Genomic DNA, 144,179 nt, shown 5'->3' with positions numbered 1-144,179 from the left:
TGGTGGGGGAAGGGAGACTTCCCAGTGACCTGGAAATCCCAGAATAAAAACCTCACCTGTGTCATCCACTGGAAAGACCCTGGTCAAGTCCTGCTTTGTAAATATAGTAAAAGTGATTCTCCGGGTGGGTCAGGGGAGTTCTGGGAGGCTTACAGGAGACCCTTAGATAAACAAAGAAACTGTGCTGTGTGGGTATGTTGCCTTTTTTTTTTTTTTTTTTTTTCTGACACCAATTTCCTCTGGGGCCCACAAAACTAAGCATGCCTGTTCAACTTCAGAGCTATTTATGCTACAGGGCAGGAGGCGTAACACTTCTAATGGCTGTGGAAGGGGGAGGGAGACGGCAGACAAGAGCGTGAAGCCCCCCCAGCCCTGTCTCACTGTCTCCTTCCCCCACACAAGCCCTTTGAGGCTCTCAAGAAGAAAAATGCCAGCCTGTTTGCCACGCATGGGGGGCCATTGATGCGTCCGGATTCAGCTATTTTGCAAACTGTTTGTCCGGGATCTTATATCTAAATTATGTTCCTCAAAATTTAATAAATGAGGTTTAATAGAATGCACTCAGGCGGCACTGATGAAATCTGTCGTGGAAAATATTACAATTTCATTGTTTTTACATAGCCTCCTTGGAACCCGCTTCTTCTCCCCCTCCCACCCCCTTTTCCCTCCTATTTGCAGGTTTTTTAAGTTTTCCACTTAGCTGTGGAGTCCAAAGCCCCCTGGAGGGCGATTCTTCCTCTCTTGTAGTCCATTACCTGAATCAGGGAGGGGTTCATACCTGGTCTAACCCTTGCTGGGAGTAAACAAAGTTGTAAACAGTTGTTTTAAAAAATAGTTGGTTTCAGATGAAAAATTTCTGTATTCAATTTGTCGTCTGTACCTAGAAAGCCTCTGTAGTGCTTCTCCAGGGAAAGATGTGATATTTCACTGATGTTCACCCAGCCACCACCCAGTCATGGAAATCCTGTGCTGGGAGGAAGAGAAGAGGTGATCTCAGCCGCAGAGACGTGGCCACTCCATGCAAGGCTCGCATCTTGACCTGACATTTAATCTTTAAGACAGCCCTGTGACTTAGGTCCTGTCACTGTCCCCAGTTATTGAGGAAGAAACTGGGGCTCAGAGAGGTTTAGTTACTTGCTCAAGTCACACAGCGCTAAGTGGTGGAGACAGGGTTTGAGCTGAAGTAAAACTCTGAATTATTCCAAGCCTATAGCCTTAGCTGCAGGAAGGTAGAGCCTGGGTCATGGTTAACAGCCCAGGTTCTACAAGTCAAATTCATGCTGTTTCACCTTGAGCAAATTACTTACCATCTGAGCCTCGTATTTTGCATTTATGAAATGAGTTATGAGAAATTGGAGAGAATAGATGTAATGTGCTTGGTACATGTTCATCACAGAATAAGCGCTCAATAAATATTAATTTTTTTTTTTTTTTGCTTCTTTAGGGCCACATATGGAAGTTCCCAGGCTAGGGGTCAAATTGGAGCTGCAGCTGCTGGCCTACACCACAGCCACAACAACACAGGATCTGAGCTGTGTTTGTGACCTACACCACAGCTCATGGCAATGCCAGATACTTGACCCTCTTAGGGAGGCCAGGGATCAAACCTGAATTCTCATGGATATTAGTAGGGCTCCTTCTGCTGAGCCACAACAGTAACTCCAATAAATATTAATTTTAAAAAGAATGAAAGAACTGGCTCAAGCTCAGATAGAGTCACACGTGGCTGCAAGTAACAAACTTGACAAATCTGCCAGGAGTTTTATTTGGTCCATGAAATAAGAGGCTTGCTGTCAGCTGCTTAAGATTTCATCCATAAGAACATCCTCAGGGACCCAGGCTCCCTCTGTCTTCCTACTCCCCTACTTTCTGTTCTCCTACTATGGCTTTATTCCTCATGGTTGCCTAGTAGCTGCTATTGCACCTTCAAGCATCTTGTCCATGATCCAGGCAACAGGAAGGGCGCACGGCAAACCTTTTCTCTTGAAGCTTTGTCTTTTCATTCTGGGAGCTGTGTCTCCTCCCAGCCCATGACTCTCTCAAGCTGTATGAGCCTCTAGAAATGTGAGAACTTAGCTATCTGGCCTCTGTTGAGGAAGAAGACAAGAGGAAGGGGTGTCAGTGGCTGTGAGGGTGAATCCATTATGTTGGCCGCATGGGCTAAATGTGTGTCTGAGTTGAGATGTGAACCCAGCTCTTATTAGAGCCTTGGGCTTTACCACAGCTCCATCAGTTGATGCACTGCTTCTGGCATGGCCCAGCTGCACATGGGAAAACTGAGACCCCAAGAGGAGAGGTGACAGACCCACTGTCCCCCAGTCTCGAGTCAGCACCAGAGCCAGCTTTCTGCCTTCCAGTCCAGCCTTTCCACTGCATCCTGTGATCTTGGCAATGACGGTTTTCTGTTTACATACCTTGAAAGCCTCTGGTTTTAAACCCCAGACTTTCTCTTCAAAGAAATAAGCCAGAGGATGTGACACAAGCTGAAGACAAAGTCATCTCAGGGGCAGTGCAGGCCGCAGGCAAAAGCATGAAGTAACCCTTCTCCAGCTTCCTGTGTTTCACACGCAGGGCCCTTTGGTGCCTCCTCAGTGCCCCAGATCATCCCTCACCACCCCCCACTGTGGGGCCCCATGACCAGATCAGGTGCCACCCATTTCTGTCCTGCATCCTCATCCTGTGGCACTCTGCTTGCTGCTCTCCAAGGGGACACTCTTGTCACAGGGTATCCCCAGTCCTGTGTCTGGTAGGCATTGGTGACATTGAATGAATCTGTCAAAGAGCCCCTTTGACAAGCGAACTTTGCAAATTCCTATGAGGGCCTCTGCCCAAAGGAGCATTTTAACAGGGGCCTTCTGCAGACACTCCTTCATCACAGGGGTGATTCCACCAGGGAGGGTTCTGATTCATAACGGGTGCTTGGCAGGGAGATATTTGGGATGTTTCTAAAGGGTCTCAGACTTTCCTTTTTCCTGCCTCACTGTCAGCTTGTTGACCTACTCTGGCTGGGAGATGGGGACAGGACGTGTACGGGCTGCCCCCAAGGGACTCCTGATCTGAAGGAGGGTTGGGGATAGGGTTGGACTAGAGATGTTGTCTTTTTTTTTTTTCCTTTAATTTTTATTTTATGTTGGAGTATAGTTGATTTACAACATTGTGTTAGTTTCAGGTATATAGCAAAGTGATTCATGTTGGCCGCATGGGCTAAATGTGTGTCTGAGTGATTCAGTTATACACATATCCATTCTTTCTCAGATTCTTTTCCTATATAGGTTATTATAGAGTATTGAGTACAGTTCCCTGTGCTATATAGCAAGTCTTTGTTGATGATCTGTTTTATATATAGTAGTGTGTATATGTTAATACGGGTTCTCTTTTTATCAGTAACTACTGCTTGCCTTACCTAAGACTTCTGACTTTGCTCTGTCGAGGCTTCACTTCTGGACTTTGTTTTTCATGCACAAATCGCCTAATCCTTATCTTACTAGGAGCCAAGTCCTCCTGTCAACCCTTTCAACTAGGTCAGGCCAAAGTGCCACACACACGTGCGCGCACACACACACACACACACACACGATATCCAGTCTCCCCACTTTCTATTTTATGTACAACACACACACCTGTCTCCCCCACCTGCACTCTCCTTCACACCTGAGGAAACAAGGTCATTTTCTGAGTGTAGCACCCAATTGGTCAGTCGTACTTCTTGATTTCAAGTGCAATAATACTGGGATTGATAAAAAATTATTTATTTCGAGTGGTTTAATTGCTTTTAAATAAATTGCTTACTTTTTCTAAATGTATAGAGAAGTGTTGTCTTGAATGGTCTCCAGGGCATCCTAGAGAAAGGGGAGAGATGACGACGGTGGGGGAGGGAGGAGTTGGGAGATGTTAGTGGGGCTGGCAGTCAGGCCATGTGCATGAGGGCTTGAGGGCAGGAGGCGTGGGCTGCCAGGAGTGTGCTTCCAGAGTAGGAGTGTACCTTCCCTTCATGGGCCCCGGCCACCCTCCCTGTCCCCACACTGGCTCACACACCTCTAGTGGCAGCCCTGTTAGAAGGAGCTGGGGTATTGGGTGGAGCAGGGTCTTGAGAGAGGACAACTTTTACAGTGTAGTTAGTTCTTCATGTAGGAGTTACCAGCAAGGGCTCTAGACTCTCTTACCTTGGCTTAAATCCCATTTATACCATTTACTGGGTGGCCTTGATGATTATAAAAATAATCTCATGTGACCATTACTTTTTTTTTTTTTTGCCACACCTGCAGCATATGGAAGTTCCCAGGCTACAGGTTGAGTTGGAACTGCAGCTGCCAGCCTACACCACAGCCACAGCAGTGCTAGATCTGAACTGCATCTGTGACCTACACCACAGTTTGGGGCAACGCTGGATCCTTAACCCAATGAGTGAGGCCAGGGATCGAACCTGCATCCTCATGGATACTAACTGTTGTGAATTGTGAATGAGCTATATACATCTTTTAGTACTCAACATGTACTAGGTGTTCATATTATTCAAGGTTCCCCACTCCCCCGTCTTGCTCTCTGTCTCTCTCTCTGTGTATGCATGTATCTGTATATATGTATATACATGTAATCTCTGTATATATGTATACATAATCTCTATGTATATATATGTAGATATAGAGAGATATATAAAGAGATTTATTGCAAGGAATTGGCTTACATGATTGTAGAGGCTGAGAAGCCCCAGGGTCTGCCAATCCAAGAGAACTGATGGTGCAGTTCCACTCCAAAGGCTGGTGTCTTGAGGTACAATGTTTCAGTTTGAAGGGGGGGTGTGAGAAACAGTGTTCTTGCTGGAAGGCAGTCCGAAGAGTTCCTTTTTACCCCTGGGAGGGTTAGCCTTTCTGTTCTATTCTGGTCTTCAGTGGACTGGAGGGGGCCTGCCCACACTGGGGTGGGCAGTCGGCTTTACTTAGTTTACTGATTCAAGTGTGATTCTCATACAGAAACATCCTTAAAGACACACCCAGAATATTGTTTGATCAAGTATCTGGGCAGTCAAGTAGACAGGTGAAGTGAACCATCGCAGTGTTCAACAATTGTTAATCCATATCATTATTTTTGTTTTTTAGACTCCAGTTTTCTCATCTCTAAAAGGAATTCTGATCCTCTCTACCCCTTGGAGATGTTCTGAGGTGTAAATGAGATAATGTTTATGAGGTTGCTTGGCATCTGTTAAAGCCATGTGTGGCTCCAGACATTTTCAGGAATTAAAGACAGAGGATTGGCCCAAATGACCTCTGGGGATTTCCTTTGTGGTTAGAATTTTGTGGCCGTGGAAGATCAGTTGTGTGCTAAGCACTGCCCACGGGGTTGGAGTGACTCAAGAGAGTAAAAATTTCTTACCCAATGGCAAGTTTATAATCTCGTTAGGGGAACAAAATCTTTGGGAAACCCTATGTGTCCAGGTTCCTGCCTGAGCCGAAGTGGAAATTGGGTATCTGGAAGAGACTGGTTAGATGCCCAACAATCGCATTTCCACTTCTTGGGCACAAGGGAAGAGGGAATGTCCCAGCTCCCTTCGCAGTTATGTTGGAGCCACATGACTGGGTTTTAGCCCCTTGGCTAAGATGTGGGTGTCTGTCTCTTTGTTGTTGTTGCTGTTGTTGTTTTTAAGAAGGGAAAGTCTTTTATTCTAGATAAGAATGATTGGGAATCCCAGTAAATCTGTGGGTGACCGAAGTCAAAGTAAATGAATTTATCTTTGTCAGCTGAGAAGGAAAGCTAGATTGTACCCAGATCTCAACTTTCTTTCTTTCTCTCTCTCTCTCTTTTTTTTTTTTTTTTTTTTTTTTTTTTGGTCTTTTTAGGGCCACACGCGAGGCATATGGAGGTTCCCAGGCTAGGGGTCCAATCAGATCTGTAGCCACCAGCCTACACCACAGCCACAGCAATGGGGGATTCAAGCAGCATCTGCAACCCACACCACAGCTCACAGCAACGTTGGATCCTTAACCCACTGAGTGAGCCCGGGATTGAACCTGTGTCCTCATGGATACTAGTCAGATTCCTTTCCACTGAGTCAAGACAGGAGCCCCCAGATCTCAATTCTTAATACCATTCTCCAAAAAAGGAAACCAGAGCTTCTTGAGAAATGGCTGATACAAGACAGGGGCAGGAAACACACAGAACAATATACGAAATATAATACCGGAAATTAAATAAGTATTTAAAAAACCCATAATGATGGGTATATCAATGGAAAGAATTCCCAATGGCCAAAGCTAGAACAATTTGAAAACAAAATAAAGTCATATTGGCTAATAACCCAAAGTATAAAATAAACATCCTGGAGTCCATGTTGATATAAATGATTATATAAAATAACTAAATGGGGGAGAACAGGCAGTCCTCCTGTGCAGAAGGATTCTCTATGCTTTATGTAAATATAGCACCCTCCAGGAGGTAAAGTGTAGACATCTGGCCTTGTCCCTGGGGTGGGCACCACCCCACTGTGACTCTGACTTGGGCGGGAGGCCTTGGTGAGTATCTGGTGGGTGTCTCTTTGGAAGTTCCTGAAGGTCACATGGAGCCTGGATCCCGAGTCATCACTTGGAGGAGAGCCACCAGGAGAGCCTCTCGATCTGCATCAGACCATGAGGGAAACAAACCTTGACTGTCTTGGCCACTGAGATTTGGGGCTGGTTTGTTATAGCTGGTACCCATGCCCTCTTAAATCCCACAGGATGTGTGATGCCAAAAACTGCTCTTATTCTGCATCTCTTTGCATCTACTGATTTGTCCTGGAGGTTTCTAGGGAAAAAATTCCACCAGCCCTAATGAGTGGTGTCCAGATACGACAGGCACACACACCCCAGAGTGTGCTGTGGGGAGGGGATGCTCAACGAGAAGAGACTGCAAGGTGACACAGAGGTCTGTTTCAGTGAAGCTGCCTGTAGGGAAAACATTCCATGGGCAGAGTGATTCAGTCCCAGCAAGAGACCTGGGGGTGGGAAGAAGAGAGTAGTTGTGACAAAAATAAACAGACAATAAAAAAAAAAAAATGCTTCTGTCGTCATCTTGGACTTGGCACTGTAGAGAGGAAAAGGCTGTCTGTGGAAAATGCAAAGTGTACGACACTGTGGTCCAGTGCCAGTGCTTCAGGTCCTCCTGTGGGGAGGCTGAGGGGTGAATGATGCTCAGCCATGGGGAGGTTAGTGCCAGTCCCGGGGGCTCTGGGCCCCACAGCTAGAGAGCAGGACTGGGGTGGGGGTAGGGAAAGGGCAGCTGCCTGAAGCACCAGGTATGAATGCCTTGTCATTCCCAGGGGACTCCGCAGCTTGCAGATAGGAGCCTACAAAGAGCTCCAGGGTTCCTTCTGCCAGAGGAAGGAGCTATGGAGCTGTGCAAGCTCAGATCCATCCTCCCATGTGACTGTGTATTTGTGCTCATGGCAAGGCTCCGGTGACCATCCACATCAGGCAGCATATCATTAAATGCAAAGTTAACACAGAGCAGCCTGAGTAGAGAACCACTGGGGGGATTTATAGCAAAGGAATCAAAGTGACACTAGCAGGCACAGCCTCGCTGCCTGAGGACACTGGGAGATGGATTGTGGCCCTAAGATGTTGCAACAACACCCAGCTGCTGGGTGACCTTTGCTTCTCTTTCTTTCTTGCTCCGGACTGTTTGCCTTTGCAGACCAGTTGGCACCTCCCTTCCCCTGCCATCTCTGTAGGAAATTGCAACCCTCATCCAGCACGGGTATTCTCTCTCTCTCTGATTTTTAGCTGCTTAGAATATGAACACAAAGGGAAAATGCGATTTTAAAAAAATACTTGGCTGTAACTGATTTATTAATAGCCCATAATGCTGGTAATAGGCAATCTATAAGTCTGTTCTTAAGAATTTATAGGGCAAATATTCCAGCACCATATTAAAGACACCACTCATAAATGCCTGCAAGCCTCAATCTATTAACTTAGGTGGTGGGAGCATATCATTATCTGTAGGAAAACAAACAGAGATCCAGCCCCCAGCTTTCATTTCCTCAGATACTCCAAAAAAAATCACACAGTAAATAAGCAAATTGTATGACACGCCGTAGGCAAAAGTGTCCTGTGCATGGAAATCAGAGGTTGCAGTTCTCTTGTGGCACAGTTCTCTTGTCTCCTGTGGTGTCAAGGATCTGGTGTTTTCACTGCAGTGGCTTGGGTCACTACTGTGGTGAGGAGGGTTCGATCTCTGGCCAGGGAACATCCACATGCTGCCAATGCAGAAAAAAAAAGAGAGAGAAAGAGGGAGAAAGAAATCAGAGATTGACTTTCTTTCTTTTTTTCCTTTTGGTTGAATTTTTTTTCAATTAGTGTATAATTGATTTACACCATTGTGCCAATTTCTGCTATACCGCAAAGTGACCCAGTCATACATATGTACACATTCCCTTTGTTATATTATCTTCCATCATGGTCTATCTCAGGAGACTGGATATAATTGCCTGTGCTCTACAGCAGGACCACATTGTCTGTCCATTTTGAATGTGATAGTTTGCATCTACCAATATCAAACTTCCTGTGCATCCTACTACCTCACCCCTTCCCTTAGCAACCACAAGTCTGTTCTGTCTGTGAGTCTGTTTCTGTTCTGTAGATAAGTTCATTTGTGCCATATTTAATTTTATTTTATTTTTGTTTATTTATTTATTTATCTATTTTTGTAAGCAAGCAAAGTCTTTATTACAGGAAAACAAATAACTCCCAGGACAGGCTGAGAGGGGGAAGAAGAGTCCCCCTTGTCTATTGTCTTATAGGGGTTTTTATCCCTTAAAAATGGGGGTTACTAGAGTGGGATCCAGAAAGATGTGGTTTTCTTCCCTTGGCCTTGCCCAGTTACCTCTATCAGTCCTTGTCCAATAGGAGTCTTAGGGGTGGAAATGTCCAGTAAGTTTTTACGGTTTCTTTGCCCTTCTGTTCCCATAGACTGAGTCACAGGAGGTTAGAAATTAATGTCCATCTGGGCGTAGGTACACTCCCTGTAGTAAACAAGGCCTGTGGGGATGTTACTCCCTGGAGCCCTTAAGCCACAAATGTTAATCAGTAGCCATATCAAAGAATGCATTGAAGCCCATCCTCCTACACTGACTACTAGTTATTACTCTGCCAATCCCCCCTTCTAGAGTTGGACACTTTAACTGCCGGGTGGGGGGTGGGGTGGAGAATGACTGTTCTGACTGTTTCCTGCCAAAAAGAAGCATTGCTAGGGAAAGCAGTTGGTTAGGTCTCCACTCATGGGACAGTTGAGTGCCTTTGTGCCATATTTTAGATTCCACATAGACATGACATCACATGGTATTTGTAGAGGTTGACTTTCTTAATACCTGTGTGTGCTTGTCAGAAAGAACCTGAGCTTGGGGGAGCACCAGAGTGGGGTGGTCAGGAAGTCCTTGCTAGTGGCAGGGGCTGAAGAAAAGCAGAAGCTGGGAATCAGGTGGGGCATTTAGAGCCTTTTTTTTTTTTTTTTTTTTTTTTTTTTGCTTTTTGGGGCCACACACATGGTATATGGAAGTTCCCAGGCTAGGGGTTGAATCAGAGCTGTAGCTGCCAGCCTATGCCATAGCCACAACAACTCGGGATCCAAGCCACATCTGTGACCTACACCACAGCTCACGGCAACACCAGATCCCCAACCCACTGAGTGAGGCCAGGGATCGAACCCGCACGCAACCTGGCGGTCACTAGTTGGATTGTTTCTGCTATGCCACAATGGGAACTCCCTCTTCCTTTGTTTATTCGGTTAATACTTAACATAATTTTATTTATTAGTTTGTTTGTTTATTTACTTTTAAGGACTGCACCCAAGGCATGTGGAGGTTGACATGCTAGGGAGTTTAATCAGAGCTACAGCTGCCGGTCTACACCAGAGCCACAGCAATGCTGGATCCTTAACCCACTGATTGAGGCCAGGGATCAAACCTACAACCTCATAGTTCCTAGTCAGATTCGTTTCCGCTGCAGCATGATGGGAACTCCTAATTTTAAATATAAAAGTAAAACATGTTCACTATTGAATATCTGATAACTATTGGCAAGTGTTTAAAAAATAGAAAAAATTACCCACAATTCAAGCAACCATGGATAACTTTCTTCTTATAAGTCACCATTTCTTATAGAATGGTAGGTTGGCCATTTGTATTAAAATTTGGGGATTTGGGGAGATGCTAAGTGAAAGAAGAGAGCCTCACTGAAAACGAAAGTTTCCAGGAGTTCCCGTCGTGGCGCAGTGGTTAACGAATTCGGTCCCTGCCTTGCTCAGTGGGTTAACAATCCGGCGTTGCTTAACCCGGCGTTGCTGTGAGCTGTGGTGTAGGTTGCAGACGCGGCTCGGATCCCGCGTTGCTGTGGCTCTGGTGTAGGCCAGTGGCTACAGCTCCAATTTGACCCCTAGCCTGGGAACCTCCATATGCCGCGGGAGCGGCCCAAAGAAATAGCAAAAAGACGGAAAAAAAAAAAAAAAGAAAAAAAAAGAAAGTTTCCAGTCCCACCCAAATCTTTGGAATAGAGTTAATGGAGGTAGGGCTCTGGCCTGTGTATTTTCAGCAAGCTCTCCAAGCAATTCTGAGTGAAGCTCACTGAATTTTGAGCCCTCTGGTTTTCTGAAGTGATTGTCACCTCTGCAAAGTTCCCAAATAGCAACTCTCAAGTTGGTGAACTTAAAATCAGTTGAGGGCAGCACTATTCACAGTCACCAAAAGATGGAAATAGTCCAGATGTCTGTCAGTGGATGGATGGACAAATAAAACGTAGTCCATCCATACCATGAAATAGTATTCTGTCATCAAAAGAAATGAAGTTCTAACACCTGCTACAACATAAAAGAACCTTGAAAGCATGATGCTCAGTGAAAGAAGAGCTACACAAAAGGATTTGTGTTGTATGATTCCTTTTATATGAAGTAACCAGAGTAGGCAAATACATACAATGAGAAAGCAGATTAGTGGTTGTCAGGGGCCGGGGGGCAGGGGGAATGGGATGTGGGGGATTCCTTTTAATGGGTAAGGAGTTACCTTCTGGGATGATGAGTGGGTTTTGGAACTAGATAGAGACGATGGTTACTTATCAGTGTGAATGTACTAAGTGTCACTGTCACTTTAAAATGGTTAATTTTATGTGATGTGAATTTTATCTCAATAAAAATTTTTTTAGGTTTCCTAGCTCTGTCCCAGGAAATTTTGCTTTAGTATACCTGGGGCAGAGCCCAAGATTCTGAATTGTAAAAGGAAACCTCAGCAGCTACTTTTAATGGAAGACCAGGTGTGGGTGCCCCTTTGTGAGCTAGAATAAAGATCTAGAGGGAAGACAGGATCTGCCAAAGATGTAAGCCACCTGCAGAATTATCATTTCCCTTTTGGCTCCCCTTCCCCCCACCTCTACTCTACTGGCCAAAGGATGGGCCTGTGCCCTTAGCAAAGCCGGTCCACCATCCTCTCTGGAATTTGCTTCTGAGCAGAGGGACAAGGCAGCTTCTATTTCCACCCAGCAGATTCTACTTCCTGACTCCCTGGAAGATCCTTAGTTCATTCTTAGGCCTGTTCTCCAACCTTATATTGATTTCTTGAGCACTGACATCGTTCTCATCAACTCTCTCACTGCTTAAGTTTGCCAGGGGCTGTCTCTGTCACTCACGGCCAATGAGCCCTGACCTACTCAGATAAGTAGTATGTAAACTGGGAGCACTGGGCAAGGGCACCCAATTCAGCCTGAGGGGTCAGGGAGACATCTTGGGAGAAGTAATATCTGAACTGGATCTTGGAGGATGATTAAGAATTAGTGAGAGGAGTTCCCGTCGTGGCGCAGTGGTTAACGAATCCGACTAGGAACCATGAGGTTGCGGGTTCGGTCCCTGCCCTTGCTCAGTGGGTTAAGGATCCAGCGTTGCTGTGAGCTGTGGTGTAGGTTGCAGACGCGGCTCGGATCCCGCGTTGCTGTGGCTCTGGCGTAGGCTGGCAGCTACAGCTCCGATTTGACCCCTAGCCTGGGAACCTCCATATGCCATGGGAGCGGCCCAAGAAATGGCAAAAAGACAAAAAAAAAAAAAAAAAAAAAATGAATTAGTGAGATATGGGAGTTACCATCATGGCTCAGTTAGGAAACCAACTAGTTGCTATGAGGGTGTGGGTTCAATCCCTGGCCTCGTTCAGTGAGTTAAGGATCCAGCATTGCCATGAGCTGTGGCATTGGTCACAGATGGAGCTCATATCTGGCGTTGATGTGACTGTGGTGTAGGCCAGCAGTTGCGGCTCCGATTCAACCTGGGAGCTTCCATATGCTGCAGTGCGGCCCTAAAAAGCAAAAAAAAAAAAAAAAAAAAAAGTTAGATGTAGTAAGGGATGAGAGAAGGGTGCCTAGGCAGAGGGGAAAGTATACTCCTAAGTGACAATTATCAGCAGGTCTTATTGGGTGTTTTCTCCATTAGCTCCCACAATAGCCCTTTGAGGCTGGTGCTGTCACTGCTCCCATTTATAGTCAAGGCTCAGAGAGGCTGTGTGATTTTCCTCAAGGCCACCCAGTCAGTGAATGGTAGGGATGGATTTGAACCCAGTTGTTTTTCTGAGGCCTGCATTCACATTATGCAGTTAACAGTCAGTCCTCAGAGAGCCAGTCAAGCTGCCATCCTGGTCAGCGGTCCTCACCTCTCCTGGGCCACTGGCCTTCTTGTCATGTGATTGCCATCCCTGGAAATTTCTGCATATTCCTAGGGGAGACCTTCTCTGTATGCTTGTGGGGCTAATGCTGAGATGTTTTTATTTTGCTCAGAAAGAACCATCATTTCTTTCTTTTCAGGAGCATGGACAATTAGAGGAGCCAGGCAGCAGGCCCTTGCTAATTGTCTTTGTTTGCAGACTTGAATGCAGCCTCCACTGTGGCCAGGGAGCTGCTGGGCAGTGGCCTCAGGCAGGAGGTAAGGGAGCTCCCAGAGCAGAAAGAGTCTGGAATGCGGCAAGGGCAAGGCCAGAAAAGGGAAGAAAGGCTTCCAGGGTGTGTGTGTGTGTGTGTGTGTGTGTGTGTGTGTGTGTGTGTGTGTGTGTGTGTGTGTGTGTGTGTCTTCAGAAAGAGCTGGAGGATGCAGAGGAGGGGACGTAGTCTGGACTTCACAGCCTGAATTAATCTTTCTTCCTTCCTACTCTTGCATCCAATTTATTCATTTATTTCACTCCTTTCTCTCTCTCTCTCTCTCTTTTTTTTTTTTTTTTTGTCTCTTTGCCTTTTCTAGGCCTGCTCCCTCGGCATATGGAGGTTCCCAGGCTAGGGGTCCAATTGGAGCTGTAGCCGCCGGCCTATGCCAGAGCCTCAGCAATGCAGGATCCGAGCCGCGTCTGCAGCCTACACCACAGCTCACGGCAACGCTGGATCATTAACCCACTGAGCAAGGCCAGGGATCGAACCTGAAACCTCATGGTTCCTAGTCGGATTCGTTAACACTGTGCCACGACCAGAACTCTTCTCTCCTTTCTTGACACAAATACCATAAGTTCTTTTTTTTTTTTTTGTAAATAAGCAGTTAGAAAAACTGAAACAAAGGGGTGAAGGGGCAAATTCACTGCCGCCATCAAATGCACAAGAAACCTCCGTCAATAATTTGTGATGATCCAGTTTTATACTCTTTTGTAATCAGCCTTTAAAAACAACAAACCCTGTAGTTCCCGTCGTGACTCAGTGGTTAACGAATCCGACTAGGAACCATGAGGTTGCGGGTTCAATCCCTGGCCTCGCTCAGTGGGTTAAGGATCCGACATTGCCGTGAGCTGTGGTGTAGGTCGCAGACTCCCTCATTGCTGTGCCTGTGGCTGTGGCCGGTGGCTACAGCTCCAGTTAGACCCCTAACCTGGGAACCTCCATATGCCGCGGGCGCAGACAAAAAAAAAAAAACCAAAAAACAAAACCCAAAACAAAAAAAGAACAAACCCCTATCATCAATACCTTCCTGTGGCAGGAAGTTTTTTTGGCTACATGGTATTTTTTTTTATGACTGTTTATTGAGTGTCTACTAAGTACCAGGCATTGTTCTAGATGTTGAGGACACATCAGTTAACAAAAAGGTAAAAATGCCTCTTTTCAGTTAAAGGCCAGAGTCCTCACTGTGACCCACAAGAGACTACACAGTCTGCCCCTGGAGTTCAGCCGACTTTCTCACTTCTCACTTGTGCTTGACAGCAGCTGGAGGAAGAACGAGACTGCCTATTTGGACCGGCTAGTAAACCAGGAGCCAGGGGCCATTTGAACTTTCCTGTTTTAGTTCTGGTTTAACTCAGACTCAAAGAAAATGCTGTTCTTGGCTTGGGAATCTGAGTATATTTCAAGGGTAAAGAAAGCTGGGGGAGTTCCCGTCGTGGCGCAGTGGTTAACGAACCAAGAGGTTGCGGGTTCAATCCCTGCCCTTGCTCAGTGGGTTGACGATCAGGCGTTGCGGTGAGCTGTGGTGTAGATTTGCAGACGCGGCTCAGATCCTGCGTTGCTGAGCTTCCAGCATAGGCCGGCGGCTGCAGCTCCGATTGGATCCCTAGCCTGGGAACCTCCACATGCCGAGCGAGCGGCCCAAGAAATGGCAAAAAGACAAAAAGAAAGAAAAAAGAAAGCTGGGCTTGGAGTTTCCACTGTAGCACAGTGGGTTAAGCGTCCAGCATTGCTGCAGCTGTGGGGTAGGTCGAAGCTGTGGCTCAGATTCAGTCCCTGGCCCAGGAACCTCCATATGCCATGGGTGGGGCCAAAAAAAGAGAAAAAGAAAGCTGGGGTTTGCTCTTATTCAGCCCCTAATCCTGAAGTCCTAGGAAGATCTTCAGCAAAGAATTCTGCCTTTCCGCTCGAGTCCCCTCTGTAACATGGACCAGTGACATGGGTGTGCTTATCAAGATATTTTCTCCAAGTGGGATGGATTTTCCCTCTGGATGCCTGCTTCCCATTTCTAAGGATTTCGTGGCTTTCCCCCATCATGTGGTTGGTACCAGTTACCATTGCTCGAACCCCTCCTATGCTCCAGGTATTGTCCTGGACACTTAATAAACCATCTCATTTGATTCCATGAGGTAAGAATGACTGTATGTCTTCCTTTAAAAATATGGACTCCAAACCTCAGAGAGTTTGAATAACTCACCGAAAGGTCATGCAGCCAAGAAGGGACAAAGCCAAAACACCTACACAGGTCTGCTGAGTATAGAGCAGTACAGAGCAGGTGTGCTTCCTTTTCTGCTAGACATACTAAAATAACCAGGTCCTTTTATTTGACAACTCTCTCAGGGTGAAGAACAAAACTCCTCAGAAAGAGCTTAGCGTTGCAAAACCAAGCATCCTGGAATGAAACAGTAAAAAACACATTTCAAAGGAACATAACAAGGTTTTTAAAAAATGTGTCTCTTTTCATTGTTTTTCTTTTTTCCTCATTATGAAAGCAATTCATATTCACTGTGGAAATTTGGAAAATACGGAAAAGTATAAAGAAGAAAATAAAAATCACCCTAATCTTATTATAGAAAGAAAATTGCTGTTAACATTTGTTTTATTTCCTCCTAGTATTTTTTCATACACTTAAATGTACATATATATTTTTTAACATAATTGGGATTGTCCTGCCAAATTGCTTTCCAGAAAGGTTGAACTAATTTACAATCCCACCAGCAGGGTTTGAGAGTGTTTCCTTTACCCCGGCCAGCAGAAAAGTTTTCTTTTTGTCTTTGCTAACTTAATAGGTTTAAAGCCAGTGTCTTGTTTCCATTTGCATTTCTTTGATTATTGAAAAGGCTGGCTTTTTTTTTTTTAATTATAAGTTTATAGACACTTGTATTTATCCTACTGAGAATTGTTTTTCATATCTTTTATTCATTTTCTTTTGTTGGAGTTTTAGTTTTCTTTCATATTTCTTATTGAGTTAAAAGCACTCTTCATATATGACAGAGTTTTAAAATTTGTTTAGGGATTATTGGGGGAATGCATACTTTCCCCTTGGTTTTCCATATCTGTTTGCTTCTTTTTAAGAAGTTAACTGTTTGGCTTCCTAATTTGTCTTATGGCTTTGAGGAGAGCAAAAAGATTTTTTTTTAAAAAACTGTGGTCAAATATGTAATTATATATAAAATATTGTTGTGAGACATGTTTTTATAATATTTTCTTAGCCTCTTTGCTGAAAACTCCATCTTGTCCTTCCTTACTTTGTCCCGTCTTCCTGCTTGAGAAACAGTCACGGTGATGGTAAATGACTTAAGCTTAAGAACAAAGACCTAAAGGCATGGGTTATTCGAGGGGTAAGCTGAATGAGGACATAATATATTGGTCTAGGCATGCCTGGACCTGTGCAGATTGGCACGCCATTTGCACAAGCATGATATGTCCTCTAAAGAATAAGAGAAAGAGGAACCTCATGACCAAGTGGTTTATGAGTGGTCGTTAGCTGAATATGCATTAGCAAAGAGAACCAATGTGCAAACCTAGGCACACAGGGTTGCCGCAAATAGGCATGCCATTTTCGGAAGCACAGTGAGGATTCTCTGAAATGCTATGCATAGATAGCTAACTCAAATGCTAATGATTCTTAAATGCTTAAAGTTTAGAGTAAAACTTTAACCATCTACCAGCTAAGTGACTTTTAAAATAATAAAAGAACTTATAAAATAATAATTAAAAAAACCCCTATATCCTGTACCTACAACCCCCTTTTCACTTGATCCTCAAGAGCACAATAAAAGCAGTGTGGTTTCTTGAGGCAGGGCTCTTGGTCCCTGAGACCTTGAGTCCCCCGGTTCCCACCTTTACTTAAGATAAATGTCTCTGTGTCTTGTTTTATGTTAACTTTTTTTCCTTAAGTTTCACAGCACCCGTTCTTCAGCCCCATCCTACTGAGCTGGTCTCAGCAAAATATATATTATTTTCCTTATGATAAAGTTTAAAAATATGATTTTAAGACTTTACCCTATCACTGTAGATCATTCACTAGCCCTAGTTTCTCTAACTTAGTGGTCTTCAGACATAACTGCAAATTATTATAACCTCAGTTAAAAAAACAAAAAAGCCTTCAATGCCTAGGCCACACCCAAAATGAATTAAGCAGAATCTCATGGTAGGGATAGTGAGGGGTAGAGAAGTTGAGTTGAATTTGGGCATCAATACTTGAAAATCTCCCCTGGCGAGTCAATGGGCAGCCACAGCTAAGGGCCACTGCTTTAGCCCCATTCTTCCCTCAGTGGGATGGGCCATGGTCAGAAAAATGTAACCAGTACAAATCAGTAAAAATGCAGTCTAATCACTATACTCATTTACGGCACACACAATACCAAAATGGACCACTTTCTTTTTGGAACAGAAAATAGGATGTGGTGAAGCTAAGCAGATCTTGGGGGATGAGTTGGGGCCTGTGTGCTCTGGGGGGAGGTGGGTGTGCTCTTTATAAAGGCAGAGGAGAGGGGCTCTGATCTAAGTCATTTAGAGGGAAAGAGAAAAGGAAATGCAGAAGGAAGAACAAGCAATGTAGAAGCCTGGCTTTATTATCTTCATTTTACTCACAAAATACTGAGGACCAGAGAGGTTAAGCCAGTTGCCCAAGGCCACCCAGCAATCTGTAGGCTGAGTAACATATTCTCATATTTGAGGAATGGGGAGAGACATTCACTAGGTACTGTGCCACCCATGCCCCGTTGGGAGGGGTGCTTAATAGGCATCCTTCCTTCCAAGTTCTTGTCTCCATTTAGAACAACTGAGGATGCTGGATGAATTGAATTACCTTTCTCATTCTTCATCCATGGTGAGGAAGTTCATGAAAACAACTGAAACCAAATATGCGAGTTGGGTTACTTTGTCTAGGATTGCCCAAGCCAGCATTCCTTTCTGGTGACACAAGTAGTTGGAACTTGGTTGAAGACAATTATGTTCTATTTTTAAAGAATATAGGTCAAAAGCCATGTTGGCAGAGATGGAGGGTGACCTTGAGATGGTGTATTCCAAGCACAATAGCCTGTCATTTGGAGGCTGAACTGGACCTTGTCTGGACGCCTGTACTGTAATAAGATTTTATTCAATCTTCACAACAGCTCTGAGAAGCAAGTACCAGCTTTGTCCCCATTTTACTGATGAGGAAACTGAGGCATACAGTTTAAGCCATGAAAAGCTCAAGGTCACCCATGCTGATGAATGGTGGAGTGGAAATGCTGGCAAAGGATGGAATAACCTACCTGCCTCTCCCCCAGCCCAACCAGCAGTCATCCCCCAATTGCACATCTATTACTACCTTCCTCCCCTCTACATCACCTTCCCCTCCCGCCCTCCACCTGGGGAATCTGCCTCTCAGAGCCTTTTCCTCATCAGAGGGTGACAGTGCTTCTCTGCAGAGCAGCTCTTGGCACGTAATTACTAATCAGATGGAGGCAATCAAACTGCATTTCCATCCCCCTGTATTCCTCCCCTCCTCCCCTCAAGGGACACCTTTCTGGGGGGGAAGGTGACTCCTTCAGGAATTCAGATTAACATCAAGCACGAGGGTGGGGAGTGGGGAGAGGTTGAAGAAAGGCATCAAACTCGTTTGCAAATTGCAAATGACAAGGCATCTTCAGTGCTGGTTTGCTCTCTGCTATTTTAAGGGGCCTCATTTAGCATAATATTTGCATCGTTTGTGTCTTACCCGATAATTAGGAGTAGAGACAAATTCTTCTTGTTCCCAGACTAAGGGCATTGGGTGGAGATTAAAGGAAGCTCTGGAGACAGCACTCAGGCAATAAAGCCTGTAAAAGTTATTCCCTCCAGATCCCACTGTCTTGCTAAAAACTCCCTGAACACCAGCCATTTGGAACTGGGGTCGCTGCTCCTTGTTTGGCTCCAGGGAGCCTGTGACCCCCCATGAAATTCTAAGCAGAATTCTGTGTTTGTGGAATTGTTCATAGTTTTATTCCTCTGGGAAGAAAGGTCCATAGCACTCTTTAGTTTCAAAAGTCTGCAACTATTAAATTAAGACCAACTCTCAGGAGCATCTGTTGGGCTTCTTCAACAGCCATCCTCCCCCTCTTCAGGTCCCAGCATATTGATTTTCCTTTGGGAAATTAACCCTCCTCCAGCCTCATTCCATTTTAGAACTCTATAATAGAGCTGTCTGTGATGATGGGAATATGCCATGCAGTCTGGTTATCCACCAAAAAGGGCTAAGTGGCTTCCTGCTCTGGTTGCAGTGGTCATGAGGGTTCCCAGTAGTCCACATCTTAGCCTGGTTTCTCGCCAGGCATGACAAATCCTGCCTTCCTTCTGACTTACTTGTCTTTCTGGTGGCTACTGCAATAATGAGTCAGTGGCTGAGGATATTTCAATGCAAAATGCCATTATCCTTCATTAAAAGACCTGTCACTGCTGGCCTTCATAGGAGAGAGTGATTATGCTATTAATAGCCCTTTGACACAGGGCCCAGGAATGACCAGCCCATTCTAGGGTTCCTGCTTCCCTCCTCAGGACAACCATCTTCTGACTCAGCTGCTTATGCAGAGGGCCAGGCAAAACTGTGTGAAGTCAAACTTGTAATTGAGAGGAGGTGCCAAGGGCTTGGGACAATGCTGCCTCATCTTTACCAGCCTGCCAGGTATCTGAGCAGGACTCTGTTGCTTTCTAGAGGAGATTCATTTCCTCTCTCTCTGATCATTGGATCTTTAAGTCTGACTTGAAATCCTTGTTCTCTTTTATAGAACATGACTTAAATTGTCTACCATTCAATGTTTTAAGGTCTAATTGGTACCCACATTGGGATTTGACAGTAGTTAAGAGCACAGGCTTTGGAACTGGGCATAATTATGCTTCTGCTTCTGCCATTTATTTACTGCGTGACCTTGAACAAGTTCCTTAACCTTGTCAAGCCTCAGTTTTCTGAACTTCAAATGGGAATAAAGAGTAGTGCTGGCTGTTGGTTCCCTGGCCAATAGCATGCCTCGTTTTTTTTTTTTTTTTTCTCACGTCCACCTCCTACTGTAAGGATTGAAAAAAACATATACTTTTCTAGCCTTCCTTGCAGCCAAGGGTGACTATGTGACTGAGTTTTGGCCAATACGATAAAAGGGAAGCTGGCATAGAAGATTATGGGAATGATTTTTCTCCAATAAAAAAAAGAACAGTACTAACCTGAGACTTTCTCTCTCTCTCTTCCTTTCCTCCTTTCTGCTTTGAATGCCGTGTGGGGTTATATCGTCTGGATTATGATGTCTGGAGCCATGGTAGCTATCTTGTGCTCATGAGGCAAATCTATAAATGAAAAACCAGGGCCCTGAAAATGAAAGAAGAGAAGGATGTAAGAACCTAGATACTTAATGATGCCATTGAGATGTTGGATCAGCAGTGGGACATCCAGTTTCCTTGTTAAGAGTGTCTTTATGGCTTAAGCCATTGATAGTCAGGTTTTCTGCTTCTGGCAGCTGAAAGCACTTATAAATGACACAACAAGACCAGGTTCACAGTTTGTTGTGAGGAATAAATAAGAATGTATAGCGCATTCTCTGCATAGTCCTAAGACCATGATGACTACACAGTAAAACAACATTTATTATTGGTAGGAATAAATATATCCAGAGATTCACAGATGAGAATTGAGGAATCATTGGGAAATTTGTGATGTGTAAAATTTGGCCCTCTTCTTCCCTCCCTTTCTATCCGGAGAGATGTTGGAGTCTTTCCAAATGAAATATTATCACCAAATGAAAGACACTTTGATCTTATATTCAGTTTGACCCTTTTCATTTTAAAGACGAGGAAACTGGTCCTCAGAATGGGGAAGAGGCCATCCACTGGTGACATAGTAAGTTAGTGGCAGATGGTAGCAAAACCAGGGCTAGAGCTTAGCATCTTTTGGACTTAAGGGCTGAAGTTCTTTCATTCACGCTTGGTTGCTTTCCATTCCCATTCCAACAAGCACAAATGTTGTTATGGTTGGGGTGGGTTTACAATGAGACATCATGTAGGGAGAAATCTTGAAAAATCTGGGAAGCACTAGACATGAATAGAGTCATGAGTCTTAATCCATGTGGTTTGGCATTTCGCTCCCTTGTCAAATTGGTGTGAGATACCCTGGGAGTGGGTGGAGTCTTAGCCAGAGGCTCTCTTCCCAGCCAAGTGGTCCACCTGTATTCATCGGTTCCTTGATCCATTTACTGGTTCACTGATTGATTCATTTATTCAAGAAATTGTTACTGAGTGCCTGCTATGAGCCAGACACAGCGTAGATTTTGTTCAACATTTGTGGGAATGGAGTGCTCACTGTAGCTCAGTAGGTTAAGAACCTGACTAGTATCCATGAGGACGCAGGTTCAATCCCTGCCTCACTGAGTGGGTTAAAGCTCCTGCATGGCCGCAAGCTGCAGCGTGGTTGCAGATGCAGCTTGGATCTGGCATTGCTATGGCTGTGGTGTAGGCTGGCAGCTGTAGCTCTGATTCAGCCCCTAGCCCAGGAACTTCCATATGCCACAGGCATGGCCCTGAAAAGGCAAAACACACACACACACACACACACACACACACACACACACACACACAATTTGTGGGAATGAGTTGGGGCAGAGAGTACTAGCAAAATTCATACCCCCACTCCCACAGAGAAACCCTACAGTTTGCTGAACTAAATGATCCCCTGTGAGGACTGATTAGGATCCACTTGTCACAGTGGATTCTCTTTCGTTTGGATGCTCAGATGTGGCAGAAAACCTGATGATATTCCCTATTGCTGGCATCACTTTTTGAGGGAGAAGTCCTGAGAAGATTTTAGTTCCTTAGGGACTTGGTAAGTTTAGGGAACGTTCATATTGACTTAGTGGCCTCTTCTTAGGGTGATAGACACACTGGGATGTGCCCTGAGGCATGGAGCTTTCATAAGGGGCGGCTGGGGGGAAGGACCTGAGAATGGAAACAGATGGCTTTAGACTGAGAGCAGATGGCACAGTGGGTGGAATGTAAATAGAGTTATAAGAACCTAGGCTTTCAGGTCAGAGAGGCATGATTTCAAATCCTCCTCTGCACATTCCTAGCTATGTAACCTTTGGAAAGTCATTCACCTTCTCTGTGCCTCAGGTGTCTATCAAATGGAAGTGTTACTTGCTGTAGAGATTAAATGAGATTATATATTTAGAGCTCTTTGCACAGTGGCTGGCACATAGTAACTGCTCACTAAGCTTATAGAGCTATTCTAAGCCCCTTAGATATATAGTCATTTAATTCCCACAACAACCTCATGAGGTGGGTTTCTGTTATTATTCCCATATTATACATGAGAAAAATCATAGGTCAGAGTGGTTAAGTAATTTGCCCAAGGTCACACAGCCAGGGAGTGACAGAGCCAGGACATTAATGTGACTTTAGGTGTACTTATGAGATACAGGACTGATATGGGCAAGTTGAACATCTATAGACTGTCAAAAACTTGATGATTATCCTTCAGGGAATGTTATCTTATGTTGCTTTCCATGCTCTTGCCGCTGTTGCCTCTGTTCTTTCTAGCCATCTTTAGTAATGTGACTTTTTGTATTCCCATTGATTTATCTAGTTATTCAGTCAACATTTATTGAGTGCTTACTATGTACCAGACACTATTTAAGGGGCTGGGGAAGCAGCAGGGAATGAAACAGACAAAAACCTCTGTCTTTGTGGTAGTTAGGGGCTCGTTGTCCAGTAATGCACACATGAGTTATCTGGTAGAGTAGAAGGTGGCAACTACCATACGAAAAAAAATAATGAATCAGGGTGAGGGTGATTGGTAGTGTATGTTTCAATTTAAATAAGGTGGTCAGGAGGGAGTGAGCCAGATGGCTACTTGGGGGAAGGTCAGGTCATAACAGTCAGAGGAAGTAGCCAGTGTGAAAAGCAAATGGCCAGAGAATACTGAGTGCTCTAGGAGCAGCAAGGAGACCAATAGGACTGGAAAAGAGTAGGCAAGGGATGAGTGGAAAGAGACATGGATGTGGCCAAATAGGTAGGGCCATGTAGAGACTTTGGCTCTTACTTTGAATGACTTGAGGAAACTATTGGAGGGTTTGGAAAAGAGGGGCGAATGAGTCTTTTTTTTTTTTTTTTCCAAAAGGAACACAACAGTATGGCAGTGTTCCTGTATTGACAATGGGCTATGGAGAGGGAAGGGATAAAATCTGGGAGGCCAATGAAGAGGATACTTGATAATCCAGGTAATATATGGTGGGGGGCTTGGACCAGGTGGAGGTGGTGAGGAGTAGCCAGCTTCCAATTCAGAGATTAAGAGTTTTTAGCAAATACGAGGTCCAGGATTTATATACTCAACCTTCCATAGCTGTCCATGTTGTGGGGGTGTGTAACTGGGATTCTTTGGTTCTGAAGGCAGCTATTAAGACCCCAGCCTCCGAGGGGCTACACATTTCGGATGTGTCAGTACCAGGAGTTATTGCTGGCAGCATCTTTTGTCTCTACGGCAAGGAGATCAACGGAAGCTTTTATCTTAATTAGGTTCCACAGGGTACCATCATCCATCTGTCTTCCATGATTAACTTGGGGGAGAATATGAGGGTGATGGTGGAAGGTAAGACAGCCCCAAGCTGATAAATATGAATCAGAATGGATTGGTGGGACTCTCTGAGGACTCATCAGAAAGGAGGAGGGAGAAAAATAGGATTTGTCAAAGATGTTTTAGTGGAGAAGAGGGTGTAGAAGGCTGTGCTGCCTTGGGGAATTGATGTAGAAATCATCTCAGTGGGCTAAGCCTGCTTTGGTGGGAGGGCTCCACCTGCACCCCCCAGACTTGGGATATTATTCATGTCACCAGACTGGTCAGAATATCAGGATCCTGGAAACTCTAATAATATCTGCAATAGGAGTGGCTTGTGTAGGCTGCCCACAGCGGGACATATAACAAGTCCCTCATCCTGGATGTACATTAAATTCATCAGTGGAGAGTTAGAAAGGAGGGGGTGGGGAGAGAGCAAGGAGGGAAGGAAGGAGGGAAAAATTTAGGACCCTATTCCAGATCTACCAAATTGCAACCAGTTGGGCAGCCAGGGGTGAAATTCCCTGAACCAGGAACAGTGGGTCTCTGTCCGAAGTGCTGAAATCTCTGAGCACTCTTTTCCCTTCATGCTCCTTCTTAGCTTCCTTCAAATTCTTAAAAATTTGAATTGATCCTCTATCACATATCAGGTCCTATTATAGACACCAGGATTCAACAATAAGCTGACAAAAGCCCTGCTCTTTTAGAGCTCATGTTCTAATGGGTGGAGTCTGGCGAGAAGTTTAAAAAAAAAGACAAAATATATATTAGAAGGTTAAAGTGTTGTTAAAAAAAAAAAAAGTAAAGCAGAATAATGGAACAGGGAGGGCAAAATTTTTATTGCATCCGTAAATAGGATGGTCAGCTAAGGCCTTGTGGAGGTGATGGCATCTGAATAAACATTTGAAAGAGACGAGGGAGTGAGCTATTCAGATTTGCCTACAGTTTCACACTGACCTACTGGTATTGCTCAAGTTTCCCATCAAATCTCTGTTTTTTCCTCACATCAGTGCTTTTGCTCTTCCTGGAATTTTCTTCCCTACAACTCCCATCACTACCATGTTCAAATCCTACCCTTTTAAAAAGGACCCTATATAAATATCACCTCCTTTAAGAAGCCTACCAGAATTGTCCTTTGATAGGAAATAATCTATCTTCCCTACTAACCTTCACAACTCTTAGAACTATAAAACTCTCTAATTCTTTTTATTTTTATTTTTATTTTTTACTATGTTGCTTTGGCTGTTTATGTCCTTAGGTCGGCTCTTTCATTTGTCTCTGAGTTCCACAAGGGTAGAAAAGGCGCGTCCATGGTTAAGATCACAGTATCTGGAATCAGACAGACCCTCATTCAAATCTCAGTTCCTCTCCTTGCTATTTGTGACACTTTGGACAGTTGAGGCTTTGAACGTGTTACCTCACTTCTGTGGACTTTAGTTTCGTTATCTGTAACATGGAGGTAGAATTATCAGACTTAGGGGGTTGTTGTGATAATTAAGCATTAATGGATATAAGGCATTTATCAAGGTGTGTGGAATGTAGTTAACATCCAGGTAACAATCCAGTAATTACTTCTCCTCAACTCTTATATGCCTATCCCAGGTGGTGGCATATAGTTTTAACCCCATAAAATTTGCACATGAATGCATCTCTTTACTAGTCTTTTTCACAGAGTGATATATCCACTACCTGTACAAGAATCAAACAGGAAAGCTTAGTAAAACAGATTCCCCAGCTCTCTAGCCCTCCTGATGTCAGAGAGCAGGAGTCCAGGAATCTGATTTTTAAACAACATCTTGGGTGATTCTTGAACACACAAAAATTTGAGTTACCACTGATGATAAGAGTAGTTATGGTATGGAGATTTTTTCGGATTATATGTTTTAAATACAACATAATTTTAATATAATTTAATTGAGGATTAAATTAATATATATATATAATATGTATATGAATTTAGATATATGTATATGGCTTAGAAGAGTACCTGGCATACAGTGTGTCTTAGCTATTATTTTGTTTGTAAGCAACCTCTGTGAATAGTCAGTTACATGAATTTGGCTGGGGGCTCCTGAACTTGCTTGAGAGACCTCCTGCCTTACAGCCTTGCTCTGTGTGTAGAGCTGTTCTAAAGACCTGAACCTCAGACAGAGAGAGAATGAACCCCAAATGAGCCTCAAGCACTTGCCCTGCTGGTAGAAAAATAGCATCATCTCTGTTCTTTAAAGAATTCCTCTGGCAGATGTACACACAGCTGTTCTCCCTCCTTCCTGCAGACAGAGAGCATGTGGGTACTGCCAGGAGTTCAGGAAACCATGCTATCACCAGCTCATGCAAATAAGGCCCATCATGCTTTCCCCCTTCTCATCAGTCTCCTCTTCTCCTTTATTTCTGTCCAAGGGTGAAATGGGTTGGGAGATATCTCCTAGTTTTAGTTGTTCTTAGAGGAGAAACTGGAGGGAAAGAAGCCCCAGGAGAGGAGAACTGCTAGGAAGGGAGAAGGAGATAGAGAAGAGGAAGTCTGGGTGGCTGACAGGATGCAGCATGTCGTGTTGCTTGAGTTCAATCCCAGCAACGCTGTCTTGCTGTGTGACTCTGGACAAGTGTTTCTCTCTCAGATTCCAACCCTAAGCTGAATAGCAGGTTATAGTGGAGTGATCACGTGCTTTGGAGCCTGATCTATGGAAGTTGGAATCCAGGCTCCACCCCTACCAGCTGTATAACTTTGGGCAAATCTCTTTACTTCTTTGCATACTCAAGTTTTCTTTAAAGAAGGATAAGATAGGGGAGATTTGTCTTCTGTTCCCAACAGGTTATGGTAAGGATGAAATGACCCAGTAAATGTCAGAACACATTTTTTTTTTCTTTTTAGGGCCACACTTACGGCGTATGGAAGTTCCCAGGCTAAGGGTCAAATTGGAGCCACAGTTGCCTGCCTATGCCACAGCCATGCCAGATCTAAGTCATATCTGCAACCTGCACTGCAGCTCATGGCAATGCCAGATCCTTAACCAAGTGAGTGAGGCCAGGGGTCAAACCCACATCCTTATGGACATTGTTGGATTCTTAACTTGCTGAACCACAATGGGAACTCCCAGAACACATTCTAAGATGTATGCCATATCATCCATTACATCCATGAAAACTCGACTCTCTCACCCCTCCCCCTAAGTCAAGAACAGCATTTTGCGGGACCAGAAATCACCTTGCTATAGGTGCTGCCTAGAGAATGATCAAATTTCGACATGCAGTTCACTGCACTTGCTAACTTTGCTCCAGGCATTGGCATCGGGGAAGGACAGCTCTCTCATCCATCATGTCAATGCTCTCCTTTTGGAGCATTTGGCCCAGAGTCAGTTCAGTGCAATGGTTAAGCACAGGAGGCATAAGGAGGGTCTGGTCTCAAATCTGAGGCCTGTTGCTTACTAGATGTGTAGCTTTGGGCAAATCACTTAAACTCCCTGTGCCTCAGCTTCCTCCACATTTAAATGGGGATGATCATAACTACCTCACAGCATTGTTGAGGATTAAAAGGGATAAGGGGTATGTAAAGTATTTTGCCTAATGCCTGGTATGTGATAGGTGCTCAGGGAACAAATGCTAGATAGCTCTTACTCATTTATTTATTTTTTGAGTCTAAGGACAGGACAGTCTTCTTAGGTTTTCCAAGTTATCCTTCAGCCACTGAAGCAGAGAGTACACTGGCTAGAAGTATGAAATGTGTTGGCAGGAGCCACAGACTTGGGGTCACCATGGCTGGGGGTTGATACCTGCTGGGGCTGTGTGACTTAATTTTTTCTTTTTCTTTTTTTTGGGGAGGGGGATATGCTTGTGGCATGTGGAAGTTCCTGAGCCAGTAATCAAACATGTTCCTACAATGCTGGATCCTTAATCCACTGTGCCAGAAGGGAATTCAGACTGTGTGGCTTTAAAGGCATCTCTTCTTTTTCTTTCTTTCTTTCTTTCTTTCTTTCTTTCTTTCTTTCTTTCTTTCTTTCTTTCTTTCTTTCTTTCTTTCTTTTCTTCTAGCCATACCCATGCAGAATTTCCTGGGCCAGGGGTCAAAACTGTGCCACAGGAGTGACCTGAGCCACAACAGTGGCATCGCTGAATACTGCTAGGCCACCAGGAAACTTCAGATGTGTCCCTTCTTCCTCTCAGTGTTAATTTTCTCATCTGTAAAATAAGGGGTAGTGATCTTCCTCTATCTGCCTCACGAGATAATTGTGAGGCTCAGCTGAGTGAATTTATGAAAAAGTAGTTTGTCAATTTAAAAGTGCCATATAGGAAGTTTGCATTGTTGCTCATCAGAAACGAAGCCAACTAGTATCCATGGGGATGCAGGTTTGATCCCTGGCCTCACCCAGTGGGTTAAGGGTCTGGCATTGCTGTGAGCTGTGGTATAGGTCGCAGATGCAGCTGGGATCCTGCGTTGCTGTGGCTGTGGTGTAGGCTGGCAGCTGCAGCTTGGATTCGACCCCTAGCCTGGGAACTTCCATATGTTGCAAGTGCAGCCCTAAAAAAGAAAATAATCAATAAATAGAAGTGCCATGTAGCTACTGTGTGGGAGAAATGGGTACCATCTCAGTGCCATAGGCTGCTTTCTCTTTACCATTCTGAAGGTCACTGGCAGCCAGGAAGACTATACCAGATGGAATCTGGCTTGTCAAAGCCTGAATCTTTCAGAAATAGAGAACTGCCCCAGCCACCAAGCTCTACCTTCCTGTCAGTATCAGTAGGCCTCATCAATCACTGGCGATTCCTTAAAACTCCTCCCCCTAGCAGTTTACTGTATAGCTGAGCCAAGATAATACAAGCTCTTGAGAACATATGATGGTCTGGCCTCCTCTCGAACACACGTCACAACGCTCAGGGCCCCATGATGAAACAGAGAGCTGAGAGTTTGAAGAACATATGATGAAAGGATGACCCATGGAGGAGTGGGCAAGGTGAGGGGAATTGATGAGGGATATTAAGACACCCAGACACTAGCAATAGTTGGCAGCAGTTACCACCCCTAGGCTTGAACAGAAAGGAGAGGAGGGGGGTAATTAGAACCTGGTGAGGAGTTCCCGTGTGGCTCAGTGGGTTAAGAACCCAACTGGTATCCCTGAGGATGTGAGTTTGATCCCCGGCCTTGCTCACTGGGTTAAGCATCTGGCATTGCCCTGAGCTTTGGTATAAGTTGCAGACGTGGGTCGGATCCAGCATGGCTGTAGCTGTGGTGTAGGATGGCAGCTGTTGCTCCAATTCAGTCCCTAGCCTGGGAACTTCCATATGCTGCGAGTGCAGCCCTAAACAAAAACAAAAACAAACAAACAGAAAAGAACCTGGTGAGAGGTGGAGCCAGGGAGAGGAGGCCAGAAGGAGCTGCAGTTAAGGAAGGACTTAGCCACAGCCAGACTGCAGTGCTGAGTTAGGAAGTAGGAGAGGGGATGGGAGAAATACCTCCACCTTTTTCTTCTAGCTTTCCAACCTTGCTTGTACGTCCCACTGACTAAACTGGGAAGCTAGAGGACAGAGAGCCCATGGGTGCCATCCAGACGGATCAGGCTTCCGAGGCAGAGAGCAGTGTAGAGGGTGGCAGAGAGCACATCCGGATGGGGAGTGAGTGTCACAGCCAGGGAACAACCAGCCTGCTCCCAAATGCTTCTTCTCACTGGCTCTCTGGGGCCCCCAGACTCTTAGGGAAAGGTCTTGTCTCCACTTTTCTTGAGCCATTTTCAGAGAGCATTGTCTCCCTCATAGACTCTCTCCTGGGGACCAGGACCCCTCCTGAGAGAGCGGACACAGAAGGACAAGGAAAGCTCTGAGATAGGATAGGATGACAAGGGCAAAATGTAGGACGAGTTAAAGTCTGAACGCTTTTCGTAGGCTGAGCACTGAGCTCCATGCAGGTCAGGTCAGTGAAAACAAAGTCCAGCTCTTCCCAAAACTGCTCATGTTTTCTTCTTTACATGCAGCTTGGAGCACATTTGATTTTCGTGGCTACATTAGAGTGGTTAAGAGTGTGGCTTTGGAATCACACAGATCTGGCCCTCCCACTTCTGGTGGTTTAAACTTGGACATGTTTATTAACCTCTCTGAGCTTCGGTTGCTTCATCCATAAAATAGGAATAAATCTCCTTCCTAGAGTTTCATAACAACTCAGCAAAGGTTGCATGAAAGGCCGAAAGCAAAGGATCTGGCCACCCAGGAGACTGTCAGAATAGCCTGGCTAGAAGGTTATACTGTTACTGGCATGTGAGGTTCTCTGGTGGGGCTTCCATGGCTGAGGTGCAGCATACTCTCAGCCCCCACCTCAGCCTCCCTCCCTCTGTCAGATGCTCACTTCTGGCCCTGTGCCCCTGGGAAGGGCTGCTGGCTGGCTCAGCCTGCAGATCATGGGGCGGGAGAGGCTGGGAGAATGCAAATGTAGCCTTATCTGAGTATGTGCAGCTGCTTCCTTCCTTGAGTCCATAGCCAGGAACAAGGCCAGGCTCTGGGCCCCCTAGCATGCCCCAGGCTTCTTCTGGCCCTGCTGAGTCTATAGCATCAGCAACAACAATAATATTCAGCAATACCTCAGGCTTTTCTAAATGCAGAGCGTGTTGATGTTTATCCTCTCATTGTATCTTCATGATGACCCTGGATTATTATGACCCAGGAAATTTTACAGAGGAGGAAAACCAAGGCTCAGAAGGGTCAAGAGTCTTGCCCAAGCTCACATGGCTAATTGGTAGTGGAATGAGGATTAGAACCCATGCAGTTTGACACCAGAATTTAAGGTTCATTGTATTAGTGAGGGTGCTTCTTGTTGCAAGTAGTGGAAAACCTAAGACTCAATGTACTTAAAGAAGAAAGACTTTTGTAGTATTCCTAACAGGCAGTCTGGAGGACATCTGGTTCTGTAGTTAGTTAATTAGCACTTCAACCATGTTAGTGAACCTGGATTCTTTTTAGTGTCTAAACTCGTGGGAATTGCCTTCAGTTTGACTCTTCTTAAAGTCACAGAATGGCTGCTGTGGTTCCAGGTATCACATCCAGATACAACATCCAGGGAAGATGAAAGGCCTTCTTTGACTGTGTCTTTATTTGTTTATTTTACTGAAGTATATTTGATTTACAATATTGTGTTGGGTTCAGGTATACAGCATAATGTTTGAGGGGGTTGGGTAGATTATATTGTGTTATAGGTTATTACAAGATATTGGATATAATTCTCTGTGCTATACAGTAAATACCTATTGCTTATCTAGTTTACCTGTTCATCCCATACTCCTAATTTGTCATCTTCCCCCCTCCACTTGACTATGTCTCTTTAAGAACAAGGAAATATTTCTAATAAGCCATTGGCCAAAAACAGTCCCCTGTCCCATTCCCAAACCAATTCCTGGCAAAAGAGGGAGAAAATGGCCATGATGAGCAGCCATCTGTTCTCCATCTACATGCTTGTGACAACTATACTATTAATTCTGGCCCTGTGACTCATCTTCTATCTGTGTCTATTACTAGTTGCAAAGTTCATGATGTTTAAGATGAATCTGGTGTAAGGGCACAAGAGTTGTGGTCTCAGCCTATTACTGACTTGGAGAATAGTGGGACAAGCCACTTTCCCTCTCTGAAGGGTATACACTGCAGTAAGTGGACGCCCTGTCTCTGGGGTCAGAAAACCAATTCTGGCTATGTGGCCCTGAGCAAGACTTCCCAACCTCCATTTTTTTTTTTTTTTTTTCAGTAAAGGAGGCTTAATCATGGTGTGTGTCTCTAGACTAGAGTGAGGATTATAGAGAAATTAGTGCAAAAGCACCTAGCACAGTGCCTTGTATGTAGTAGGTGCTCAGTAAAGACCAGCTAGTGTTAATACCATAGACATTACATTTCCTCATTTTGAGAATTAAGGAGCCTCTGACCTTGGGGACCCTGCCTTTGCATTTAGCTCTGTGACCAGCTTGTTTCCCTGGGAGAGGAGGTGGCTGATATCACTTTGACTCTTAAGGGAATTTTTCCAGGCAGCCGTCATGTTCATCCCTACCTGCTAAGCTATTCCACAGTCTGCACCATGCAGAGCATAAACTGACGTTTCTTTCTGCCTGCGCAGTGCTGTGTGAAGCTGGTATGAAGGACCAGAGACCACAGCCTTCCTCCAACAGCCAATAGCTGCAGAGAGCCAGCGGCATTTTTTTTCCCTCAGGGAGCTGAGGACAGCAAGTGACATGCAGGAGGCAACTGAGCCGCCTTGTGGCTGGTGAGTGGCTCCTGCAGCCATCCTCCTTGAGCTGGTACAGAAGAACAGGCTGAGAGGAGCAAGTTAGCAGCAGAAGCTTCTAGCATCACAGACCTACGCTGGAAGTGTTTGTAGCATGTCAGCTCAGCTAGAAGCACTGTGCAGTTGGGCGGCCGAGACCCAGTCCAGCTCCCAGCTCTGCACTTTTTTTTTGTTGTTGTTTGTTTGTTTGTTTGTTTTGTCTTTTTGCCATTTCTTGGGCCACTTCCACGGCATATGGAGGTTCCCAGGCTAGGGGTCTAATCGGAGCTGTAGCCACCACATTAGACCTACGCCAGAGCCACAGCAACGCGGGATCCGAAGCAGTGGCTCAGAGTGTAGATTCTAGATGTTGCCTGGGTTCAGATCTCAGCCTTACCACTTAATGTGTGACTTTTGACCTTAGATATAACCAATCTGGGTTGCATCTTTAAAACTTTTAAAAGATTACATAATAGGAGAGAAGGAATGAACAGGGGGAAAAAATAGGATAATGCGTGTGACAGAGGAAAAAGTCCAGATCCTTCAGATGTTTAAAGAAGATCCATAAATGTTGACACTTATGCAGTGAGGAACTGGACCCTGTTATCATGTGCTGGTTAAGTGACAAACACTTTACAACCAACCCTCTTGGTTAGCTTTAATCTTCAAAACCACCTTACAAGGGAGGTTATTTATTATGCCAATTTTACAGCTGAGGAACTGGAGCTTTGGAGAGGTGAAGCCACTTACCCAATATCTTTCAGCTAAAACTGCCAGTGCTGGTATTTGAACATAAGTCATCTGGCTTCCGGCCCCTATATGCTTACCTGCTCTGCTGGTCCTCTGTACTCCAGGTGCATCCCTTACCTGGGTCTCCACCTAGCCTCTGTTGTAAAGTGGGAAGATGGTTGTTGCAGATGAAGGTGGTCAAGAGGCCAAGTCCTTCCTACTCTAGCTTAGGTAGGGTGCTGTGATTTATTAAGGTCTCAGGCCTCCTGGGACCTGCCTGCTCTGTGAATTCCTAGGGTCTTGCGAGAGCCTTTTGCAAGAAGCAGCCGTGTTCCTGCGTGGGCTCAGCTGGCTGCTCTCCAGCTGGAAAATCTGATGTTTGACTTTCTGTCTGTGCTTGACAAATAGGGCAGACCTGGGTGCTGCATTGTATTTAAGCCAGTGTTGGTGCTGGGAGACTGCCAATGGGTTTCTGAGGGGCGAGGGTGGGGTGCTGGCCCAGGGGCCTCTGTAGAAGCTCTTCTGCCACTACAGCTGTTGGAAAAGTAATGTTTCCAAAGCGATTACCATTTTGGTAATCATGGAAGGTAACAGCTCGAATTTATTAAGCCTTTCCCAAGTGCTAGGTACCATAGTCCAGACTGTGGCTTGGGCATCGGGAGTTTTAAAAGCTCCGAGGGAAATTCTAATGGGCAGCCAGGGTTGGAAACCATTGGCCTAGGAGAATGGCACAAACAAGGGGGAAATGAGGCCAGAGACAGAGGTGGGTGGCACCATGGAATAGTGTCTTCAGAAGGGGTTGATTCTAAATTAGCTTTTCTTTTCCTCTTGCCCCTCTGCTTCAGGTGTTAATTACCATCACCCCCACCATCACCGTCATTATCATCCTCACAGCAGCTCTGCATTTATTTAGCACTTACTACACGCCACCCACTCTGTTGAATGTATCATCTCATTTTATCTTCAAAAAATCCCACGTTAGCCACTATTCTCACCTCCATTTTATCAAAAAAACAAAAACCGAACCTCAGATAGGTTAAGTAATGTGTCCAAGGACACACAGCTGGTAGAGATAGATGAAGAATTTCAAACTTTTTCTTCATTTCCTTCTTTTCTTCTTTCCTTCCTTCCCCTTTCCTTTCTTCCTTCACGTTTTCTTTCTCATTTTCTTTAGTTTTCTTCCCCCATTCCTTCTTCTTTTCCTCCCTCCAATTCCCTCTTTCCTTTTCTTCTTCTCCTTTCTGTCTTCCTTTCTTCCTGCGTTTATGTGAACTGTTCACTGGGAAATAGGAAAGTGATGAGATAAAGCTGTCCTCAAGATGTTTTTAATCCTGCTGTTGAAGCAGTGCTTTCATTCATTTATTCAGTGCTTTCATTCATTTATTCAACAGTTGTTTTATTCAGTACTGCTTATGTGCCGGACACTGTCCTACATGCTAGGGCTTTAGAATAAACAAAAATCTCTGCCTTTATAGACCTTGCTTTCTTGGGAAACATACCCGCGGGAAATACTATTGCCTTAGTTTTCTTGGGCTGCCGTAACAAAATACCATAGACTGGCTGGCTTAAACAACAGACGTTTGTTTCTTACAGCTCTGGAGGCTGAAAGTCCCAAACTGGATGGATAGTTTCTGGTTAAGGTTCTCTTCCTGGCTTATAGATTAAGGTTCGATCCCTGGCCTTGCTCAGTGGGTTAAGGATCTGGTTAAGAATCTACCTTCTGGCAGGTTACTCACATGGCAGGGAAGGGATGGAGAACGGGGGACAGAGAGACACAGAGAGAACAAGTTCTTTGGTGTCTCCTTTTATGAGGGCACTAATCCCATAATGGATTAGTCTCATCTAAACCTAATTACCTCCCACAGGCCCCACCTCCCAATATCATCACATTGGAGCTTAGGTTGTTAACATAGGAAATTTGGAGGGACACAATTCAGTCCATAGCAACTATCTAGCGGTGTAAGACAATTTACAAGTGCTGCCACAGAGCAGTACAGGCAAGAGGACCAGACAAAGGACATAAAAAGTGAGCTAAAGGTGATCAAAGGAAGAAATTATAGAGACAGAGGGGTTATTGGGGCAGAAGGTGAAGTCAGTCTGTTAAACAGGTTGTCTCTCTGCCCATTTGGTTGTCTTGCATCTTCTTCTGCTCTCAACATCACAAACTGGAGTCATGGCTACCACTGTGTACAAACTCTTGATAGCCTACTTCCTCTTTCCTAAGGAGGGTTCTTGGGGTCATAGTCAAGGTTTGTAGTCCTTTGAGGTCTAGGCTTGCAGGAATACTTTTTGGCAGCCCAAAGAATTTTTATGGAAGACTTTGGACTTATTGGACTACTCAATCTTTTTTTTTTCTTTCTTTTTTTTTAAGAAACAGGAAAGCTGAAGCGAGACCAAAAAGAAAGTATGAATATGTTTTCATTTCTCATGTGGGAATATGCAGGCCTATGTGGAAGAATGTGTGAATGTGGGAACATTGTGTATGTGCCTTTGTGTAGGAATATCTTAGGCATGTGGGTGTGTGCACTTGTATGTAAGTCTGTATGTGGATCTGTATGTGGGCACACGTATATATACAGATCATGAAAGGGTATCTGTGTTTGTGTCTGTTGAGGGTGTCTGTGGGTGGGTTCATTAGATGAAACATGAGCCCTTACAGGTACATGTTAATAAAACTATATGGATGTGAGAAAATACCTGAAGTATCTGTATTCATACATATAAGTTAATCAGCTACTGCCAGAAAAATGCTGTGTAACAAACTACCCCAAAACTCAATGACTTACAAAAATTTGCATTCATTCCAGAGGCTGGAAAACTTTTTTTGTGGATGGTATGTATTTTTGGCTTTATTGATCATACAGTGTCTGTTGCAGCTATTCAGCTCTACCTTTGTAGGGTGAAAGCAGCATAGACAACACATCAATAAATGGGCATAGGTATGTTCTAATACATCTTTATTTACAAAAGCAGGCAGAGGCTGAATTTGGTCCATGAGCTATATAGGTTTCCAACCTCTAGTCTCGTCTCAGACTTCCAGGTCTGGGGTCAGCCGTGGTGCAGGTGATCTAGACTGGGCTCTGCTGGGTAGCTTGACGTCAGGCTGTGGGTCCAGCTGAGCTGAGTTACCAGTGTTCATGAAGTTCATGTCTGCTCCAGGTTCATCCTGGGCTCAGGCTGAAGGAGCCTATCTACACCTGGCCAATCACAAGAGAGCAAGGGAACAAACCAGAGCTCACAAGCAAATGTAAACCCTCCTTGTGTCACACCTACTAACATTCCATTGGCCAAAGCAAGCCAGGTGGCCAAGTTCACCTTCAGCGGGTAGGGAAGTAAAGTAAGTCCCCAGTGAGAGGAAGTTATGTGACAAAGGGTACAGATAGATGGTTTTAGTATAAGAAAGGTGTGAAGAATTTCAAACGACGACTGGCAGTGTGTCTGAAGGCTATGTGTGAGACTGAGTGCATGATGGTGTGTGTAGAAGGGGGTGTTTTGTGTCTGAGGGGTCCTCAGGGCCTGAATCTGGGACCATGTGTATAAGAAGTTACTGGGGGGCATTTAGAAGGTAGGTTGTGTTTGTGTGTGAGCACTTGTGGGTGAATGTATGGACTAGGTGTGCATCTAGGTGTATATGAATAGCTATGTGCATATGTGTGGGGTGTGTGGAGGGATGTGTTGGCAAGTGTATATGTACCAGGGTGCCTCTGGGTATATATGCCTGGCTATGAAAATGTCTGTGTGTGCTTGTGTGGGGTATATGTAGTGTGCCTGGGGAATGGGGGGTGCACGAGGGAGCACCAGCATGCTCCTCAGGGGTGTGTGTGCCTACATTGACTGAGGGGAAAGTGAAGGCGGGGCATGGGAGCAGGAGATGGCCTCACTCCCCTTTCCTTGGCACCGTCTCAAAACCACTCCAGTCTCACCATGTGAGTCCTTTGTAGCTAAGATTAATTTTCTTATTTAGCATTTATGTGGCACTTTAGATCTGCAGAGTGCTTGACAATCAGTTTTATTAGTTGTGCTTGTGTGTTATATATAGAAACAACCTCAGCTGCACCCAGCGCCTCTCTCTAGAGAAGGGAACTGGGCAGGACAAACTTCACTCTCCTTCAAGCCTGGCCCATTTTCAGGGACAAGGTCTGCTCTTTTGTGTGTGGACAAGTATCAAAGTGGATTGATTGGTGGTTGTGGTGATGGCGAGGGAGTGCGGGCAGTTCTCTCGTAGTCCATTCCCTCCCTGCCTTTCCCACCACCCCCAGCTTTCCCTTATCCAGGAGAAATCATTTAATCTAATCCCTAGATTTGCCTGACTCAGCTTATTACTTGCCTGGGCTAGTGGATGAGGGGCTATTTGCAAGACTGCCTTCCGACTTTATTTCTTATATTAATGTACCTGTTCTTTGTGTTAGCCTTTCAGACTTAATCCCTTGCTTTATGGCTACTAACCTGTCTGCGGTGAGTGCTCCCCTACCAAAGCAGACCCTGAGATAAGAATTTGAGTGCAACGAATTTATTAGGGAGGTGATCTCAGGAAGGATGATGAGGGAAAGGAAAAGCAAGATGGGGAAGGTAGAAAAACCAAGAAGAGGTGTCCCCTTGAGGGGCTGACTGCTGTGGGCAACTGGAGCTTCATTCTACTGAGAAACCATCCCATAGAGAACAGAGGAACTGGGGTATTTATCAGTCTCACATGGGATTGGTTGAGTTCCCCTCTGCCCCCTGGGTGTTAACTCCCCTACACAGCTGGGTTGAGGCCAGGCAAGCTCCCTTGTTGCTGGAGGGCTTCCTCAGCTTGAGAGGACAGACAGACAGTTGTTGGGGAAACTACTGGTAGCAGCTACAGGTGAATTCAGGAGGGCCCATGGTACATGGGGTTGGAATCATCAGTATCCACTACACACCTCTGGACCACTAGTAAAACCTTCATTTCAAGATCGCAGATTTCATTAGTAAGTTCCTGGCTCACTGTCCATGAGGTCTGCAGCCGTGAGCTGGCCTGTGACTCTGCACTATCCTCGTTTCCTCCTCTCTCCAACTACTTCTCTATTTCTCTCCCTTACCCCCCCAAGTTGTGGGTACCTCCCCCAAATCCTTGTTTTTTCTTGCCCATACTCAAGCTCATCAGCATCCCATATGTGCCATATCAGAAACCGTAGCCCATGTCTCTCTCTCCAAATCCTGGCCTGTGTTTACAGCTGCCTCATTGAAATATTCATTCGAAAAATCACTCCAGCAACTCAGACTCAGCGTTTCCAAACCTAACTCATCATCTTTGACCTTCTGCTGAAATCTGCTGCATCCTTGCATCTCAAGTTCGCTCCAGGGCCAGCTGCGTTGGCATCATCTGAGAGCTTGTGGGTGCAGAATCTCAGGTCCTGTCACGGGCCAACTGAACAGGATGTGCATTTTTAACAAGTCCCAGGTGATTTGTGTGCACATTAATGTTTGATAAGCATTGGTCTACACTATTGATTCTCTGCATTTTATTAATGGCACCAGCACTTTACCAATTATCCAAGTCTTAAAACTTTGCAATTATTTGAATCCTAGGAATAAGTATCCACTAACCTTTTCCCACACCGGGATTTCAGTGGGACTGAAGTCTCAGTTTGAAAAGTAATAATGATGATAAAATAATTGATTTTAATATGTTTCAGCTGAATGTCTGTGCCAATACCGTTACACACATAATTTCACTTCAATAAATATTTATGGGGCTCTTATTCCATGTCTGGCTCCATGCTAAGCTGGTGATGATCTAACAATGAACTAGACTCAGTCTTTACCCTCAAGGAATTCACAGTTGAGAGGAAGGAGAAACAGAAGGAGCCTGGGAAACCAAAAGAGGGTTTTACATGGCCCTGCCAGGCAGAGGCAGCTTCCTGGCAAAGGGACATCCAGTGCAAAGGAAACTGAAGGATGAATGGACCCAGCCAGGGAAATCCAGAGAAAGAAGGCGCTTTGCAGGGTTAGGGTTAGGCTTGTGCACATACTCGTAGGTATAAAGAGCAGGGTGCTTTGGGGGGGAATTCTCCCTCATTCCCAAGTTTGTGACTTGAGGGGAAAATCACTTCATCTCTCCTGCCTCATTTTCCTCAACTCTAATTGGGAATAACAGAGTCTCCCTTCTCAGAGTCATCAGGAAAATTAAAATGAAACATTTTAGAACTGTAGCCACTTGTTTCTCCTAAGTACTGATGGATTATAAATTGTCAGCAACCAGAGCTTGGACCTTAGTTACCGAAAATATAATGGAGTAGTGGTTGAATGGGGGCCTCCCAAAGACACATCTATATCAAAACTTTGGAAGCAATGAATATTGCTTCATTTGGAAGAGGGGACTTTTCAGGTGTAATTAAGGACCTGGAGGGTCCATCATCCTGGGTTTGCTCTAGATCCAACCATAAGTGTCTCTATAAGAAGAAGAGAAGACACGGAACAGGGAAGAAGGCCATATGAAGGTGGAGGCAGAGGTTGGGACAATGCAGCTACAAGCCAAGGAATGCAAGGGATGCTGGCAGCCACCAGCAGCTAGAAAGAGGAAAGGAATTATCTTCTTCTAAAGCCTTTGGAGAGAGCATGGCTCTGCTGAGGCCCCAGTTTCAAACTCCTAGCTTCCAGAACTGTGAGATAATACATGTGTTATTTTAAGTCATCCAGTTTGTGGTAATTTGTTAAAGAAGCCATGGGAATTGAATAGACCACTCCAGAAACATACACATAATCACACACGTGGTAGCCAGGCAGGGGGCAGTGGAGCGGGTTCTGATGATGGAACAGGAAAGAAGGGTGCTGCGAAGAGAAGGGAGAACTGGGCTAGGGGTCAGGACGCGGGAAGGTGCTGTGGCTTGCAGACGCCCTACTGGCTGGAGGAATGGACCAAAGGTCACAGCCTAGAGGAGCACGCAGCCAGCACTGTGGGAGCCAGAGCCAGTCCCCTCCCCGCCTTTCCAGGCCTTGATTCTCTAGTACGGGTTATTCTCTAGTACGGGCTATTGAGACTGTGTGTAGGACCATATACCCGGCGCTCCCCTCCCCACCTCCGTCAGCGTAGGGAGTCTGAGCGTAAGTTCAGAGCTCGCCTTGTCCTTGAGCGCGGCGGGAGGCGCTGGAAGGAGGCACAAAAGTGGCTTTGTGAGGCAGCGCCCTGCAGCTTCTGGGCCCGGGAGTCGGTTCCCTCTGAATGGGCTGCAGACAAAGGCATCGCCGCCGACGGGAGTACCTGTAATTGGAGTGTCCGCGAGCAACCAATGGACAAAACGGAGACGAATGGCTGTGTCTTAGGCTGCCCGTTGCTATGGTTTCCGCGGGGCTGCTGGGGGAGGGCGGTTACCAGGCAACGGCAGAGGGCCCTAAACAAAGGGAGCATGTGTGAAGGAGTGGTTTGGGGCAGGTGTGAGTGTGTGTAGGGTGAGGTGGGGAGGAGATGGAGAGAGGGTAAGAGTGAGGCAGATACACGGGACAGGGGGAGAATAGGGAGAGGGAGAGACAGAGAAGGAGACAGGAGAGAGACAGAGTGGAGCGGCGGAGGGAGACAACACAGGACAAGGCATAGAGAACAATTAAAAAAAACATAGGTGGAGACAACAGAGACATAGAAACAGAGAAATATGGAGTATTTCTCATCAGCTATGAGCGTCTGCTGTGTGTCAGGCCCTGTGCCCTCTGGAGATAGGCCTCTTATTAAGATGGACACCATTCCTATCCCCTGGAAGTAAGGAATCCAGAGAGAGAAACTGATGCTTTGAGGGAGCCAGTGGGCTCCATCAGCCATGGAGTAACCAGGTCTTGCTGTGTAGGCTGGTGTCTCTTGGAAGCTGGTAACCTCTGGGTGGGGCCATTGCAGCCTTCCTCCTGTCTCCAGGCAGTGTCCTGGGGGGCTGTTGGAGAAAGTGACACCTGGTTGAACAGCACTGGGTCTCTCCCTAGTAGCTCTCTTATTGGCTCCCCTCCATAATGCTTGAATCTCCTCCCATTACAGTGAACTTGGGCAAGTTACTTCATTTAATAATTATGCAGCTACCAAGTGCTTTTGCATGTATTACTCATTTGATCCTCTGTGGCAGGTATTATCCCTGCTCCCTTTACAAGGGTAGCAGCTGAGGTCCCAGGGGATGACGTGCTTTGCCTGAGGCCACATAGTCACTCAGTGGCAAAGCTACTAAGGTCTTCTGATTCCCAAGTGTTCTTCCTTTTGCTGACAGCCCAATCTGGGTCAAGGCTAGTTTGTTTACAGGGAGCAGAAACTCTTGTAAGACAGAAAATTCATTGGCAGGGCAATGAAGGGACTCCTGAGATTCAAGGGCAGGACACAAAGCCGATTCTCAGAAGATCCCATTGTGGCAGTGAACTGAGATCAGAAGCCAGGAAGACTATCTTTTCCTTTCTTTCTGAGTCCAACTAGTGCCTCCTTTCAGCTTTTCTCTGCACACTGGCTCAGCTTACAGGATCAATAAATGCCCAAAATGATGTTCATGGGAATCCTCTTTCTTTTCCAGTTCAGATTCTCAAGACAGAACCTGATTGGCTCACTTAAATCAAGTGTACAGTCCTGGTCCAATCAATTGTAGGCAGAGGGGAGGCTCCTAGTATACAACATGACCAACTGCCTGTGGACAGCTCTTCAGCACAGGCTGTCAAAACGGCGGATGTGGACAGGACAGGCACCCTGAGTTAAACACACTCACTTCGTGGAGATACTAACCTTGCCTGCCTTCAAGAGCTGCTGTAAGGAGCTTATACTTATCAAAGGAGCTTGCAAACTGTCAAGTGCTACAGAAGGGCCAGTTGTTATTTAGGTTAAAAGGAGCCGTCTGGAAGACAAAATATCCACCCATCATGTCCTTTGCCAAGATCGTAGCCCCGACCCAGTGAGCCAGCATGGGAGAAAATAGTTATTAATGAGGGAGTGAAGCAAGGTAGGGAGTGTTCAGAGGATGGATGGGCCGGGGTGTGTACCATGATGGAGTAGAGATTGAGGAAAGGGATGCCATTGGCTCATTAACTCATTCACTCACTCAATAATCCCTGTGAGCCTATAATGTGCCAGGAACTGTACCAGATGATGGAGGTACATGAAACACACACAGGCCTCTGTTCCCTAGGGATGCATAGGAAGCTGGGTGATAGGCCCATAACATGCCCATTACTGTCTTGAGATGAGAGAATGGTAATGCGATCAGAAGGGGTAACAACTCAGCTGAAAGCACCAAGGAAGACCCAATACAGGCGAGGTCAGAAGGACGTTTGAAGAATGAGTAGGATTTAGACAGGCAGACAAGGTAGGGTTAGAGTGAGTGGTAGGCAGAGGCATTCTGGAGGAATTGTAAAAGTGTGAGTGTACTTGGGGAAGGTGAAGAGTGTACCCCGTGACAGAGGTGCCAGGAGTATGTGGGGTGGTGGGAACCAAGCAAACAAGGCTAGAGATCATTAAGGAGCTAACATATTTGGACTCTGTCCTAGGGACATTACGGAGCCATTGGAAGCTTTTAACAGTGTTGCGGTTTCAGACGTGTCTTCTAGACGGATCACTCTGACTGTCATAGAGAGTAGATTGAAGGGGGGGCAGGGAGGGGGATGGAAACAGAAAGATCTCACAGGGTGTTTCATATGAGAATTGGGGGATGTTGGGTAGGGCCTCTCAAATTTTAATGCTCTCCCATTCCTTCCAGGGAACTTGACTGAAAATACTTATTATAGGGCTCTGCCCAGCAGAGGTTGATTTAGTATGTCTGAGATGGGGCCCATGAATCTGCATCTTTTAAATAGTAATACGTAATGGGTAAAAATGGTTCTCAGACCACTCTTTCAGAAACTTTGGTCTAAGGGGCAGGAAGGTACTGACATGAATCAGGAAGCATCTTAGAAACATCTTGCCGGTGACCACTTTAAAACCAAAGACCATTTAATGGCTCTGATGGATTTTCACAAGAGTGGTTATAATTGGTTCATCATTATCATTTTACATATATATCATGCTACACACTCAGCCGCCAACATCTGTTGCTTGGAACCAGGGAATAAGAGACAGCGGGATGAAACTTTAATAGTTCCTCATTCTCACCATTTATTATCTGCCTTCCTCTAGCCCTGATGTGGTGGGGGGAGGGAAGTGAAAGTTAAACTTTATTAAATATTTGCAGTGTCACCAATCCAGTTTAGAATAGCAGCTCCCCCATTTACTGATTTGGGGTGTGAGATTTCACTTCTCTGAAATTCCATTTCTTCATCTGTGACATAGAAACTAATTAGATCTTCCTTCAGAGCACTGAACAGAGGGTTAGATGAAACAACTGAATCAGTTGCTTATACCATTATGAATTCACAAATCTTTAACATATTTGATGTGTTTAACTCCATTGCTTTATCCTTATAAGTGCTCAAATGATCCCATCTTTAGCTGGTGGGAGACGTGGAAGTTGACCCTTGAGTCCTTTGGAAATGACCCTAATCTATCAGCAGCTTTCTTACCCTCTGGTGTGATATTTCTTTCAGGCACATCTTGTATGTTTTCTGCCCAAGGCCAGGAGTCAGCCATTTCTCCAAGGAGCTTTGATTTCTTTGGTTAGGAAAATGGTATTTGAGGCTGTAATCTGAGTGTTAGAAGTGCTCAATGCTCCTGGGTTAGCTGTTGTTTCCTGGGATTTTAAAAGGACAATTAGGAAATGTATACATTTTTTTTTAGAAGAAACTACATCATGTTCATAATGATATTTCCAATTCACACTTGGGATGTATTGTTTTTATTTTGATTTTATATGTGCATCTCTTTTAAACCGAGAATCTTAACTCCTAAAGGCAAGAAATTAGCTGCTTAAGTAAGCAGCTTTTTGTGGTAATACGCATATGTTTTGGAAATATACAATAACAAACTGACAATCTGATGACACAAAAAATTATCTAAAAAAATATCACCAGGTATTTATTCAGGTGCTCACTTGACGCCAGGCACTTAATCCCCAAGCGAGCCAGGGAAGGAGATGTGATTATGCTTCCTATTTACTGATGAGAATATTGAGGCTCAAGAAGTCGCACAATCACAAGTCAGTAAATGATGAAGCCAATATTTGAACCCCCAAGTCACTAACTCCATCACTCTCTGTTGCTTTGGGTTTCATTCCCCTGCCCCTGCCTTTGGAGTTAATAATGTGCCCGCTCTCCAATTCATGGGCCACCTGGGTATTTAATGCTCCCAAAGATGACTTGACATTCATTATTTAGAAATGCACAGATGAGAGAGAGAGAGGCAAGCCGTTTACTAGCCCAACGTTATTACTAGAATGGAAAGCTTCTTGAGAAACGTATTGGCTCATACTTTCAAAGTGACATAATATTGCTTTCAGCTTTATTAGCTGATGGGCTCTGTTGAAAGGTGTTGAGTATTTCTCTTCTTCTGCCAGATTGTTTTAAGCTGGGCAAGCGAATGGGTGGGGTCATCAGGGCCTTGGGAAAAGATGTTATCAGGTGCATCTACCAGGGAAGATTGAAAGGGGTCACTGGTTCTCCACCTTTGGGTGTTTGCTCAAATCATTTTTTTTTTTTTTTTCTCTCAAATGGAATATCTGCCTATGACATAGTAGTCGACCTCAGAGACCCAGCTCTTTTTTGAAAGCCTTCCTTATTCATCACAGCCAGCAATACTGGTTCTATCTGTAAAGGGGTTGTACGAGGTTGAATAGTTTCCCTCAAAATTCATGTCTATCTGAAAACCTCAGAATGTGACTATTTGGCAATAGGGTCATTGCAGATGTGCATGATCAGGCCACCTAAGATGGCTGTTCTCTTGCTCTCGGTTCATCCCCTGTTCAACCAGTGCCTGCTTCACCTACACCCTCCTTACATGACTGACCTTCCCTCTTAGAGCCTAGTCAGTAAATGCCTGCATGCTTGCCCCAGCCCCTGCTTTAGATCAGAACATCTCCACCATGATACGTGAGGGGCGTGCTCCTCTGCTGGTTTCCCTGGTAACTAATGACCCAACCTGACTTCAGTTCCTCTATAACTTGGAACTCCCCCTCCCCTCCTCTCCCTACCCCTGTTAGTGAAGGCTGCCACCACGTCCTGCCTGCTGTCTGCTGAATACGCTGGGGTATCACTCCAGGACCTTGCCGCAAACATATAAGCTTCCCCATCCTTTAACCCACTGATGTCTCTGTTGCTGACACTGGGCTTTCTTTGGTCTTGAGGCTGGGTGAGTACAGGGCTTGTGGGGCAGTGGGGTGTGGCCCAACCAGATGTAATTAGTTAAGTAAGATCATACTGGGTTAGCGCGGGGCCTAAATCCAATGACTGATGTCCTTAAAAAAAGACACAAGGAGGAGGCCATGTGGGAATGGAGTGAAGCTGCCATAAGCCAAGGAAAGCCAGAGCCACCCGAAGCTGGATGAGGCCAGGAAGATTCTCCCCTTGAAGCTTTGAGGGAGCACAGACCTGCTGATACCTTGATTTCAGACATCAGGCCTCCAGAGTTGTGAGAGAAGAGATTTCTGTTGCTTTACGCCACCGGTGGGTGTGATATGGGTCACAGCAGCACTAGGGGACTAATTGGGCACCTGGCCCCGCATTGGAGGAGGAGGGCAATGACTAGGAAGCAGGAGGAGAACCTGGAAGGATGATTAGGGGCTTCCTGGTGAAGGCCGCAGATGGGAACGGACCGGAAAAGGGCATTCCAGGCAGAGGGACAGCGCCGTCAAAGTCTAGGAGAGGAGAAACCGCTGGGGCAGGCCAGGCACTGCATGCAGGGCAGCATTTCTGGAATGGTGTGAAGACTGGTGTGAGATGAGGCTGGAGGTGGGTGAGGCCCAGATCACATGGGGTCTCACATGGGGGCCCACCCGAGGAACCTGGAGGTTTCATGTGGGGATCAGGCCTCTCTGAGCTATAAGCCGGGGAGAGACCCGGTGGTGCTGGAGGGTGAGCTTCCTCCTGGATCAGCTTCTCCTCACTTTGGAATTCAGTTCAGCAGCTACAGGAGATGTGAAATTTCCTCTTCTGGTGGGGCCTGCCTCTGGGCCAACCCCAGGCCCACCCTCCGTGGAGGTGAGGGAGGTGTTAATAAAGCCCAGCATTCCTCCTGCTGGTGGCTTGACTGTCAGACTCTGCCTGGAAGTCCATTCAGCTGGCAGCCTCTGACCTTTATTTTGTCATTTCAGAAGGTTCTGCTTTATTTTTTTCTAGTCAAGAAAGCCAAGGCAGGGACCTCCCAGGTTTCTGCAGTTGCCCTCTCAGGAATGGGAAGTGGGGTGTGGAGTGGGGATAGTTGTTCTGTCTCCCTGGAGACCAAAGGCTCTTTCCAGACCTCCTTTAATTGGTAGTTCTGAGACCTTCAGGACACACCTGGGATAGTTTCCCTCCAGGAGGGAAGTGGGAAGAAGGAACACATGGGGAGGAGGAGGCAGGGCCCAGCCCCCATCACCATTGGTCTAGCTTTCTGTCAGTCATCTTTAGTTCCAACATTGCCCCTCCCTCAGCTATCTGCTCCTCCCTCCTTTCACAGCTCCTATCCCTTTTCTTCCCCTCAATCCTACTCTATATCGGTCAGAGGGAATGAGAGGACCTCATGGCAGGCGACAGAGATTCTCTCCTTGACCAAACTTGAGTCCGTCTCCTCTGAACTCTCTTCTCCATGAATCCCTGACTTTTGGCATTTACCAGAATCCTGCTCAGTCTCTTTAGTCTGATCACCCTGGGTTCCTCATCTTCCACTGTCCCCCATGTGATATCTCACCCCCCTGCCTTCTTTCAGCAAGAAACCTAATAAGTGTGTTTAGCCCAAAATCCCTGTCTTACCCCTTATGTTTCCTCTTAGTGATTATCCATCCCCTGACCTCCACCCTGCTCCTTGCCTATGAAATACCACTTGTGTTTGGAGCTTAGCCCAATCTCTCTTCCCTGCTGCAAAATCCCATTGCTGTCGTCCCTCTACTTATGGCCATAGTCCTCCCAAGTCAAGTCTGCCTTACCGTTCTTTATCACAGGTCAAGGATGTGTGTTGAATAGATAGCTAGATTGAATTTAACCCAGTGGTTAAGCGAGGAGGAGGTGCTGACTCAAAATAGCTGGTTTCACAGCCCAGCTCTGGCACTTTCTAGCTGTGTGGCCAACCTCTCTGTGCCTCAGTTTCCTACTCTGCCAAATGGGGCTCAGTGCCCGGCTCCTTTAGCTGTTGTAAGAGGAGGATGCTTCCTCTAGTGTCTTGCATATCTGAAGTGCCAAATAAATGTTATTTAGCAACTTCATACGGGTGGCTGCTTTCATTTCTGGGAATGAAGGATGGTTGACTGAAACAGAGACCCAGCCTTAAATTCCCACTTGGCAGCTTACTCAACTAGTAAGTATCCCAGGGTTAGCTAATTTAACTCTTCCAGCCTCAGTTTTATCATCTTTAAAATAGAAACAAACCTAACTCTAGAAGTTATGCAGATGAGGATGAAAGATAATGTTTATAAACTCCCTGGAACTTAAGGCATTCAGTGACTGGTTGGCCCCACCACTGACTGTGCCGTGGGCAAGTGACACTCCCTCTCCTGCCTGGATGAGCTTGCTCTAGAAAATGAGAGTAGCTTTAGGACCTGTCTAATAAGCCTGCTGTAAGGATTAAAGGATTTATTTTAAGCAAAGCTCTCAGACTAGTATCTGTCACTGTTAATTATTATAATTACTGTTGCTGTTATTCTTCCTTGTGGTAAGAAAAGTATTTAATAACTATGTGCCAGACACTATGTATTATAGCCCTATGAATTAGGAGCTCTTATCAGTCCCACTTTACAGAAGAACAAACTGAGACTTAGATAAGATGGCTTGTCCAAGGTCACCCTGCCCGTAAATGGCAGAGTTACTATCATATTAGGAATGAATAGTGGTCTGGAGATGTGAGAGCAGTCATAAGAAGCCACAAGCCATCCTTGTGGCTCCACGCTCCAAAAGCCCCCCACCTCCGGGGAAAACTGAGCTACTGGTGAAGCCTAGTTGGGGTGATGGATGAGCAGAGACAGCTCCTGCTGCAGTGTAAACCCAGAGGAATATAGGTCAGTTCCAGCAGCCAACCCTTTCACCCACCCCTGCTTGTTTTACCCCAAAGCCAATCTCATCAACCTGATCTTCTGCCCTGAACTTGAGCTGTCCTCGGGATGTTCTTGTGTTTCATGAATTATGCAGACTTAACAAAGTGTGTGCTCCACAGATTAAAGACTCTGTTCTCCTTACCAAAAGGGCTTTCTTTCCTCTGCGGGATTTTCCCCCTCTACTCTCTCAGCCTACTTTTTAGCCACCCTGCCGAGCATCTTCTTTCTTCTTGCTTTTAACAATTCAACTTGTGGTTCCATGGCTTTGTGGTAGTCACATTACAGATTCTTTCCCATCAACTAAACACACTTTGGGGGATCCCAAGGGGTCCTGGATGAGCTTCTGGGAATTTGCCTGGGCAAATTAAGTGAATTAGAGCTTAGCATGGCTGTCTCTGAGAATAGGGGTCCAATCAGTAAGGTAGTGGTAAATTCGCTCTTCGATAAAAGAGAAAAGCCTAGATTTGTAGCATTTACCAATTTCAGTGGTGTAAATACTCTCACCACAGTGGATTTCAAGGTCTCAGGGTGATGTCACTGATCATGAACTTAGGAAAGGATGCCCACAATTCACTCTCACAAATGATTATAAGCTGGCTCTGGCACACTTTGCATGAGTAGTGGAGGCAGTTATTATTTTGGTTTAAGTTTGGGTCCTGACCATGCTATTTAGGAGCTGTGTGAACCTGGGCAATTAATTTAACCTCTTGGAGCCCTGCTTTCCTCATCTGCAATTGGGCACACTCATAAGATTTCTGTCTGGGGTTGCAGCCAGGATTAAATAAATTGACATCTGTAAAGCGTCAAGCACTTAATCTGACACACAGAGCTCAGTAAATGGTAGCTGGGAGGGTCTGTATCAGTCAAGATAGACCAGCTGTTGCTATAGGAACACGTAACCCCAAATCCTAACAAAACTTTATTTTTTAATCTACAGTGTGATAAAGGCATATTGACAGGGTGGTCTGTGCTTGCCCTAGCTTTTCAGGAAAGCAGGTTAATGGAGGCTCTGGGTTGACTGTTTTCATGATCCCCTCAGCAAGAAGAGGACTAGGCTGATTTGCATGCTCTCTTTTAAACCTTTTGCCCAGAAGAAGCACATAAAATCACTTCCACTCATATTTTATTAGCTAAAGCAAACAGATGAATATACATAAATTCAAGAGGGTGGAGAACAGTAATCCTAGTATGTGCTTGGAAAGAGAACCCCTCATTCTTGGTAAACAGCCTTAAAGATCAACATCATCTCTTAGATATCACTTTCTTTAGTGCCTCTTAATTATTTTTTCATTAAGTAGCTAAAATTGATCAGGGACAATGAGTGGGACGCCCATCCCTCCCAATCAACCAGTCAGGGAATCTTGGGCAAATGAGTGAACCTCTCTGGCCTCTGTTTTTTTCATCTATAAAGTGGAGAAAAGAGAACTTTGCTCTTTCAGAGCTGTAGTGGGTGGGTAAGCATAGTCATCGCAAGCGATGTGATAGCTATAAACCGTTATAATTATTAACTCACGGCAATCTTTGAGGTTGGTACTACCTTCACCTCTTTTTGCAGATGAGGAAACTGAGGCTTAAAGGAGTGATTTCCTTTGTCCAGGATCATACAGATGGGAAGTAACATCAGGATTGGCGTTTATACCTGTCTGATTCCAGTATCTCCACTTTTTTTTTTCTGATTCTTTAATTAGACTCAAGATGAAAATTATATTAAAATAAAAAGAATGTTATAACATGCCTATTCCTACAGGGTTATACATAGAACTGGGGCAAAGGAATTCCTAGCAGTAAATCCAGGAGTCTAGTTCTACTGGCCAACTAACTTCTCCTAAAACCTCTTTCTGCCTTCTCTCTCCTTTCACGTTTTTGTGATAGCACACTGTCTTCATTATCCTATTTATTGGACCCTACCTTTTATAGTTACTTTCATAGGTTGTTCTTTCTCTTTCTACCCTAAACAAGGCTAAATCTTACACCCATTCTAATTTGCTTACTCTATACTCTCTATCTCAGTGATGGGGTTATAAATAGAACATAGTTGCAACTATCACCTAATTGCAAACAATTCTCAAACTTATTCATACAGTCCTGACCTTTCCCCAAGCTTTGGTCCCACATACCCAGCTAAAAATCTCAACCAGCAAGTCCTTTTGTCACCTACAACTCAATACAGCCCAAATCAACCTCTCCCATAAATTAGCCTTGCTAACCTTATCCCTTGTCTATAAGAGGCACCATCATTATCCCAGGCTCAAAACTTTGCAGTATCTGCACTTTTGAAGGGCCTGCCCTCCCCCCCCCACCCTTTTTGAGAAGGAACCGGGGAACCACCATCCCCTTCCCTCCCTGTTGTATCTGGACCCAGAAAGATACTGTTGGCTGGGTCTGGGAGTTCTTCTGCAGACCAAGGATTGTGGTAACTAAACAAAGTAAAAAGTACATGCACATTTCGATGCAAGCACACATGAGGGGTTCCTGCTTTGCTTATAGTAAATATCTCAATTAACACAAAAGACCTTTTTTGTTCCATAGCTGCAGGCGAGTTTGCCTTTTGGATCAATTAAATTGTTGACAGTCAGCACAGAGGTCTACATACAAATCAACAGCCAAGGTGCCTTTCAGTGCAGGTGGTGTGTGTGTGCTCCAAGCAGGGCTGGGTGAGTAGGGAAGACTAGAGTCAGGTTCAAATATTTTGTTTCAATCCTTTGTAGGAAATATATTTCATATCACAGTCTGCACGCACACATTTCACGCACACAGGCACACTCATAACTGTCGTACGAGGATATTTCCTATTCCATTCAAAAATGCTAGTTTCCCAAACTCATGGACATGGACAACAGACATGTGGTTGCCAAGGGGGAGGAGGAGGGAGTGGGATAGACTGGGAGTTTGGGGTTAGTAGATGCAAAAAACTATTGCATTTGGAGTGGATAAGCAATGAGGTCCTACTGTAGAGCCCAGGGAACCAAATGTAATCACTTGTGATGGAACATGATGGAAGATAGTATGAGAAAAAGAATGTATATATATGTATAACTGGGTCACTTTGCTGTACAGCAGAATTTGACAGAACATTGTAAATCAACTATAATAAAAAATTAAAATTAAGTTAAACCCAAAATCCACTAAATTAATTTCACAGCACCATGAATAGGTTGCAGCACTCAGTTTGAACAATGCTGGACTAGACTGTTGTTTCCTGACCCCTGTATTGGAGCACTTGTTTATACTGGGAAGGTGCCCTTGATAGGTTGCCATGGGGTTGTTTAAAAAAAAAAAAAATCAATAAACGGATTATCTATGTCCTGCATGGGTTTATCCATTCATCTGTAGAGTGTTCAGGTCTTAAACACAGAGTCAGTCCTAGATGAAGATGTAGAGTGTGTGCATTGCCCTGGGAGGCCCCTTCATGCCTCTTTCCCATGGACACACCGCTCTTAGAGGTGATCAACAATTCTGACTTCTAACACCATAGATTTCATTTTGCCTGCTTTTGAACTTCATATAAAATGGAAACGTTTTATATGCTGTGTGTATTCTGTTGTATCTTCTCCTGCTCATCATTGTCGGAATCATCCATTTTGTTGCCTGAAGCAGCAGGTTATGCTTTTTTATTGCTGCTTAGTGTTCCCTGGTAGGAATGTACCACAGTTAATCCGTTCTTCTATTAGTAGACACCTGGGTTGTTTCCAGGCTTTGGCTATTATCAATAAAATATGTACAAGTTTTTTGTGTGAACATAGGTTTTCATTTCACTTGGGTAAATTGTTAGGAATGAGTTTCTTTGGGTGACAAGGTAGATGCAAGTTTAATTTTCTAAGATACTTCCAGATTTTTTCGAAAAATTGTTGTACACTCTGTATCCCAGTTTGGAATGTTTGAAACTTTTGGTTGTTCCACGTCCTAGCCAATATTTTATGTTGGTTAGATTTTTTTTTTTAATGTTTTTAAGAAACCATTTTGATGGGCATTTGGTTTTTTTTTTTTTCAATCTGGTTTTAATTTGCATTTCCCTGATGACTAATGGCATTGGATTCATTTTCATGCACAGTTTGGTTATTTGTATATCTTCCTTTGTGGAGTGTCCAAGATTTTTGACCATTTTAAAATTAGATTTTTTTCTCGAGTTGGATTTTCTTTTATATTCTGGATACAAGTACTTTATCAGATGCATGTATCATAACCATTTTTCTTTGTGTAACTGGGTCACTTGGCTGTAAAGCAGAACTTGATAGAACATTGTAAATCGGAGTTCCCATCATGGCTCAGTGGTTAACGAATCCGACTAGGAACCATGACGTTGTGGGTTCGATCCCTGGCCTTGCTCAGTGGGTTAAGGATCTGGTATTGCCGTGAGCTGTGGTGTAGGTTGCAGACGCGGCTCAGACCCGTGTTGCTGTGGCTCTGGCATATGCTGGTGGCTACAGCTCCAATTTGACCCCTAGCCTGGGAACCTCCATATGTCGAGGAAGCGGCCCTAGAAAAGGCAAAAAGACAAAAAAAAAGAAAATTTTATATTCTGGATACAAGTACTTTATCAGATGCATGTATCATAACCATTTTTCTTCCACTTTGTGTCTTTCCTATTAATTTCCTTAATGGTATCTTTTGAATGAAAATGTTAAAATTTGTATAATATCCAATTTACGAATTAAAAATTATACTTAGTGCTTTTTGTGCCTTAAGAAATGTTTGCTGGAATTTTCATGTTTGCTGCAGGTGTGGTGTAGGTTGCAACTGTGGCTCAGATTCAATCCGTGGCCTGGGAATTTCCATACGCTATGAGTGTGGCCAAAAACAAGTTTGCTTATTACAGCATATTCTCCTATATTTCCTCATAGAAGCTTTATAGTTTTATGTTTATATCTCTGACTCATCTTAAAATTAATTTTTAAAGCGTTCCCATCCTGGCTCAGCAGTAACAAACCGGACGTGTATCCATGAGGGCGGAGGTTCAATCCCTGGCCTCGTTAAGTAGACTAAGGATCCAGCTTGCTGTGAGCTGTGGTGTAGGCTGGCAGCTATATCGAAGACACGGCTTGGATCTGGCGTTACTGTGACTGTGGTGTAGGCGGGCAGCTACAGCTCCAATTAGGCCCTAGCCTGGGAACTTCCATATATCTTGGGTGCAACCCTAAAAAGACCAAAAAAATTTTAATTTTTTATATGGTATGATATAGGAATTGAGATTCACTTTTTTTCAACATTATTCCAGTACCATCTGTCAAAAAGTCTCCTTTTCCGTAGAATTGCTGTGGTGCTTTTGTAGAGAAACGACTGTAGCATGGGAGTCTGTTTCTAGGATCTTTTTGCTGTTGCAGTGATATTGTCTTTTTTTTTTTTTTTTTTTTTTTTTTTTTTTTACATCACTCTATCACCCTACTAACTTGATTACTGCTATTTTATAACAATGAAGTAATGTAAGTTTTTCTTCAAGTTTGTCTTGGCTTTTAGGGAAGGTTATGTGTCCTCCAATGTTGAGATCCTAATCTTAAGAACTTCAGAATGTAACTTTATTTGGAGAGAGAGAGGTTATCAAGTTAAAATGAGGTCTGTAGGGTGGGACCTATAAGGGGAAATGTGGACACAGACATGCACACACACAGGGAGAACACCTCCTGAAAATGAAGGCAGAGATCAGGGTGATGCTTCCTAAACCATAGACATCAAAGGTTGCCAGCAGACCGTCAGAAGCTAGAGGAGAGGCACAGGACAGATGTTCTCTCCCAGCCTTCAGAAAGAACCAATCCTGCTGCCACCTCAGTCTTGGACTTCTAGTCTCCAGAATCCTGAGACAATAAACTTTCATTGTTTAAGCTACGAAATGTGTGGTACTTAGTTGTGGCAGCCCACACAAACTAATGCATAGGTGTTTTGCTTTTCCTTGGAATTTTAGAATTAGCTTGTCAATTTCTTCTTCAGTCTAAGATTTTGGTGGGGATTGCATTCTTTGTGGGGAGAATGAGCATCCTAACAATATAATGTTTTCTGAGCCATGAACATGGTATATCATTCCATTTACTCAAGTCATCGTTCATTTCCTTAATAGTTTCCTTTAGTTTTCAGTATCCTGCACATTTTAAAAAATTTATTCCTAATCGTTGTATCTTTGCTGATGCTTTTGTAAATTCCATTGTATTTCTAATTTTGTTTTTCAATTATTTGTTATTAGCAGAAATGAAGTTTGATTTTATTATATATTGACTTGTGTCCTGTGACATTACTAAATTTACTTGTGCTAATAGGTAGATCTTCTGGTGTGAATTTATTGGGATTTTCTACCTGCACAATCAGGTTGTCTGTCATGACTGTGATTTGTTTGAAATAATTGGCAGTAGAGTGTAGCAGTGGCTCCTCCTATGACCTGGATCAGGCATCTAATCTCTCTGAACTTTGGAAGTCCTTCCCTAGAGAGGGAGGTTATTGTAGGAACCCTTTTTTTTTTTTTTTTCTTTTTTCTTTTTTGGCCACCCTGAGGTGTATGGACGCCCCAGGCCAGAGGTCAGATCTGAGCCACAGTTTCGACTTGTGGCAACACCAGAACCTTAACTCACTGTGCCAGGCCGGGGATCGAACATGAGTCAGTGCTCCACAGACTTTTGAGATCCCATTACGCCACAGCAGGAACTCCTGGACTTATCTTTGAGATTCTTTTCAGATCTAAGATGATAAGGGACCTGGCTCTGCCATTTGCTTCTTTGTTTTCCTGGGCAAAATACCAGATTTCTAAGAGCCTCAATTTCTTCATTTGTAAAATGGGCATGATCATAGCACACCACAAAGTAGTTACAAGGAAACAAGTGAAACTAAGCATGTGACATGTTTATTAGGGCACTGAGAAGATTGCATGCTCCCAGTAATTTACATAGTGTGGTGTAATAAAGAATAATATTTGGTTTTGTCCCCTTTTCCTGGTACAGAGCTTCTTCTTGTCCTTTTTTAAAATTTTAAGTATGGTTGATTACAGTATTGTGTTAATTTCTGCTGTACAGCAAAGTGGTTCAGTCATATATATATATATATATATACATTTTTTTCATATTCTTTTCTATTTATGGTTTATTACAGATATCGAATATAGTCCCCTATACTATACAATAGGACCTTGTTGTCTATTCTATATAGAATAGTTTACATCTGCTAGTCCCAAACTCCCAATCCAACTGCATCACCTGACCCCAGTTTCTAAAGCCCTTGGAATTTCCTGAATGACAGCAGTGCCTTTTGTTATTCATAGCTTTCTGCCCCTTTCTAGACCCTTGAGTTGTTGATGAGGTTACTCAGGGTGAGGTCCCTTGAGAGCTTCAGGATGGGGGCTGGTTATCAGAAAGACCAAACTCTTCTCTTCTTTTGTTTTTTTTTTTTGGCTTTTTTTGTTTTGTTTTTGTTTTTGTTTTTAGGGCCACACCCTTGGCACGTGGAGGTTCCCAGGCTAGGGGTCGAATTGGAGCTGCAGCCGCCAGCCTGCACAACAGTCACAGCAATGCAGTATCCGAGCTGCATCTTCGACCTACACCATAGCTCAAGGCAACTCTGGATCCTTAACCCACTGAGCGAGGCTGGGGATTGAACCTGCAATCTCATGGTTCCTAGTTGGGTTTGTTTCCACTGAGCCACAACAGGAACTCCAAGAAAGACCAAACTCTTGAATGAGAGTCAGAGAGCTTCTGAGTAGGTGAATACACTCACATGCTGGAAGGGTGGGGCACCTGACTCCACCTGCACAGAAGCTCCTCCTATGCTCCTTCTGGACCTCACCCCCTGTACCTTTTCATCTGGCTGTTCGTTTGTAGCCTTCATAGTAAACTGTAATAGCAAATATAGCACTTTCATGAGTTGTGTGACTCATTCTAGCAAATTATCAAGCCTGAGGAGGGGAACCCTTGAATTTGTAGTTGGCCAGACAGAACTTTGGGTGGCCTGGGCACCTCATTTGTGGTTGATATCTAAGGTGAAGGGGTCTTATGGGGTCTGCACTAACTCTAGGCAGTGTCAGAATTGACACCTAGGTGGTGTCAGAGAATCAAAGTGGTTGTTGGTGTTGGAAAAAGACAACATATTTATTAATGATATGATCTGTTAATAATAGTAGCTGTAGCACTGTAGGCCTTTCAATTTACAAAGCACTTTTATATTCTCTGTTTTATCTCATCACCAAAAGGGCTTAGGAGGTAGACAGAGCTGAGGTTATTAACCTCACTGTATTGATGAGTAATGAGACACTCAGGGAGGTTAAGTGACATGTCTAGGGCCATATAGCATGTAGGGAGCAGGGCTGTGACCGGGTGTTCTCACCTTGAGTCTTGTGCTTCCATAATAAGGACAGATTGCACTATGGAAGGCCAGCCCTGGCACCTGGAAACACTCACCAAGCATGCTCTGAGGGGTGTGTGTGTGTGTGTGTGTTGTGTGTGTTTTGTGTCTTCCCCAAAGCTATCAGCTCAGGACAGTGCTTCTCAAATTGAAGGTATCTCAGGATTCCCAGAGGAACATGCAAAAATACAGGTACCTGGGCCCCTTAGGTCTCACACTCATAGGTCTAATTCATAACCCAGGAAGGCCCAAGAACCAAGGGTTTTAAACAAACACCTCAAGTCATTCTGACACAGCCCCTCTGATGAGAAACCTTGCTTTAGGCAGTGGTTCCCAGTCTAGGGTGCACAGGGGAATCACCTGGGGAGTTGCTAAAACTTAGGAGACCTAGCCCACCTCTGCCCCCAGCAGCCCTCCAGGATCAGCTCTATCCTCCCCCCAGATAAAGATGACCTGGATACTTACCTGCGCACCCCTCCCTTGTGCCTTCTCTCTGTTACTTTGTAGGTTGTTCATTTTATATCTCTGTGATTTATTTATTTATTTGTCTTTTTGCTATTTCTTTGGGCTGCTCCCGTGGCATATGGAGGTTCCCAGGCTAGGGGGTTGGATCCGAGCTGTAGCCACTGGCCTATGCCAGAGCCACAGCAACACGGGATCCGAGCTGCGTCTGCAACCTACACCACAGCTCACGGCATCGCCGGATCGTTAACCCACTGAGCAAACCCACTGAGCAAGGGCAGGGACCTAACCTGCAACCTCATGGTTCCTAGGCGGATTCGTTAACCACTGCGCCACGACGGGAACACCATAGCTCTGTGATTTATTTTGTTTTCTCTATATTTCTGTCCCTTTCTGTGTTTGTCCTTCTTTGGTTTATCTGTGTCTGCCTGACAACCTCTGTCTGTCTCTCTCTCAATTCTCTGTTTTTGTGTGTTCCTCTCTCTGGGGGAATGACTCTGGGTCTCTATCTCTTTCTCTCTCTCTCCTGTCTCTCCCTTTTGCCAGGTCTGTTGCTGGGTGTGTCTCTGTGAGTCTCTGCTTCTGATTCTTCTCTCTCTGGCTTTCACTTTGACTTGCTCTTGTGCTGTCCACTGTGTGCATCTGAGCCTCTGTGTGTGTGTGTGATACAGAGAGAGACAGACAGACTTCATTATTCTCTATTTCCAGTCCTTTTCTTCTCTCTTGTAACCTGACCCCCACCCCAACTTCTAGCACTTCAGATTTGCAGCTTTTCTGTAAAACATAAAAAGACTTTTCTGTGGAAAAGCCTGAAACACTCGCAGCCAGACCCCAGCCACCTGAAGACGTCAGAACATTCAGCTCTAGTCAGGAGCCCCGTCTGGGCCTGTCCTGCTCTCCTGCAGGGCTTATCTAGGGCCCTCAGCCTCTTCTGCTGCCAGAGATAAGGTGCCCTTCATGGCAGGATTGCCTTGGGCACGACCCTCAAAAAGTCCAGATAAGAAGTATGGCCTGTGGGTTCCTGGGGACCCTCCCTTCCCCTCACACTGATGGCCGCCCTTCCCATCATTGACCCTAAGTGCCTCGGACTGCAGCCGGGGGCTTTACAGCAGGTCCATACAGCCCTTGGAACTGTCATGCTACTAGTACTTCTTCTTCTTCTTTTTTTTTTTTTTTTTGAACTAATATTGTTAATTCATTATTAATTATATAATCAGTTTACCTAATATTTATTAAACATCACTATGTACCATATTCTGTGCTGAGAGTATAGCAGTGAAGATAATAGGTGCAATGTTGTAAATCACAGCACTCAGAATAACTGCATCATGGATTGAACACCTCCTCTGTTCCAGGAGCTCGATTTATAAAAGGTGCTTTATACAAGAATTCCTTGTGGGGGGAGAACTGGCCGTTTTAGTGGAAAATACTTTATCTGTTTGTCATCATTATAGCTATTAAATAGTTATAGCTATTAATACCCTGGACACTTAAGTCTCCTGTATTCAGGGGTGATATTTTAAATGGTTAACAAATGAGCAATTGACCAATGAATACATTTACTCTATTTCTCATGTCTATTGCAATAGCATAAACATCCAATCTTCTGTCATTTATACATTCATTCATTCATGTAAACATTTGTTTATTCTTTCTTTAGGCATATTGTTAAGGGCCCACAGGCTCTTAGGCACTATGTCAGGAACCAGGGATGCAATAGCAATTAACAGGACATCGTAAGGGACTCAGAGGAGGGAGCTAGAGAAGGATGTTGGCCACGTTCATGGAAGGTGACAAAGGAAAAGCTGAGGAGACTATACCTGAAGTCTAACTGAGTTGGAGGAATTAGGGAGGGCTTTCTGGAGGAGGGGACATTAACAGTGAGACTTAAATAGTGAGTAGGGGTTAGCTACTTTTTCTTGCCACTTTTGTATGTTCTTACCCCTTGTGTATGTTCCATCACATAGAGCATAGTGCTCTGAGCATAGTAGGGCTTCACAAAATCCAGTATGAGTAAAACCTGATGACTCCAAAAGCAAACAGTACTGTTAGCCTGTCTTTTCTCATTGTGCGCAGCCAGCACCCAGCTAAGAATCAAAGGCAGATTTCTTCACTCAAAATTCATGGTGATGTTAGAGTGGTCAACAGATTCTTTCCCTGCCCACTCCCCCAGACAGAGAAGACAAGTTAGAGCCTGGGAAAGTATACCTAGGAGGCAAAAGTTGACAAGAGAACATTATTAGGCTAGGCTCTCAAACTCATGCCTGTAGGGGTCAGGTTGGACTGTGTTTCTAGAGCTTCTACCAGAAATCTGAATTTTCCTATAAACCCTCATAATTTTTAGGGTTGGAACCTAATTTACAACTTAAAAAAAAGCTGTTATGTACAGCAAGTCAAATTTGCTGTCTTAGTCATTTTGTGCTGCTATAGCAAAAACACTGCAGTCTGAGTGGCTTAAGCAACGATTGTTTATTCCTCATAGTTATGGAGGCCGGAAAGACCAAGATTAAGGTGCTGGCTGATTGTTATCTAGTGAGGCTGCCCTGTTGGTTTTCATGGATGGCTGACTTGTCTCTGTGTCCTTACATGGTAGATGGGATGAGGGGGCTCTCTGGGGTCTCTTCTGTACAAGCACTAATCCCACCCACGAGGACTGGTCCATGGAGTTTGGTCTTCACCTAATCACACCCAAAGGCAGCCCCCCTTTAATTCAATCACCTTGAGGGTTGGGATTTCAACATATGAATTTTTGGAGGTATAAAAATTCAGTCTTTAACAGCTGCCATTCCAGTTTAGAAGTTATTTCCTTAAAAAATGGAAAAGGAATAAAAGGGACTTAAATTTACTGTGCAGCCACATTGTTCTGAATATTGTACTACATGTTCTGTGGATCTTCACTGTGAATTTTCATCACATGAATATCTCTATTATCTTATTTAATCTTTGCAACAACCTCAAGGGGCTGGTATTATCATCTCTGTTGAGTAAGATTGCCAACTGAAGTCTGCAGGGACCCAGTATTAACCATAAGGAGGCTTAATGTTCAAGCAGAGTTGGAAGTGAGCTAAGAGGAGAAGGCTTTTGAATTAGAGATGTGATTTTTGTAAGACACTTCAGGTACTAAGAGTCTTAAATAGCCAGATGTTGGTCTAAAAACTATCCTTTTTTGGTTGAGTGTCTTCATTAATTGCTATAACTAGTGCTGCTCTTTCCTGCAACTTTCTTGCTTAGAGAATTTCAACATGCTGGTGTAGGAGCCTGGCTCCCCTGTTGTGTAAAACGTGTGAAACCCACAAAGTCATTCACTATCAGTTGATGTACTCGTTAAGCAACACTGTTACACCTCCAGTTTCTGACCTCTAGATATCTCTGAAGTAGTCCAATCCTTTTATTTGATTGCCTATAGGAGTCGCATTTTAGAAAACACTTCCTTTTACCTGGACTTCTGTATTTTTGCCACTGAAGGGGGCATCCTGTAGCCCTACAGTATTAAGCAGTCCTGTACCAGTGAGGATTTCACTAGATGAACTTCAAGTCCGCTCTGAGTATCTCCAAGTGGGATTTAGCTAGGTCGTGGATCTTCAAACCAACCCTGTGGAGATGTTGGCTGTTTTAAGATGTGAACCTCTTGAACCATCAGATAAAAGGGCTTAACTATCTCAGAAGTCACTGGGAGGTCAGACACTGGCTAGAGCAGCCCTGCTGCTTTGCAGAGTGCATCTTAAATTCAGGTGTACATTAAACTGTCAGGTTGCTTGTTAGAAGGCAGATTCTTGACACCCCCTTCTCCAGCCACTTTTGTTATGGCAAAAGGCTAAGCCATTTAGAGGTCCAGGAAGAATATGGCTTAAAGAACAAAGAACTTACTTCTCTCACACACATTGCAATCCATGGTGAGTTTCCTTATTGGTGGATGTCTCTGTTTCATGAGATGTGGCAGATTATGGATGGCCAGATATTATTCCACACTGCCCTCACCGAGAGGTGAGGTTGATGTGCTCTCCTTTTGAGTCTGGGTAGGCTCTGGGACTGCTTTGACCAACAGAATGTTGTGAAAGTAGCACTGTGCCCATTGGGGTGGTTTGTTGTGCAGCTGTTGAAGACCAAACTGCATGGACCATAAGGGTCCAGAGACCCTTCCATCATGAGGCTCCTGTGCCTTCTATAAACCTGTCCTCATCTGCTCAGTCAAAGCTGGGTTCCCACCACATCCAGGTTCCAGTCAGTGGAAGAGAATAGAGAAGATGCATCTATCTCTTCCTCACCTTGGCTTGGCACTGGTACCCATTACTTTTGTTCACATTCTGTTGGTGCATACTTGTCACTTGACTGCATCTAATTGCAAAAATGATGGGGAAATACAATCTTATAGCTATGCAGCCATATTCTCAGGCACTAAGAGGAAAGAGGAGAATGGATTCTGTTGGTAGTATAGCAGACTGGACTGGGGCACAGAGATCTGCATTTTTGCAAGCCTCTCCCCACCCCTGCCCCTAGATGACTTTGATATAGGGTGTCCAAATATAGCAGTGAAGGGCATAAGTTTTAAACCTGGTGAGATCTGAGTTTGAAACTCAATTCTACCATTTACCTGCTGCATGACACCTCTGAGTTTCAGCTTCCATGTCTATATATAAAATGCAGAAAAGAATATTTCCTACCCCAGGGTAGTTGTTTCGATTTGATAATGGCCTGCTTGAAAAGTATGAGCACAGATCTTGGTGCACAGTAAGAAGAAAATAGCAAAAAAATAAATATTTAGAAAGAAAGGTTTTTACCATTAACTGAATCAAGTGTTTTACTCTATCTTCTAAAATCAGCACATCAACACACTCGGTCATTCTACTTAAAATATCCCTTTTAACTCTTCCATCAACCCTAGTATTAAACTGTTTCACAGGCAAGAAAACCAAGACTCAGAAAAGTTAAGTAGACCAAAACTACTTAGTGAACCCAAGCTTTATTTCTGGTGTTGTTTGATTACGAATCTGATATTTTAAAAGAGGAACCACTGATGGCTTGGGGGCAAGAGAATCACGTATCAGAGCTCTGTTGTAGAATGATGAATCTGAAAGTGTTGCTATGAAGTGTGTGGAATCAGGGAAAACTGGAGACAGGAAGACCAGGTTAGGAATGAGGTGAGGATGTTCTGAATGAGGCTACATGAAGTGAAGGCCAAGTACATTCCTGCCTCACCCTCTGTAGTTACTCACTTATCAGAAGACAACCCCAGATAATAATTCCATACCTCCCTTGAGCATGCCTCTGCAAAACTGATGAGCCAACCCTTCCACCCACATTGGGTATGGCTTACATATTTAGTACTGGTTCTAAACCCTGATAGCTGCTTTTTGTGTGCCTCAGTTTACCCATCTGGAAAATGGAAATTACAGTGCCAGCTATAGCTATCTCACAGAGATTCTATAAGATGCATAGGGATGTATTTTTAAAAGTTGAAGTCAAAGTCATCAACTTGATGTTAAGGTTTACCATAAATTGAACAAAACCTGTAGGAAACACTCATTTAAACTTCAACCTCATGATGGATTCTTTGTGTCTTAATTTTACAAATTAAAAATTTCAGATGTTAAAGGATGACTTCGTGGAGAGAGGTTGGAAGCTGGATGTTCTTGTGTTGTTGTTTCCATGGTCACCAACTGGCAGGCATCAACCACTGGCTGAAATACAGATAAATAGGAACATGATTGCCAAGTGTTTTACACAGTGCCTAGCACATCATAAACAGTCACTGGGTAAGACATCAGAGTCTCTGCCTCTGTAAAAGTAGCCTAGACATAGATGCTTTCTTTCTTTCTTTTTTTTTTTTTTTTTTTGTCTTTTTTTTTTGTTATTTTTTGGGCCGCTCCTGCAGCATATGGAGGTTCCCAGGCTAGGGGTTGAATTGGAGCTGCAGCCACCAGCCTACGCCAGAGCCACAGCAACGTGGGATCTGAGCCGCGTCTGCAACCTACACCACAGCTCACAGCAACTCCGGATCGTTAACCCACTGAGCAAGGGCAGGGACCGAACCCGCAAGCTCATGGTTCCTAGGTGGATTCGTTAACCACTGCGCCACGACCGGAACTCCCATAGATGCTTTCTGTGAAGAACATCTTGGGGAATACCCCCGTCATCTGGAATGCTTCAGCCTGAGCGTTCTGAGATTTTATTTTATTTTATTTATTTTTTATGGCGGCACCTGCAACATACAGAAGTTCCCAGGCTAGGGGTTGAATCAGAGCTGCAGCTGCCAGTCTATGCCACAGCCACACCAGATATAAGCTGCATCTGAAACCTACGCTGCAGCTTGGAGCAACACTGGATCATTAATCCACTGAGCGAGACCAGGGATTAAACCCGCATCCTCACAGACACTATATCAGGTTCTTAACCTGATGAGCCACAATGGGAACACCATTCTGAGATTTTTAAAAGCTTCAGAGGCAGTGAAACTTTAAGCAATGGGACTTAGATAAGGAATTGGATTTGTGGCTTCCCTCTTGTTCTGAACCAACAGCACAGTGTGCTTCACCCATCCCAATTCCTTTATCTTAAGATAACTTTGTGTACCTGAAACTCAAGATATCCTCCTATACTGTCTTTTTTTTTTTTTTTTTTCCTTTTTACGGGTGCACTTGTGGCATATGAAGGTTCCCAGGATAGGGGTTGAATCAGAGATACAGCTGCCAGCCTCCACCACAGATCCAAGCTACATCTGCAACCTACACCACAGCTCATGGCAATGCCAGATCCCCAACCCACTGAGTGAGGCCAGGGATCAAACCTGCAACCTCATGGTTCCTAGTTGGATTCGTTTCCATTGAGCCACAATGGGAACTCCCATATTGTCTTTCAGGAACTTTACTTTCTTTTCCTTTCACATTCAGATTTACAATCCACCTGGAATTGGTTTTTGTGTACAGTATAAATGAGAGATCAAGATTCATATTTTTCCATATGGATGGCCAATTGACGGGTGCTGTTGATTGAAAAAGCCATTGTTCTCATTGCTCTCCTGTGGCATCTTTGTTATAAATTGTATGTCTTTACATGGGTGGATTTGTTTCTGAGCTCTCTGTGCTGTTTCTCTGGTCTGTTTATCTTTCTTGTATCAAAGCACCCTCCCTTAATTTCTCTGGCTTTATAATAATATCCAGCAGTGAAAATCATCTGACTTTGTTCTTCTTTGTGATAACTGTGGCTCTTTGATTTTCCACATACATTGTGGAGTTACCTTGTACATTTCCACCAAAATAAAACTTGCTGGAATTTTGATTAGGCTTACTATCGCTAGATCAATTTGAGGAGAAATGACATTTTTACAATATTGATTCATTTTTTTCCACATAATAATCTATGAGGTAGGTTCTGTTGTTATCCCCATTGACAGATACGTCCCTCCTTTGTAGATGGGGCACAAAAATGTAAACTAATACCTTGGCCTGTAAGGAGGAGGGGTGGGCATGGTCTGCCTCACCTGGAGGTGTATTATATCTTTGACGTGGTTGAAAATGACTGGCTCATGGTAAAAACATAAAGCCGGGCGGTTGTAGTCAGTCTTATATTGCTTTTATTTTTTTATTTTTTATTTTTTGGGCTGCGTCTGTAGCACATGCAAGTTCCTGGGCTAGGGATCAAACCCACACCCCAGGAGCAACTCAAGCCGTTGCAGTGACAATACTGGATCCTGAACCCACTGTGCCACAAGGAAACATCTATGTTGCTTTTCAGTTCTCTTTTAGCCATGCCCTCTCTCACTCTCATGGCCCTTAGCCCACCTCTGACCTGGCCCCACCAATTTGATTCACCTAGGTGAAACTTCACTTTGGAGGTAAGCAGTGCTGTAAGCAGGTATGGGTGGACTCCTTCTTTGAGCGCCTAGCTTTTGAGTGACATGCCGAGCTTTTTAGGGACAGCACTGGCAGGGCATGGTATTTTAAGCCCTGAGTCCCTAACATTAACTGAGGTGTCTGTAAGGAGCAGGGGTAGCAGCTGTCTGTGCTGAGGTGGTATAGTTTGGGTTTCATGTCTGGCCATGTAATCTCTCTTTTTTTTTTTTGCTTTTTAGGGCCACACCCATGTCATATGGAGGTTCCCAGGCTAGGAGATACAGCTGCCAGCCACAGCTATAGCCACAGCAACACTAGATCCAAGCCATATATGCAACCTACACCAAAGCTCACAGAAATGCCAGATCCAGGCCAGAGATTGCACCTGCAACCTCATGGTTCCTAGTCGGATTCATTTCTGCTGTGCCACAATGGGAACTCCTAACCACGTAATCTCTGATGGCGATCCGTGGAGTCTTCATTGGAGAGGCTAGGGACTTATTGGTATCACTATCTTTTTTTTTTTCTTTCTGTTAACTTGGTAGTGGCACATGATTATTTGCAAATAATAGAGCTATTATTGTTATTATTACTCATACCTCCTCTACCCAGTTGATATGCTGCCATGCTTCTGCTCTGCCTGCCAGCCTGTATACCAAATCCTGCCCAGAATACCAAATCCTGCCCAGCCCACACAGCCAGACACCTGCTTATCTGGAACCAAGGATTCGACAAATATCCACTAGGCCTTCTATTGTCAAGCTGGAGGGTAATGGTAGGTGTTGCCCTGTGTAGTGGCCACTCATGTTTAGGAGCCTTTCATCTTCCCTCCACTGGGGGAAGAGTTAAATACCACCACAAGGAAGGAGCCAGTACACTGCTGGCTAAAGGACCAATAAATCATGCTGTGGACGTGGGGAAACAACGAGATCTTCCCTGGAAAGGTTTCCTGGTCCAAGGTACCATTAGTAGTGCCGCTATGTGCAATCATAATAAAAATAAAACTAATAGGAAAACCACATAGAGGCAATTCCACTGCCCACTGGATTTTTAATTTTCTTGAGGATGCCGGAGGCAATCTTGAGCCCATTATGTCTAAATGAGGCATATTATAAAAGGCTTGCAAAGTCCAAACTGCTTTTACAGCCATTAATTAGCCAGATTTCTAAATAGGCCCATAAGATTAAGCTTGGGCACGGTCTCTGGTGTCTAGAATGGAGTTGTAGTATGCAGAGATGTCGTATCATTGGTTCCTGCCCTTCTCTCTTCTCTCAGCTCTAGTCGGATATTGCCTTTTTGGGAGGTGGGAAGGTTGGGTACTGTATAACCATGCACCTAATGAGAGTGCTCTGTACCTCCTGCAAGGCTGTGGACTGCTTGAGTACAGGGGCTGACATCGTATTAGTTGCCACATCCACAGCATCTTGTGGGTAGTACATATATCAGCCCACATTCTTAGTGGCAAGAGACACAAATCTAGTTCCAGCTTCCTTCAACTAAAAGAGAAAAGGTTAGAAGGATATGGAGTGTATGGAATGAATGATGGGATGGAGGACCAAGCTTGAAAGGGAATAAGCATCAAGAATTATAGCAAATTGGAGTGTCTGTTGTCCTTCAGTGGGTTAAGAACCTGACATAGTGTCTGTGAGGATGCAGGTTCCATCCCCGGCCTTGATCAGTGGGTTAAGGATCTGGCGTTGCCACATCTAGCAGTGAAGGTTGCATGTGTGGCTCGGATCTGGTGGTGTTGTGACTGTGGTGTAGGCCAGCATCTGCAGCTCTGATTTGACCTCTAGGCTGGAAACTTCCAAATATCGCCAGTGTGGCCCTAAAAAGAAAAAAAAAAAAAAGGGAATTATAGCAAATGTCCAGCCATGGAAACCTCAACCATCTCTACATCCTTTGGTCACTAGCTCAAGATTCCAAGCCCCAGGAGTTCCCGTTGTGGCGCAGTGGTTAACAAATCCGACTAGGAACCATGAGGTTTCAGGTTCGACCCCTGGCCTTGCTCAGTGGTTTGAGGATCTGGCATTGCTGTGAGCTGTGGTGTGGGTTGCAGATGCGGCTCGGATCCCACATTGCTGTGGCTCTGGCGTAGGCCAGTGGCTATGGCTCCGATTAGACCCCTAGCCTGGGAATCTCCATATGCCACAAGAGTGGCCCTAGAAAAGGCAAAAAGACAAAAAAAAAACAAAAACAAAAACAAAAAACAAGCCCCTGGAGAAAGATGACTAGAGGAAACCATGTCATTCTCCTCTATCCTTTGAGTTTCATAGTGGGAAGGGACATTCATCCCAGAACCGTTCTCAGTAGCAGAGTTTCCAAGATGGAAATCAATGTACCAACAGGAACAGGAGTTGTAGACTGGATGGTGGCAGTAAATGGTAGGAGTTGAACTGAATTTGCTATTTTTTCCTCCTCTGGGTAGAGTCAGGTGAATCCCAAAGAAAGGAGAAATAAGAAAATGTGGTTTATTTTTCCCCACACAGGCCTACGAAGTACCAAGAATCATGCTAAATGTTGCCCAAACATCTTCACAACCTGTGAGGTAGAAACTATTAATGTGCCCATTTTACAGATGAGGAAAATGAAACTCACAAATGTGAAGTCACTTGCCCAAGGAGACATAGGAGCAGCACAGATTCAAACCCAGGTATGTCAGAGTCCAAAATCTACCACTCCATGTACTTTCTCCTTCCACTTGCGGTTCAGGGCAGGGCACTGCTTAAAAATAAAGGTGGGGGGCAGGGTGCCTGGGATGACAAACTTGATTGAGACTTGACTGATGAATGAACCTATCGAAACATAATAATGTGCTGTTGGGAGGGAACGATGAGGCTGGGAAGCAGAGGAAGGAGCGAGAGGCATTTTGTGGCCAAGTTAATTCCATGCTCTTCAAGGAAAGACGACGCCAGCTGGCAGGTGCATATGGTAGGTATCATTCTGTCACCTGCTTTTTTTTTTTTTTTTTTTAATAGAAAGGGCAAAAATCTGTTTGAAAATTCCTTGCAAGGCAGTATGACTTTTGGATCCAGCTGCCCATGCACCTGTATGACCCTGGGCAGGTCATTGAACATCTTAGCACCTGAGTGGCTCTGTGAGCGTGATTACAGAATCTCCTCAAGGACTGTTCTAAGGATTAAATGCTTCAATGTGTGTCAGGCACTTAGGAGACTTTCTGGAATATCCCAACCCCTGGACAGGTATGCGTGGATATTATTATTGGATTCTGCTTATGGCATGATCCCTTTGCTGCTGCATAGAATTCCACAGTGTGACTATTCCCCTGTAGAAAGATATTAGATCATTGTCCGCCTTTTGGCTATTACAAGCACCTCCGTGTTGAAAATCCTGTGTACTCCTCCTTGTGCACATTGCATCCATCTGCATTTCTCTCCAGGAGAGTTGCCAGTAAGAGAAATGTCTGGATCCTAGAGCATGTGCGTTTTTTAGTTGTAACAAGTACTGCCAAACAGCCCTCCTAAGGTGCTGAACCAAGACCCACGCCATCCGTACAGTCTGATGATCTAGTTCTTACCTGGGGGAATCTGCCTTTTTGGAGAAACCTGATCTCCCTCTCGCTCATAAAGCCACGTCTATTTTCAGAGCTCAGCTGACATCTCTGGGCTGCGTTCCTCTTCATCAGTCCAGCTTTGTGTCCTCAAGCAGTCCCTTGCTATTGTTTTCCTTCCTGACTCTTATTTAACACGGCCAAGTGCTTTTGGAATCCTGGGTAATGATGGCAGACAATGCGCAGAATGGAATGCAGAATTGGAGGTGCTGAATGTAGCTTTTGTGAGGCGTCTTTGGCGTGATTTCAGCCTGAAATGGAGCACGTTGCACTCAGCCTAAATTGCCTCAATCACACCTGGCTGACGTGCTGGGTGTACAGCGATGATGGACCGAGTTTCTCAGGAAGAGTATAGGCTGCTTTCTCTCGCTTTAGAGATAGGACACCAGGTCACCCTGGGCTTCAAACAGTACTTTCTTTTCTGATCTTGTGAGTTTTAGCCAAGGGGTCTTTTCTAGTAACCTCAGAGGGGGTGACTCCTCAGCATAGAGAAAAAAGAACATTTGGTCATTTAGGGTCTAAATTGACCATCATAAAACCCACTTTATATATTATGTTTTGAGCTGCAATATTTACCAAACAGAAATCGAAAGATTCTTTAAAAATCTACCTAAGGGGAGTTCCCGTCGTGGAGCAGTGGTTAACGAATCCGACTAGGAACCATGAGGTTTCGGGTTTGGTCCCTGCCCTTGCTCAGTGGGTTGAGGATCCGGCGTTGCCATGAGCTGTGATGTAGGTTGCAGACGCGGCTCGGATCCTGCGTTGCTGTGGCTCTGGCGTAGGCTGGCAGCTACAGCTCCGATTCGACCCCAAGCCTGGGAACCTCCATATGGTGCGGGAGCGGCCCAAGAAATGGCAAAAAGACAACAACAACAACAACAACAACAAAATCTACCTAAGTACTTGAGCAGCTCCCTGGAGGCAAAGGTGGATTTGAAGCTGATAGTTTCTCATTTCTTCTGCAGTTTGCAGTCCCCACCCTCCACTCCTCATCAGGATTATTGCATTTGTTTGGTCAGTGATCTGCAAGGGTCTCTATGCTACTCTCTTTGCATTCTCTGTCTGAAGACCAAAAAAGGTTTTGAAATAATTGTCTGAAATGGTGCTTTGCCTTCAAATGCTAATGAGGTGGTGAAGCGGAGGATTGGACATTAAATGGTTACATTAAAATGGAAATATGTAATCGATTTTTCAAGGAGGGCCTCCTGTTTGCTTTTAAAATGTACTTCATGGGACTAAAACAAAGTAGGAAAAAAAAAAAAAATCACCATCTTTAAGTAATCTTGGCTGAGGCAGCAACTTGTGAGTTAAACAGTCCAAACCAAGTATAGAGATAATTGTTTCCAATAATGCATCAGTACACCATTGTCTTTGTTATAATAAGAAAGGGGAATTTATTTCCTAGCCAGCATGGGATTATTCTCATTTTAGGTACTTTTTCCTAATGATGGTGATTCTTTAGTACAATGAAAACTTTCTCTTCAGAGGACAAATAAAAAAGAAGCTCACCTTTCCAGTGAATGAAGTTGAAGTTCCATTTGTTGATTCATTTGACAATTGCTAGACGGTCTGGAAAAAAGTGGGTTAAAACTAGTGTTTTGGAGTCTGAGAGATTGGCTTGGAATCCAAGTTCTGCCATTTACTGGCTGTACAACTTATGGTCCCTTTGAGCTGTTTCCACATCTGAAAAATGCTCCCTAGGCTGAAAGAAGGGCAGGATTACCAGAAAATGTGAAGAAGAAAACTGCCTTTACCTAATAATATTCCAAGTATCTTCCTGTTATGGAGATACCATGACATGAGCATATTAACTCATATTTATTGAGGTCTTATTATGTGCCAGGCACTGTTTAAGAACTTTGTTTGCATTAACAATGTAATTCTTCTAATAACTCTATTAGTTAGGTCCTATTCTTAAGCAGGTACTAATATTAAGCCAGTTTTAAAGGTATTGGTTAATTTATTCAACATGTAATTATTGAATGTGTTTGCATTTCTTAGCAAAATAGGATTAGTTACTTTATCTGTTAAAATATTTATTGGGTATCTACTATGTACTAGGCAGTGTGCTTAAATTCTAGAGTTATGTCGGTGAGCAAAATTAACCACAGGCTTTGCTTTATTGGAAATCAGAGTCAGGGTGGTGAGGCAGAGCATAATCACATAAACTCAAAAACAAGTAAATTGTTACAAAGTGGAAAAAAAAGGGGGGAGGTGGGGGGAAGCAGGGAACTAACTTCTTTGAGAGCATCTAACAGAGAAGTTTCCGCTGGGATTGAAGAGGTGACCTGTGCTGACCTCTAAGGAAGTCCTAGAATTAAGTGAGGGGGAGAGGATGACAGTGGGAGTGTCCCCCAAAAGCAGAGGGAGCAGCCCTTGCAAAGAAAGGTCCTTTAGTAGGAGAAACATGGCATGTGAGAGAACCACCCTGCATCCCCTTAACTCATTTCCATCTCTGTCTCTCCACTCCTGGAAAGTTAAAAGGATCAAGATATTTCCCTTGCACTTGGCCAAGTTTTTAATTGATAGGACTACTGAGCTTTGTAGGAAAGAGGAAAGCTATGCTTCTAGCAGGTGGGGTCACGACCCTCCCTATTGTTAGAAAATTGTTCTTTGGGGACCTTGTCAATCTTTCCATATCCCTAGAAGCGATGGGATGAGACTCAAGTCAAAACAGAGAGGAAATGACCACTGTGGGTAAAACTCACAGAACCAATATGGCAGCCTAATGACCACAAGCCACATGGAAAGCCTTTAGGGGAGTTGTTTTCTCAACCTTTGTAGAACAGCTGCAGGACATGGCACTACGTGTAACTGTCTGACAGATGCCCTGGGATCTATTACACTGTATCAGCCTTGGGCAGGAGGATCTCACAATTGCTATTCCTCTCAGGGGTGGTGAATGTGTGTGCACAAGCTAATGAACTCAAGTCTGCTGAGTATTTTAAACCTCCTGAAACAAAATGGAATAGAAGGGTGAGATTTTGTAATTGTGATTGTTATTGATACTCTGCTGCTCCACAGAGCCAGAGCACATTCTTGTTAAAATGCCCTGTGCACTGCCAATAAGACCAGAACAGGTGTTAGGATATTACCGGCCACAAAGGCGTTTCCCAGCCCCGTGTGTGTGCACGTGTGCACACATGGGTATTTAAGGGTAACATTCCGAATAGAAGCAAGGGAGAATTTATGTGATTTGTAAAAGATCTCAGAAATTGTCTCTGGAGCCTGATTGATGGGGAAGTCTTTTTCCAATTAAGGAATAAACATGAAATTATTTTCCCCTGGAACTACTATGAAGCCAGTCTCTGCTGCTCCTCCCCCACCCCCATCCCACCTTCTTGCTACCTGATAAGTCAGCTGGATTCTATAACTTTTCAGTTTCATTGGGCTGTTAAAATAGCCCAGTCTCAGGCCATTTTTCAACTTCTGTCTTCTATTCATTCCAAGTTCCCCCTCCTGTTTCCCAGGATTGGCTGGACTTAAGGGATGGATCTGGCCTCTCACTCCCCTGCTCCCTGCACTTCCCTGCTCCTTCTTTCATGCTGTATTAAGGTGGGAAAGAAAGAGAAGGAAAGAGGGTGTTCCTTTTTTGTTTCAGTTTTGTTTACTGGATTTTATTTTTTGGAGCAGTTTTAGGTTCATAGCAAAACTAAGTGGAGAGCACAGAGGTCCCTATTACCCCATGTCCCCACAGATGCACAGCCTCCTCCACCATCAACATCCCCCACCAGAGTGGGACATTGATTCCAATCAATGAACCTAATTGACGTAGCATTATCACCCAAAGTGCATAGTTGACATTCAGGTTCACTCTGTGTTGTACATTCTGTGGGTTTGGACAAATGTGTAATGGCATGTGTCCACCATTTGTAGTATCATAAGAGAATAGTTTCACTGCCCTAAAAGTCCTCTGTGCTCACCTTTTCATCTCTCCTCACCCCAGCCCCTGGCAACCATTGATCTTTTTTTTTTGTGTGTGTGTGTTTTTGTCTTTTGTTGTTGTTGTTGTTGTTGCCATTGATCTTTTTATCATCTTTACCCTCTCCTTAGTTTTGCTCTTTCTAGAATATGATATAGTTGGAATCGTAGGGTATTTAGTCTTTTTAAATTGGCTTCCTTCACTTAGGAAGATGTATTTAAGGTTCTTTCATGTCTTCCCATGGTTTGATAGCTCATTTCTTTTGAATGCTGAATAACACTCCACTGTGTGGATGTACCACCAGTGATTTATCCATTTATCAATAGAAGCACAGCTTGGTTGATCTCAGGTGAGGCAGTGATGAATAAAGTTGCTGTAAGCATCTGTGAGCAGGTTTTTGTGTGGCCAGAAGCATTTAATTCATTTTGAGAAATACCCAGGAGCATGTTGGCTGGACTGTATGATAAGAGTATGTTTAGTTTTATAAGAATCTGGCTCATCCTATTCCAAAGTGGCGGTCCCATTTCGCATTACCACCAGTCACGTGGGAGAGTTCCTGTTGCTCCACATTCTCACCAGCATTTGGTGTTGTCAGTATTTTGCACTTTTTGCCATTTGAATAGGTGTGTGGTGGTCCTCATTGCTGGGACATTTCTTTGGGACAAGAAGTGTGCTTGGTGGGCTGACTGTGATGTATCCATATGAGAGAAGCTTGATGCTAGGGACCCAGGTTGTCCTCTTTCTGCTGCTCATTTCCACTGGTCTGGCTTACTATCCATGGATTATGTGCAGGGGAGTAGAAGCCCCAACAGACTTTCCTGGTAATAGATTCCATCTTTATGCCATGTTTTTGCTTTTGTTCCTCCTGAGGCTCAAGGGCTTCAAAATCCAGACTTACATTTATGTTGTTTTTTTTGGCTGAGGATTTCTATATCACACAGAAACTATAAAAATCAGACCACCATGCCATGGTACATAGCTGCTTGGGGTTCCAACTTCTTACAGGAGAACCCCACCCCCCACCCCGCATAGAGCAGATGCAAAGGCATCCCTTTGGTCCACCTGACTTTTTCTTAAGCTGCAAACATTTCCAAGTGTGCTGCTGACAGCTTTTTGCAGCAAGTGCTTGCTTCTCTTCTCTGCTGAGAGCCTGTCTTGCTGAGGTCTGGTGGAACCTGCCAGAGCAGAGAATTAACATGCTCAGAGCAACCTTCAACCACTGGGGGATGGGAGTTGGTGGATTAACGTCCATCCCCCATCCTCCATGGGATGGATCTGAGATGTGCCCACCAAAATCTCCCTGAGAGCCCCTGGCAGGACTGAGCCTTGGTTTTCAGTGATAAGCAGTAACTTCCTTATTATGCAGATTCTATTGGCTTTTCTCCTTTTTCTCATTTACTTCCCTTACTTCCTTTATCCTTTCTGGGATCACCTCCACAATAAACTCTCTGAATCCAAATCCTTGTTTCAGGATTTGCTCTGGAGGAACCCAGACTAATAAACCACCAAGAGCCCAGGCAGATGCTGCACTCATCTTCAGGTTTCCTGGGATGCTGGGGAAGTTTTCTAGTCTCCTTGAGAGACCTGATTTCATGCAGGAATCTCATATCTAATTCCCCTCCTTGCAGAGGCCCACGGCCATGTCTCCTGTCCTGGTGACATTCAAATCCTAGTCCCCAGCCCCATGTTCCGTGTTAGACACCCCGCCTCCCCCAGGGTTGCCCTGGTCTCACCTGGAGCTCACTCTTACAGTGTTTTGTACTCTTTTCACTTTTTCCCCCTTGGGATATTCATTTAGTTATTTTTGAATCTACATCTGCATTGATTTTTTTCTTTCCTAATAACATGTTTGTGTCGTAGAGGTAGTCGCTCCCATTTGATCTGCCATGTTGCCAGAAGTCTTAATCCTTCAACCAACAGTATGGTTGGACAGTCCTTCTTACTGGGTTTGCAGCAGTGCAAAAGCGGAAGTCCCTTGGGGTTGCCGTGGATGTGTTTGGGGGAAACAAATAATAAATAGGTAAATATGGAACGTCTAAGTCAGGTGATGATAGGTGTTATGTAGAAAAATAAAACAGAGCGAGGGAGATGGAAGAATAGGAAGAGGGGCTGGGATTACCATGTGGCAGATGGCATCCAAGGGAGTCCTCATTCCTAAAGTGAGATTCAAGCAGGGACCTGAAAGGAATGGGAGAAGGAATGTTGTGGCTACCTAGAGGAAGAGCATTGCAGGTGGAAGGAATGGCTGGTGCAAAGGTTTGTAAGGCAAGAGTATGCTTGGCATGTTCCAGAGTAAGCAGGGGTGGGGGTGGTGCATGGAGGAGATGAGGACAGAAGGCAGCTGAGGCCAGACCCTATGGGGCTGTGTGTGTCCTGATCAGGACTTTGATTTATTTCCATGAGTGAGATTGGGGCTGTGAGCAGATAGGTGACATAATCTGACTTCTTTCTTCAAAGGATTCCTCTGGCTGTTATGTTAGAAGCAGAAGTTATGGAAGCAAGTGTAGATCAGGGAGGCCAGCTGGGAGCCCCTGGTCATAACCCGGATGAGGGATGATAATGGCTTAGACCTGGTAGAAACACTGAAGTGATTGGATGTGGCTCGACCCCAGACATACTTGAAAAGGTGTACGGCTGATGGATAAGATGTGGGACATGATGAAATGGGAGGCTTTAAGGATAACTCCAAGGTTTTTAGCTTGAGCAGTTAAGTGGATGGGAGTTTCTGTTTGCTGAGATGGGAAAGACTGTGGGAGAAACAGTTTGAGAAGGGGAATTGGGAGTTGGGTTTCAAATGTGTTAGGTCCAACATGTTTATAGGCATCTAAGTGAAGGTGGTGAGTAGGCGAGTAGTGATCAAAGGACTGTAGGACTCAGGGGAGAGGCCATGTTGCTCAGAGACTAGAGAGAGGGATTGGTACCTGGACAGGCGGATTGTTCCAGAGTGACGAGTGAGTGCAGCAGGCTGTGGAAGCACAAAGGAGGGGCACAGACTTGTGGTGCTGGGAAATGCTGTTGGAGTCAGTGATCTCTTTGAGCTGTGACCTGAAGATCAAATAGAGCAAATGAAGTGAAAATAGAGGGAGGACCAAGTGTAGGCAAACAGAGCAGCCCATGCCAGACCCTGAGGGAAGGGAGAGCGTGTTGCCATTTTGGAACTCAAGTAGGTTGACTCATTCAAAGAAGATACTGGTCAGAGGAAGGACAGAGAAAAAACGAGGGAGCCATCGGGTCATACATGGCGCTGGGGGCCATGTGCAGGAGTTTGGATTATTTCACAAGTGCACAGAGGGTATCACTGAAAAATTTTAAGCAGAGCACCGATGTGTCTGCATTGAACAGATGCTTCTCCTCTGGAGAGACCTTCCCCCAGAAGTATTTGGGGCCAAATCCTATGAGTTCATCTCCCTTGGGCCACCCTGAGCGTGCCTTCTTGTCTATCCCCATCAGCTCCATTCCCATTCTCATTAGGCATGTCACATCTAAGTAGGTCAGGCCAGGCAGAGAAGGTCCCTAGGGACTTTATCTTCTGATGGTCAGACTTAGACTCAGGAGGGAGTAATTTGCATGGACAGCCTGGCATCTTGTGCTCAGCTGAGAGCACCAGGGGGAAAGCAGCCTGAGATGCCTCCCAGGGCAACCTAAACCAGAGAAGCAGGTAAGATTGCTAAAATCTGAGGCTTCAATTGGGTGCTGATGGTGGTTTTTTTACCCTGGATATCGCTTTTTCTCTAAGTCACCCATTCATGCTAAATATTGCAGCATGTGGGCATTTAAAATGCATGTGACTGTCCTTTGGGAAAAGATCCTTAGATGATTTTCCTGTGGCTTTTGCAAGTAGGATAAATCTGGATGTGGCAGATTGAGAGCAGTTGACTCAGCCTGTTAAGACCTGAGTTCTTATCCTTAATCATCTGTCATTTACTCTGTGTCTTGTCTGTCAGTTGTCATAGTTAAATTTCTCATCTTTTAAATTAATGGGTTAAATTTGACAGCTTAGATGAAATGGACAAATTCCTTGAAGTATACCACATGCCAAAATTAACAGAAGAAGAAGTAGAAAATCTAAAAAGCCCTGTATCTATTTAAGAAATTGAATTCACAATTAAGCCTCTCTTTGACTTCCCTGCCCCACAACTACAGGCTTATTTTATCAAATATTTAAGCATAAAATTATGCCAAGATTACATAAACCCTTTCAGAAAGAAAATAATTGTTTCTAAGTCATCTCATTAGGCCAGCATAACTCTGGTAAGAATAGCTGATATTAAAAAAAGAGAAAATAATGGACCAATATCTTTCATTAATGTAAACACAAAATTCCTTAACAAGATGTTATCAAACAGAATTTAGCAATATATGAAAAGGTGGAGTTAAGATCAGAACCATGAATATGTTGTATCATACTCTCCCATATCAACTCCCACTCCCAGCTGACATCACTAATTGATCACTCTTTTTTTTTTCTGGCTGAATCACTCTCAGCCTATCACTCCAGGCAGCCACTTTCAATAAATTAAAATTGGCATATGAGAAGAAATCTGACGTCATTGAACTAAATGAATCCTAACAATGCAAGGCTGAAATGCTATAATTCTATTTTCCTACTGAAATTGTGAGGTCATTTTATGACCAGCATTTCCTTCAGTGTGGGATGAGTTACTCCAGGCCAGACATGGAAGAGCAAGAGTCCTTCATTGTGAGCCATTCACACAAAGGAAGAAGCCCTAAAATACTAAATGCCTGTAAAGACCATTTGTCCTCATTTACTGCTGTATCATCAGCCCCCAAGGACAAATTCTGGTACACAGTATCATCCAAGACTGTTGAATGAATGAATGAATGAGTGAGTGAATTCTGAGGGGAGCAGATACATGGTTCTTTTTATGGTTGTCATGATGACTGCCACTGAGTTAAGGATAACCAGCCACAAACAGTGAAGCAAGGGAATGGGATCAAAGCAACAGGCTGCAGTGTGAGGGTTGAACATCTATAGTATAACTTCAGCCTCCTCTTTTCTCTGAGTTGCAGACAAATATACTCAGTTGTTTTATTGATACTTTTACCTGGCCACCTCAAAGATTTCTTAAGCTATTATAAATTAGTGTCTGTTGGCTCCCCTTACCCCAAACCTGGTCCTTCTCCAGTATTTCTTATCTTAGTGAACCTCACCATCATCCATCTGGCTATACAGTCCAGAAATGGAGAAGGCCATCTGAAAACCTCTCCCCTCTTGATGTCTCACACCCCAATTATCTCTCAAATACATGTGCTCTTCTCTGTCCTCCACACCCCCACCCTGGTCCGAGCTCACTCCACCTCTCACCTGGAAGTATGAGAGTGATCACTTCACACTCAATGATCTGTTCAAAATAATCGGTAGATTATTCACTCCTTGCTTAAAATGTGGTGGCTTTTCAATGCCTAGAAGAGAAAAACCAAACTCTCTAAAATGGTCTACAAAGCCCTGGCTGATCTGTCCCCTGTTGTCCTTTGAAGCTCCCTCATACACTGTTCTCCCCTTATTTGCTGTGTGTTCATTCCGCTAACCTTTTAGCTCCCCCAACACACAGCAGGCTTCTAACCACTTCTCTGCCTCAAATCTTTCCTCCTTCTTTTTCTCTTGTTGACTCCTATATAGGGTTAAGAGTTCTTGTAGCTTCGATGGGAAAGACTTCCCTAACTATCCCCCTCCACCCCTTTCCCAACAAGGCACAGGATAGCAAAGGACTATCCAGCTCCCCCCCAAATCAATAGTGCCAAGGTTGAGAAGCCCTTTTCTAAGTCACTAAGATTTGGGGATTTATTGTTACCACAGCTTAACAGGTCTTTTCCTCACCGATACAATGAATGATTGAAATCTATTACACGTCTTGCTTCTCCACTTGGCAGAATCTCTGTATTTTCCTTAAAGCTAGAGCCTTCAAGAAGGCCATAGAGGAATTACAAATGCTTGAACTAAGTGACACTAAGTAACTCCAGCACATTTTCTATGTGCACATAGGGAAGTGGAGGGAACTGTAAAGTCCAAATGTAGAGTTAGTGCCATGTGACTGCTTAGAGGTTGTCGTAGGTGGTCATGGTCCATTGGCCAAAGCAAGCCCTTTGCCTGTTTGTGTAAATAAAGTTTTGTTGGCAATCAGCCATGCCCTTTTGTTTATGTATCATCCACAGCTGCTTTTGTACTACAAGGACAGAAGTAAGTAGTTGCAACAGAGAGTATGGCCTACAAAGCCTAAAATATTTACTGTCTGGCCCTTTACAGAGCAAGTTTGCTCATTCCTTTCAAGAACATAGGTTTGAGGACATTTCTCTTTTGGCAAAGCAGGTCACAGATCCAGGGTTGCTACAGCTCTGGCGCTGGTCATAACTGGGCCATAGGTTTGATCCCTGACCTGGGAACTTCCACATGCCACATATTCAACCAAAAAAAACAAACAAACAAACAAAAAAAACCCAAAACAAAAAAACAAACAAAAAACCCAGGGGTTTGAGTCCCAGCTCTAACACTTACTAGCTGTGTGACCTTGAGAAAGTCATACTACATTTCTGAGCTTTAATTTTCTCATCAATCAAATGGAGAGAGTAACATGACTTGCCTCCTATGGTTTTTTTAAAGTATTTGAATGAGTTCAAATTCTTTGCACCTTGCCCAGCACATACAATATGCTTAATAGATCACAGCTATTATGAAGTTAGTACTATAAATAATGAATAATAATAATAAAACCACCTTTCATACCTTGAGCAGAAGTAGATCCTTTCCTAGGGTCTGACAGTAAGTTTTCTTCCTTCATCACAGATGCTCTGGCAGCCCATAAGGAAATGTGTTTATCTTGAAAGCACCTGGCAGAGACGGTGTGGATGGGGCTGAGCTAGTGGAAAGACCCCATTTCTCAAACCCAGCTTTCTATACGGAATTATTCAAAGGGAAACCTTATCAGGCAGCCTTCCGGCTTGGTGTCATCCATCTTCTAAAGGTAATTCAATAGCCCTTGGTAGCTGATGATTTATGAGGTGGGCAGCCGCGGAGAGGTTGCTCTTTGTATTACAGCCTGTTTTTATCAATGACCAGCAACCTGCTGGCTGTGGCCAGAAGCAACAGGCTCTTTGTTTAATCCCGTTAACCCAGGACTTGTCTGCAGCCAGCTCCAGGCCAGCCAGGGCCACTGGCCACGTGGGCAGATGAAGAAGTTGGATCATTTTGAGTTGAGAGTGCCAGTTTGAAAAGTAGGACTTCTGTGTCTTAACACAAGTAGAGCTCTGTTTCCTACACAAAGATGCTTTAAACCCCACCCCCACAAATCACATCTGGCCAGTGACAGTCCTGGGAGGGAGAGATTGTTATCCTTGCTTCACAGAGGAGATGCTATGGAGGTGGGAGGTGGTTCCTCACCTCTGCCTGGGTGAGGAATGCCAAGGCAAGTGCTCTTGTCTTAGCAGGGTGCACGCATCCTTTGGTCTGTCTTTGATGTACTGGTCTTGGCTTTTGTCTCACTGCTGCCTAATTCCAAACATGCGAGGATAATTTCATGAGCATAATCCCAGTTCCAGGACCAGGCTTGGCATGTAGTAAGTGCTCAATAAATATGTCTAAAGAAGAAATGGTACCCGGGCCTTCACGTATGTTATATCCTTTTCCTGAAACATTCCTCCCATCCTTTTGCTTAGTGAACCCCTACTTGCCCTCAAAGGTCATAGGTTAGATATCATCTTGTGTCAGTGGGTGTCTAATCAGGGAAATAGAAATCATAGGCATTAATTTAACTGAAAATTTAATAGGGGGTTGGTTAAGCCCTTATTGGAAGATGGGAAAGATAAAAAGGGAACATTGAGGTCACAGAGAAAGTAACTGCAGTGGACTAGTTATTCGTTGCTGTGTAGCAAATTACTCCCTAACTCAGTAGCTTAAAACAACCATTCATTATCTCTTACTTTCTGTGGGTCAGGAACCAGGGCATGGCTTCTCTGGATCTTCTCCATCAGGGTCTCTCATAGCAACGGTAAAGGTGGCAGCTGAGGCTGGGGTCTCACCTGAAGGCTCAACCGGGATCTGCTTCTAAGCTCACTCAAGTGGCTGTGGTCAGGAGTGTTCCTCCTGGGCTCTTGGGCTGAAGCCATCAGTTTATCACCATGTATTCGCTGGAGGCCTCCCTCAGTTCTTCGCCACATGAGCCTCTCCATGGCACAGCTCACAACCTGGCAGCTGACTAAGTGTGTGAGTGAGATAATATATCCTTGACAGAGGCTATAGCTTTGTTATTTATTTCTTTTTTCTCTCTTTTTTTTGCTTTTTAGGGCCACACCCACAACATATGGAGGTTCCTAGGCTAGGGATTGAATCAGAGCTACAACTGCCGGCCTATGCCGCAGCCACAGCAACACCAGATCCAAGCTGCATCTGAGACCTACACCACAGCTCACAGCAATGCTGGATCCTTAACCCACTGACTGAGCTAAGCCAGGGATCGAACCTGCAACCTCATGGTTCCTAGTTGGATTTGTTTCCACTGTGCCACGACAGGAACTCCAGTTGTTATTTAGTTTATGAAGTGAGATCCCATTATCCCTGCTGTATTCTAGTAGAACCTGGTCAGCACAGTAGAAGCAATGCTGAGTAGTTATGTTTTGAGCCACATGCGAAGCACTGGGAACTCTGTCTAGTCAATCATGATGGAACACGTAATGTGAGAAAAAAGAATGTATACATGTATGTGTAACTGGGTCACCATGCTGTGCAGTAGAAAAAAAAATATATAAAGAAATTTAAAAAAAGCTAGTCAGCACATCCATCCTGCACTAGGACACAAATATCAAGGGGTGGGGATCACCGGGATGCAGGGGTGGGGGGGCTCTCACAGGCAGAAAGAAGCTAATTCCTAAAGGGAATAGACTGGGTTTTAGACTCAAGATGTTTGGAGGAGGGTCCCCACAGGGCTGAGACAGCTTCTGAGGGGGTGGCCCTGGCCAGCTGTCACTGGAGACTCTGATGGGGCACAGTGAAGCTGTGTCCAGGAGTGTGAGAAAAAACACCTGGACATGGGAGCTAACTGCTGTTTCTGGAACCAAATGGCCCTGCCCATGGTCTGGGGAGAACCACTGACACTGACAGTAGCAGGAAGCAGACTGGAAAGATCAGTCCCCTCTGCCCTTGCTAAGGGTTGAATTGTATTCCCCCTGCCCAAATTCATGTGATAGTGTCCTAGCCCCCAGTACCTCAGAACAGGACCTTATTTGGGAACAGGATCCCTACTGATGGAATTAAGACAAGGTCATGCTGTAGTAGGTCATACTAATCCAAACTACCTGGTGTCCTTATAAAAAGGGGGAATTTAGACCCATGTGCAGTCCATGAGACATCAAGGCTGAGATGGGGCTGGTGCTTCTGCCAGCCAGGGACCACCGCCAATGGATGGCAAAGCACCAGCAGCTAGGGAAGAGGCATGAGCCAGATTCCTTCAGACGGAACTCACCCTGCTGACACCTGGATCTTGGACTTTCAGCCTCTAGAATGTGAGAGAATTCTCTGTTTTCTAAGCCACCCAGTGTGTCGCACTTCACTATGGCAGGCCTAGGAAGCGGGGACAGCTACCTCCAGCCTTGCCGTCTCCTCTGTCTGACATTTTATAGGACCTGCCAGGGATGCAGCTCAGTTTCCACGGAGACCACGGGAGGTGGGTGTGAAGCTGGGCAATGAAAGCATGATGGTCTCTTACCTTCTTCTGTGTCCCCTTGGTTCTCCATTCTGCCTTCAGTCACAGCGCTTACCGTCCTCTTTTCCTAACTGGTTATTTGTAAACTTCACAGTTAGGAATTTTACAAGGGCAGGTGCTCTGTACCTGTTTGTCCACTGTGTCACCTGTGCCAATACACATAGCTATCATCTTATACATATAATATTGCTTAATCCTCATAATAGCCCTGCAGTGCAGATATTTTTATCCCCATTTTCTTAGGAGAAACCTGGATATTCACGAGATCAAAGGTTGTGTAGCTGGCAAGCATCAGAGCCAGGGTTGAATCTCCTTTCTGTTATCTTCCTCTACTTTCTCCTCAAGTTTTTGGAGCCGTTGTGTATTAAAGATTTACAATATGCTGGGAACTGCATTAGATGCTATCTGCATATCTTTCTCTATCTCCATATTTGTATTAGCTACATTATCATCTAAACCTCATTTCATAGAGTAAGCCGTGCTAATGGAGAGCTGGAAACCAAACTGAATATTCCAGTTAAATCCAAGGCCTCCATGCAGCCAGACAGCTGAAAAATCAACCAGTGTCCCTCCACTAAGAGGGGATTAATAGATTGTTGATCCATCTAATGGTTTGTTTAATTGATGGCTTCTGCCATTATTAGAGGAGAGTTTGGAGGGGTTTTTATGATTATAAGACCCACATCAATTAGCCTTGGAAACAAGAATGTAAATATGACATGTTATTCTGTTGCCAAGCAAAATAAGCACCTATACTTGTAGCCAAAGCTTTAAGAATTTATTCAGCAAATATTTGAGCACGTATTACGTGTTTGGCACTGTTCTCCCAGCTGTGTCGGATATAAAAGTATAAGCTGCATTCCTGTCCCCAGGGATCTTGCAGTGTAGTTAAGGAGAGGCGATATGCACACATGAGATGTTAATTAACAAAACAAGGCCATCTAGGGTAAATAGCAAATTAATGGAATGGACAATAGGAAAATGGTGCCTATGGGAATTCAGAGGCAGGAGTGATGATGATGATAGTAATAAAGAAATTTGCTATTATTTTACTGAGCATACTGAGGCTTAGAAGAATTGAATGACTTGCAACATATTGCACAGCCAGAGAGTGATGGAGTGAGAATTTGATCCTGGGTTATCTCACCCAGGAAAGAGCTTTTAATTACCTACCATGGCTATAGACTGAGAGTGGATTGGATTCTATATGTCCATAGAAATCAGTGACTCTGTTTGAGGCTGGGGAAGCTCATATAAGTCTTAAAGTTGATGATGTTTAAAACTGGGTTTTGAAGCATGAGTAGGAGTTCAGTGGTTAGAGAAAGAAGACATTCCAGGCAGAAGGAACAGCCTATGCAAAGCATGAAGGTTTGTTTCTTATTTGTTTCCCTCTGCTTCTAACTATGCACACATACCCCCCTCTTTTTTTAGAGATGGCCAGTGTAAGTCATCCTCACTCTCTTATGCCCCTCCCTTTAGGAAAGGGTTTAGAATTTCAGAATATTTCCCCTTTGACTTTGCTTGCACTGAGGCATGATCCTTTGGGAGAGAAAAGCCTCTGATCCTACAGCAGTCTCAGGTTTTGTCAGTTATTTTCAGCACCTGGAAAAGAAGGTGGCAGGACACCCTCTCTCCCCACAACACACATAACTATTAAAAATGCTAGGAACATTTTGTTGAGCGAACAATTCTTGGGAGAGCTAAAGTGCTTATTGCCAATCTAAAAAAGCCATTCTGAGAGAAAACTAAAATAGATGGAAATCAACTGAATTTTCTGCCCTAGGAGATCTTGAGCAAGGAAACCCATGTGATTGACCAGTGGTTTTCCGAGGGGGATGGGCATGTAAAGTGAGAAGATTGTAGGAGGAAGAAAGAGTAGTTTAGGGGAACATGTAAGGTGGAGGAAATGAGCATTTTGCAGAAGGAGAAGGGCGGCCCCATGGATCTGGGTTCCTTCTGAGAGGCCACAGGAAACTCAGGGGTGCCACACATGATAATCTGTTAGAGCTTCAGTTTTTTCATCTGTGAAATGGGAGTAATGACACTTAACCTTTGGGATCCTAGAAGAAAAGTTATGTGAAGGACTTCCCATGCTGTCTGACACATAGTAGGAGCTCAGAAATGTAAGTTATTAGTAATAATAAGATTGTGTTAGAGCTTAAGGAGCAGAGTTGATATCTTTGGTTGTCTTCCCTGGGATTCTCTTGCATGTGATATTTTGAGCCCTCAGAAGAAGGGAGTGGGGGAGGCAGGAAAGCTCAGGAGAAGGAATTAAACAAGGGCATGGTCTCAGTGGGATACTAGCTACAGCCTGACCCCACAGGGAGCTCTGGAATATGAACTGTGCTGAAGCAAGAGGGTGAGCCTTTTCAGACTCCAGGTCATCTAGTCACTGGATACAGGCATGCCTGGTGGGGGGATGTGACTAAAGGGGGCGCTCTGGGTGAAGTGGTGCCCCAAGGGTAGATGTGAGCCTCATAGCCATTGCTCACAACATCTGGAGGATGGATGCCTTGGGCTAGTAAAGGCTGTTGGGATTGGGTCCACCAGTGAAGTCTGTTTCAGTTGTCAAGGTGAAGGATGCAGAGGGGAATCTGAACAAACTGGATGTGTCAAGCCTGTTCTTATGTAGCATAAGGATGAACCTCTTGACAGGAGAGGAGGACCTATACTGATGTTATCCAAAATATTGCCAACTGATGCCTCATAGAGATGTTGGTGGCTTCCAGAATCCCAACTTGCCACCACAGCCTATCTTTTTTTTTTTTTGTCTTTTTGCTATTTCTTTGGCCGCTCCTGCGGCATATGGAGGTTCCCAGGCTAGGGGTCTAATCAGAGCTGTGGCCACCAGCCTACGCCAGAGCCACAGCAACACAGGATCTGAGCCGCGTCTGCAATCTACACCACAGCTCACGGCAACGCCGGATCGTTAACCCACTGAGCAAGGGCAGGGATCGAACCCGCAACCTCATGGTTCCTAGTCGGATTCGTTAACCACTGCGCCATGACGGGAACTCCACCACAGCCTATCTTATTATGCCATTATTCAAAGATGGAAACACTTGCTCTGATTGAGACTCAAGTGATCAGATGATGGTGTCTTCGGGCAGAAATTAGGTCTTATAATTTTTTCTTTGTATCCCCCATGACGCCAAGTGTATACACTTGTATAAGTTGGTTGTCAGAAAGTGTAGTTGAATGAAGGGCATCTCCCGCAAACATTCTCAAGGATCCTATGCTTCTGACTTTTGGAGGTGATGAAAGAAAATGCCTTTAGTTATGCATATTCAGAGCTTCTTGCTCTAGTATTGAGGATCTCCCACCCTCTTGATCAGACCTCCAGGATTATTTCCAGTGCCCCTCTCACCCACCTTCACAAGCCTCACTCGGTTATCCACTGGTTTCCAATCTTTTCTCATTTTCTCATACATTTTCTCATACATTTTCTCATCATCTAGGCAGTTGTCCAGGCTAAAATCCTAGGAGTAATTTTTATTCCTCTTTCTCTGACCTCCATAATCCTCAAATCCACCAGCAAATCTGGTTTATTCTACTTTTAACATATGTCCCACTCTGGACATTTTGCATTCTTCCCTTTGCTGTCATCCCAGTCTGTCTGTTCCTCATCTTTCAACCAGGTTACAACATCTTCCTCACTGGTCTCCCTGCTCCAGATCTTGCCTACCATGGCAAGTTGTGTCCAGTATAGTTCCTGGCACACAATGGGCTCTCAATAAATACTGGATGAATGAATGTTTAAGAAATGGCATGAGGTTCCTTTTTTGACATGAAAAAAAATTAATGGATGACCAAACTAACGGTTGATATTTTGGTATACTTTACTCGAGAAACCATTTGGTGACCAAGTGCATCTATGAATTCAATAATGCTTTGGTTAAATAGATCTACAGACATTTGAAAAGTAGTTGTACTAGGGATGAGGCATTGGCAAATTGGTACAAAAATTGGCAGATACCTTGCAATACCTCTACAGCCCTCTAGGAGGCGGTGCCTCATAGCCTGGAATCCACAACTCTGGTAAACTAGGTCTTTGCTATTCTGGCAGCATGGCAGCATGACTCATTGTGGGATTCTGTTCCCACCCTTGTGCCTTTGTTTTGGCTGTGTCCCCCACTTTGAATGCCCTTTCAAATCTACCTCAAACTCTAGTATACAAAGCCCATCCATCTTTAAAGTCTCAGCCCAAATGTCAGCTCTTTTGAAGATTTCACCCAAAGATTTCTCACCCTGCAGGCTGATCTCCCACAGAGCTTTATCTATACGGCTTTTATATATAGCTGTAAGTGCCTATTTAGAAATTTCATGAAGCAATAACATTTGTAAAGGGGGGGGGTGTCTGATATAGATTTGGCAACTTTGACTTTGCCAAAAAGACCTTGAAACACTCAAATCATATCACCACAATCATTTCATAAAAGAAATTTATTGAAATACAAATAGAGAAAAGGGAAGGAAGGGCATTATTTTAAAATAATCATTTAGTAATGAAATAAATTTAATTCTATGAAAAATCCATACAAGGATGGTTCTTATTTTTCTCTCCTTCTTGAGACCTAGTAAGGCATTCATCATAGATAAGCCTTGGTCTAGAAAGGGACATTTGGAAACTTCTAATTCTCTGTCTCTACCTCATTACCATTTCTCGTGGGTGGGGACTGTCTACTTCAGCATCATGTCCCTGACAAAGCCTGGCTCATGGTGATTGGTCTAAGGTTCTTTGATTGGACATCATGAAGGGAAGAGACCCTGCTCTTTCTTTGGGATATTTGTTGTTCCTGATTATTTGGCCTCTGCAACACTGATGGTTAAAGTAAGCCCTTGCAGTAGAATTACCCTTTTCTGGAAGGTAAGGGCAATATAGAGCCCCTTGGATTTTTGCCTACTAATTCAGCACCAGAGGTACTCTTTTAGCCTTTAAGGAAGACATTGTCCAGCCAGTGTAGGAATAAGAGGTTGCCACATACTTGATTTTTAATATCATAGTAGGTACTCAATTTGAACTGGACAAATCTCTATGGATCTTAAAGGCTATGAGGTTGACTTTTTGTTTGGATGCTGGGAGTTTCTCTGATGAACATGAGCCCTGCTATGCTTGGCTTTATATCCCCAAGTACAGGTGCTCCTTTAAGCAGTGGTGAGACATCACGGAGACCAAAGGCAGCTGGATTCTGGGTCCCTTCCAGTCACATAACAGAGGAAGGCCTTGTGGCTTACTCTGGGCTGCTTTGGGTCACTATTCTTTTTAGAGCCCTTGGGAGAACTGGGCCAAAGACAGACAGCATCTTCCTGGGTCAAGGCACAAACCACAGACACCTCAGGAATTCAGGCGACAGAGCTGCCCCAAGGAGGCTGAATGCTTAGTGCCCAAACTCTCTGTCTGTGGAATAATGAATTCTCGTTTGATCATCTGCTGTGTAAATCACTGACGATGGGGAGTTAATCATGCATAGGAAATGAATCTTTTCTCCGATTTAATGAGCACAGTGCTCAGAGCAGCATCTGTTTACCCCTCCGCTCTCAAATCTCTGGCAGTTTGAACAATTAATTGTACCCAATAAGCTCTCTTTGTTTCAAAGCATTAAGAGAAAAAACCCCAGTTCTCCCCAAAACACACATACTGCTGGGTGGTAAGAATAAAGGCTTCCACTTAGCTCCTTTGCCCACTAAGAATCAGATGGTATATACAAGTGTGTGTGAGAGAAAGTGAGAGGTAAGGGGATGGGAGAGGAAGGAGGTGGGGGAAAGGGAAGAGAAGAGAATGAGGAGGAAATAGTAATTTTGGCTCTTAATTTAGGAATACCAGATAATGTGTCAGTGTACCAAGGGCCTTGTTTCATCTACGTGTTACAATACAGATGGAGGTATTATTATCCCTGTTTTATAGAGGAGAACACTGAGGTTCAGAGAGGTTAAGTCACTTGCCCAAGGAAGTTAAGTCACCCAGCTAGGAAGGAACTGTGGAGGGATTGGAGCTCAGGCTGTTCTGACTCTAAGGCTCAAGCCTTAGTTCAGCTGCTACACTTGCCCTTTCCTCTCCGTGGGAACTTCACTCACCTTCAAGTGCTCATCTCAAGGCTTCTCCCCGATCTCCTCTTGAACAACCCGAAGGCGGAGGCTCCAAGGCTGAGCTGCCTCGGATCCCATTTGTAGCATCCACACCCTTCACTTCTCTGAGCTTCAGTTTCCTCACTTATCAACTGGGAACAGTCACAGTGCCTTCATGTATGATTTTGTGAGGATCTGACAAGATGCTATATGAGAGAGCGCACAGAGCCCTGTACCATCACATTCTCATTACTTTCCTTTCTGAAACCCTTTCTATGCACCAGCCACTCTGCTAAACATGTTCTATATAGTACACATCCCTCGGTCTCCCAACAACCCTAAAAAGTAGATGTTTAATAATCAATCATCAGTTTTTACATACATTTACTGAGCATCTACTATGTGCAGGCGTGTCTTGATGCCAGGGCTGGAGTCTGGGTGGAAGGAGTAATTATGTAATTAAATGGTAAGGGTTATGGTGGGGAGCACCTGTGCTTTAAGGGTACATAGTGAGGGGAGGGACACCAACCTGTTTTTGGAGGAGGGGGGTATCAGAGATGCCTTTTAAAGAAAGTGACATTTCAGCTGAGCCCAGAAAGTTGACTAGGAGGAAGTCAAGTCAAGGAAAAGGATGAGGGGAAAACATTTTGGGCTGAGAATGAGGTTGTGCTATTCTTATTTAATAAGGATCTTTCATATTTTAATCCAAAGTAGTGATCATGTATGGGCTACTTGCAGGTCTGTGGCAGATTGTTGGAGCTAAGGGAAGGGGGAATGTTTGAGGTCAGAGGGTATCCTATTCACAGTACCTAGATTATTTCCATGCAAATGACTAATGATGCCCTCAGTTATTTTTATTCAATGAATATTCTCTTTTCACCAGACCCTAGAAAGTCAGATGTGGAAGGAAACTTTGAGGTCATCTGGGGCTCAGAGTTTCCAAAAATGTTGTACTTAATGTGATAGCTCTTATTGACTGGTGGTGTCTGCTTATAGTTCCCTGTTGGAAAGAGGCCTCCTTAATGGCGGATAGTGGTGAGATTGATTAGTGATGTCTGCTTCAGGCGTGGAACTAGGAATTGATGGTAGGTATGTGATTAGGGGTCAAAAAAGCTATACAGAGTTGGCATCAGAGCTCCTCTTAGAGAGAAAACCATTTTTGTCTTGGAATGTATTTTTATAGTCTGTTTTAGGTATTGAAAATGAGCCCTGAGGAACACAGTCTGTAAGAACACAGCCAAACAGAGAGAGATCTAAATTGCTCTGCATAATTAATAGGAATGCAAGGTCATGGATGAGCAGGGAAGAGAGGGTGAAAGGTACTCGTATGGGAGGAGAGGCTGTATCATGTGACGGGCGGCTGAACCTCAGAGAGAAAGGAAGACAATGTAAAAAGTTCACAATGGCAGAGTGGCCAAATATTTCAAAGATCGGGGTATCTCATTTCCAAGTTTAAGTAGTTTGACCCAAACTGTCAATAAAAGTCTGTTTTACATTTGGAGATTTGTGTTGTTGGCATTTAGGGGATTGAAGGAATAGGGCAGTACCCAGTATGAGATGCCATAATATGGGAAAACAAGAGAACATGTGGGATGCTGACATGGCGATCTGTAAACTGAACCAAACTCAGCAAAATGGAGAACCCAGAGATGGAGAATTACACCCTCCCCCACCTCCGAATATCCCTGGACCACTTGGGAAGGATACTGGGTCTGCTGCTGCATTTGGGATAAGGGTGTGGACTAATTTCATTTGGATTTCAAAGATGGGGTTTTTTGCTTCCCTGTTCTCATCTATCCTCCTAATTTTGCAGACAGGGAAACTGAGGCCCCTGTAGGGGAGAGGATCCTGATGGAGTTCTCATTTGGTGGCTGTGCAGTGAGGCTTCTCCAGGCCTGTGGCGGGAGATACTAGGCAGGGGTAATGAGCCAGCACCTCCTGTCTGCCGTCACCCATGGTCCGAAGCACTCAGCTCAGTCTGCGCAAAATATCGCAGACCTACTTTTAGATTTAAAGGGAACATCATCAGACTTAAATGAAGACTGTTTAGCCTTATGTGTGTGTGTGTGTTGGTGTGTTGGGGCAGGTTATGGGGAGTACTTGGGACTCTGGCTTTGAATTGAAGGGGATAGGAAGGGGGTTTTACTTGGTTCCAGCTCCTGCTCTGAGCTCCTGCTGTACCTTCCTTCCTTGGAGGGGTCCTTTCAGAAGAATACCTTGAAACTCAGATCTTATCTGTAAACAGTAGGTGGTCACTTAATGCACGGTAATCTGGGGTTAGGGGGACAGAAAGGCTGCCTGGTAAATAACTGGTCTCTCCATTTGCCTTGCTGCAGTGCCTACCCTTTCCACCAATATCCTGCCTTTGGATGAAGCGTGGATATGAAAATGTCTTTACTAAGAGGGGTTAAGCTCTATAGTACCCACCAATGCCCTACAAAGAAATCACTAGTGATAAGCCCTCAAAATGATTTACTCTTTTCCAAATGCTTGCATGGAGACATGCCATTTCAGCATCATCACACTCTATATCAAGAACAACAGACAGTGCCCCTGTTTTTCAGAAGAATAAACCAAGTCCCAAGATATTAGAACTTGGCTGAAGCAACCTAAGGAGCAGAGGTGAGGATCTGGGTCTTGGCACAATGACTCTCAGTCTTAGATGGTTAGCAGTTTTACTTCTAAACAGGAACACATTGAAGTTTTTGAAAAATTAGATTTTGCTTGAACGAGGGTACATTTTCATGGTAGACACCTTAGAAAATGAAACATCAAAGAAGAAACTAGGAGTTCCTGTTGTGGCACAAGGGAAATAAATCTGACTTGTATCTATGAGGATGTGGGTTCTATCCCTGGCCTCACTCAGTGTGTCAAGGATCCGGCATTGCCGTGAGCTATGGTGTAGGTCGCAGGAGTGGTTCAGATCCAGTGTTGCTGTGCCTGTGGTATAGACCAGAAGCTGTAGCTCTGATAGGACCCTTAGCCTGGGAACCTCCATATGCCATGGGTGCAGCCATAAAAAGCAAAAAAAAAAAAAAAAAAAAAAAAGAAGAAAAAGAAACCAAGTTCTAGCCGTAATCCCATACTGTACAGATGATCTCATTCTCAGTTTTAGATATACCCTCCTTATCTTTTTTTCTATAAGTGTTATGGCTTTTTAAGAAAAATGGGGTAAGAAGATGTAGAATCCTGTGACATGAATGTGTCATTGTTTATTTAACAAGCTCTGCAGTAGCATGCATTTATGAAACTTATTTACTGAAAAACAAGATGCCAGGACGATGAACTACATGGTAAAGGACAAAGCATGGTTCTTAGAATCCAGATGAACGCACTGCTGAGCAAGGTAGAGGGCAGGCAGTTCAACTGTTTGTTCAACAACTAGGCTAGATACCTACTGTGTTCCAGGCACTGTCCATGGCATGAAGGATACAGCTGAGATTGGTATAGAAAAGGTCTCATTAAGCTCATAGTGTTGGGTGGAGACAGATAATCAACAAATACATATGTGAGTAGGGGTGTGTGTGTGTCTGTTTTTGTGTCTGTGTATGTTTATAATGAGGTGGTGACACTAATATGAAGGACAAAAGGACGGGCAGCAGAGAGGGTAGGAGTTACAAGACACTATTTGAAATACCCTCTGAGGAGGTGACATTTGAGCAAAGACAGCAAGTGAACCATGGGAGTATCTGAGTGAAGACTAGACCAGCAGGAAGTCCAAAACAGAGAGGTGGTGGTGGGATCGTGGTGCTGGGGACAGCAACACTCAAGAGCACAGGGTCAGGAAGAGGGTCAGCAGATGTGATTGAAGATGGAGCCAGGCACCAGGTAGTGCAGACCCCTGAAAACCACAGGATGGATGGTAGATGGCAAGTTTCAAGAGGGTCATCAGTTGAGTGAAGTGAGCTGACGTCTGTCTTGAAAATCTCTCTTTGGCCTCTGTGTTGAGACTGACTCTAGTGGAAGGCAGGTGGAGAAACCAGTAGGCCAGTTTTGAGGGTGTTGTGATGATCCAGGAGAGAGGTGGTGGAGGCGGCTTGGACCACGGTGAGAGCAGAGGGGCTCTAAGAAGTGGTTTAGTTTTAAGGTTTGTCTTGAAGGCACAGTTCTGAGAACTTGCTGAAGACTTTGCTCTTGGAGTAAAAGAGGAAGGCGGTCATGGATGACTGAGCCACTGGGTGGATGGTGGTGCTACAAGTGAGGTGGGGAGGACCGTAGGAGGAGAGTTGGGGACAATTAGAGGCTGGTTTTTGATGTGTTGGAGTCCCAAGTGGGTATACAAACCTGGAGGCTAGGGGATGAGTTGAGGTGGAGGATGTACAGAATCAGGAGTTTCCGTTGTGGCTCAGCAGGTTATGAACCTGACTAGTATCCATGAGGACATGAGTTTGACCTCTGGCCTTGTTCAGTGGGTCAAGGATCCGGCGTTGCCATGAGCTGTGGTGTAGGTCACAGATGCAGTTTGGATCCCATGTTGCTGTAGCTGTGGTATAGGCCGGCAGCTGCAGCTCCAGTTGGACCTCTAGCCTGGGAATATGCATATGCTGAGGGTTCATCCCTAAAAAGAAAAAAAAAAATTGTAGAATCATCAGTGCAGAGATGTTCTTGAAAGCCATGGGACCAGATGGGGAAATGGTTGTTTGGTGAGGGGTCCGGAGAAGGGTAGTTTGAGTTCCAGCAGGGCTGAGGGATAGTGGGAAAATGAAAACTACCTTCCCTTAATTCAAGGTTATGCTGAAGTCTGGATGAATGTTCTTGATGGTGGCAGGATGGTTCTTGATGAGAAAGTGGTTCCAAGTTCACCTCTAGAGAAAGGTGGAGGTAGGGAGCCTGGAGCCTTGATAAGGAAGTTCTAAGACCCCAGGGAACAAGTCACAAAGGAAGGCCGGAAGCTGAGAGGAAAAGGAGGTGAGGTCAGGAAGAAAAGAGTGGGAGAGGGAGAGAGACAGGGCGGCACAATGAGCCTGGGGAACAGGGAGGTCTGTTCTCTGCAAGTAGGTCATGGCTGTAGGTTTGTGCTTCCCGGGGAGGGAGCTCATCACGCTGCTTGGCACAGAGGCTGACACCAACCTTCAGCAACTTATGGTGGAGCCAGGTGCCCCTCCCCGCTCCCTCAGTACCCACCTACATTGTCCATGAGTTGTAAGGGTTTCAGTGCATCCTGTAAGGACAGACATCTCATCTTGGATTGCTCACTTGCTAAGATAGTACCCCTCATTTTATATTTGGGGCATTAAAACGTGCTTCTAAGGACTAGAAGCAAGGTTGTGAGTAAATGCCAAGCTCTAGGAACACCCAGCTTGACTCCAGGAGAGAGATGGTGGTATTACTTCTTCCCTCCCTTCCCCTTCCTTTCCCCTTTCTCATCCCTTCCCTTTCCCTCCTCTCTCTCTTCTCCCTTCCCTCTCTCCCTCCCTCCTTCTCCCTTCCACCCTTCTTTCCCCACTTCCTCTCTCCCTTCCTTCCCTCTCCCTCCCTTCCTCCCTCCCCCTCCCCTTCCCTCTCCCTCCTCTGCTCCCTCCTCCTCTCCTCCCTCCCTCCTCCTCTCCCTCCTCCTCCTCTCCCTCCTCCTCCTCTCTCTCCCTCTCCCTCCCCTCCTCTTCCCCCTCCCTTCCCCCTCCCCCCTTCCTTCTTCCTCCTTCTCTCCCTCCCTCTCCTACATACACATCTATTCATGCACCATCCATTTCTCAATTCATTTAGAGAGGCAATGACTCTTATGAAGCCCTTGCTTTTTGGCAGGTCTTGGGTGAGGTGTCAAGGACATGAAGAAAAAAAGAAGCAGTTCCTCTTTGGAGGAAGTGGGAAGCACATGAATTGCTCTGATCTGCTCTAGGCAGGTAGTGACATGTTAATCTGTGATCCTACGAGTCAGTCCATGGACTAGCTGCATTCTAATTGCTCAAGATTCTTTTATAAATACATAGACCTGAACCCACCTCAGAATCAAAATCTTCCGGGGAGTCTATTTTGAGTATATTTTGCAAAAATCCCCAGGTGATTCTGATGCCCAGCCAGATGTGCAAGTTCAGCTGACTGAGGTTGGAGTGGTCAATGGGAATAATTTTTAAATGACTTGAGTTTACAGCATTGTTAGGAATAAATGATATCATGATAGAGAAAATTCTCAACACAGGAACGTTTCCAAGTAGGCCTTCTGGGGACAACTGTGGAGTCTCAGGCCTTCTTGATGCTCAAAGGACCAGTGGTGTATGCACTGAGGGTGCCACCTGCTTAGGAAGGCAGATCCCCACCCTCACCCCCAGATGCCTTGAATTGGAATCTCCCAGGTGATTCCCACATATATTAAAGTCTGCAGGTAGGAAGAGAACATGGATGGACCAGCCTGTACCTGGGCAGTCACACCTGGGAGCAGATCATCTCCGTTAGAAAGTGCGACTGAAACATAAAGGTGATTTCCTCAGTGCAGTTGTGTGCTGCTGTCCTGGAGGTGTAGTTGTGTCCTATTTCTGGGTGATTTAAGTACCTGTTACACAGCACCGCGAGTTACCATGGGAAAGCAGGGGTGATGGAGAGGCTCTGGGTGGGGGGACAATGAGGGAAGTCGCCTGTCCTTGATGCAGGCCACACCAACAGTCCTCTCCTCTCTGCTGCCCCGAGGCAGACGGCTCCCCTGTAGATGCCCTGCCGGCATGGGATGCAGAGCTGTTCCAGCTTTCTCCCAGAGTTGAAGCTGGTTTCATAGGACTCCTTGGCTCTTAGTACTTGTTGAATGGATGTGCGCAGGAATCATCTAGGGAGCGTGTGAAAATAAAGATTCTGATTCAGCAGGTCTGAGGCGGGGCCTGAGATGATAAAATTTCTAGGAAGCTCCCAGGTGACCTGATGCTTCAAGTCCAGGGACCACACAAAGAAGACACTTGTATGACTCCATGGTTCTCAAAGAATACCAACAGTTCCTCCCACCCAAGACAAATCAGAATTTCTGGAAATCAAACCTAGGCATCAGTATTTTTCATAAGCTCCATAGCTTACAGTTGGGGTTGAGAACTCTTGATTTAGGAAGAGTTTTTCCTGAAACTCTACCTCTCTCCTTTCTTCCTTTCTCTCTTTTCTTTCTTTCTCCCTCCTTTTCCTTCCCTTCCTTCCTTTCTTCCTTCTCCCCCCCGCCCCTTTTGATATTATCCTGGATCCAGAGCATACAGTTGAATCCAGAAAGAGCTGCCTGCTCCCTTTAAGAGAAGGATCACAGAAAGGCTAGTGGTAGGAACAGTACTCTCTTTAAATAGCACCCTCTAGCTGAAAAAGTCTTTCCAGGAGTTTAGCTTAAAATGTGCCTGCTGCGATTGCATTATTCCAGACTCTTCTTTCTTCCCCCACTCAGGGGAATTCTGACTCTCCTGTTACTCATATTTAAAGGGAGAAGCCAATGTAGACACTCTTAGGCATGATCCGCTTCCATTTCATTTATTTCCGGATCTTGCTGAGCCTGTGCAGTGAGAGTTTGAGGAGAGGGGGAGAATGCATCTGTGAAAGTTGGGGCTCTGAGTTGCAAGACACAGAAACCCAATTTAAAAAGAATTAGGCAAAAAATTTTATGTATGTATTATTCATTCATTCATACAATGGAAACTTTGGTAATTCCAGCTGTATCCATAGATTCAAATGACATATTCTATAGTCTCTCTCTCACTCTTTCCTATCGCCCCATCTCACCTCTTACTTCCTCCCTGTTGGCTCCATTCTCAGTTAGACTCTCGCTAGTGATGACAAGAAGGCCACCAGCAGCTCCAGGTTTATGTCCTATCCTTTCAGCAAATCCATTAATAAAGGGGGGAGGTATTCTCCTGTACCAGCATTTCCCCAGAAATCAAAGAATAGAGTCTCTTTGGTTCTGAGTGGATCATAACTCCATCATTTAGTCAGTTAGTAAGACCAGGGCAACATGAGCACATTTCTGAGCCACCCAAACTAGAAAGAGGCCTGGGCAGACAAAACAGGAGTCCACTGTAGCATCTAAATCATTTATCACCCACAGTTCTGTGGCAATCTGTCCTTATCTATCCCAGCATGGCCGCTCCCCCAGGGGACTCCAGAGACTCTTCCTGAGAGTTTACTGTGTCATAGCCTCTTGATGACTTTGCTTTCTGGAGAACACAGCAGAGATACTGCTTTCTAGCAGGTGTGGAACTGAGAGGGTGGTAGGAGGGAAGCAGGACACCCACTGATGGGCTTTCTTTTCTTGCCCAGTGACCCCATACTCAGTTTTGAAAGGGATTTTTGTCCACCTTCTGAGAAGGGGGGGGGGACAAGGGAGGAGGCTGGAGAGTCCACTTCCTGGCTAGTTTTTCTCCCATGCTCCTAGAATGGAATCAGTTCCTCAGTACTGCAGAGAGGAGTCTTAGCCACATGCATCACATGATTAAAATAGTGCGAGGGTAGGAGGAGGCCTTGTGATGCTTCTGAAAGGTTGTAAATTCGCATCATGTCACTTTCTGCTTAAAACCCTCCAGGGGCTTCCCACCACCTCTTAGGATCAAATCAGAACTCCTGGCACACAATAACTTGCCTTTTGTCTCCACCCTGATTTTTTAACATTCTTTACCTTGATCAAAATGCCGCAGTCCCATTGGGACCTCTCTGCCTCCAGCCTCTGGATCTTCACACTTGCTCTTCACACTTCTCCTCCTTACACCTGATTTCTCACTCCCTTCCTGGTTGACACCTAATCTTCTAGGTCTTGGTTTGACTACCTACCCCAGTCTAAATTAGATGGACCGCAATAGCTCTCCATCTGTCTTCTTTATAGAATGCATGTCATTGCCTTTATGCATTTCTTGGACTGTTTATGTTCCTTCCACTGATCCCATTGAATGCTGGACTCCATGCAGATAGGACCCTCTCTGTTTTTGTTCATTCATGTGGCTCTAGGGCTTAGTTTGATCCCAGTGCATAGCAGATGCTCAGTGAACAATTGTTGAATGGACGAATGACTCCACTGATATTCCTTGTGTCTCCCACACTGCAGTACACATAAAAGTTACCAGCAAAATCTTGAATAAAATAAGATTTTTTTTTTTTTTTGGAGGCTGCACCTACCTGCAGCATATGGAAATTCCCAGGCTAAGGGTCCAATTGGAGCTGCAGCTGCCAGCCTACACAGCAACGCCAGTCTGAACCACATCTGTGACCCACACCACAGCTCATGGCAATGCCGGATCCTTAACCCACTGAGTGAGGCCAAGGATTGAACCCACATCCTCATGGATCCTTAACCACTGAGCCACAAAGGGAACTCCAAAATGCAGATTTTTCTGAATCTTCTTTTGGATCTTCAGATTCAAAATATTGGCTTGGATCCTGGGAAAACCACTAGGGAGTTGTGGAAAAGGTTTGCCAGAATCGTCAATGGACAGACCTCCCAGAATCTTTTGTCTTAATCTGTTTTTTTTTTTTTTTTAATGAAACACAGTGGATGGAAAGAGACACAACCAAACATTACTATAAATTGTATGGTGGAAGGAGAGAGAGGAAGGCATGTTTCTAAGAGGGCAAGTCATGGTTCCCATCAACAGGTAAGCAGAACACTAGCCCAGTAAATGCAGTTCGATTTGAGTTACTGCTAAAGTGCTTGAAGTTGTTTGTTTCTCTCCCCCCCGCCCCCCCTCAGGTGTTTTATTTATTTACGCAATGAATTTATTACATATATACTTGTACAATGATCGTCACAATCCAGTTTTATAGGATTTTCATCCCACAACCCCAGCGCATCTCCCCATCCCCCAAACTGTCTCCTCCAGAGACCATAAGTTTTTTAAAGTCTGTGAGTCAACATCTGTTCTGCAAAGAAGTTCAGTCTGTCCTTTTTTTAGATTCCACATGTCAGTGAAAGCATTTGATGTTGGTGTCTCTTTATCTGACTGACTTCACTCAGCATGATAATTTCTAGGTCCATCCATGTTGCTAAAAATGCCGTTATTTCGTTCCTTTTTAATGCCTGAGTAATATTCCATTGTGTATATGCACCACATCTTCTTGATCCACTCCTTTGTCGATGGACATTTAGGCTATTTCCATGTCTTGGCTATTGCAAATAGTGCTGCAATGAACATTGGAATACATGTGTCTTTGCAAGTCATGGTTTTCTCTGGATAGATGCCCAGGAGTGGGATTGCTGGATCAAATGGTAGTTCTATGTTTAGTTTTCTGAGGAATCTCCATACTGTTTTCCACAGTGGTTGCACCAATTTATGATCCCACCAACAGTGTACTAGGGTTCCTTTTTCTCCACACCTTATCCAGCACTTACTGTTTGTAGACTTTTGGGTGATGGCCATTCTGGCTGGTGTAAGGTGGTACCTCATAGTGATTTTGATTTGCATTTCTCTAATAATGAGTGATGTTGAACGTCTTTTCATGTTCTCTTTTCTATCCTGATGAAAACTGGGTGATTTCTACCTACTGTCAGACAACTAGTACATCCATTCATGTTCCTTTGCCAGGATCCCCCACCTCCATGCCCAGATGCTAAACTCACAGTCCCTAGATGCCAAGGTAGCCACTCCTCTACTGGCTATAGTGTTTCCAACCTTTTTTTTCCTCACCCTCTGACAGAGTGGATTCAAGGAATTCACACACGTGTCAGCATTCTTCTGTTCTGTACACAGGTAATTTAAGGTCCACTGGCTTCATATGCTGACAGTAGCATGAATTATCTTGTTGCTTCTTGACATGTTCCTTAGAAACTCACTCTTTGGGGGAAAAAAAGGAAAAAACCCTAAAAGATCCATTCTCTCAATTATTGGACTGCTAGCTCCTTGAGGTCAGTCACTGTGTTCTCTTTCTCAGCTTTCATGCTCATTAAAACCTAGCACGTGTTCACTGATGCTTCTGCAAACATTTATAATGGTTTGTTATTATTAAGAATGATGAAATATATTACTCTCAAAATCATGCTTTATGGAGTTTTTATAGCACTTTGAAGTTTCCTAATGCATTCCTTCATTATATTGTGTAATTCTGACATGTCACTTTTCAGGCAAGTGACTGATAATTAGAATCACCTTGGGTGTTTTTCAAGCATACGAATTCCTAGGACCTACTCCACACCACCTCTAAGAATGAGTTTGGGAGTCTGAATGTTGAACACTCTCTGCAGTGATTTTTATGATGATCCTGACAGGGGAACCATGAGTGTGGTGGCTGTATGTGCGGACTTGGACGTCAGCCCAACCTGGGGCAGAATCCTCACCTGTGGGTTCCCACCTACATCCCTGCAGATCCCTGGGGCCCTAGATTGCTCAATCCATAAACTGGGGCTGATGAGACCAATACCAAAAAATCAAACCAGAGTAGGAGGGTAGGATGAGTGCTCAGTAAGCAGCAGCTCTACTCTGATTTGCTTTCCCTTGTGGCAGAATAAGATAGTGGCTGAGGGCATACACTTGGGCTCAAGCCCTGTCTTTTGCACTAGTTGCCATTAAGTCTCAGTTTCCTCATCTCTAAAATGGGAGTGATGGTGGACATGTCTATCTCATGGGACTGTTTTGGGGGTTAAACTAGTCAAGAACAGAAAGCAGCCATTAGAACAAGACCTGGAACACATCAGTATTAGATGTGGCAATTTTCACATCTGTTTTCTAAGGGAGGATCTTTGTAGTTGCTGCAAGGAGAAATAAGGCTTCAAACCCTGTCTTCTTTGCCTGCGCTCTGGGCTCTTCCCTCTTTACAAAGCTAATTCTTCATGCCAGCTCTTTACTCACACTCATTGCCAGCCTCCTTTCCCTCCCGCAGCCCTTTCCCATTCTCTCTGCCCAGAGCCAGGCCCCATCACCATTTTTCAGAAATGTCATCTTACTCAGGCACCTCACTCCAAGGTCCTAAAACAGTGATTTGGGATTCCTGTCTCATCTCCATCTGTCTGCTGGAGTCCGGGCAGACACCAGAACAGACTCATCTAATTAGTGGCCTCGCCTCCTCCAGGGCTTAGGGCTACTGGTGCATGGCTTCCACATGGCAGAGACGAGATGTCTCATCAGATGGGCCAGCAGTGAAGGCTTTCCTACAAAAGCCTGGTAGCAAAGGAATTTTCCAGCTGCTGGAGCAGGGAGTTGGGAGTCTGAACAGTGGGGACTCAGAACCAGAGCTTATGTGGATGTGGCAGTTGAGAAGGACATCCCTACAACACTCGGAGACACTGTCCTTATCTGTAAAACAGAACGATCATCATATACCTACCTCTGACTTGTCTGGATAATATATATCGAGTGATGATCTCAAGGTCACCTGACCTCTGCCTCATTCCTTGCTCTTGTTTTTTCTCCCCTCTGTCCAGACTCTGTAATGATTTGGATAGAGAGGTGGATAGAGTAGTGACTAAGAGCATACACACCAAAGTTACCTGCTCAGGTCTTAACCTTGGCCCTGTCTTTTTCTGCTGTGTTACCTTGAGCAAATCACTCTCTAGGCCCAGTTTCCTCCTCAATTGGAGGAGAAAATCCTGCACCTTCTTTGTATTTTTGCTGTGTATGCAGTTGTAAGAAGGAAGGGTCAGGGAGTTCCTGTGGTGGCGCAGTGGTTAACAAATCCGACTAGGTACCATGAGGTTGTGGGTTCGATCCCTGGCCTTGATCAGTGGGTTAATGATCCCGTGTTGCCGTGAGCTGTGGTGTAGGTCACAGAGGCGGCTTGGATTCTGCATTGCTGTGGCTCTGGAGTAGGCTGGTGACTACAGCTCCGATTGGACCCCTAGCCTGGGAACCTCCATATGCCACGGGAGTGGCCCTAGAAAAGGCAAAAAGGCAAAAAGACAAAAAAAAAAAAAAAAAGGAAGGGTCAGTTATGTTGACTCATAGTAAGTGCTCAATAAATATCCAATATCATGATCATGAAGCAAGTCTATCCAACATTCCCCTTTGTCATATGGATAATAGAGCTGTTTTCTCTCCCAGAAACCTCATTACTTATGTGCTTTGACAACTTCAGGACTCACCTCCTGGAGACCCTTCTCTGCAAAGCTTTCTCTATCCTCCCCATGCTTTTCCTTCAGCCTCCTGGGCTTCCTCCGTCAAAGCTCTTTGCATGTGACATTGTTTGCACAGAGTCTGTCCCACTGTTGGACTTAGATTCCTTGAGGCTGGGCCCCTAGATTAATATTTGTGTTTTTATTACCATGGACAGCACATGACACCTATTTGAAACTTTGTGGAGAGAAAGAATGAGGATGTTGAAGACCTTTAAACAGTGTTTCTTGAAACTTTTTTGACTATAATCAATAGTAAGAAATGTGTTTTATACCATGACCTGGTGATGTGCACATACACACAGTGGGAAATAATGTTCATATTTGATTCATATTTCAGCACACACCATGCACTCTCATTTCTCTCTCATCTATTTAATTTTTAAAAATTTGTCTTTGAGCTATGAAATTCATTTCAGAACTAACTGTTCTGCGATGAGCAGCAGTGTCTTGTAATGCTAAGACCATGGCCCATGGAAACAGATAGATCAGGGTTTGGCTCTAAGTTCCAAACCCACAACTTAGTGACATCATCTTACCCCTCTGAGCCTCAACTTCTTCATCTGTCAAATGGAGTGCATTCCTACTACTTAGATTTCTTGTGAGATTTTAATGAGATCATGTAGGTAAAGTGTTAAGTATATGGTCTGGCCTCTAGTAAGTGCTTAGCAAATGGTGGTCATTATTGGAACCAGTCTTAGAATCTTTATATGACTTCTTTCTTTTCCCTCCCAGTCATCCCAAGTCTCCTTATTCTATTTATTTTCTCCGGTAGTCTTATTTACCTCTCCAAGGCCTACTCACAATGATCCCCTCTCTCTCAGAGACATAAGAATGAGCCATGAGTGCACATTGTTGTAGTCTGACTCCAAAGGATGCTGAAAAGATGATTAGAGGGGAGATAGCAGAAGCCCCATCATTTTGACACAAGCGATGAAGGAAGGAAGTAGTGGTGCGGAATCTGCTGTCTTCCTCATTCCTCCTGGTGCTGGTGGGAATTATTCAAAGATCTTACTGGGACATAGTCATCAAATCTCTCCTCCAGTGACTTGATGGAGCCTGAGAACTTCTCTCTCACTTCCCTACCACTCAGCAACTCCAATGCCCAGGACCCTGACCAACATGATAGAGAGAAGGGAGATTGTTACATAAATCACAGGCACCCTGGGAATGCAGCCACCTGTCGTTAGGACCTCAGAGATGCTTGGCCATCCTCCTGAGCCACACAATCATTGCCAGAAAATAAGTCACCAGAGCAATTCGACATCATTCCAGTTCTGCCCTGTACTGTCTCCTTAGCCTGGAGATCCCCTCACTCATAAACCAATGCTCCTGGAGTGAGCAGATCAAAAGCAAAATAGCCAAGGAATTCATGTCCTAGCTCAGCGGTAATGAACCTGACTAGGATCCATGAGGATGAGGGTTCAATTCCTGGCCTCACTCAGTGGGTTAAGGATCCAATGTTGCTGTGAGTTGTGGTGTAGGTTGTAGACACTGCTTGGATCCGGCATTGTTGTAGGCTGTGGTGTAGGCCAGCAGCTGCAGCTCCAGCTGGACCCATAGCCTGGGAACTTCCATATGCTACAGGTACAGCCCTAAAAACAAACACACAAAAAAGCTAAGGTTCCCCCATGGAGGATGGGCTGGCACCATGGCAGCATTCGTATGGTACCTCTTTTCATGGTGCTTAAGCCAGAAGGATCTGATGCTACACAAATTTGGCCACCAGCCAACTGTGTGACCTTGATCAAGTAGCTTCACTTTTCTCTCCCACTGTTTCCTCATCGGTAGAATGGGAGCATTAATAATATCTAAGACTACTACCCGTTATGGATAAAAATAAAATAATGCAAATTAAGCCTCTAACACTTTTGAGTCTCCTCAATAAATTTTATCATCATCCTTATCATTGCTGCTGCTACTGTTGTTTTAATTAATGATCATCACAAATTGTCATGTTAGCTTCTGAATTAGATGCAGAATATCCTCAACGTGAAGAGTGCTCGAGATACCACATCCGCTTGGCAAGAAAGAGCCTATTTTTTCCCGTGGACCAGAAGTCTTATTACCTCCTAGCAGAAGGCTCCAGGTGCATTGGCATGTGCTTGAACTTAGGCCTACCTGGAAGAAGGAAGCAGCTCTTTCATTCTGGGTGCACCAGTGAGTTTCTAAATCCTTCTGAATTGGGCTAGAATAGAAATAGTGGCTTAGGGGAGTTCCTGTCGTGGCTCAGTGGTTAATGAATCCGACTAGGAACCATGAGGATGCAGGTTCGATCCCTGGCCTCGCTCAGTGGGTTAAGGATGCGGCGTTGCCATGAGCTATGGTGTAGGTTGCCGACGCAGCTCAGATCCAGCATTGCTGTGGCTGTGGCGTAGGTCAGCGGCTACAGCTCAGCTTCGATTAGATCCCTAGCCTGGGAACCTCCATATGCCACAGGAGCGGCCGTAGAAAAGACAAAAAGACGAAAGAAGGAGGGAAGGAAGGAAGGAAAAGAAAAGGAAAGAAAAGGTGGTTTAGAAAAGAAACATATGACCTCATTTCCTTTTTTTCTTCTGTGGCCTCAAACTTTTCTCTCCTCCTCCCAGTGGACTGATTTCAGTGCAGCTTTGCCACCTTCCCTTCACACTATGATTTTCTTAAGGCCAGAGACTATCACTTATCCTGCCCCAATATCAAGGACAGTGCTTAGCACTTAGCAGAGCTCTGTATATCGTGGCACAGTCTGTGACTCCCTGATTATCTGAGGTGTCTTTCTCTCCTTCATCACTGCCCCCAACTCAGACACATTTTTATTTAACCAGCTTGTTTAAAGGGCATAACTTCAGCAAGAAATATCACCTGTTCTCACACTCTCTCACATGCGCTCACTCTCAGTGATGCCAAATTTCAGCAAATTCAGAGATGAGCTGACCTTGTTATCTTCCAAGACCATCCCATCAAAGTGGAGCCAATTTAGTTCTTCCAGAGGTCTAAGAGAAGAAATCTTAAGGACAGATTATTCATGCCAAGCTCGTTAGAATTTTTAGGTAAAAGTGGTCAAACCTTGCCCTGGGTATGGTTCCATTATAAACTTTGAAAGAATCTCGTTTCCTGATCTTGCTTAGCAGTGAATGACCAGGGTTAGGAAAATATAGCCTAAAGAGTGGTAGCGATTTGAGGACCCACATAATTACCACTCAGGGCAAGAAATAAAACACAGCCAAATCTCCCTGAATGCACCCCCACTCTCCTCCCTAGAATGAACTTACTATAAATGTCTTTTTATTGAAATCGTTTTTCCTTACAGTCTTACCATTTGTGTTTGCATCCCTAAAACAATATAGTTTAAGTTCTCCTATTTTTGAACTTCATATGATGGAGTCACATTCTACGTGTTCTCTTTTTTCCTTTTTTCACTTAATGTTTCATTTCAAAGATTCATCCATGTCGTTTCCTGTAGTACTACTCTGTGTCTTTTCATTGCTGTGTATGCATGTACACAATGCCTTTATTCTGTTGATAGGCAGTGTCATAACTTTACATGTTAAGTTTGGTTGTGACGTTTCCTATTATAATGATGTGATGAATATCTTTTCAGATATCCATTACAATTTGCTCAGGGCAAATTCCTGAACGTAGAATTTTTGGATCCGAGACGATGGCTGTTTTTTAAGCTTCCTCCAGAATAGTTGTACTGATTTGCTCTTCCACCAGCATCGCTGCCTGTGTCCTCACATTCTTGCCAATGCTAGCTTATTTGCATTTGTTCTAATCATGCCAATTTGGTAGGGATAAGATGTTTTTCTCCAGATTGTAGGAATTTCCATTTTTTTTGAGTATAATGAGGCTGGGCCTCTGCCCTCCTCTATGCTTATTGGCTATTTATATTTTTTGTTTTGTGGATTGTCTTGTATGTCCTTTAGCCATTGAAAACATTGGTGTGTGCGGGTTTTAATTACAGTTCACGCTAAGGCTCAGCACATTTAGACACGTTGGAACATTTGGGAAGTACAGGGTGGGGGGGAGCGGGGAAGGGTGGGGAACTTCTTTGTGGCCGCAGATCTTAAGTGGATCTGCCAGGTAGAGAGTAATTTGGAAGCTTATTGTTCAGAAACCAAAGAGGACAGTTGTGCATTCAGCCCCATGCTGGGGAGGAAACAATGCTTCCTGGACCTAGGGCCATTTGAGAACAAGGGCCCTGCTCTAATTGAATCTGCCTTCTACCTCCTTTGTGTCTGAGGAGTCTCTTTATGATGATGACTGCCTGAGCTTCAAGGAGGGAGATGGGGAATGTGGAAAAGGATAGAATATGTGTAGCTTGGCTTGAAGCTTAGGATTTGAATTGCCAGCACCCCAAACTGAGTTTACATTTTTTCCTTTTGTTCTCCCCGTCCTCCTCCTTTCTTCAGCAAACAATTACTGAGCTCCTGCTCTGCGCTAGGCAGGATATTGGTGTCAGAGGTCTTCTCCTCTAACCCTGCAGTGTTTTGGATCTCAGCCACTGGAAACTCCATCTCCTCAGTTCAAGGGAAGAAGCTGGGAGTTGTCTGCGACTCTGCTCTTTCTATGTTACAGCCTCACTACTGGTAAATTCTTTCAGCTCTACCTTCAAGATATACCTACATTCTTGAAAGTAACCCAAATGTCCATCTATAAGTAGTTCGATAAACAAATTGTGGTACCTCTGTGCAATGGAATCATACTCAAGAATGGAAAAGAACAAACTGTCAGTACATGGAACATGAGTGGATTTAAAAAGACGTTATGCTGAGTGAAAGAAGCCAGATGCAAAAGAGTACTCTATGATGCCATGTGTATACAATCCCAGAACATTCATACTAATCTATAGTGACAGGAAGCACATCTGTGGTTGTCTGGGGTGGGAGGAGGCAGGAAGAATGACTCAGGAGGCACAAAGGAAACTACGAGGGTGGTGGTGGTATATTCATTACCTTGATTGTGGTGATGGTTTCACAGGTATAATATGTATGGAAGCTTATCAAATTGTTTATCTTTTTATTTATTTTTGTCTCTTTAGGGCTATACCCACAGCATATGGAGGTTCCCAGGCTAGGGGTTGAATCAGAGCTGTAGCCTCCAGCCTACACCACAGCAGCACAAGATCCAAGCCTCATCTGTGACCTACACTGCAGCTCACAGCAATGCCGGATCCTTAACCCACTGAACGAGGCCAGGGATGCTAGTATCCTCACAGATATTAGTCAGATTTGGTTCCATTGAGCCATGGCAGGAACTCTTCAAGTTATATTTTTAAGTACCTGTGGTTGACTGCATGCCAATGCTACCTCAGTTAAGCTCTTAAAAAATGTACCCAGAATCTGACCACTTCTCATCATCCTTATTGCTACCACTTCATCTGTCTCACCCGGCTAATTGAAATAGCCCCATAATATGCCCTTCTGGCACCTACCCCTGCTTTCTCACACTCTCTTCTTAACAAAGAATTCAGACCGGAGTTCCTGTCGTGGCGCAGTGGTTAACGAATCTGACTAGGAACCATGAGGTTGCGGGTTCGGTCCCTGCCCTTGCTCAGTGGGTTAACGATCCGGCGTTGCCGTGAGCTGTGGTGTAGGTTGCAGACGCGGCTCGGATCCTGCGTTGCTGTGGCTGTGGCGTAGGCCGGTGGCTACAGCTCCGATTGGACCCCTGGCCTGGGAACCTCCATATGCCGAGGGAGCGGCCCAGGAAATAGCAACAATAACAACAACAACAACAAAAGACAAAAGACCAAAAAAAAAAAAAAAAAAAAATTCAGACTGATGCTTTTGAAAAGAAAATGAGGTCATTTCACTCCTTTATTTAAAACCACCCAATGGCTTCCCATATCTTCCCATCACACTAAGAGCACTTACCACTGTCTGATGTCCCATGTGCTTTACGAGTTGATTGCCTGTCCTCCCACCAGAGTGACTTAAGCCTCAAGAGACCAGTGCATTTTTCTTCACTGCTATATTTCCAATGTCTGGAACAATATGCATCAGTAGAAGGTGATCAATAGATATTAGTGGAATGAGTCAATAAATATGGTCTCAGACTCAAAGAGTTCCCAGAATATTGAGAGAAATTTATGTATATACAGTTAAAACATAGGACAATAAACTCGGTGATAAAGGGACTCCTAATGGAGGCACCTAGACTTTCATGGGATGAGGTCAAGGATGGCTTCCTGGAGGAAGTGGCGTCTAATCTGAGACCTGAAAGCCATGTAAGTTCCTGCCTTCGTGGAATTCTATTAGAATGAGCAAATGTATAGGCATATATCACACCGTGTGCTAAGTGTTTATGGGGCTAAGTATGGGGGCTGAGGAGCACAGAGGTAGAGGCATTACCCAGCCCTAGTGGGAGGGGGGTAGATCTGGTAACATTAACAAAGTTTCTTATAGTGAAGCACTTCCTGGTTGGGATGTATTCACATCCTTTAGCCCAGTCTCCCAAAACTCACATTTGGGAGACTGTTGCCTGTATACAGACAATTGCCATAGGAACCAAGAAATTGATCCAAGATTTGAAAGATAACCAATCATCACACTTCCCCATCATGCTTGCCTCCTTTTAATGTAAATTATTCTGCACCAATGTCCATCCAGTCTAATTATTTTCTACCCCCTCTATGAATCAGAGTTGCTGGGGAGCTAAAAAAAAGAGATGACTTAATTGCACTCCAGATTTATCAAATCTAAATCTCTGGGTGTAGGGGAAGGGGAGCAGACTAAACACGGGTATTTTAAAAGTTCACTGTGCAGCTAGAGAGCTGAGAATGACAGATGTGATTCAAGGGTCAGGAAGAGTTATCTTAGGTGGAGTCTAGTCATTTATTACTTTACTTCATTCCTGCCTCAGGGCCTTTGCACATTCTCTTCTCTTTATAGAATGTTCTTCCATCCTTGTTTTTTTCTTGCACATCTACTTGTTTCTTATTCTGTAAGTCTCAGTGAATATGTTCATTCTTCAGGGAAGCTCTCTCTGACCCTCTCATCTCTCCCATCTAAAAGAGTTCTCATCTATTCTCTCTGCCCTGGCTGTTATCTATCACATCTCTTGATTGATTTCCTTCACAGAACTTATCATAACTTGAAATGATCTTACTTACTGAACTATCCCTAACACTAAAGAAATGAACTATTTCAGTAAAGTCTAAAAAGGTCTGACACATATAAAGCACAGTACCCTACACATGGTGGGGATTAGGAAATGGTTGCAATTATTATGAATGGGTTAATTAGTTATTTGGTGTAGTTTACAGAATTATAATGAAAAGGACTAGCTGTGGCAGCATAGGAAATTTTATAAGATAACCTCATTTTTTATTGATCACTTTGACCTTAAGCTCTTTGAAGGCAGGGACTGTGTCTTATTCATTAGTGTACATCCAGAGCTTAACACAGTGCCTGGCACATAAGATGTTCTGATTTAGAAACCATTTCATTGCAAATAATGGAATCTCCCTAAAGGTACTATAGCAGAAAAATGAACTTATTGGAAGGACAGAAGGGTCTCAGAGAACCTAAAGGTGGGAAAGGAGCTGGGCTAGAAAGGAACTTGAACAAGGAAGGAAGGGAGGAAGGAAAAAGAAAAGAAATAGAAGAAAGTGACCAAGAACCCAGCAGTTTTCTCCCTGTGTCTCTCTAAGGCTGCATGATATTTCTTTGTTTTTTGCAAATTGGCTTTCTCTGCTCTATGGGCACATAGATATCCCCAGCCCAGGCTTTACAATATTTTCCACTTCAAATATTACACAGAGACTAAATAGCATCTTGATTCTAAATTCCCAGGGAAGAGAAAATTTGATTGGCTCTAACTCCTGCCAGGCATTCACTCTTGGGCCAGTCAACTGGTTTGAGGGGTGAGGGAATGGGATCATGTGTCCTGTTCTAAAGATTTGAAATATCTCTTTGAGGTATGCAAGTCTTAGCTCAAATTCTCCCCTGCAAGCAAAGCTTTTGAGAAGGGCTTGCATACAGTTCGGTTGGTTGGGAATTAATGCTGGGGAATGGGAGAGGGAGGACTTGGAAAAGTCACATAGAGAAGGAAGGAAAGCCAGTGCAAAGATGTGTTACTGAGCTGACATGGGAAACTGAGGCTTATACTGAACAGAAATCTTCTGAGAACCTTTCAGAATGCATCTCAGAAGTGTCCTCCTAAAAATGGGAGAGGGAAGAATTCATCAGCTCCTATCTTGGATTGGTCAAAGGATTACCCCAAGGGGTGCTATCTTTATCTCATTTCCAGTGTGTCTTTGCACCAGAATAGTCCTTGAATCAAAGCCCTGGAGAAGAAAGCAAGAGGTACATGGTGCAACTAAAACAAGGTACTGTCGGAATACACCTGCAGGCAGGTGAATTAATGCAGTGATGGCTAGAGCCAGGAGAGTGGGCCAAATGATGTGAGATGGAGCAAACAAGTTGTCTAGCACAGGAAGTCTTAGAAGAGAGTGTAAGTCTGGGTGGAAATAATTCACATCTCTTGTATCTACTCAACAAATGTTTTCTGAATGAATAAATGAAGGAAAAATAATGGAAGGATTCTTGGAGGAAGTGAGATTTAAGATCCCCTTCTGTGTCTGAAAGCTGAGTCTGAGGACCATGTGGATACTGATCATCTATTCTCAAATATTTTTCTACTGAGGACGATCAGTTTTATTGATAAGTCTGTGATGTCATAAGGAATATAGATATTTCCTTTCTTTGGGGATGAAGAACAGATCTGGAGATGCTGAGCACTTTTGTATAGGTGCACAATGTCAGCATCAGGGCCAAGTTTAGATTTTCTGTCTGCTTTAACCCCCTGCAAGTTATAGGGCTGCAGCTAGACTACAAGCATATGTAAAATACCAACATCACCTCGTTCTCATACTCTTTCTTCTGTGTATAGTTCAGCACAGTGAACAGTCATTGTTAGAACCTAAAGCAGTTTCTAATTTTGTTTCATTATGAGTGTGAATGCAGCCCTCAGGACCCATCCCTATGGCCTTGACTAAGCTTGGTCTTTCAAGCTATGAAGAGACAAGATAAAGATCTGAATGGTGACTCCAGCTGGCGGAGCCTGGGCTGACTCAGCCCCCGTAAACCTGCCGTCAAAAATCAATAGAGCTTTCTCAAGAGTCACCATTATCCATCCAACAAGGAAAAAATTTCAAAAATAAATTGCCCCATGGCATAAAATCAGATTAAGTAGATAACGCGTTTTGCTGACTCTGGGGCTGTGTTGGGGATGGTGCAGGAGGGAGAGAATTAGCGATTTAATGAGCTCAGTTCTCTTCCTGCCTGTACTCTTCCAGTGTTTACTGTCTGACTGAACATGAGCAGGAGAGCGAAGGTGAGAAAACAAATTCGAATTTCGCCCCACAGCTTGACCCACAGTCCTGCAGTGCAGGCTCTGCATTGCTTAACCATTGTTGGTTAGTGGGCTCGCAGAGGTTAACTGCCCTGGCCTTGAAGTCAGGGGTCTTCATCAGGCTTCACCATGCTGTGCGACATTGGACAAGTTACCTCGTGTGTCTCTGAGCCTCAGTTTCCTAACCTTGAATCAGGCTTCCCACTGACCGAGGCTGGGAGGGGAGTTGGTCCACCAGGGAAATTGTTGCCATGTGAGGAGAAATGAGCATGGATGTAGGGCAGTAACCCCCACGCACCGATTACAAACCTGACTCTTTCTGTCTCAACTCTGGCATTTTTAAACCTTTAAAGAAGCCTTTACTGAGGCCTTTTCTGGTTAAAGTTTAAATGTAAAGATGTCCAGAGCCACGTGGCCTGAGTCCAGAGAAACTGCACAGGACCACACTGGAACTGACCCTCAGGAAGTACTCACCTGCTTTCCTGCTGCTTTGGGCTCTGCCCCCTACCTGGGGTCAGAGCCAGGTGCTTCTTCTTACTTGTCTCTGGTGACTTCTTTGGACTTCATCTCTTTCCTGCTTTTACTACTGCTACTCCCCAGACCCACCTGACTGCCCTTCTTAGTCCTGGCCCCCCTCCTCTAGTTAGCTTAGTCCTTTAAATAGCAATTGTTGGCCAACATATGGCTGCCCCCCATGTCAACATGGGATGTCTCAGATGGGCTGGGGGTCTGTTCTAGGATATGCTCCCCCTTGTTACCAGCTGGAGCTCTTGCAGGCAGGTATGGTTGCTTTGCACAGAGGTCTTGGCTCAAGGGGGCGTCAGGACCGAGGCGCTCTGCATTCCTGCTGGACACAACCCCACCGAATATGACTATGCAGTGGCTCTACCTTCAGCAGCTGAGAAGGAGGTAGCCGCTTTTTTATAATGTCTGTGAGTCACCGTGAGACATTTCCAAGTACAGTTGGGCCTGAGGCCAAGTCTCACCCAATTCTGACGTTTTGTCCCTTCCTCTATTAGAGTGGTTTTGTAAAGTGTCCACTTGGCCAGCCTGAGTTATACTTCCCAGCATCCCCTTTCTGGTGTATTTCTCAGAACCACAAGAGAGATTTCTGTGAGAGATTTGAGAGGTGGAAGGGAGGCACTGGCCAGCCTGGTTTTCACCAGGTAGGTCAGGTAAGGCATTTGCGTAGCTCCCTTTTGTTGCCTCGGGTTCACCTCATTGGTACAGGGCCACCTTCCCGCGGATCCTCCTTCAGCTTCTCTGATTCCTGGGCCAGGTGTGTGTTGGCTCCCATGATATGAAGGGTACCAGCTAGTCCTTGAGGACACCCACATCCGAGGCCAGAGGCACTGAGACCTGACATGGGTTCGAGTGTGCGTCCTCCTGGGTCCTGGTTTGGGCTCACAGATTCTGGTTTGTCCTTGCTCTCTCTGACTTCTCATCTATCTGCCCTTTGGGACTGCCTGCCCTTCAGATTTCAAACTCCAGCATCAGATGCAAAGACAATAGCAGCCTTACAGAAACTCTGTAATCAATCACAATGAAGTAAGGTCACATGCCTTGGGAAGACTTCTTTAATATACATACAACTTCCAGGGGACCTGCTTCTTTGATTGAACCCTGACTGACACATCTACCATGGAAGTTTTATTCCTAAAAGATGCATACCTGGGGTCTTATTTTGGATTTCCCCAAAGAGGGACCCTGATAGGAGTACTTGCTGGCAAGTAGTTTATCTGGGCACTAATCCCAGGAAACAGAAGGGAAGGAGCAGGGAGAATGAAATCAGGAAGCCAAGAAAAGCCAATAAAGAATTCAGTATTCACTGTTCATAAGCTGCCGCTGTAGGCAGCGGGACTCAAGTCCACTAGGGCGTCTGAGAAGTGTGCACATTGTCTCCCAGAAGTCTCTGTTTGAGGCATGGGGGGCAGGAAAGCTAAGGTATTGATCTGCTGGCTCCATTCACCCATTTGAGGGTTGCCCTGAGGGTGTTCACTGCCCTACACTTTGGGAATTCACCTGCTTGAGGCTGAGTGGGTTCTTGTGGCATCAGGGAAAGCATTGAGGCAGAGAGGTTCATTGGGCAGGTGCTTGAAGTTGAATGGCATCCGTGTACCCAGGCTGTCGAGGCCACAGACAAGGGTGAGCTGAAAGTCTGTGACTTGGGCAGCAGAAGCATCGGTTATCCTGGCAAATTCATTGTTTGCAAGGTCAAATCTCAGAGATACCAGTGAGTCAGGAGAAAAAAAAGTAAAATGGCATTAAAGATCTATTTAAAAGCCAAAATAAATAAAAGTTCTAGTGCTTCTAATGTTCTATTATGATAGCACACAGATACACACACTTTTCTCAACTCTCACTCTATCATCTCTTTAACTCCTAAATCACTTTCCTCCATTGTTCAGGGAAAAAAAAAAAAATCTGTGTCCCTATTCTCTGCTGAGGTGGATGCTTCTCAAACTTTCTAAGCAGTTTTTTTAGCAACCCAAGTGAGGGCTATAAATGAATCATATGGCTTTTTAAAAGTAAAAATCATGCTTCACACTTAAAAAAATTAAAAATTAATATACACATGTAAAAATGTAGTAGCTCAGCATCTTGGGGGCAACTGACTAGCAAGGGGTTATTGATTATCTGTTCACAGGGAAGGGTCAGAGGCCTGACGGTTCAGGCCATGCCTTTTGTTTAATGCTGCATTTGGTTATCTTGGGTCAACTGCACTGTGACCTTCACTTTTTTTTGTTGTTGTTTTCTGCTCCAAGATGAGTGACAAATCAATCTATCCTAGTCTCAGCTTGGGACTCCAATACCTGTCTGTGTGAGGGTTATGTTATATTCTAGGCAGGACAGCATCCCCAGTGAGAAAGACTCTGAGAGGGACAACCTCTTAGACACACAGAATTTCCATGATCCAAATGGATACCAGTGACTATCGCTTAATACCCAGAACCTCCCTCCTAGATAAGAACATTAGTGATCAACTCTCTGTAACTTATAGAAAGCTGAGGGAGTTCCTTTTGTGGCTCAGTGGGTTTAGAACCTAACTAGTTTTCATGAGGATGTGGGTTCAACCTCTGGCCTCGCTCAGTGGGTTAAGGATCCAGAATTGCTGTGAAGCTGTGGTGTAGGTAGCAGTTCAGGCTCAGATCAGGTGTTGCTGTGGTGTAGGCTGGCAGCTGCAGCTCCAATTAGACCCCGAGGCTGGGAACTTCTATATGCTGCAGGTGAAGTCGTGAAAAGAAAAGAAAAAAGAAAAAGTAAAGCTGAGTCCCCGAGGGAAAAAGTGAATTAGTCAAATCCCAACAAATATCTATGACCTGGCACATTGTAGGCCCTCAATAATCACTTGGTTTTTGTGAGAAGCAGACGAGTATCTTGGTTAAGAGCACAGGCTTTGAGGTCATACAGATTAGGGTCATGTTCTACTCTGCCTTTCCCTAGGTAAGTGCTCTTGGCCAGGTGACTTAACCTCTCTGAGGCTCAGTGCCCCTGACTGTAAAATGGGAATCATTACAGTACTTGTGTATATATTGTTGAGAGGATCCAGTGAGATCTTGAGCTGTGTGGAATGTTTGACAAATTGGAGAAATAACTGATGATGATGCACCTGGGCACTGGGAACTCTGGTCATTCTCTAGCTACCTGACCAGAGAGAGTTTAGCAACCTTCCCATCCACTGGCAGGTGGGCAGGAGCAGAGGTCTCCCAGTGCTGGTTTTTCCAGCTTGCTGATAATTATTTTTATACAAGCCAGTGTTTTATTGATTAGTCATTGATCTCTGTACGGGGCCAGGGAAATTCTTGGGCCATGAAGATAAAGGCAGCGTTTCCCAGCACAGGGGTCCTGGGTGGGTGTCAGGGTCATCACCTGCTGCCGTGAATGCCTGGCCTCTGCGCTGCTTGGGACAACTTCTCAATCAGAACCAGCGGCCCCCTCGGCCCCCTCCCTCTTGTGCCCCTTGATTGCGTCTATTCACCCTTCCCCCACTGGCTCTGTTTGACCTTTAATAAGTGCTGCTTTGGTGCAGAGCTGTTGATGAGTTATTGCCGAACGAGCAGCTCCCCAGGGCAGGCTACCTTCCCAGCCCCCCAGCCTCACCACAGCTTGTAAGGGAAAATTACATTTTGATCTACATTTCCCATTTCCATTCTCTGTCACCTGGCTTTGGAGACCAAAGGAAGAAAAGAATTTTTTTTTCTCTCTCTCATCTCCTTCTGGCTCAGACCTTCATGCTGTTTCTCCTCTTTCCTTTCCTCATCCTCTATTCTGTCCTGATAGTCACTTGCAGAAGATAAAGTAGCCTGGCTGGAAGTTCTCACTGAGGCCACCCTCCCTTGGACACTGGGGTCATCGAAGCCCCAGAGGTTACACAAACTTTTCCCAACCACCACTTTATCATTCAACTCCTAAATTTCTTTTTTCCATTGTTTCGGAGAAAAAGTTGCAGTAGCCTTGTTCTGAGATGAGGCACCATCTGAAAGTCAGCAGCTGGATTTTGAGAAGAATAAACAAGCCCTTCTTCCCCTCAGGCCGTGCGTGATGCTCCACACCCGGCCTGACTCTCCTATTAGATAGTTTTCACCACACCCTGTACCTCTCCTTTCTCCTTCTCTCCCTTTTAAAATTGAGATAAAATTCACATAGCACAAAACTCATCCTTTTAACCGTTTAAAATTGTACAGCTCAGTGGGGTTTTTTATTTTTAGTATATTCACAAAGTTTTGCAGCCATCACCACTTTCTAATTCCAGGATACTCTGATCACCCCAAAGGGAAACCCCATACCCATTATGAAACCATGCCCCATTCCTTCCTCTTCCCTGCCTCTGGCAACCACGAATCTACTTTCTGTCTCTATGGATTTTCCTATTCTGGACATTTCCCAATCATGGACTCATACAATATGTGGCCTTTCGTGACTGGCTTCTTTCTTTTAACATAATATTTTTGAGGTCGATTCATGTAGCATGTATCAGTGCTTCATTCTTTTTTTTATGGCTGAATAGTATCCCATTGCATAGAAATACCACATTTTGTTCATCCATCCATCCATTGATGGACATTTGGGTTGTTTCTACTCTTTGACCATTATGAATAATGCTGCTGTGGGCATTTGTGTTCAAACATTTGTTCGAAAATATGTTTTTAGTTCTCTTAGCTAGGAATGAAATCACTGTGTTGTATGCTAGTCCTGTGTTTTTTATGGAATAGCCAAACCATTTTCCACATTGACTGCACCACTTTATATCCTCATAAGCGGTCTACAAGGGCTCCAGTTTTCCACATCTTCTTCAACACTTGATAATTTCTGTGTTTTGTTTTGTTTTTTCTTACAGCCGTCCTAGTGGGTGTAAGGTGGTATCTCTCTTAGTTTCAATTTGCATTTCCCTAATTACTAATGATGTTGAGCATTTTTCCATGTGTTTATTGGCCATTTGTGTATCTTCTTTGGAGAAATGTCTATTCAGTTCCTTTGGTTGCTTTTAAATTGGGTTGTTTTTTGGTTTTGTTTTGTTTTTGGTTGGTTTGTTTTTTGCTGGTGTTGTTGAGTTGTAGAAAATTTTAATATATTTAGATGCTCGATAGATCCTTATCAGGTGTATGATTTGCAAATATTTTCCATCATTCCATAGGTTATCTTTTCACTTTCTTGATAGTGATTTTTGACACACAAAAGTTTTAAGCTTTTATGAAGTCCAGCTTATCTATTTTTTTCTTTTGTTGCTTGCTTTTAGTTTTCATGTTTAAGAAATGGTTGCCTAATTCAAGGTCATGAAGATTTATACCTCTGGCTCCTTCTATGAGTTTTATAGTTTAACTCTTATGGTTAGGTTTTTGATCTATTTTGAGTAAAAGTTTATATATGTTAGAGTTGCAACTTCATTCTTTTGCATGTGGCTATCCAACTGTTCTATTGCCATTTATTGAAAAGATTATTCTTTTCTTCCACTGAATGGTCTTAGCACCCTTGTTCAAAATCAGTTAATCGCATGGATTTATTTCTGGATTTTCAGTTTGGTTTCATTTATCTATGTGTCTATCCTGTGCTAGCACCAAACTGCTTTGATCATTATAATTTTGTACTAAGTTTTTTCTTTTTTTAATATTATTTTTTATCCATTTTATTTTGTTTTATTTATTTTTTATTATTTCTTCAGTACAATTTTTTTTTTTTTTTTTGTCTTTTTGCTATTTCTTGGGCCGCTCCCGCAGCATATGGAGGTTCCCAGGCTAGGTGTCCAATCAGAGCTGTAGCCACCGGCCTATGCCAGAGCCACAGCAACGCGGGATCCAAGCCGCGTCTGCAACCTACACCACAGCTCACGGCAACGCCGGATTTTTAACCCACTGAGCAAGGGCAGGGATCGAACCCGCAACTTCATGGTTCCCAGTCGGATTTGTTAACCACTGCGCCACGACAGGAACTCCCAATTTTTTTAAATTATAGTTGATTTATAGTGTTGTGCCATATTTTGCTGTACAGCAAACTGACCTAACCATACATACATATATATATATATATATATATGTATATATACACTTTATTTTTTCTCATACTATCTTCCATCTTGTTCTTTTTTAAAAAGTTTTTTGTATTATAGTTAATTTACAATGTTCTGTCCATTTCTGCTGTACAGCAAAGTGACCCGCTTATACACACATACATATACACATACATACATATACATATACACACACACACACATTCTTTTTCTCACATTATCCTCCATCATGTTCCATCACAAGTGATTGGATATAGTTTTCTGTGCCATACAGCAGGATGTCATTGCTTATCCACTCCAAATGTAATAGTTTGCATCTACTAACCCCAAACTCCCAGTCCATCCCACTCTTCCATCTTGTTCTATCCCAAGACATTGGATATAGTCCCCTGTGCTATATAATAGGATCTCATTGCTTATCCATTCTAGATGTAATTAATAGTTTGCATCTACTAACCCCAAATTCCAGTCCCTGCCCCCTCCCCCTTGGCAACCACATGTCTGTTCTCTATGTCCATGAGTCTGTTTCTGCTTTGTAATTAGGAAGTGAGAGGCCTCCGACTTTGTTCTTCTTTTTCAAGACTATTTTATCTAGTCTTTGTTCCAAAGCCCTCTGCTGGACTTGTAGAGACTTTATTAGACCTGCTTTGGGATATAATGCCTCCTCCTACCCAATACAGTTTTATCCCTTTCACATGTGTAAACTCCATGGGATCCCTTTTGCATTCCTGACTCTGTCCTGGCATCTGATTCCTGGGGAACCCAACTTATAGAAACTCCCAGTAACCAGCACATTAGTTGGCAAATCATTGGAGTTCTGGAAACATTTTCAAACAAAGACTTTTTTTTTTTTTTAAGTTTTAACAGTCTTTTTGAGGTGTAATTCACACATCATACAATTCACCCATTTGGAGTGTTCAGTTCTGGGGATTACCCTGATAGCTCAGCAGGTTGAGGATCCAGCATTGACACTGCTGTGGCTTGGTTTGCTGCTGTGACATGGTTTTGATTCCTGGCCCCTGCCATATGCACAGCCAGAAAAAAAGTGTTCCATTCTGTTGTTCTAATATGTTCATAGAAATATGAAACAGTCACTATAGTCAATTTAGAACATTTTTATCACCTTAAAAAGAAACCTCCTTCTCTGTAGCTGTTGCCCCTCTGCCCACCCTACCCAGAGCCACTGATCCACTTCCTGTCTCTTTAGAATTCCATATGAATGGAATCATAATATGTGGGTTTCTGTGGTTGGATTCTTTCGCTTAGCATGATTTTAAGAGTCATTCTTATGGTAGCATGTGTTAGTGCGTCATTCCTTTGTCTGGCCAAGTAATGCTCCACCATGTGGGTATACCACCTTTTATTTGTCCCTTTGTTCATTGATGGATGTTCAGATTGTTTCCACATTTTGGCTATTGTGAGCGAGGCTGCTTTGACCATTTGAATACTCGTTTTGTGTGGACATACGTAAGAAAGGCATTCGTTATTTTATTTTTATTTTTTATTTTATATTTTTATAGCCACACCTGTGGGGCATATGGAAGTTTCCAGGCTAGGGGTTCAATCAGAGCTACAGCTGAGGCCTATGCCACAGCCACAGAAACACCAGATCCGAGCCACATTTGCAACCTATGCCACAGCTTGCAGCAATGCTGGATCCTTAACCCACTGAGCATGGCCAGGTATCGAACCTGCATCCTCACAGATATATTGGGTTCTTAACTCACTGAGCCACAAGGAGGCTCCAGGAAAGGCATTCTAGATGTGGAACTTTTGGTGTACAAGAAGACTCCAATTATACGCCTTCAGGGTATAATTTTTCATAGTAGGGCATTGTGGCCAGGGATAGAAACTAATGAGGCATCACCCTTTTAAGAAGTTTTGACCATTGGAGCTGTTGATGGTGGGTTACTTAGGGTGTTAAAGGGCCTAGAATCATATGTCTGTGGGAGAGAGAATGTTATTTTGAGAGAGGGGAAATCCTCAGTGTGGACCAGTGTGGTCAAATTGGACTGAGAGAATAGGGCAGTAATAGTAAATGAGGTCAGAGAGCTGACCTCCAATGTTTGGAAAATGAGTATTTTTTCTGTGCTGCTCTTCAGGAAAAACCTTGGATGCTAACATCTTCTTATCCTCTAGGTCTCAGCTTAAAGGTCACTTTCTCCAGGATGCCTTCTCTGAACCTCCTCCTCACCACCTGTAAGACGGGATACAGTTGTCACACACTCTTGTCTCACTCTGCACTTCTCCTTGGAAACCTTCTCTGAAGGCAGGTCCAGGTCCAATTCATTTCCTGGTGTTTTTTTCAGTATCAAGAACAGCTCCAGGCTCAAACTAGCATCTAATGTACCTTTGCCCAATGAACAAAGAAACAGATAAGCCAGGAGGTGGGAGCTAAAAAAGAAACAGGTGCGGATTTCATTGAAACACTACATAATATTGAGCCATGCCCAACATGGACTGCTGTGAAATGGGCTGTTTCACAAGCGCTGGCCACACAGAGTGGGGACACAAATCTCACTCTTGCCTTCAGGTCCCATGAATTTCCATGATGACATCAATGCTTCCTCAAACCTGCGGCTTCCTCCTGCATTCCTTTTCCTTCTCTCTGGATCTTCCTCCACTAAGAGAGAGCTGAAATGTTCTCTAAAGAGGAATATAACGGAGGAGTTTCTGCTACAGTGCAGCGGGATTGGTGGCATCTCTGCAGTGCCAGGATGCAGGTTTGATCCCCGGTCCAGCATAGTGAGTTAAAAGATTCAGCGTTACCGTGGCAGCTGCAGCTCGGATCTAACCCCTTGCCTGGGAACTCCATATGCTGCGGGGCAGCCAAAAAGGAAAAAAAGAAAAAGAGGAATATAATGGAGTACAATTGATTTTTCCACCTGCTATGAAAACAAATACAAGTCAGAATATCTAGGAGATAGCCAGAAGAATAGATTTTTGGCTCCTTTCAAACTCTCAAGTATTTATTTCCTTAATAACACTTACTATTTATTGAGCACTTATCAAGCACCAGATACTGCATTATAAACATGGCATATAAATCACCAGTCCTCAAAAACCCAGCTCTCCTGGGTGGAAGTTGTTATCTTGCAAACGTGAAAATGCCTTCATTTTCCCCAGCCATCTTGGAATTCAGAGCTAATGCCCAACTTTTAAAGGAGCTGATCTAGGCACATAACCTGCTTGGTGGAGGCATTCTATCATAGAATCAGTACACTGACCTCAGACAGTGAAGCTGAGTATCTTCTGACACCATCATTGCCTCTCAGATGATTCTGATAAACAGCCTGAAATACCGATGTGACACCAATATGCTTGACTTAGTCCCACGACCACAAAACACCCAGCAAGCTCCAGCAAGCAAAGGTAAGGCTTTAATTTTATTACCCAGGTTTTTTTTCTAAAAGATAAGTGACATTCAGAAGTACCTCCTAAATCATTGGGGAGAGATCCAATTATGTTTGCTGTCATTAGTGTTAACTGTACTTTGAGGAATGCTAATTTTAAAAAAATTGGTTACCTGAATATGCTAAAAAAAATTTCTCCCTAATTGAGCAAGCAGTAGTTTCCTGAACATTTCAGTGTTGGAGAAATTCAAGCCCTGAAGCTTAGGATTTTCTCTGAGAAATTGGGTTATGTTGCATAAGGTCACAAGTGAAAGTGTGAGAGTCCTGATAAATTTTCTTTTACATAAAGTAAAGCAAAGGTGGCATCTAAATAAGGAAACCATCAAAGACAGGTTATGCATATTAAATTGTTGATAACAGGTCTTGTGTAACTAATCTTCATGCTTCATCCTTGGCTCCCCAGATGTGTGCGCCTATGGCTGCAAACTTCCATGTAATTGGTCTGAATGGTGGGCATGAGTATTTTTTTTTTAAAGAAAATCCAGTCTCAGGGTAGAGGCACATTGAAGTCGCGGGTGAGGCCTGGGTCTCAGGGTCCCTTTGATTGGAGTCACCAGAAACCCACTCCAGTGAGCTCAAGTGCAATTGAGGCTTTGCTATGAGATATAGAAACATGGGAATCCAGAGAAAGCAGAACAGTGGGTCTCAGGAAAGGCAGAAGACTTGGAACTAACAGAATGCTTGTTGCAAACACTCTCCTCCAGTTGCTTGTTATATGACCTCAGGTGAGTGACTTCACTTCTCTGTGTCTCAGTGTCAACAGGGGAGAAGCTATTGTATGTACATCTCTGTCAAGTATTAAATGGGTTAATGACTATGCCATACTTAGCACCTACTGTCTGTTCAATACATGGTAGCTGTTATTATTGTTATATTTTTCTACATTACTTTTGTGCAACTGTTCCATCTTCCTGTTATTTCCTCATGGCTTCCACCTGCACAGTAGCTTGCAAGTCAACATGACCGTCTAAATTCTAGTGCCTGTAACTCTCTAAAGACTGTCCTCTCCTCTGAGTTCAAGTTGCTAAGAGGGAAAATCTGACTCAATTCATCCAAATCAAAGGCCCCTTCCAGCCCATGGCTGGGTTCTCCCTCTGGGTCAGAGATCCTCCCTGCTCCCCATGTCAGGGGTTGGAGTCCACCTAGCAGAGCTGTGCGTGAGGACCCTTGCATTAGGGAGCATAGATGAGGAGGCAGAAGCTTGTCTAGAAACACCGGTGAGATCACTGCTGGTTAGGAAGGAAGAGAAGCCCTGTAATGGGCTGTGTGATCAGGATTATGTTTGGGGCAGTGGTTACCAGTATAAAGCCGATGGAGGAATCAGGGATGAACCATCATAGTGGTTATAACTTAATTAAAAATGGGAGGAGTTCCAATTTTGGCTCAGTGGGTTAATAAGCTGACATAGAGTAGTCCATGAGGATGCAGGTTTGATCCCTGGCCTCGCTCAGTGTATTATGGATCTGGCATTGCCACAAGATGTGGTGTAGGTCGCAGACATGACTTGGATCCCTTGTTGCTGCAGCTCTGATTCAGCCCCTAGCCTGGGAACTTCCATATGCCACAGGTGTGGCTCTAAAAAGAAAAAAAAAAAAAGGAATAGGAAAAAAATGTGTATCCCTTCAAAGGGAGAGAAGGCAAGAGAGAATTGGATGAACCTGGGTGAAGCATACATGCATGTTCAATAAACTAATTTTCATTTTACCATAGGTTTGAAATTTTTTTAATTAAAAAAATGGGAAAAAAACACAGCTAAGGTATTTACCAAATAAAGCAAATATTTTCATAATAAATGCAAATACATATATACAAAATGAGTAATAAGAAAACTAGGGAGTTCCCATTGTGGCTTAGCGGAAACAAATCTGACTAGTATCCATGAGGACACAGGTTCAATCCCTGGTCTCACTCGGTGGGTTAAGGATCTGGCATTGCTGTGAGCTGTGGTGTAGATCGCAGATGTGGCTCAGATCCTGCATTGCTGTGGCTGTGGTGTAGGCTGGCAGCTGCAGCTCTGATTTGACCCCTAGCCTGGGAACTTCCATATGCCACAGATGTGGCCCTAAAAAAGACAGAAAAGGAAAAGAAAAGAAAGCTAGCTGAGGACTCAGCAAATTTCAGATCTGCTTACCTACTCTGTGAGCCTCCATTTCCACCTCTGTGAAATGGGGTCATAATACTGCCTCTTAGCCTATTGAGGGGTTTCATTCATTGATAGACATGCAAATCAGGGCACATGGTTAGCTGGTAGGCCTTGGGATACCTGGGCCAGTTACTTCCAGGGAGCGTCTGCTCTGGCTGGCTGGATTGTCCTAGTTGATAACTGGCAAACAGTCTTGGTAACCGGCACATGGAGCCAATTTCATGGGCATTGGTTCTAGCACCATCATCATTATCATGCTTATCTTCATCATAATCCTGATCCCCCTTGGCCTTCCCACCCTGGCAGCATGCAAAGAATGAGACTTTAGGAATAATGGCTAGGTTTGGGGTAGAGGCAGGTGGCCCAAGCTTTGGGTTCTTTAGGCACCTAGGGGAACAGGGCCACCCCAGCACAAGGTAGATGAAGAGATTTCACTAGTGTTCCAGGCTGGGGCGAAGTGTGTTCCCCTGGCCCAGAAGACATTTTGTTTGCAGACTACACACCGGTACAAGCTGAGAGAGGGATGGAGGCCCCAGGCTGCAGGGAGCTGGAGGAATATTTACTGAGTCCTGGGCCTGTATCCCTGGGTCGGAAGGAAGAGGTGTTGGGAGAGGGGCTCATTTTGGGGGCGAGGGAGCCCAGGCATAACTGGGCTGGGTTCAGAAAGGTGTTTAAAAATGCTGGTGCTCTTATAAGCTCATGCTTCTAACCTTTCTAATGTTGCCTCAGCATCCTTCAAAATAAGCTTGAGAAGTACTGGTTTAAACTGTACATAGATGGTAAACCAGCTATGATAGAAAACATAAAAATCATTTAAAAAATAAACTATACATAGATGGATAGATGGATATATGGGGCTAGATGCATTCAGTGAATAGGTGGATGTATGAACTGTGACACAATGAGAGAATCATTGAAAAATGAACAGATGAGTGAATGGATATTTGGTTTTTATCCAGCTTTATTGAGATATGAATGATTTGTGACATTGTATAAGTTTGAGGTGATTTGATAGACCTATACATTGAGAAATGATTACACAGTAAGGTTAGTTAACACATCCTTCACACAATAAGGTTAGTTAACACATCCTTCGCATAATTATTATTTTGGTGGTTGTGGTGGCGAGAACATTTGAAATGTACTGAGTAACTTTAAAATATATAGTGTAGCATGGTTAACTGTAGTCACCAGGCTGAACATTACCTGCCGCAAGAACTTATTCATCTTATTACTAGAGGTTTGTAGCCTTTGACCAGCATCTCCCTGTTTCCCCTACCCTCATGCCTCTTGGCAACCCCCAATCCACTCCCTGTTTCTCAGTTCGGCTTGTCTAGATTTCACATGTGAGATCTATAGTGGTTGTCTTTCCCTGACTTATTTCACTCAGCATAATGCCTTCAAGGTCCATCCGTGTTGTTACAAATGTCAGGATTTCCTTCTTTTTTGTAGCAAAATAATACTCCATTATGTTTATATGCTACATTTTCATTATCCATTCATCCGTCAATGAACACTTTGGTTGTTTCTATGTCTTGGTCATTGTTAACAATGCTGCACTGAACATGGGGATGCAGATATCACTTCACCATAAAGGTTTCATTTCTTTTGGATGAATACACAGGAGTGGAATTACTGGATCATATGGTAGTTATATTTTTTAGTTTTTTGAGGAACCTCCATACTGTTTTCTGTAGTGGCTGTACCTGTTACATACCCATCAGCAGTGTACAAGTCTTCCCTTTTCTCCACATCCTTGCCAGCATTTGCTATCTCTTGTCTTTTTATTTTAACTTTTTAATTTTTATTTATTTTTGGTTTTTGGCCTTTTTGTCTTTTAGGGCCGTACCCATGGCATATGGAGGTTCCCAGGCTAGGGGTCCAATCAGAACTGTAGCCGCTGGTCTGTGCAAGAGCACATCTGTGACCTACACCTCAGCTCACAGCATCTCTGGATCCTCAACCCACTGAGTGAGGCCAGGGGATCAAACCCACGTCCACATGGATGCTAGTCAGTTTTGCTAACCACTGAGCCACAGTGGAAACTCCTATCTCTTGTCTTTTTTTTTTTTTTTTTTTTTTTTTTTTTTTGTCTTTTTGCTATTTCTTGGGCCGCTCCCGCGGCATATGGAGGTTCCCAGGCTAGGGGTCGAATCGGAGCTGTAGCCCCTGGCCTATGCCAGAGCCACAGCAACGCGGGATCCGAGCCGCGTCTGCAACCTACACCACAGCTCACGGCAACGCCGGATCCTTAACCCACTGAGCAAGGGCAGGGACCGAACCCGCAACCTCATGGTTCCTAGTCGGATTTGTTAACCACTGCGCCACGACGGGAACTCCCTATCTCTTGCCTTTTTTGAAAAATTCATAATAGCCATCCTAACAGGTGTAAGGTAATATATCATTGTGGGTTTGATTCGCATTTCTCTGCTTAGGGCCATTGACACCTTTTCTTGTACTTATTGGCCATTTGTATGTCTTCTTTGGAAAAATGTCTATTCAGATCCTCCATTCATCTTTAAATACAATGATGAGGAGGAGGAGGAAGACTATTTTGCTGTTGCATTATATGACTTCCTTCTGTATTTGGATGTTAACTCCCTAACAGATTTGCAAATATTTTCTTCCATTCTGTAGGCTGCCTTTTTGTTTTGCTGTTGCTTTTGCTGTATAGAAGCATTTTAGTTTGTATAGAAACATTAAGTCCCACTTACTGATTTTTGCTTTCATTGCTCTGCTTTTAGTGTCATATCCAAAAAATCTTTACCAAGACCATTGTCAAAAGGATTTTTTCATATGTTTTTTCCTGGAAATTTTATGATTCCAATTCTTTGAAGTCATTAATCTGTGTTGGCTAATTTTTATGAGTGGCATAAGATAGTGGTCCAGTTTCATTCTTCTGCATGTGAATACCCAGTTTTCCTAGCACCATTTATTGATGAAACTATTCTTTCCTCATTGAGTGTTCTTAGCTCCCTTGTCAAATATTAATTCACTGTGTTAGTTTATTTCTGGGTTTTTCATTCTGCTCCATTTGTCTATATGGCTGTTTTTATGCCAATACCATACTGTTTTGATTACTATATCTTTGTAATTACACTTTGAAATCAGGTGTGAAGCTTTGTTCTTTTTCAAGATTGCTTTGGCTATGTAGGGTCTTTTGCAGTTCCATATGAATTTTATGATTGTTTTCCCTATTTCTGAAAAAAAAAAGCCTTTGAAATTTTGATAGCAATTACACTGAATTTATAGATGGCTTTGGGTGATATGAAAATTTTAACAATATTAACTCTGTGGATGAATATTCGAAAGAATAAATGACTAGAATAATTAATGTGGGAATGATGTAATGAATTAATTGATGAATAATAAGAAACAACTTTCCTTAAGGACTTCCTAAGTACCAGGCACTCTGCTCGCAATTTATATACATTTATTCCTCATTTAATTTTCAGAATGACCCTGTAAAGGGGCACCATTATTTTCCCCATTTTATATATGAGAAATTGAGGCATGTAGAGGTCAAATAACTCACCCAAGATCAACAGCCAGGAAACAATATAGACAGCATCCCAAGGAGTGCTTTAATCTCTACCTTTAACCACAACTGACAAGAATGTGTGGACTTATTTTACTCCATAGACAGATGTTGGTCCCAGTACTTCAATCCAGCTTAGAGATGTACTCAATCATTCTAGAGGTGTATAATGAGCACCCACAATATGGCAGGCACTGTTCTAGGCACCAGAGAGACATTAAGGAACAAACAGTTATTGTGCCTCCACACGTAGCTTGAGCTTTAGTAGGGAAGCCTGGTAATAAGCAGATGTGCGGATGCTTTCATGTATAAGTAAATGTTATGAGGAAAAACAATACCTCTACGGGTTTATAAGCAGTAGAGTGGTAGTGGTACAGAAGGGAGCTATTTTGTAGATGGGGTGGTCAGGGAAGACCTCTCAGAACAGGTACAAAGACCTGCATCATGAATAGTGAATTATGCAAACATCTAGGGGGGAATATTTCAAGCAAAGGGCACAGCAAGTACAAAGGTCCTGTGGCAGGAATGAGCACTGCAAGTTGGAAGACTAGCAAGGAGACCAATGTGGTGGGACTAGTGTGGGCAAAGGGGAGAGTGTAGAAGCCACAGAGAGGGAGACAAGTGCCAGATCTTCCTCCTAGAATTTGTAGGCCAGGGTAAAGTGAATGGGTTTTGTCTTAAGGAAAAAAATTTCTCTGAATTAGATTTTAAAATGCTGCTCTGGTTGCTGTATGTTGTTCCATCACTCTTGCCTCGAATCCAGTGAAATAATCTGGTCAGTTTGTGTAAAAATGAAAAACAGTTGGTTGTCATCCTTTGAATGAATTCAGCTATCATCCTCCTTCCTACCTCTCCCTTCCCACTCGGAGACTCATTTGTCATTGGCACTGCCACCTGTTGGCACAAGGGCATTTGCTGGAACCATGCATTCTTTTTGTGCTCTCTTTTCTCTTAGGGACTCTTGGCATGGCTGTTCGTCTCAAAATCCCACCCAACAGAAAAGAAATATGACAGCAACATATATGTCCAACGGTAGGGGATTGGTTAAGAAAATCTGCTTACTAGAACACTTTTGGCCATCAAAAATGCTGGGCAGAAGTGATTTCTGATGCTATATCAGCAATAGTGATAGCTACTCAAACATCTATTAAGCCACATGTTTGGTATTAATAACTTACATATTTTACTTCATTGTATCTCCTCAATTCCGAGAAATCAATGCCATTTTTGTCCCCAGTTTATAGGTGAGGAAACTAAGGCTTAAGCATCTTGCCAAAAGAACCAAATTGCAAATGGTCCAGTAAGAGTAAAATGCAAGTCTGTCTTATTACAAAGTCTATGTTTTAAGTGATGCCATCTGCCTCCCCTTGGAATATAATTGTGTTGCATTGCTAAGTAAGAAAGCTGGCTATGAGATAATAAGTACAGCCTCCAGCCCATCTTTTTCAGTACCAAAAGGGCATGCAACAAAATATTAAATGTTGTTATCTCTCATTAGTTAATTATGGGGAGATTTTTGTATGTGTTTATGATTTTTGTAATTAGAGTTAAACAAAAGCAATAAAAGGTCTCCATGTATTTTTCTCCCCTACTCAGCTCCTCTTTCTCCCCTGTGGTCTCCAGACTGGCTCTGGGATTTTCTATGAGTATAAAGCTAGCATGGCCCCTTCCTCTTGGCCTCCCAGCTTTGCAATTTCAGCACAATTCTCTAGATTGCTTCAAATTTTGCTAGCATTCTAGATGCTGAGTTAGTTGCAAATTTTTCACCTCCCAAAACAAAAGTGTTATTTCTTAGCTAGAGGCTTAAATAATATATTTGCAAGATCCATCTCCCTAAGGTTTTTTCCATTCAGGGTTTGGACTGGGGAATGGCCTCAGCTCTTGAGGAGAGGGCCAGGGTCTTTGGTGATAAGCAGTCACTTAATTTGCTCAGTGAGGGATTGGACCTGAAGAGTAGTGGGGGTGAATAAGGTTCTGCTAATGCCAAGATCTGAAGTCACCCACTTGTCTGTAAACACCATGTCAGGAATGAACATCTGCATTTGTCCTGTGTTTGCAGGTAATTTCGGTGGGAAGGAACTCTTGGGATCTGCTATTCCTACATGCATGCATTCATTCATAAAGGTGGTATTTATTGAGACTGACTCTCTCCAGCACAGTGCTATCTTCTGGGAATTCAGCAGTCTGGAGAAATGACCCATCTCCACCTTGGTGGAGTTCACAAGTGGAGTCTGTGGGGAAGACAAACATGGAACAAATATTCAAATGTTTAAACATGATTAAAGTTGGAAGTGCAGGATGCCATTGAAACATATAGGAAGAGGGGCTGGCTGAGCTGAGAATTCAGGAGAGGTAACCCTGGGAAGCAATGTTTAAGCTGAGAATGGAAGGATGTAGAGGAAATAACCAGGTAAAGATAGAGGAAGAAGAAAAGGTGTTTCAGGATGAGAGGGTGCTTGTAGAAAGAACCCAAAAGTGGGAGAAATCAGAGCACTACTGCCCAGTGAAAGAATGCATGAGGCACAGATATGAGACAGAAGGGGCATGGGATGGGCTAGAAGAGAAACCTCAGCCATAACCAGAGGGTCTAATAAACAACATCACAAAGTAAACCTCAGGAGGTTTAGAAGAAAGCTATTGAGAGATTTAACTAGAAATTTTTTTTTGTGACCTCACTAAGCAAAAACAGAAGAATAAAGTTCATTTTTGGAATAGAGGATGCTTTTGTGCCAACACATTATTCTTCATTCAATAAATATTTAGGCAATGTCTACAGATACATTAGGCACAGCCCTGGATGTTGAGGAAATGGAGGAAAACAAAAGTCTCTAACCTTATGAAGCTTACAGTCCAGTGGGGAGAGAATTGCAATAAACAAAAGGACAAATAAGTAGAAAATGTAACACTGGGTATTGCTAAGACTCATGAAGAAAGGCAAACGGAAGTAAAGCATAAGTCCATGCTATTCCCATGGGTGGTCATAGAGTCCTTTGAAGCTGACCATTGAGCAGAGAACTGGAGGAAGCCAGACCTCTGATTCATTTGACCTTCTCAGGTGGTCTCCCCTCCATGGACTTTTCAGGTGGCCAGGTAGGGTTTGGAGGCAAGTGAGGCTTTTGAACAATAAGAAAGTTTGGCTCTCTTGGTCAGTTAGACCCATGACTTTGGACCTTTGATCTTGGATATTTTAACCTTCCATGTCCAACCACAAATAAGACGTCTAGCCACGCAATTCACATCCAGTGCTGAGCTGAACCCCAGGAATTATTTAACAATTGCTTTAACTTCATCTCCTGATCATGAGTTACTCTATTGGTTGCATGTACTTACTGACCTTTTTATTTAACAACTGAGATGAGCCTGATCAAACACAGGGTGAAACCAACACTGAAGCCCAAAACACATTATAGCAATGTATTGCTGAGATGGAAATCTCCCGGTGATATAACAGGCATCTATTAGGGAGCAGAGTCCAGGGCTTTGCTCATTAATCAGAGCCTCCTGATAAAGTCTGCTGTAGCTAGAGTGGAGGTATGTTCTTTCTTTCTGTTAAAAGATATAAAACAATATCACTGTCTTTATCGATCTCTACTACAGTTATTATCAGAACATACTCTTTAAAGTCCCTGTTGCTGCTTTTTGCACACCTTGCCTTGTAACCTTGCATTCAGAGAAGCAGTGACTAGTGGTGGGTAAGATGGGAGGTTTGTTGTCTGAGGTTCTGTGTTTGTATCACAGGTTTTTTATCTGCAGGGTGACCTCAGGTAAGTCACTTCACCTCCCTGAACCTCAGTATCCCTGGACATAAATCGAGGATAACCATGCCTACCTCTTTGGATAGTTGAGAGGATTCAATAAAATTGTGAACTCGGTTTTCTGGAAATGGTTCTCAAAGTCTAGCTCATGAGAATGATTCAGATTCATGAGCCTCATCAAAGAGATTCTGATGCATTAGTTTACGAATGGTCATTCCTAGGTGGTTTTGTGTTAATGATTCCTTAGGAAATGCTTGGAGAAACATTGCTCTTTATTTTTTTTTTTTATTACTTTCCCACTGTACAGCAAGGGGGTCAGGTCATCCTTAGATGTATACATTGCAGTTACAGTTTTTTCCCCCACCCTTTCTTCTGTTGCGACATGAGTATCTAGACATAGTTCTCAATGCTATTCAGCAGGATCTCCTTATAAATCTATTCTAGGTTGTGTCTGATAAGCCCAAGCTCCCGATCCCTCCCACTCCCTCCCCCTCCCTTCAGGCAACCACAAGTCTCTTCTCCAAGTCCATGATTTTCTTTTCTGAGGAGATGTTCATTTGTGCTGGATATTAGATTCCAGTTATAAGTGATATCATATGGTATTTGTCTTTGTCTTTCTGGCTCATTTCACTCAGTATGAGATTCTCTAGTTCCATCCATGTTGCTGCAAATGGCATTATGTCATCCTTTTTTATGGCTGAGTAGTATTCCATTGTGTATATATACCACATCTTCCGAATCCAATCATCTGTCGATGGACATTTGGATTGTTTCCATGTCCTGGCTATTGTGAATAGGGCCGCAACGAACATGCGGGTGCATGTGTCTCTTTTAAGTAGAGCTTTGTCCGGATAGATGCCCAAGAGTGGGATTGCGGGGTCATATGGAAGTTCTATGTATAGATTTCTAAGGTATCTCCAAACTGTTCTCCATAGTGGCTGTACCAGTTTACATTGCTCTTTATTTGTGTTTTTCTGAAAAATTTCTCTTACTGTTCCCTCAGCCTGGATTGTGCAATGTCCAGATTGCCTGGGTTCTGCCTTTGCTCTAAGACCCACATTAGCTGTCTCCTCTTCCATAATGCTTTTCCCTAACCTCCCCAGGTTTGAAGACATTTCTTTTTCTCTTAGCTGCTCACACAGTTTTATATCTCCTTTATTAAGGTACCTCCAATTATAAATTATAGACCCAATATGATAAACTAAATGTTATTTTCTAGATCCATGAGAGTAATGCAGATATACTGGATATAAATTTTACACTGTATATTACCTTCGTGGTAATGCAGATAGCATGTTGTATCACAGTTGAGATAGGTAGTATACTTTGTAGATGTCTTCATTCATCCACTCATCTATATTTCAGCATCTACTGTGTGCAAGGCATTGTACTAGCCACTGGGGTTACAGCAATGGAAAAGACTGATAGGACCTCTGAACACAGAGCTTAGAATCTATTTGTCTCTCCTTCTCTAGACTAAAAACTCTTTGGCTCCCAACATCCGTAGTAATCTGGTCACCACTGAATAGAATGACGTCAAGGTTTTTGAAGCACTTAGACTAAAACAAAGCCCACCCTCACCACATCTGTGTGATCCAATTTGTGCCTGTGGCTGGTGGTCAAACATTGTCTTCTTGAAATTAGGTTAAACCTCTGTGGATTTTCATCTTTTAGCAGCCAAGCCATTATCCACTCCCCTGGGTTTGTGCATCTGTCACATTTGCCACAGCTGGACTAACACCATTGGGGTTTTGCCACATATTCATCTCTTCCAGCTAATTTCCTTAGGATTTGATTGCTTTTTGAAAATTCAGCTTCCAAAAGAGGAAGAATTATAGATTCCTCAATGATTTCACTATATACAGACTTCTGTTCATCCACTCATTCACGTAACGAGAATTTATTTCACATCTACCCCTGCAGTAGACATTGTGCTGGCTTAAGCCTCACCCCACAGGCGCTCCATTAATGTTGGTGGAATTAGTGTTACACTTGGAAGTGCTCTCCATCTCTGGCTTTTGGAGTTTTCACTGTCTTTTGTAGGCAGTGGATGTATGAGAGTTGTTGATCCAGCAGTTTCTGTCATGGGGATGGTGCATTGACCGGCTCTGATGCAGAGCCATCAAGCACATTAGAGCTCTATTATCGTCAATGCACCAGGACGTATTGTGCAAGACCAAAACATTGATGTGCCAAAGCAGGAAGGAAGGAATACAGATCTTTTACATTTGCAATGAAACTCCCATCAATCACACCACCAAGACTTGGAGCAACCGAACTAATATCTGAGCTGTAAAATTGCACTTTCTCTGACTTTCCTGTCAGTCAGAAATGTTTGTGCATAGCAAATCACCAGCTGATACAAACACTGAAAGGAAAGGGAGAAGGAACATAAATAAGAACACAGAAACATCTTGTCATCCTGCCCAAAGTGTGCTAATTACGTTGAAGCCTGTCTCAGGTACCAGATGTATATTGAGTCCATATCCATTCTTCATCCCATTTGAAATGTTTTCCAGCCAATGAACACTCTCCAAGAATGAAACAGGAGTAGTATCATTGTGTCATTGATGGTGTCATCAATAATGTGATAATTATCACTGTCATCATAGCAAATATTCAGGTCTACTGTGTTCCCCAAAGACTATATGTGTATTTATTCTCTTTAATTCCTTACAAGCACTCTATAGAGGAGGTACTATTGTTATTCCTATGTTGTAGAAAAGGACACTGAGACACAAAGAGGATAAGTAATTATCCCAAGTAAGTGACAGAGCTGGGATTTGAGCCCAGGTCTGTTCTTGGATACCTAAGGTAGGTAAACTGCCAGCTGGAACATTTGCTCATGAGAAAATCACAAGCTGATAAATTCAAGGTTGTTTGCTTGAAGTCAGTTGAGTTGGTGAGAACAAAGCTGGTAATTTGTTGATCTGGGGACCTCGGTCTGAACAAAACTTGTGGTCAGATCTTCGCTTGATGCTTAGCTCTATGGCTGCTGAAGGAATACCAAACTGACCCATGAGTGTGGCCCTGGCTCGTAAATTAGCATTCCCATAAGTTCTGAGAACCCATCAACAGTTGGGTGAACAAGACAAAGCCTATGTCCTCAAGAAGCCCATAATCTGGCAGTGAGGAGAGGTGATGGACACAGAAAGATCTGGGAAGGATTCTGCCTTCAGCCTCCACGGGATCTGTGGGGGCTGGAGGAGGTGGCCCAAACCTATTCTTGGCAGGATTGGCAAAAATTCTATTTTAGGGGTAATCTTGCTCAAATAACAGGTTGGACACCGGTCTTCCTGCCAGTAGTGCATTCATTAATTGCTTCTTTTTATAAAGCAGTAGGGGAGAGGTTTAGAACTCCAAGGACCAGAAATCAATTAAAGTAGCTTTCTCCCCTGCCCCCAATTCCTTTATTTTTCCACTCAAGGTACCATTAAGAAATAATAAGATATTACCTCCTTAGTTTCTTAACTCCCTGCTAATAGGGCTCTCTCCTTAAAGGATGTCAAGGATCTCACTTAAATGTAAGCACCCCCATCTCCTTCTCCGGCCTTTGTCTTAGATAATATGACAGAATAAGATTTGTGCAGGTCATACTCCTTGACCACAACCTGGTCACTACTGCACCACTGCTTCCCTAAGCAGGATGATGGACAGTGATGATGTCCAATTACAAGGCTCCCTATATACTTTTATAGAAATAACTAGCAAGTGTGGAAAAAAAATTATGACCCTAAAGCAAGATGAATTTAAAGACTCATGATTCTGTTTCTTCCCTTGTAACTCATAGAAGTTACCTCAAGGGCATGAAATGGCCAGAGCCTTATGGTACCATAAGCCCCAAGTGACAGCTTATCCAGCTCTGTATCTTCAAGGGAAGGAAGCAATGACACATATAAAATGCCCAGGAGTTCTCCACCTGCTGGAAAAAGACTGTCCAAATGTCCCCTGACACATATTCTAGGGTAAGGGGACATCAAACCAGAAACCTGAAGAATGATTAGCAGTTATCTAGGAAGAGAAGAAGGGCAAGAACATCCCAGATACAATGTATTTGCAAAAGCACAGAGAGAGGTGTTAACCCAATGTTTCCCAAGGTACAACAGTGTCTCGAAGATAAAATCCAAGAAGGGGAAGATAAGGAAATAAGACTGGTGGGTGTAAGCAGGGCCCAGAAGAAGGAGAAATGGCCTTGTAATAAAAATTCTGATAACATTAAAGAGTTGCACAGTGGAGATGGGTTTGAGGAGGAAAGCTTTCTATTTAGGTAAACACTTCAAAATTTCTTCTTGGAGTTCCCATCATGGCTTAGTGGTTAACATATCTGACTAGGAACCATGAGGTTGCGGGTTTGATCCCTGGCCTCGCTCAGTGGGTTAAGGATCTGGTGTTGCTGTGAGCTGTGGCATAGGTCACAGACACGGCTTGGATCCATGTTGCTGCATCTCTGGCATAGGCTACAGCTCTGATTAGACACCTAGCCTGGGAACCTCCATATACCACAGGTGCGGCCCTAGAAAAGGCAAAAAGACAACAACAAAAAAGAATTTCTTCTTATGTGTTCAGATTCCCTTTTCATGATCAGTTGATGATTGATGCCTTCATGTCAAGGGAGTCCTATCTCAGACACTCTATTTGCATCCTAATATTTCCACAGGATGCAGTTTTGCCTACAATGCCAAGCCTTCTACCTTGCTGACACCACTTTTATTTCCTTCCTGGTCAGCACCAGTATTTAAAGTAACCCAGTCTGCGTGTGTTTCTTTGGGTCCAGTAACTTTCCAGGGCATCCTCTCCTTCCTGTTTGTTTGTCCTCTGGGAGAGAGCTTTCCTGAAAAAGTCTTTGAGTTGGAGTAAGCATGTGAGGGGTACCCTTAAGAGCATATATGCCCTTAAAAGAATGCATGAATCTTGCTCTCAAACCACCATTTATACTCTCAAATGCTGGAGCATGTGGGTAGCTTCCTTGATTGAGCTTAGACAAGCAGAGATAACCTTTCCTCTGGGTCTCCCCCTAGTTTCCCCTTAAAATCCAAAGGCGTGGGGGAAATGCCCCTTCCCAAGATGGAGCAGGTAGTGTATTTTCTCCAGTCTCATGAAAAGGAGAGGTGGGGGAGGAAATGGGTAGGGGGAGGCAGGGAGGGGGGCAGACAGAAAGAACGAAAGAAAGAAAGAGTCCCCATTGTGGTGCAGCAGAAACAAATCCAACTAGTATCCATGAGGATGTGGGTTCTATCCCTGGCCTCACTCAGTGGGTCAGGGATCTGGCGTTGCCATGAGCTGTGGTGTAGGTTGCAGATGTGGCTCAGATCCTGAGTTGCTGTGGCTGTAGTGTAGGCCAGCAGCTATAGCTCCGATTTGACCCCTAGCATGGGACCTTCCATATGCTGCAGGTGTGGCCCTAAAAAGAGAGAGAGAAAGAAAGGGGGGGGGGAGAAAGCAAGCAAGCAAGCAAGAAATTTTGAGAGTCACCTTGGCAGCCTTGGTCTAGTGAAGCTTTTGCACCAATCTCATGTCCTTGGCTTGGTCAATCCAGATAAACTGTGCCATCTTTATCAAATGAGGGAAGGGAACTCTCTATGAGTACAGTGAATATGACAAGACAAATATACCTCTACTTTTGGTTCTGGTTCTTTCTCTTATTTATTTATTTATTTATTTATTTATTTATTTATTTATTTATTTTTACCAACCAAGCATATTCCAGTCATCATATTCTTTCTGAGGAGAAGAAACCAATGCAGTAAGTTGAGCCTGGTGTGGGAGAATACATGCCCTGTTTATCATGCTCAGGTGGGTTTGGTAGAGCAAGGGCTTATCTCTCCATTGGTCCCTGAGTGACTGACTGAATACTTTGGCCTCTTCAAAAGGGAATTCCTATGGTCTGAGCTCTTGGGGAGGGCTTTTTTCACATTAATCGAGGTTTTTACCAGATTCAACAGAGCTGAAGAAAACCAGTAACAGCACCCATTTCAATTTCAGAGCATAATGGATTAAAGTTACTTCCTGAAGGGGATGGGTGGGAGATAAATGTTATGAGAATGTCATCACGGGAAGTCACATACGTAGGGAATCTAAAATATAAATAACACAAGTGAATGTACGAAACAGAAACAGACTCACAGAGAACAGATTTATGGTTGCCAAGGGGGATGGGAGATGGAAGGATTGGGAGTTTTGGATTAGCAGATGCAAACTATTATATAGAGGATGGATAAACAACAAGGTCCTACTGCAGAGCACAGAGAACCATATTCAATATCCTGTGATAAACCGTAATAGAAAAGGATATGAAAAGGAATGTATATAACTGATCACAGCAGAAATTAACACATTGTAAATCAAGTATTGAAGTATATACTTCAATAAAATTTTTTAAAATAGTTAAAAACATTTTAAAAGTCAGACACATACAGACTTTTACTCAGTTAATTTCACTGCATAACAAACCACCTCAAAGATCGGTGACTTGAAACAATAAACTTTTAAAAACTGTTTAATAGTCAGCTGGGCAGTTCTACTGATTTAAGACAAGTTGGGCTGATCTCGGCTGGGCTGATCTCGGCTGGGTTTACTCATGAATCTGTGGTCAGATTGTTGTTGGCTGGAGGCTTACTAGTCTAGAATGGCCTTACTCGCATGTCTAGAAGTTAGGTGGTTGCTGGATGGGGTGATAGCTGGTGGCAGAACCTTGTATGCTTCAACATTCCGTAGAATAGCCCAAGCTTGTTGGAGCAGGGGAGAGAGGGAGAGAGACAGTAGGGGCGGGGAGGGAGGGAGAGAGTGGGGGAGGGGAGGGAGGGAGAGGGGGAGGGGAGGCAGGGAGAGGGAGGGGAGGGAGGGGGGAGGGAAAGAGAGAGAGAGGGAGGGAGAGAGAGAAAGCATTTAAGATCTCTTGAGCCCTAAGCTTGGAACCAGCACATGCTCACTTCTACTGCATTCAGTTAAACCAAAGCCAACTCACAAGACCAGCCCATAGTCAAGGATCTAGGAGAGTCTGTGCCTCTTGCTGAGAGGAGCTGCAAAGTCACACTGCATGGGGCGTGGATACAGGAAGAGGTGAAGAATTTGGATGCTTTTGCAATTGACCTTCCATAGCACTTAAGAAAGTAAAAGGTTTTTGAAAGATGTAAAAGCTGCAAAGTGAGTTTTATATAGCCTTTGTAACTGACCTCACGGATCTTTGACAGATCTGCATTTCCGAAGGTTACTAGAGATTTTCTTTTCACCTCTGGGAATGCAGAGTATGACAGGGGAGCACATCCTCCTTCCCCATCCTCTCCTACTTCCCCAATGCTGTAGTGATACGCACCTCTGGCCCCAGACACCTTTAATTCTTGTACCTGTGTTGGATGGAGTCAATGGAATGAAGTCAGCCAGATGGAAGAAAGATGCCAGGATGTGTCAGAGGCAGCAGAGGAACAAACCCAGACTCTTGCTCTGCTCCCTGACTCTGCCAGCTGCTCGTCCCCCTTCCAGATGGATGAATCAGAGCATTTCCAGAGAGCTCAGCTATGGCCTGCCATTGCTATGCAGACATTTAATATGGGAAAATTTTAATCACGTTTGTTTTTCCATGTTTAGTCCTAACAACAAATCATTTTTAATGGGAGGCTAGGGGGTGGAAAAAAAAGATGTAGCAAATCTTGGCTGACAGTTTTATCACCAGTCTCAGATCTCTGGTCCCAGGGCTGAATTTGCCACCAACTGCAAATCATCCTGAGTGAGAGAGATACCCAGGAAAGGGGAAGAAGGACCAATGTAAGGTTCTCCTGGAGAGCCAGCGTTGCTCCCTGCCTCCCATTTGTCCACCCCACTCCATAAGAATTTGCAAACGTCTGCTATATTGTGGGTGTTTTCACCCTTTCCATAACCCCTCAGGGTAGGGAGCTGCTCTCCCCTTCTGGCATATATGGAAACTGACATGCAAAGCCCTGGTGTCTTGTCAAAGGTCACCTAGCTACTAAGTCACTGGGCAGGGGTTTCGATCCAGATCTGTCTTAATCAAGGGCCTGTGTTCTTTACTGTGGCACCATGCTGCCCTTCTTTACAAATCACAAAACGTTTCAGATTCCTGGATAGTTATAATTTCTAAGATTTTAGAGATGCAAAATTGATTTCCCTTTCAGAAATCTCTTTTTCTATAGGATGCTTCCATATATACAGAGACGCACCTCAGTATAGATAAATATGCCATTCAAGGTTCCATGTGCGGATCCTGGCAGGGCCAGCCTGGCAACATGCCCAAGTGTCCTCTATGGTAACATCCACACATGGTCCTGACCTTCCCTGTATCAGGCAGAACACTCTGAACCCTTACTCTGACCCAAACCTCTCGTGAGTCACCAAAGTATGTTGATCTTTATGGTAGAAAGACCATTGGTTTTGGGATTCCCAAAGAGACCTGGTTTTGTAAGATGGACTCATGGTGGACCATATAGCTTTTCATTTCATTTTATTTTAAAATTATGCTTACCTTTTAAATTACACAAATAATATGTGACCATATCTGGGGTATTTTCAAGGCACTCCAAGATATGACATAACCTTTCACTCAAAAGGCACTTTAGTGAGTATCTCCAAAAGATGCAAACTTTTGAAAAAAGCATATTCACGGTCATCTGGCTTATTGTATCCTTAGTTTATGCATCTATGAAATGGCATGAAAAAAATCCAGAAAGTTCATTAACAAGAATCAATGAGAAATCACTGTCAAAGATATAAGTAAAGAGCCATGAAATAGTACTGTGAAACTCAAAGGGTAAGAGAGTTTCAAGCAGAAGGCAGGCAGTCAACAGCATAGACTGTTCCTGAAAGGTCAAGTAGAATGAGGGCTGAAAAGTGACCATTGAATTTGGTCTAGAGAGGTCCCAGGGCTCTCGAGAGCTATTTGGCTGGAACTGTGTGAATGGAAACCAGATGGTAGAGGGAGCAGGGCATGAGAAAGTAGAAAGAGTGAATGGGCTATGTTTTCTAGACATTTGACTGAACAGAAGATTGGAGGATGATTCTATTCTTGGGGGGAGGCCAGGATTAAATGAAAGTGCTTTTGGGAATAGGGAAGCATGACTTTGTTGTTGTGGAGGAGGATCTAGTTAAGATAGCTTGAATATGTAAGAGAGAAGGGCAGTTGATGCCACAAAGTCTTGCTGAAGTGGGAAGAATTGGTGTCAATAGCTCAAGGGCTTTAGAAAGAGGGAAGAGCTCTTCAATCACAGGACATATTTACTGAGCCCCTTTTCATGTGCCTCTGTCCAGGGTTCTGGAGAATATAATAGGAAACAGGTCCTGGCCATCTCTGTAAGATTCTCACTGTCTATTCATTGCTAAGAGCCAACTTAGCAGGCAGCTGTGGGCACTGTGACACATGGTCTCTAACCCAGGTGTTTAGAGAGGATCAGAGAAAACTTCCTGGAAGAAAAGCTCTTAGATGGGTCTTTAAAGGGGATGAGGAAAGAGTTCTTGCAGGAGGAAAAATGTGTGTCAAGGTCTAGGGGCCAAAGAACAGATGGTCTACCTTTTACTCTCAAGAGGAACGGACATAGGTTGGATGGTTAAAGATGGTAAGTTTGGGAGTAGAAGTCAAATTTGCCAAAGTGCATATTGGGTGATCTCTTTCCTTGGATAGTAGGAGTCTGGGGGAACTAATGGGGGTGATAGAGATTTTGAGTAAGGGCTGTGAGAATGGAGATGAGTCAATTCATTATATGTTGGAAGGGCAGGCATTGAGTTCTACCCTGTAGAAAGTGTGTCTACTTAATTCCACTGTCATCACTGAGGCTAAATTATCCCCCACCTTCCCCTTTGGTCCCTGCCCATTCATTCCTGCTTCCTCCATTTCCTTCTCCAGGCAGGAGCCTTTTAAGTAGATCACATAACTGCCCTGCTTAAAACCCTCTGATAGCTTCCCCTTGCACTTAGGAAAAAAAGACCCTTTGCCACATCCTACAGAGTCCTGTGTGACTTCTCTGCTCAACTCTCGGGGCTCACCCTGAGCCTCCTGCTCTCCGCTCCAGCCACCCTGCCTTCTTTTAACCTTTCCTCAGATCTTCCATGTTTCTTCTTGCCTCCCCAGCCTTTGCCTAGGAGGCTTCCTGTGTGTCTGTACCATCTCCCAAACCCTGTCCCCACTCCCAGCTTAATTATCCCTGCACAACTTACTCCTTAGACCTTAGCTCAATCATCACCACCTCCAGGAAGCTCTCCCTGACCTTACAGGATAGGTCACATCTCCCTCTTGACAGTGCTTAGAGTGTTATGAAACCTATTCATTGTGGGCACTTCTCACTGGAGCAATTTTACTTTTAATCACCAAATTATTTGACTGACATCCCTCTCAACCATTCTGTAAGCTCCACAGGAGCAGAAAGGGTACCCGTTTTTCCTCTTCACAATTATGACCCCAGGACCCATTACGGGGTCTGACACACAGTAGGTACTTAATGAATACTTTATGAATGAATCCATGAATAGTAATTAGTACTCCTTGAAAAACCGTAACACCCATAGCAAATCCTTGTAGAGCTATTGATTCAGTCCAGTTTCATCTGCACAGGAGCAACCTTTTCCTTCCCAACTTGTCTCTATGATGATTTTCCTCTCTTTGTACAAATATATCAAGTCCCCACAGCCCACTCACGTATGTTGGTGTGTGCAATCCCCACTCCAGTAAACACCTCATTTAGACAAGAGATGGCAGACATGCTCTCATCAAATCCATGCCAGCGACCAGGAGGTGAAGCAGCCCTCGTTGCTTTAGCACACATGTTTATTGATGATGTAGATTAAACTTTAATCATATTGCACAGTTTCAATTTCCAATTGAAATTGAAAGTCTGAGCCATGTATGAGTTTTTATTACCTTCCACTTACACTGCTGATGGAAGCGATCGGAGGGGAGCCATCTTCTCGGGCCTCAGGTGGGGCGGCTGGGCCATAAATCAAATTAATACCGCAATGTAGCGGAGGTGGTAATACACAATAGGAGATGAGAAGGGTTAGGAACAATTTAGTGAGCATGGGCTCGTCATCGGGGCATGATGGTGTGTGATGTAAGGGGTCTCTAACATGGAGAGAGGGGCTTCTGCCTCCAGTTATCTGCCTGGCCTGTGCCCGTCCAGGCATTTTTATAAACCAAGGAAAATGCTGTTCAACCACACTTTCAAAAGCAGCTACACTGGCAAAAGTTCCTCCTGAAGAAGACTGTGGCTTTTGCATATGAGTGTTTTAACTTATGAATCCCTAAGGACAGCAGACACTGCGGAAAAGGATGCAGTTGGTGCTTATCATACGTTAGACTGGAAGGGATTTTTGCCAATGTATTTAGTAGTATTGCCATAACACCTGTTGCTGAAAATGTGGGTCTTCTTATTCTCACAAATGTGAACATCAGTGCCTGAGATTTGGGGCTGAACTTTTATTCTCTGCTGGAATTATCCTCCATCTATTAGGACAGAAGGAAGTTGTCTTAGGTATCAGGCTAGTACTGGACCAAGAAATAGAAGTTAATCAAGCCTTCACGCCCCAGGAGAAGAATAACATTGGCAATAAGTAGCATTTATTGAACACTTACTGTATGCTTGTCTCTGGGCTAAGCACTTAGCTAGTTTAAGAACCTATGTGAAGTACCATTAATAATGATTATGTGTGAGATACTCACTCAGCACTTGGCACAGGGTAAGTACCCAATTATATTAACAATTTGTTGTTATCCCATCACACACTTGGGGAAACGAAGATCCAGGGAGGTGAAGTGACTTGGCCAAGGTCACAGAGCTAGGAAGTGCATGGCTGTGATTTCATATCCAGATGTCTGACCTTAGTACCTGGATCTTTAAACACTAGGCCCTAATACCTCCCATCTAGAAGCCTCTCTCTGAAGAATAACAGATCTGTGGAAGAAAAAAAAAAGCCATTTGTGTTTTGGGGGGAAGGGGTGCAAGGATGAGTCTATAACTTGGGAGTTCAATGTGTATGAACCAGTTGAGGAAGTCCAGGGCTCATGAGAAACTGGAGGGCTGGGTGAAGAGCTGGCTGGCTGGATCGGTGAGCTGATAATTATAACGTGTCCACTTTGTGGTGGGTTTTGGGGATGCAAGAATGAAAAGACACAGCCCTGTCTTCAGATAACTCAGTCTATAAGAAAACCCACTGTTTCATGTAGGTTTTGCTCAGTGTCTCAATCACTTCACTGATTTGCCCAGATCCCTTTCCCAGTAAGAATTTCCAAAAGGATGGCAGCCTGGCTTACTGCCATGAGCACTTTTCCCTGTATGTCTTCATTTTTTCTCAGCTCCATCAAAAACACTGTGGGGGAGGCTGCCTGAGTCCCATCGTGTAACACCTTTCAAGACCCTGGCCTTCTTCCTCCACCTAAGACAAATGCTTTACAGCTCAGCATTGGAAAATCTCCGTGCCACTAGCAGGCAGAGGAGGGAAAGGAAAAGGAAAATCTAAGCTAAACTATCTAAAACCCCCCACAGGATCACTAAAGATAATAGCACCATTGGCCTGCATTATAAGATCATAGTTCCCACTCTGTGCTAGGTATTTCACTGGGCACATTAGATACAACATCACAGCCACCCTTCAAAGGAGGTGGGACAAATCCCCTTCACAGAAGAAGAAACAGGCTCCAAGAAGTTGAGACATTTACCCAGAATTACTGGGTGCAGATACACATCTTGTCCCAAAGTGTAACATTACCTCCTGTTTTTATTTTTAATTTTAATTTCTCTTATCTTTTAGAATAAGTTTTATCTTTAAATGTTACAAAATCCAAAGGTGCATGAGTGTATAAAGCAAAACCTCCTTTCTACCTCTATCTTCTGGTCCCAAAGTTTGACAAGAACATCTCCCAGAGAGGAGGAGGTGAGAATTCCATGGAGTGTCCTACAAGCGGTCATTGTGTACTTCAAGGTCAACTGTGAAGCCAGGAAAAGCAACACAGAGGCAAACTTACTTGGACAAAGAAGATCAGTGTGACAGGTGCCCTCTAAACTAGATACAAATGCTTCAGGAAAATAGCCAGACTATTCCAGATATTGGAGAGAGACAATCACAGATGCCTGCATGGATGAGGTGGTGTTTGACCTGTCCCTGGTGTATGGGGAGTACATGCAAGATTAGAGAGGAATATTTGGGGGAAAACAGTCGTTGATTATGCATTTTCTGTCCCAGGGTCTTCCCAGAGGCTGTTCCCAGTTCCCGGAGCACACTTCCTTCCCTCCAATCAGCTTCTACTTATCCTTCTGGTCCCAACTGAAGAGTCTTATCTTTAAGGAAACCTTTCTCCATCTGCCATACTTAGGTTAGACAACCCTCTCATCTGGAGTTTTTATGCACTTTCTTGGCATGTGGCGCATCTTTGTAGCACTTACCACACTTTCAATTATTTGAGTAATTCTCTGACTGATGTCTCTTCTCTAGACTAGAGGTCCCACATTATCAGTGACCATATCTGACCTGAGTTACAGCTGCCTCTTTAAGGGCAGAGTGGAGACTTGGTTAACATAACCTGACTTTGATCCTCTTTTTGGTACTCACTAGCTGAATGATGTTGGGCAGGTGACTTAAATTTTCATTGTTAAATTTTATAAAAATAAAAATATAACCCCCTGATAACTTTCTATATATGCCAGGCCCCAATCTAAATGTTTTTTGCATATAATAACTTACCTAATATGCATAACATCTTTATAATGTAGGCACTATTACCTCTGTTTTACAGTTGAAGATACTTAGAAGGTAGACTTCTAAGATAGCCTCCAGTGATCCCCATCTCCTGGAAGCCATGCCTCTGTGTTATTTCCTCCCTTGAGAGTGGACTTGATCAGTGAATGACTTCTAACCAGTAGAATATGGCAAAAATGATAGGCTGGCCCTTCCCTAATTAGTACAAAGGATTGTGACTTCCATTTTGCTAGCAGACCATCTCATTTGCCTTCTCAGCTTGTAGGCTTTGATGAAGCAAACTTTTGTGTGGAAGCTGGGACCAGCAGCCCAAAGACATTCAAGGAATTGAGTCCTGATAGTCCTGCATGAACTTGGAAGCAGATACACTCCCTGTGTCAAGTATTAAGATGACAAAAACCCTGGCTGACACTTTGATTCACCTGAATTATCATCTTCTGAGACACCATGAATAAGAGGTCCCCATTAGGTCATGCCCCAAACTGTGAGATCATAAATGAGTGGTGTTTTAAGACTCTAAATTGTGGGGTTATTTGTTACACAGCAGTTGGTGACTAACACAACCAGAAAGCTTAAATCATTTGCCCCAGATTACACACCTAGTACATAGAGAATGTGGATTTAAACTCAGGCAACTAAGTTCTGGAGTTCATGTTCTTAAACACTGTACTCTACCACCTTACTCTAATGCAGATACTTCTCATACCTACTTCAAAAGTTTTTGTAAAGATTAAATGATACCATGAATATAAAATGCTTGGCAAAGCACATGGCACCTAGTAAGGGCTTAATTTCAGATATAGTGATTATTGTCTTTCCTTTTTTTTGATACCTTCAAGATATGAGCAAGGAAAAGTCAGTCCCATAAACATGAAATCTGAGAAGATGCTCATAGTTGCCTTCAAGAGAGTAGTAAGCTCTTTGCCTTAAGAACCATCCCATGGAGTTCCTGTTGTGGCTCAGCAGTAACAAACCCGCCTAGTATCCATGAGGATGTTGGTTGTATTCCTGGCCTCACTCAGTGGGTTATGGATCTGGCATTGCTGTGAGCTGTGGTATAGGTCACAGACGTAACTCGGATCTGGCATTGCTGTGGCTGTGGTGTAGGCTGGCAGCTGCAGCTCCAATTTGACACCTGGCAGGAAACTTCAGTATGCTGCACATTCAGCCCTAAAAAAAAAAAAAAAAAAAAAAAAAAAAAAAAAAACCCAGCAAAAACAAACAAACGAAAAACACCCTGCAAACAAAACAACCAAACACAAAACAACCGAACCATCCTGGAGTTCCCGCTGTGGTGCAACAGAATAGGTAGCATTTCTTCAGCACCAAGATGCAGGTTCAACACCGGGCCCAGTGCAGTGGGATAAGGGAACTCCACATGCCACAGGATGGCAAAAAGAAAAAAGAATCATCCCAAGGAATGTATTTAATAAAACATTCACGAGCCACTGC

General features: G+C 44.0%; 1 long non-coding RNA gene across 1 annotated transcript; it reads left to right on the top strand.

The window, feature by feature from the left end:
- On the top strand, positions 39,931-121,014 carry LOC110256682. The gene is made up of 7 exons (XR_002338551.1): positions 39,931-44,615; positions 66,581-66,744; positions 78,387-78,564; positions 96,797-96,899; positions 102,308-102,505; positions 104,737-104,913; positions 118,326-121,014. It is a non-coding gene; the product is annotated as an uncharacterized LOC110256682 (long non-coding RNA).

The sequence above is a fragment of the Sus scrofa genome, chromosome 14 (genome assembly GCF_000003025.6).
Source record: "Sus scrofa isolate TJ Tabasco breed Duroc chromosome 14, Sscrofa11.1, whole genome shotgun sequence".
NCBI lineage: Eukaryota > Metazoa > Chordata > Mammalia > Artiodactyla > Suidae > Sus > Sus scrofa.
The sequence above is the reverse complement of the archived record's forward strand: the minus strand, read 5'-3'. Positions and strand labels throughout refer to the sequence as shown.